This window comes from Staurois parvus, unplaced genomic scaffold (assembly GCF_062004578.1).
Source record: "Staurois parvus isolate SC_StPar_1 unplaced genomic scaffold, SC_StPar_1.0 ptg003522l, whole genome shotgun sequence".
Lineage (NCBI taxonomy): Eukaryota > Metazoa > Chordata > Amphibia > Anura > Ranidae > Staurois > Staurois parvus.
The window spans coordinates 1-116,551 of NW_028321318.1; the positions used below are offsets into that span (position 1 = coordinate 1).

At 52.9% G+C, this 116,551-nt stretch overlaps 3 protein-coding genes across 5 annotated transcripts; 1 reads left to right on the forward strand and 2 right to left on the reverse strand.

Annotated features, from left to right (window-relative positions):
- Positions 1-329: 329 nt before the first annotated feature.
- On the reverse strand, positions 330-8,525 carry LOC149427749 (uncharacterized). Its single transcript, XM_089667710.1, has 6 exons — positions 5,769-8,525; positions 3,851-3,994; positions 952-1,026; positions 836-871; positions 603-632; positions 330-512 (listed from the first exon to the last, which is right to left on the reverse strand). Exons 1-6 carry the CDS (start codon positions 6,024-6,026, stop codon positions 345-347), a joined length of 711 nt encoding a protein of 236 aa, XP_089523836.1. The 5' UTR covers positions 6,027-8,525; the 3' UTR covers positions 330-344.
- A 45,316-nt stretch (positions 8,526-53,841) lies between these two features.
- Positions 53,842-80,959, reverse strand: LOC149427750 (uncharacterized). 2 transcript variants are annotated; one of them, XM_089667706.1, is made up of 9 exons: positions 80,884-80,959; positions 71,712-73,152; positions 69,790-69,818; positions 69,641-69,708; positions 67,173-67,860; positions 63,485-63,587; positions 62,967-63,064; positions 56,240-56,311; positions 53,842-55,216 (listed from the first exon to the last, which is right to left on the reverse strand). In XM_089667706.1, the coding sequence occupies exons 1-9, from the start codon at positions 80,937-80,939 to the stop codon at positions 54,961-54,963; spliced, it is 2,811 nt and encodes a 936-aa protein (XP_089523832.1). In that variant the 5' UTR covers positions 80,940-80,959; the 3' UTR covers positions 53,842-54,960. The 2 variants fall into 2 exon arrangements, with proteins under 2 accessions (XP_089523832.1, XP_089523833.1); XM_089667707.1 differs by lacking the exon at positions 63,485-63,587 and having other exon boundaries at positions 55,049-55,216.
- Positions 80,953-106,897, forward strand: LOC149427751 (RUS family member 1-like). 2 transcript variants are annotated; one of them, XM_089667708.1, is made up of 15 exons: positions 80,953-81,103; positions 81,793-81,968; positions 83,367-83,444; positions 84,146-84,260; positions 84,343-84,388; positions 84,663-84,695; positions 88,047-88,152; positions 91,204-91,305; positions 91,646-91,716; positions 94,666-94,850; positions 99,438-99,495; positions 101,245-101,411; positions 103,810-103,908; positions 105,342-105,413; positions 106,749-106,897. In XM_089667708.1, exons 1-15 carry the CDS (start codon positions 81,064-81,066, stop codon positions 106,835-106,837), a joined length of 1,437 nt encoding a protein of 478 aa, XP_089523834.1. In that variant the 5' UTR covers positions 80,953-81,063; the 3' UTR covers positions 106,838-106,897. The 2 variants fall into 2 exon arrangements, with proteins under 2 accessions (XP_089523834.1, XP_089523835.1); XM_089667709.1 differs by having other exon boundaries at positions 80,954-81,103; positions 101,245-101,315.
- Positions 106,898-116,551: the final 9,654 nt, after the last annotated feature.

Below are 116,551 nucleotides of genomic sequence, written 5' to 3' on the forward strand. Positions count from 1 at the left end.
ACCACAGAGAGAGGCAACTGAGGACACCACAGAGAGAGGCAACTGAGGACACCACAAAGAGAGACAACTGAGGACACCACAGAGAGAGACAACTGAGGACACCACAGAGAGAGACAACTGAAGGCACCACAGAGAGACAACTGAAGGCACCACAGAGACAACTGAAGGCACCACAGAGACAACTGAAAACACCATATAAAGAGACAGGACACAAGCCATGTCAGGATCTCAGCAGTGACTGAATCATCCTCAATCTTCTCACAATCATTCTACACACCATCCATTCCAACATGGCCAGTGCAGGAGATACAGAATGACAACTGATGTCAGTTGAAGGCTACAGATTACTCTGCCCCCTCCTCCCTCCCCCAATATGGATCCATAGGATCCAGAGAACCAACCCCAAGAAATAAAATAAATGCTTCACCGATGGCAAACCAGACCCATAAACCAGAACTCGTACATGTAGTCATAGATATGGTGAAGGACACCGCCAAGTCATCACTAGGAGCCTAGAAGGACAAAAACAGGATATGTCAAGCCAAGGAGGAGGCCATCAGTCCAATATGTGAGGCAACCATCACTTCACATCCAACACCTACCTGCTCATCACAGCTGCTTTCCGCATCACACTGCAAGAGATCAGAGGAGAAGATATAAGACACACAACACAAAGACAACAAGAAACAGCCATGTGGACCATCTGGGTGCACACAGATTATGAGTGGATCATCTGGGTGCTCGTACTTAAAGAATAGATCATCCGAATGATGTCCAAAAACCAACAATTAAAGAGGGTTATCTGTGGACTTATTCCAGAACATGGTGTACTTACAATGTAGCCAGCATCCAGACAACAGAGCCGACAGTCCTGTAAGACAATAACATGTGATTCCTGAGATGATGGAGACCATGGAGATGCTCTACACATAACCCGTATGAATGACCCACCTGGCCAGCAGCATGCTCAGGTCCAGAATGTCCCACACACTCCTCTTGAGAACCCAACCCAGTGCAGCGTCGCTTCTATCAAAACAAAAGCAGAGAAGCTGATCAGTCAGGGCCAATTGTGGTAGTTAACATCAACTAACCAATCATAGAACGCCTTTTCATAGGATGGTACCACACACAATGAATATGAACTGCCCTGTACATACAGTCCTGCTACATGTCCAAATGAGAACAGCATTCCGGCAGCAGAGGTGATCAAACACACGAAACCGCGTTCCCATGACAGATCTCAGTGGACGGACAGGAGACCACGTTCCCACGACCGATCTCAGCGGACGGACAGGAGACCACGTTCCCACGACCGATCTCAGCGGACGGACAGGAGACCACGTTCCCACGACAGATCTCAGCGGACAGACAGGAGACCACGTTCCCACGACAGATCTCAGCGGACGGACAGGAGATCACGTTCCCACGACAGATCTCAGCAGACGAACAGGAGACCACGTTCCCACGACAGATCTCAGCGGGAAGTCAGGAGACCACGTTCCCACGACAGATCTCAGCGGGCGGACAGGAGACCACGTTCCCACGACAGATCTCAGCGGACGGACAGGAGATCACGTTCCCACGACAGATCTCAGCAGACGAACAGGAGACCACGTTCCCACGACAGATCTCAGCGGGAAGTCAGGAGACCACGTTCCCACGACAGATCTCAGCGGGCGGTCAGGAGACCACGTTCCCACGACAGATCTCAGCGGGCGGTCAGGAGACCACGTTCCCACGACAGATCTCAGCGGGCGGTCAGGAGACCACGTTCCCACGACAGATCTCAGCGGGCGGTCAGGAGACCACGTTCCCACGACAGATCTCAGCGGGCGGTCAGGAGACCACGTTCCCACGACAGATCTCAGCGGGCGGTCAGGAGACCACGTTCCCACGACAGATCTCAGCGGGCGGTCAGGAGACCACGTTCCCACGACAGATCTCAGCGGGCGGTCAGGAGACCACGTTCCCACGACAGATCTCAGCGGGCGGTCAGGAGACCACGTTCCCACGACAGATCTCAGCGGGCGGTCAGGAGACCACGTTCCCACGACAGATCTCAGCGGGCGGTCAGGAGACCACGTTCCCACGACAGATCTCAGCGGGCGGTCAGGAGACCACGTTCCCACGACAGATCTCAGCGGGCGGACAGGAGACCACGTTCCCACGACAGATCTCAGCGGCCGGACAGGAGTCCACGTTCCCATGACAGATCTCAGCGGGTGGACAAGAGACCACGTTCCCATCACAGATTTCAGAGGGAGCCCAAAAACCCATTTCTTGTATCTCTTATGGGATTCCTATTCTGTAACTGAAGGTGATACCAGAATGGGCCAATCATAAACCAGAACATGGCAACAAGTCAACCATTGACACGCCCCCTGTTCAATAGTCTGCACCCACTTAGGTTTTCTTCTTGTGTAGCGCCCCCTTTAGCATCAATGACAGAGTGCCATCTTCTGTAATAGTGGTCTATGAGGCCCCCAAATTCCTGCCGGTGGCAGAGCCGCCCATTCATCTCGGCACAACAGCCATGCAAAGTGTTTGGTCGCCCACCTCCCCCCCCCCTTTCCCGGCTGGCTCGATGATATGAAGGTCAGATCCTTCACCTTTTTCTGCTGTAACCACTGGAGGGTCAGCTTGGCCTTGTGCTTTGGGTCCCTGTCGTGTTGGAAAGTCCAGGAATGCAGATTGTCTGCCAGTATTTTCTGATATCATGCTGCATTCATTTTGCCATCAATTTTCACAAGATTCCCCCATGCCTTTACAGGTCACACCCCAAAATATCAGTGAGCTGCCACCACCATGCTTCACAGTGGGGATGGTATTCTTGTCGCTGTTGACCCCGCTCCAAGCATAGTGCTTGTGACCATAAAGCTGTAATTTGGTCTCGGCACTCCAGATTACGGAGTGCCAGAAGCTATGAGACGTGTCAATGTGTTGGCCATATTGTAATTGGGCTTTTTGTGGCTTTGGCGCAGTAAAGGCTTTTTCTGGCAACTCCACCATGCAGCTCAGTTTTGTTCACGTATCGTCATATTGTGCTCCTTGAAACAACCTCACTGTCTTTTTGCAGAGCCGCCTGTATTTCTCCTGAGGTTCCCTGTGGGGGTTCTTTGTATCCAGAACAATTCTTCTGGCAGTTGTGGCGTCAATCTTTCTTGGTCTACCTGACCTTGGCTTGGTGACAAGAGATCCCGGGATTTTCCACTTAATAAGTGACAGAACAGCACTGACCGGCATAGTCAAGGCTTTGGATATCTTTTAATATCCTTTTCCATCTTTATAAAGTCCCATGACCTTGTTATGCAGATCTTTTGACGGTTCTTTTCTGCACCCCATGGCTCAGTATCTACCCTGCTCAGTGCAGCCACGTGAGAGCGAACAAACTCACCGACTATTTATACACAGACACTGATTGTAATGTAAGAAGTCACAGATGTGGGAAATCAACCTTTTATTGCCATGGTAGCCTGTGTGTGTCCCCTTATGTGTCTGTGCCAAGGCCGAACATTCCGGGGGGGCGGAGACTTGTGACCCCGGGGGGAGGGGAGGAGACTTGTGACCCCGGGGGGAGGGGAGGAGATTTGTGACCCCATTTGGGGGATTTCTGTTCTAATTAGGATTTATAAAGCAGCCAATCAATGATGTGATCATAAATGGCGTCACAGGATCACCATCCTTCCATGACATGATCCGTCAGATTTTCATCATCAATGCCAAAATGTCCCCATTTCTGCCAGAGGAGGGAGACTTTTCGGCACAGCCATGTATACCAATGACGGACAGACAACACCAATAAGTCACTCCACTGTGGATACAAAGCTCTGCACTCGCGAGCCCAACATACCTGTCCTTTGGCAGTGCACTCATCCCTCTGGCTCTCACTCACTCCAGGATCTTCTGAACTGCCTCCATCACTTCTCTTTCTCTTCCCTGGGGGCCGTTTCTTGTACGGCTCCTCCAGGCGTGTGGACTCCATAGAGACATCTCTCTGCAAGAAGAGGAGAAATAGGACATCAAACAACGACTGTAGACACTGCCCAGCTCCGATATACAGAGGGTGAGCAGAACTCCAACAGAAGCCAAGAACCATGTGATAGACCCGCCGGTCTCCATATACACCTCCTATACTCATTCCTCCATATATATCCACCAACCATGGATGGTCTCGACCTCTCTGCCAACACACAGGTTAGGCCATCACCAACAGACCCAATCACGTCTGAAATGTGGAAAACCGGATTGTAGGGCTGAGGGCAACATGGACATGTGTGGGGAGAAATCCAAGCATCCAGAATTCGGCCCCACACCTCCCTTCATCACCAGCACACAGAAAGGGTTGGATCCAAAACTCACAAGTCCTTCTCATTGGCTGGTAGGACAGGAATAGGAGAGCTGCAATGGCCTATTTGTTTTTGGGGTTGCAGACTCTGAGGCCATCCTGATCCTGGCTTTACTACCTGACCTGGAGCAAGTGAGAGTGTATCTGGTGGGCCAACACTTAACTGGATGGAGGCTTGTTCCAGGAAGCTAGGCCAGGATTAGGAGGACAAAAACAATTCCGCAACACCCCAGTACTTCTGTCCTGAGGTCCCCAACTCCACCCAACAACTAGACATTCTGAAAGTCTGCTGTCAAGCTGGACGACCTACTGACTTCTTATCCCTCTCCAGGACTACTATGGTAGGACATCTCCACTAGAAAGCCACCCTGCTTGATACGGACATACTACCATACCTCCCCGTGATGCCGTCATACCTCCCCGTGATACCGTCATACCTCCCCGTGATGCCGTCATACCTCCCCGTGATACCGTCATACCTCCCCACCATACCTCCCCATGATGCCACCATACCTCACCGTGATACCGTCATACCTCACCATGATACCGTCATACCTCCCCACCATACCTCCCCATGATACCGTCATACCTCACCACCATACCTCCCCATGATACCGTCATACCTCCCCGTGATGCCGTCACACCTTCCCGTGATGCCTTCATACCTCACCATGATACCATCATACCTCCCCATGATACCGTCATACCTCCCCATGATACCATCATACCTCACCACCATACCTCCTCGTGATGCCGCCATACCTCCCCGTGATGCCGTCATACCTCACCACCATACCTCCCCATGATGCCACCATACCTCACCACCATACCTCCCCATGATGCCGTCATACCTCCCCATGATGCCGTCATACCTCCCCACCATACCTCCCCATGATACCGTCATACCTCCCCATGATACCGTCATATCTCCCCATGATACCGTCATACCTCACCACCATACCTCCCCATGATACCGTCATACCTCATCACCATACCTCCCCGTGATGCCGCCATACCTCCCCGTGATGCCGCCATACCTCACCACCATACCTCCGCATGATGCCGTCATACCTCCCCATGATGCCGCCATACCCCCCATGATGCCGTCATACCTCCCCATGATGCCGTCATACCTCCCCATGATGCCGTCATAGCTCACCACGATACCGTCATACCTCACCATCATACCTGCCCATGATACCGTCATACCTCACCATCATACCTCCCCATGATACCACCATACCTCACCATGATACTGGCATACCTACACCTCTCTATACATACCATACCACCATGCCTCACCATCATACCTACACCTGTCTATACATACAATACCACCACACCCAGGCCTCTGTGTACATAACATCCATCTACACCCACCCCTGACCACCCTGGGCCTTCCGACAGACAATCAGTTCCACACCTGCATGGCCTCCAGGCTGCCATAACTGCTGATGCAGAACCCATCGATCAGGTCTTCTTCTCGGATTGCTGAGTTCTCTTCTCCCCTCTTCCGCCTTCTCTTCTTGCGTTGCGGTCGTGGCCAGACTACAGGCTCAGGACTGGAGGATAAGGAGTTGGCAGGAGAAGGACCTCTCTGGCGGTCTCTTTGGGCTTTTGAGCGTCTGCGCGGCAGACGAGGCCCAGAATGGGCTCTAGGCGTATGGGGCGGAGCCTCCATCTAGCTCTTTTGGTTTATCCCCCAGGATAAAGCATATCTGCCAGGTAACCAGCAAACTACGACCTCTGATATAATGGACCCAGGCAACCAATCAACAGCGTCCTTCAGCAATGGTGGAGGAAGCCAAAAACGAGTCAAAAAAACATCTAAAAATGATTGGTTGTGGAGCTCAGACCGGACAACACAACAGAGAATGTCATATGTAGCCAATCAGCATCCAGACATCCCCTGCAGTGCTGCATATGGCTAGACCTGGACTTATTACCCTGAGAAGAGGAAGTCTTCTGAACCTGAGAGATCTGGACCTGAGATGAAGTTTGAGGTAGTCACCAGATCAAAGAAAAGACAAGCGACAGGCAAGTCAAGAAATAAGAAGGACCTCCTGAAACATGAAGGCTGGGACCTTCAAAGAAAGGCAAGGACCAAACATCTAAAGGATGGGACCCACAGGTGGGGGGTGCGGGAGAGGAACCTGAGAAAAGGGGGTGAGGAGGTAGAGGACAGTGTGGTGGTCCTCAGATACAGAGGAGGGTTAAGGTGGAGTCAGAAGTGATGACCCCTCAGAGAGGGAATGGGGAGCAGATGGGAGTACCGGGGTGCCCTTATAGGGGATGAAGACTTCAGACCTACTATGAGGAAGATCAGGACAGGGGAGCAATGAGCTATGGGGGGCGGGGGCATACCATACCTCCTGGTAAGAGGACTGCAAAAGGGGGTACGTGAAATGAGATTTGGGGGGTCACCTCCCCACCGAGGGTCTTCTATATAATCGGGGTCAGTGATGTCAGTAGGATGGGGGTCCTCTATATATTGAGGGGAGATGTCAGTAGGATGGGGGTCCTCTATATATTGGGGGGAGATGATGTCAGTAGGATGGGGGTCCTCTATATATTGGGGGGAGGTGATGTCAGTAGGATGGGGGTCTTCTATATAATCGGGGTCAGTGATGTCAGTAGGATGGGGGTCCTCTATATATTGGGGGGAGATGATGTCAGTAGGATGGGGGTCCTCTATATATTGGGGGGAGATGTCAGTAGGATGGGGGTCCTCTATATATTGGGGGTCAGTGATGTCAGTAGGATGGGGGTCCTCTATATATTGGGGCTCAGTGATGTCAGTAGGATGGGGGTCCTCTATATATTGGGGGTCAGTGATGTCAGTAGGATGGGGGTCCTCTATATATTGGGGGTCAGTGATGTCAGTAGGATGGGGGTCCTCTATATATTGGGGGTCAGTGATGTCCGTAGGATGAGGGTCCTCTATATATTGGGGGTCAGTGATGTCAGTAGGATGGGGGTCCTCTATATATTGGGGGGAGATGATGTCAGTAGGATGGGGGTCCTCTATATATTGGGGGTCAGTGATGTCAGTATGATGGGGGTCCTCTATATATTGGGGGGAGATGATGTCAGTAGGATGGGGGTCCTCTATATATTGGGGGTCAGTGATGTCAGTAGGATGGGGGTCCTCTATATATTGGGGGTCAGTGATGTCAGTAGGATGGGGGTCCTCTATATATTGGGGCTCAGTGATGTCAGTAGGATGAGGGTCCTCTATATATTGGGGGTCAGTGATGTCAGTAGGATGGGGGTCCTCTATATATTGGGGGTCAGTGATGTCCGTAGGATGAGGGTCCTCTATATATTGGGGGTCAGTGATGTCAGTAGGATGGGGGTCCTCTATATATTGGGGGAGGTGATGTCAGTAGGATGGGGGTCCCCTATATATTGGGGGTCAGTGATGCCAGTAGGATGGGGGTCCTCTATATATTGGGGGAGGCATGGTAATCCTAGGGGGATCTTCACTATAATATGGGGGTTCCTTGCTATACTGGAGGGGGCGTTATGTATGGGGAGGCAGGTGGGGGTCCTTTATATGGGGGGGTGTTCTGTGAATTGGGGGAATCTATATTATGGGGATCTTCTCTATATTGTGGTCCTTATACTGGGACAGATCCTCTCTATAGTGGGGGGGTGTTTAGTATTATTGAGGGGTCCTCTATATTATATTGGGGGAGGGGTGACAACCTATATTATTGGGGGAGGGTGACAACCTATATTATTGGGGGAGGGTGACAACCTATGTTATGGGGGAAGGGGTGGCAACCTATACTATGGGGAGGGGTGACAACCTATATTACGGGGGGAGGGGTGACAACCTATATTACGGGGGGAGGGGTGACAACCTATATTATGGGGGGAGGGGTCTCAGACCTGTATATCCTCCCTGTATGATATATATGGGGGGGGAGGGGTATATAATGCGGACAGAAGGGGGAGGACCTGTCTACCGGGATATACGGGGGAAGGGCGGGGGGGTATTTGGTACGGTGGCGGAGGGGAGGATGTTGTGGCGCTCCTCGGTGGGGGGAGGAGTCTCTCCGGTGTCGGGGGCCCCCTGGTGGTTTCTCGGTATCTCTCCCCGCCGATCTCCGTCTCCCCCGGACCTCTCCTCGGTCTCCGGTCTTTTCCCTTTCTCTTCAGGCCCCTCCTACCAGACGCGACGTATTGCGTGTAAACTGCGAGATGACGTCACGCGCAGAGATCGGACGGAAGGGGCGGCCATCTTGCGGTGGAAGCAGACTCCGGAAATATGGCCGCCGCCATCATACCGAATGGCGGATCCCGGATGGATAGACATTCCTCCTCCATAGAAGCCGCAGTCTGATCTCTGTATTTCTGGGACAACCTACTATAGGAGGAGGCCATGACAGTCAGCGGAATGGAGCCCATCTGATTGGAGGACAGGTAGCCCCTCCCCCATTCTGTGGCCTCACAACTTCAGCCACTGAGCTCTGTAAACATCTGACATTGGAAAGCAGTTCTGCTGGAGGCCTCAGGGGGGCGATCTGAGAGCCGTCTGCTGGAGATCCGGAGGATTCCAACATGATAACGACCCCCAACACCTCCGAGACCACCACAGCCCGGCTGAGAGTGACAGTGATGGACTGGCCAAGCATGTCTGCCGACCCAAACCCAACTGACCATCTGTGGGGCCTCCTCAGACCGAAGGTGGAGGAGCGCAAGGTCTCCAACATCCACCAGCTGCGTGATGACGTCATGGAGGAGGGGAAGGTGGAGGACATTGTATACAGACGGGGGTGGGGTGGACTCACTTCTGGGGGATACTGTATAGCTGGTTTAATTGCTGGCCATCCGACCAGGGAGCCCCACTGCTGGTCCTCGGGGGCGGGCTCAGGCTGTGGTAAAGTACTTATGGGGTGTTACACCGGTGGTCAGGGTTCCTCGGGGGCTGCTGCTAGGGGTAATCTTCCCGGGAGGCCGCCGGGGGTAATCTTCCCGGGAGGCCGCCGGGGGTGGTCTTCCCGGGAGGCCGCCGGGGGTGGTCTTCCCGGGAGGCCGCCGGGGGTGATCTTCCCGGGAGGCCGCCGGGGGTGGTCTTCCCGGGAGGCCGCCGGGGGTGGTCTTCCCGGGAGGCCGCCGGGGGTGGTCTTCCCGGGAGGCCGCCGGGGGTGATCTTCCCGGGAGGCTGCTAAGGGGAGGTGCGCCGATCTCCCTGCTTCTTACCAGCGCCGCTCGTTCAGTGTGTGTGGGCCAGTGTGAAGTGCACGCTGTGGCCCTCTCTGAGCATGTGTGGACCGCTCGGCCAATCAGGAGAGGAGGCGGGGCCAGGCTTAAGGGAACCAAAATTTAAAAGATGCTTTTGGCTGAAAGCATCTGCTGCCAATGACTGCTCCTGAAGCCTGCCCATGCCTGCTATTCCCTCGCTCTCCTCCAGGTGTGCTGTGCTCCTGTGGTTCTATCTGCTTTGCCTCATGCTCGATTTTATCTTTTTGCAGCAGTGATGACAAGCCTACCCCCTCTAAAGACCAGCGTTCTCAGGGAAGGTAGGGGAGACGTTGCCATATGCACATATTCTCTTTGGTGTTTTTCTTGTCAGTGACTTTTTGTCTGTGCTGCCCCAGATCCTTGGATCTTGGTCATGATCCTTCCCGACGATCAGAAGCAAGAAGCTCAGACAGGAATCGGAGACAGTCATCGGCAAGGGAGGACTGACATTCTTGGGGAAGGACAGAGACCTCGCGTTCCCATTCAGCTTCTAGGGGTCAGTGCTCCCCATCATGATACGGCAAGGATTCGCATCATGACCTACCCAGACCAGGAGGATGCTGGGCATGCCCTAGAAGAGCCATGCTGGGCAAGACGGCTTGTGAGACTTGCTTCAAAGAGGCAACCAAACACCAAGAGCCCGATAAGGCGGAGATGGTACCACTAATGAAGCAGGCATTTGAGCCAGTCCCATCCACCTCGCACTCCTTGTCTCCTCAGATGCCACCATCTAGTCAGGTGATTCCAGAGGCCCAGGGACTTCCGGCCTCAGATGCTGTTTCCTCGGAGGAGGATGAGGGCCGTTATGACGGTTTTGATTTTGTCTTGCTCCAGCCTTTCATGAAAGAGATTAGGCCGGCTCTGCTTTGGGAAGAACCGCAGAAGAAGCAGAGGAAGTTTTTCATGAATATGAGAAGGGAGGGGGTGAATTTCCCATTGATGGAAGAGATTGTGGACATAATTATGGATGAGTGGAACCAAGCGGATAAGAGAATCTCGTTTAGGAATCGGTTCGCTAAGCTATACCCCTTCAAGTCTGAGAGTATTAAGAGTTTGGAGGAGCCTCCGGTGGTGGACGCAGCACTTATGCGCCTCGCTAGATACGTAACCCTACTGACATTCAGGGACGTGTTGGATAGAAGGGTAGATGTGGATCTTAAAATGATCTAAACGCTTGCTGGTGGGGCATGTAGACCTTCTATGGCTTTGGTAGCTATATTGAAGGCTATGGAGTCCTGGGTTCAGAAGTGGCAGTGGGACGTGGCCTGAGCAAAGCCGAGGTCTTGGCCTCCTTTGACAATTTGAAGCTAACGGCTTCCTTTACGGCGGAGGCATCTATTGACCTAAGATGTTGGCCAGGATCATGCTTAATGCACTAACAGCCAGAAGAGCCCTATGGCTGAGGCCCTGGGTGGCGGACCCAGCCTCCAAACAAGGATGGGATGGTGTAAGATACCATTTAAAGGGCAGCCCCTGTTTGGAAATAAGTTAGACACTGCTGGAGGCGCATGCGTGGTGATCCAAGATGGCAGACGCATGAGAGCTGAGCTGCACCATTCCTCAGTTGTTACAGCCCTCTTGCTCACCCTCTGCAGTTGTCACAGACCCAGGAGAGGCCTCCCCCATCATGAGATATCGCTAGGCACCTACATGAGGAAAATTGGGCGTTGGAAGCCACTCACGCCGCCTCCTCTGAACCCCTGGTCCTGCATGCTGGATCGGTTCTTTACTAGGCCTGCATCCCTGGCCTTGAGTAGTTGCAGCGGTCCGAGTGAGTGCTCCGGAGGGTCCGCTGACATGGAGGGGACAGATGCAGAAGCCCCTGCTGCCTTGCTTTCTACTCCGGTGGTCCCTTCTTTGACGGTGGATATCCTGGAGGACAAAAGGCAAGTATTTTTACGCAATACCACCCGCACTATCTCTGGTGAAATTGGGAAGTTGGCTCAGGAGCTTAGGGGGGAGATTACCCAATTGGGAGACCGCACAGACCACCTTGAGTCTAAGTTTGATGAGTTGGTGCAATATGTCCATGTCCTGGAAGAGGATAATCGGAATCTTACACACTCCATGTCTTAACTGCAGCTCCAGCAGAAAGACCTGGAAAACCGGGAGCGCCGTCAGAATATTCATGTCCGTGGCATCTCTGAAACGGTCCCTGACTCCCATCTTCAGCATTATCTGCTGTCTCTGTTTACCACCCTGGCCCCCAAAGTACCAGAAGTTGATTGGTGCATGGACTGGGCCCATAGGTTGCTGGGCCCAAAGCCTCCAGAGGGTACTAGGCCCAGAGATGTTATCATTCAGTTTCACTACTTTGACAGCAAAGAAGTCTTACTCTTCTCCACCTGTAACAAGTCTTCCCTGGAATTTAAAGGAGACAGACTTCAAATTTTCAGTGATTTCTCCCCCATCACTGACAAAAAGATGTGCCTTGAAGCCGGTCATCACTCATCTCCAGCGGCACCGCATCGCTTACCAGTGGGGATTCCCTTTCAAGCTAGTTGTCTCCAGAGACAATGCCCAAGTCCTTCTTCGTGATCTGCATGAAATGGATGCTTTTTTTCAAACAGTTGGGACTCCCTCCCCTGCCGGAAGAGGCCCTTCTGCAACCTCCTACCCCATTCAGGTCCTTTGCTACACCACACAAAATCTGGACACCTGCTAAACCTGAGAAGAAGAGATTTCCTGACTTCCTGGTCCGGAGGGCCCCACCACCTGATTCTTCTCCATATTGGGTCTCCCACCCTGTTCATTGCAATCTTGTGCTCCCGTGTGCAATTTTCTTGTTATGTCCTGCTTACAGCTGTTTTGTGAACCACTGAGGTAGGCATTTGCCGTTTCGGGTCTGCTGCCATGTTGCCCCCTTGTGCGTCAGGCTTTTAGACCTGACGATTTGGGATATTCCCGATATTCCGGGTACATATCTTTGATATCTCTGTTTCTAGCCGTAATCCCCTCAGGTTCTGTTCTGAGTGATACGTTTGTACTAGGCCGGTTGCCATACTAATCACCTGGTTCTCTATTTCTGTCACTTTCTGTTTTGCCTCATCGATGACAATTATGCTCAGGTTATGGAGCTGCTACACTCATTTCTGTTTTATGATGGCTTTACGGCTGTTGTCATATAATGTCAAAGGACTTAATTCAGACCAAAAATGGTGGATGGCTCTGAAGGAGTTTAGGTCCTCGGGGGCAGATGTGATATTCAGGAAACCCATTTCAAGCAGGATGGCTCTTTTCGCTTTGCCTCCAAGAGCTTCCCGCAGTCCTACTCAGCTTTGGATCCCTCTGGGAAAGCAGGAGTGGCTATTTTGATTCGTAAAAACTGCTCCCTGAGGGTCTCCTCCTCTCGAGTTGACCCACTTGATCGTTATATCTTGCTAGAATGTATTTACGAAGGCTCTCCACTTGTGCTTTTGAATTTATATGCACCCAACTCTGGTCAGCTGTCAATTCTCCCTCAAACCCTAGATAAATTGTGTTCCCTATCTACTCCATGCATGATTGTTGGGGGGGATTTTAATCTGGCTATGTCCCCTCACAAAGATAGGAAGGTGCTTTTTGCACCCACTCTGTCGAAGAGACTATGCTCCTCCTCAACGGCTTTCTGTAATTGATTAGGGAGCATCACCTTTTTGACGCTTGGCAAATCAAACTGTCAAGGTCCTACCTTTTTTCAGAGCTTGTGCATCTCCATGAGCTGGCATCCATCTTGGTTTTCTGCAAAGCATGGTGGGAACCTTTCTGCCTTCAGGCTTCTGCGGCTCCTCCTCAGAAGGGTGTGGTTGAGCACATTTAAACCTGCTGTCTGCAAGTGTGCTCTGCACTTGTGTCCTGTATGTTGCCCTATTGCAAGCTCTTGTGTTGTTTCCTTTGCTCTCCTGGTAACCGACTCGGCTTGGACAAGACTACTCTCTGCGTTAACCCTTTATCTGACCTCCCGTTGCTGAACCCGGCCCGTGACCTGAGTATTCTTTGCCTACCGTCTAGTACTGTCTGCTCCGTTGTTATTGACCCGGCTTGTCTGACTACTCTACTCGTGTTCCCATCTAGCTCCCACCAGCTGTACGCCATTGGCGGCAGTCGTTATCGCAGCTGGGGTCACTCGGGGGCCGTGACCTGGTCTCAGGCTGCGTCAAGTCCATCCCCACCATCAGGGGCCCTGGTGAAGGGTAGCCTGGGGCTTAGACTCCGCGCCCTGAGGGACTCTGGTCTGTGGGTAGTGGCTGTCGTCAGTCGCAGCGTGACCGTACCATAGGCCTGCCTGCCCATTCCAGCGTTCCTGCCCTGACATTACAAAAGTGCCCTGAATCCTGACGGTGCAGGTACGCCTTCGATCCCTATGTTACTCGCCAGACTTGACCAACAGGATCGCTGGTTGGATCAGTTCGCTCAGGCGTTGCAGGCTCTGCTTGTACGCACAGCACACCTTACCCCTGGGGCTATTAGGTCAGTTGTTACTCCGGTGGACTCTCCCACTGTTGCTCCGGTTGTTGCACCTACCTCTGCATCTGTTGCGGAACCCGCGGTACCCAGAGGTATGACTGGTTCTGCCCCTCTTCCTCAGCGCTTTCGGGGGGGACCGAGTCAGTGTCGTGGTTTCCTTAACCAAGTGGGGATTTTCTTTGGATTAATACCTCACGCTTTCCCTACTGAGAGGGCAAAGGTGGGCTTCCTAATCTCGCTGCTCTCTGATAGGGCCTTGGCCTGGGCTAATCCCTTATGGGAGAGGAATGACCCGGTGATTCACATGTTTACCCGTTTCGTTGCCTCCTTCCGTACGGTATTCGACGTACCCGCTCGCTCCGCTTCTGCTGCCAAATTGCTCATGTCCATGCATCAGGGTTCACGAACCGTTGCCAAGTACGCCATCGAATTTCGTACTTTGGCGGCAGAGGTGGGTTGGAACAATGAGGCTCTAGTGGCTGCTTTCTCTCATGGTCTCTCTGATGCGTTGAAGGACGAGATCGCAGCCAAAGAACTGCCTGTGGAGTTAGAGGCACTCATCTCCTTCCTAATCTTGATTGACACCAGGCTCAGAGAGAGGCCTTCATTTAAGGAGCGGCTGCGGAGGCCTCCTAACCGTTTGGCGCCTACGTTTTCTGTCCCACCCGTGCCTCCCTCTCCTCCCGCGCCTCCTGGGGATGGTTTGTCTGGTAGTGAGCCCATGCAGCTGGGGTTTGCTCGCCTTTCCGAGGGGGAGCGGGCCTCTCGGCGTCGGGAGGGTCGCTGCCTGTACTGTGGACTCGGGGGGCATTTTCGGCAGTCCTGTCCGGTCCGTCCGGGAAACGCCCGCACCTGAGATCCTGTCGGGGGCAGATCTTGAGTGGAGTCTCCTCGTCCCCGGTTTCCCATAAAGATAAACCGCTTATCACCGTTGTCCTCTCTTGGGCAGGAGGCTCGGTGATGGCCCAGGCGCTGGTAGACTCTGGGGCTGGCGGTTTGTTTATGGACAGTTCGTTTGCGGCCCAGTACTCCATTCCTCTGCAGGCTCGAGAGACTCCATTGGTTCTCGAGGCGATAGATGGCAGGCCCTTGCAGCCATCGCAGGTTACCCATGAGACCCTGCCGGTGGAGGTAGCTATTGGGGCTGTTCACAGGGAATTGGCCTGTTTCCAGGTAATTTCTTCCCCGCACTACTCCGTGGTTTTGGGCTATCCCTGGCTTCAGAGGCACAATCCGACCTTTGATTGGCGATCGGCCGAGATTCTCTCATGGTCACCACGGTGTGGGGCTGGTTGCATCCGTGGTCCGGTTAAGGTGCTGTGCACCTCCTCGGACTCTGTGCTGCCCACTGAATATGGGGAGTACCTGGACGTGTTTGACAAGGTGCGCGCCGGTGCTCTGCCTCCTCATCGTCCATACGATTGTGCCATAACCTTACAAACTGGTGCTACTCCTCCGCGTGGCAGGGTGTATCCTCTTTCGGTGGCAGAGAATCAGGCCATGGAGGAATACGTTGCGGATGCGCTTTCCCGGGGGCACATTCACAAGTCTACGTCTCCAGCAGGAGCTGGGTTTTTTTTTTGTGAAAAAGAAGAGGTGAGCTGAGACCCTGCATTGATTTTAGGGGTCTCAATCGGATCACGATTAAAAATGCTTATCCTATTCCGTTGATCACCGAGTTGTTTGACCGCCTCAAGGGAGCAACGGTCTTTACTAAGCTCGACCTTAGGGCTGCCTACAACCTTGTACGGATCAAGGAGGGCGATGAGTGGAAGACCGCGTTCAACACCAGAACCGGCCACTATGAATACCTGGTTATGCCCTTTGGGTTGTGTAACGCACCCGCGGTCTTTCAGGAGTTTATTAACGATGTCTTACGTGACTTGTTGCAGCAGTGCGTGGTGGTTTACTTGGACGACATCCTGGTTTACTCTGCGTCTATGGAGACTCATATCCAGGATGTTAAGCGGGTGCTGCAACGGTTACGTGAAAACGAGCTTTTCTGTAAGCTCGAGAAGTGTGAATTTCACCAATCCCAGGATGCCTTTTTAGGCTACATCATTTCCCCGGTGGGTTTTTCTATGGACCCTGAGAAGGTTTCAGCGGTTCTGCAGTGGCCTCGTCCCAGTGGTCTTCGGTCCATTCAGCGCTTTTTGGGATTTGCCAACTATTATCGGAAGTTTATCAGGAACTTTTCCACATTGGCAAAGCCTCTCTCAGATCTGACCAAGAAGGGCAGTAACCCTCACGAGTGGTCACCCGAGGCCATCTCAGCTTTCAAGGCTCTGAAAGCCGCCTTCACTTCGGCCCCAATTCTGTCTCATCCCAATCCTGGGTTGCCTTTTGTTCTCGAGGTTGATGCATCTGAGACAGGAGTAGGCGCCCTCTTGTCCCAGCGTCGGTCACCCGAGGGACCCCTACTTCCTTGTGGGTTCTACTCCAAGAAGCTTTCCTCTGCAGAGTGCAACTACCAGATTGGAGACAGGGAGTTGTTGGCCATTATTCTGGCTCTCAAGGAATGGAGGCACCTGCTTGAGGGTTCTGTGGTCCCTGTCCTAGTTCTCACTGACCACAAGAACCTCACATATCTCTCGGAGGCTAAGAGGTTGACACCCCGTCAGGCCAGGTGGGCTCTGTTTTTGTCACGTTTTAACTATGTGGTCTCTTACTTGCCTGGTTCCAAGAATGTCAGGGCTGATGCCTTGTCGCGGCAATACTCTGAGCTGTCCAGGGAGGACACTGAGCCGACCTCGGTCATTCCTCCAAACCAGATCCTGGCTGCCATTCGTACCAACCTGACTTCTCCCCTTGGGGAGCAGATTTTGGCGGCTCAAACTAACGCTCCCCCTGAGAGACCTGCTGGAAGATGTTTTGTACCTGAGGGATTGCGTACCCGCTTGCTACGTACCTACCATAATTCCAAGACTGCCGGTCATCCTGGTAGGAACCAATTGTCCTGGGTCGTTTCTCGGTTATTCTGGTGGCCATCTCTCCATTCTGACATCGCCTCATATGTAGCAGCTTGTTCGGTCTGTGCCCAGAATAAATCTCCTCGGCACCTTCCATTGGGCCTTCTGCAACCCATTCCCAATGGGGAGCGTCCCTGGTCACACCTGGGAATGGATTTTATTGTGGATCTTCCTGCGTCTCAAGGTCATACGGTCATTCTTATGGTGATCGATCGTTTTTCTAAGATGTGCCATTGCGTTCTGTTCAAGAAATTGCCGACTGCACAGGAACTGGCTACGGTTTTCGCCAAGGAGATCTTTCGCTTGCACGGGTTGCCCAAGGTGATTGTCTCGGACCGTGGGAGCCAGTTTGTGTCCAGGTTCTGGCGCGCCTTCTGCTCCCACTTGGGTATCGAGCTTTCCTTCTCTTCGGCCTACCACCCTCAGTCCAATGGGGCTGCGGAGCGTTCCAACCAGGCCCTGGAACAATTCCTTCGTTGCTATATATCGGATCATCAGGACAACTGGGTCGATCTCCTGCCATGGGCAGAGTTTGTGAGGAACTCGGCTGTCAACTCCTCCTCTGGGATGTCCCCCTTCATGGCCAACTATGGGTTCCAACCCGCTGTATTGCCTGAGTTGTTCTCTCCACAGGACATTCCGGCTGTGGATAACCACCTGGCTGCTCTGCGCTCCTCATGGGGGCAGATTCAGAGGTCCTTGAAGGACTCAGCACAGCGCCAGAAGCTCCAGGCTGATCGTAGACGGTTGCCCGCTCCCTCATACCAGGTCGGAGATCGGGTGTGGTTGTCCACTCGCAACCTCAAGCTTCGGGTGCCCGCACCAAAGCTGGCCCCCCATTTTGTTGGTCCTTTCCGCATTCTTCGCAGGGTGAACCCGGTTGCCTATGCCCTTGCTCTTCCTCCTGGGATGCACATCTCCAATGTCTTCCACGTATCCCTGTTGAAACCTCTGATCTGTAATCGCTTTACTGCCTCTCCGCCTCGGCCTCGTCCTATCAGGGTCGACGGTCATGAGGAGTATGAGGTGAGCCGCATCTTGGATTCTCGGTTGGTCCGCGGTCGGGTACAGTTTTTGGTCCATTGGCGTGGTTATGGTCCCGAGGAACGTTCCTGGGTTCCTTCCGCGGATGTTCATGCTCCTGCCCTCCGCGCTTTTCACGCCCGATTTCCTCAGAAACCTTTTGTTGAGCCACGGAGGGGGAGGGGCCCTTGAGGAGGAGGTACTGTCAAGTTCCTACCTTTTTTCAGAGCTTGTGCATCTCCATGAGCTGGCATCCATCTTGGTTTTCTGCAAAGCATGGTGGGAACCTTTCTGCCTTCAGGCTTCTGCGGCTCCTCCTCAGAAGGGTGTGGTTGAGCACATTTAAACCTGCTGTCTGCAAGTGTGCTCTGCACTTGTGTCCTGTATGTTGCCCTGTTGCAAGCTCTTGTGTTGTTCCCATTGCTCTCCTGGTAACCGACTCGGCTTGGACAAGACTACTCTCTGCGTTAACCCTTTATCTGACCTTCCGTTGCTGAACCCGGCCCGTGACCTGAGTCTTCTTTGCCTACCGTCTAGTACTGTCTGCTCCGTTGTTATTGACCCGGCTTGTCTGACTACTCTACTCGTGATCCCATCTAGCTCCCACCAGCTGTACGCCATTGGCGGCAGTCGTTATCGCAGCTGGGGTCACTCGGGGGCCGCGACCTGGTCTCAGGCTGCGTCAAGTCCATCCCCACCATCAGGGGCCCTGGTGAAGGGTAGCCTGGGGCTTAGACTTCGCGCCCTGAGGGACTCTGGTCTGTGGGTAGTGGCTGTCGTCAGTCGCAGCGTGACCGTACCATAGGCCTGCCTGCCCATTCCAGCGTTCCGGCCCTGACACAAACATCCTCTCCATAGACAAGTCACGTTCTATTCTACTCCACATCGTATGTTTTCTAGACTGGATCACTTTTTCGTCACCGCCCCTCTGATCCCCTTTTTGGTTTCCTCGGAGATCAACCCGATGACTTGGTCAAATCATGCCTCATTGTCCCTTGCTCTCCTTCTCCCAACATCCTCCCCTAAGCTTTGTCACTGGCGCCTCAATGAGAGTTTTCTGCACTTGGAACAACTTCAACAGGAGCTGCCTCGAGGTTTGGATGCTTACTTTCAACTTAACGTATCGTTATTGTGACGGGAGTGACTTTGGGTGGGGGGCCCATAGAACACAGCTCACTTTGGGTGGGGGGCCCATAGAACACAGCTCACTTTGGGTGGGGGGCCCATAGAACACAGCTCACTTTGGGTGGGGGGCCCATAGAACACAGCTCACTTTGGGTGGGGGGCCCATAGAACACAGCTCACTTTGGAGAGGTGGGGAGACCCCTGTCTCAGCTCCCCATATCCCTCTTATGTGTAAGTCCCCCTGTGCCTGTTAGGGGTACAGGGGGAATGTCCTAATATTGTGTAGACATGTCTAGGAGATAGGTGGGGTGGGGGTTGTGGATTGTTTGGTGTCATGTGGTTGCATCCCATTGTTCTATTGTGTGTCTGGCTTGGGAGCAAACTATTATGGGATGTATGTGTTTGTGTATTGGCTTGGTGGGGGGTGTCTCCAGCAGCTCTCCCTCCTGATGGGACTGTCTGCTGGTGTGAAGTTTGAATACCTGTGTGTCTCTTGTTACTAAATGTAGATTGCCCCGCCCTGTGTCATTATGCAGGGAGGGGGGATTGCCCCGCCCTGTGTCATTATGCAGGGAGGGGGGATTGCCCCTCCCTGTGTCATTATGCAGGGAAGGGGGATTGCCCCTCCCTGTGTGATTATGCAGGGAGGGGGGATTGCCCCGCCCTGTGTCATTATGCAGGGAGAGGGGATTGCCTCGCCCTGTGTCATTATGCAGGGAGGGGGGATTGCCCCGCCCTGTGTCATTATGCAGGGAGGGGATTGCCCCGCCGTGTCATGCAGGGAGGGGGGATTGCCCCGCCCTGTGTCATTATGCAGGGAGGAGGGATTGCCCCGCCCTGTGTGATTATGCAGGGAGGGGGGATTGCCTTGCCCTGTGTCATTATGCAGGGAGGGGGGATTGCCTTGCCCTGTGTCATTATGCAGGGAGGGGGGATTGCCCCGCCCTGTGTCATTATGCAGGGAGGGGGGATTGCCCCGCCCTGTGTCATTATGCAGGGAGGGGGGATTGCCCCGCTTTGTGTCATTATGCAGGGAGGGGATTGCCCCGCCGTGTCATGCAGGGAGGGGGGATTGCCCCGCCCTGTGTCATTATGCAGGGAGGAGGGATTGCCCCGCCCTGTGTCATTATGCAGGGAGGAGGGATTGCCCCGCCCTGTGTCATTATGCAGGGAGGAGGGATTGCCCCACCCTGTGTCATTATGCAGGGAGGGGGGATTGCCACGCCCCGTGTCATTATGCAGGAAGGGGGGATTGCCCCGCCCCGTGTCATTATGCAGGAAGGGGGGATTGCCCCGCCCCGTGTCATTATACAGGGGGGGGGGATTGCCCCCTGAGTATATATATATTGTATCTGTGTTCAAATAAAGTAGTCTACTTCCTGGTTTACTTCAAGACTGGTGCCATCTAGTCTTGTACGGTCGGCGGTGGTGTCTGTGGTCGGTGTTCGGATGGGGAAGCTGTATCCTAACAGAAGTACTCACTCACTCTGAGACGGTTCCGTTACAGTAATCATCATCCTCGACCCTCTGGGAGGCCCATAAGGCTGTTTTCAGAGGCCTCCTTATCTCCATGGGTTCCCGTTTGAAGAAGGCCTCTGCTTGTGCCAGACAATCCCTCCGACGTCAATTGTCCAAATGTCGATTACTAGCTAATCCATCTATACCTCAGCTTCAGGAAGTCTCCCATATACTGGATCAAAGCAGGGCTCTTGATCAGCATAAAACCGCTTAGTCTCTCGCCTGGGCTAGGCAAAAATGTTATGAGTTTTCTAACAAACCGCATCGTATGCTTGTAAATAGATTGAAATCCCAAATTTCCTCCTCAGTACCGGGCCACCTCCTCCAGCCTGACGGCAAGCCCACATAGGACCCGTATGTTGTGGCGACAGTATTTGGAGAATTCTATGAGAAGCTTTATAATTGCGGCCTTCGACACAGTTGACCACCCCCTCCTTCTTAATAAACTACTCTCCCTTGGCATCGGAGATGCTGCTCTCTCCTGGTTCTCATCCTACCTATCCCGACGCTCCTTCAGTGTCACCTACAATGGTGCCACCTCCCCCTCCCTCCCCCTCTCTGTTGGGGTCCCCCAAGGCTCTGTCCTTGGACCCCTTCTCTTCTCCATCTACACCTCCTCCCTGGGCAAACTCATACAATCTCACGGCTTCAACTATCACCTCTATGCTGACGACACCCAAATCTACCTCTCCACCCCTCACCTCACCCCCACTATCTCCGCCCGCATCACTCACCTCCTAAACGACATCTCTGACTGGATGTCGCTACATTTCCTCAAGATTAACCTCTCCAAAACCGAGCTTCTCGTCTTTCCCCCTGCCCACACCCCCCCCCCCATCCTATCCATCATCACCAACAACTCCACTATCACTTCCGCCCTTGGCGTCATTCTTGACGCGAACCTCTCCCTCCAACCGCATGTCAAATCACTCACAAACACATGCAGGCTCCATCTTCGCAACATTGCCAAGATCCGCTCCTTCCTCACCCCAGACACCACCAAACTTCTAGTACACTCCCTCATCATCTCACGCCTTGACTATTGCAACTCCCTCCTCACCGGCCTACCCAAGTGCAGGCTCTCCCCGCTCCAGACCATCCTGAACTCAGCTGCCAGACTCATCCACCTCACCACCCGCTCCACCTCTGCCACCCCCCTCTGCCTCTCCCTCCACTGGCTCCCGATTGCCCAACGCATCAAATTTAAACTCCTTACCCTGACCTACAAAGCCGTTCACAACACTGCCCCTGACTACCTCACCAACCTGATCACCAGGTACCACCCTACCCGTACCCTTCGCTCCTCACAGGACCTCCTTCTATCCTGCTCCCTGGTCTCCTCCTCCCATGCACGACTGCAGGACTTCTCCAGGTCCTCCCCCATCCTCTGGAACTCACTGCCCCAATCCATCAGACTGTCGCCTTCTCTATTCACATTCAGGCGCTCCCTCAAAACCCATCTCTTCAGGGAAGCCTACCCCACCCTCACCTAACGGCCATCCTCCCTCATTCCTCCTACCACCTCACCCCCCTCAGCCACTTCCTACTGTACCTTTACCCCCTCCCTCCTAGATTGTAAGCTCGTAAGAGTAGGGCCCTCTTACCCCTCGTACGCTGTCTTTGTTGTACTGTGCCATGTATTGTCCCCCCTATTGTACAGCGCTGAGCAAACCCTTTGGCGCTATATAAACTTGTAGTAATAATAATAATAATAATAATAATTGCCTAGCCCCTGATAATCACCCTCCCCTTCAGATTGCTGCTTTTGATGCTTTCTTTGACTCCTTCCAGTTGCCACATTTGTCACCTTTCGATGTTATAGCCCTAAATGCGGACATCTCTATTGAAGAATTATTGGGTGTTGTCATACACCTCCCATCTCACAAATCTCCAGGGCCGGAAGGTCTTCCTTATTCCTATTACAAGTCCTTTATTGGGATCCTAGCCCCCCCATCTCCTAACCTTGTTTTAGGATCTCCTGAAAGGGGCGCATCCACATGATGATTTTACACGAACATACATCTCTGTGATCCCAAAGCCGGATAAGGACCATTCCCTTCTAGATAATTATCGACCTATAGCCTTATTAAATTCTGACTTCAAGATTTTTATGAAAATTTTAGCTAATAGATTGGCCAAATGTCTCTCCAAGCTCATACACGGAGACCAGGTGTCCCGGCTAGACACGCCGCACATAACACCAGGAGGACCATTGACCTGATTGATCTAGTCAGTAAGTCCCTGACTCCTACTCTCTTGTTGAGATTGGACGCCCAAAAAGCGTTTGATAGACTAAGTTGGCCATACATGTTTCTGGTTCTAGAGAGATTTGGGTTCAGTGGTCAATTTGTAGCTGCTTTAAAAGCCCTTTGCTCTACTCCCTCTTCTCAGGTCAAATTGACATCCTTTTTATCCCCTTCCTTTCGGATGTCCAATGGAACACACCAGAGATGGCCGCTTTCCCCCCTGTTGTTTATCCTCTGGATCCCCTGGCTATAGCTATTAGAGCCAACCCAGATATCCATCGGATACGCACCCACAATCGTGACTTTAAACTGTCTTTGTTCGCTGACGATCCCTTCCTGACACTGACAGAACCTCACATTACTCTGCCAGTCCTACATCGTACTTTACAGCTTTTCAGTGCCCTGTCGGGTTATAAGGTCAACGTGTCTAAAACCGAAGCAACACCACTCCATATACCATCTACAACCTTACCTCCCCTTCAGTCAAATCATCCCTACCGGAGGTGCCCCCACGCCAAGAAGTATTTACGTACCAACCTTCCTCATATCACTCCCTTTATGAAGCTCTCCCCTCTCTTTCATGACACCCTTGCCATCTCCTTTCTTGGGTGGATTAATGTGCTAAAATGATCATATTGCCCAAACTTCTGTAACTGAGACTCTTCCGTTCCTATTCCCATGGCCAAGTTGTGCTCCTTTCAGAATCCTTCCGCCACTTTATCTGGCATAATAAATCTTGCCGAATTGCCCACACTGTCCTCCTCTCTCCTCCATCTAGGGGGGGTCTGGGGGCCCCAGATATTGTGTTGTATTATTGGGCTACTCACCTCCATGCTCTGGTCTCATTGTCCTTCCATTGTCTCCCTGATAGATGGGCCGAGATCGAATAGCTACAAATAAGTCTGACACACCCTTGTTCTCTGGTCTACGACCAACATTGATCCCACCTCCTATAAACATGTGCTTTGGCCCATGCAATTCACATTATCTATATGGAGGCGGTGTAGGGTTAGATTCGCTCTGGCTTCTAAGTGTTCTCCCTTGACCAATGTCATACTTAACCCCAGTCTCCTAGATAGCTTGGTGTTGGCTTGCGTGCGTCCCTGGGCCGAGGCCAATCTATTTCAGCTGCGACATTTGGTCCACCCAGTGACCCACAAGCTTAAATCTTTTTCTGAGATTCAAAAAGCTACTCGTATGTCTCCTCACCAATATTAGGTTTACCTACAGATACGTCACCTTTTCTCCTCTAAAGCCCTTCTCTAACCCTCAAGAAGCCTACTCCCTTCGAACGTATCTGCATTCAGGGTCCGTACCAGTGGGGCAGAATTTCCTCTACTTATAAGCTGCTTCAAGACGCCTGCCCCCTTTCTATCCATACCACCTTTATATGTGTAAATGGCCTCGAATCCTTCAACGGGGCATTGCCTTGGATCCATGGAGTAGGATTTGGGAGGCTGCCTCCAGATCTTCTATATGTGTAGCATACAAAGAAAACACTTTTATATATACACCGCGTTCCAAATTATTCTGCAAATTCTATGTAAGTGTCACAAAGATGAAATCTTTTGTTTTTCAGTGTAACTCATGGATGGCATTGTGTGTCAGGGCTCTTTTGATCACTGAAAACAATCTGGGACTCCTGTGATCATTAGATTGGCCGGTGAGCCCAATTTCAGGACAAACTCCTAAAGGACGGCGTTCCCCATTATTAAGCAGAGCGCCATTTTCCAGCAATAAGGGGAAGAAAAAGGATCTCTCTGCTGCTGAAAAGAGTGGAATAGTTCGATGCCTTGGACGAGGGATGAAAACATTCGATATTTCAGGAAAACGTAAGTGTGATCATCGCACTATGAAGAGATTTGTGGCGGATTCAGAGCACAGACGGGTTGGTGCAGATAAAGGCACATTGAGGACGATTTCTGCCAGATCCAGGCATCGGATCAAGAGAGCAGCTGCTAAAATCCCATTACAGAGCAGCAAACAGATATTTGAAAAAACAAAATTAATAGTACTCGTGAGCCAAAATGTGATACTCCCCTTGTGCAATAGATTATTTAAAAAAACAATTCATCAAATTATGGTGCATCAACACTTTACACAATACTCATTATCTGTGTAAAACATAAAATATCAACAAAAATTGTATATATATATATATTTAAATACATATACAAGTGCCGCACTCCACAATATAAACATTACATCATATACAAGTGCCGCACTCCACAATATAAACATTACATCATATACAAGTGCCGCACTCCACAATATAAACATTACATACATATACAAGTGCCGCACTCCACAATATAAACATTACATCATATACAAGTGCCGCACTCCACAATATAAACATTACATCATATACAAGTGCCACACTCCACAATATAAACATTACATCATATACAAGTGCCGCACTCCACAATATAAACATTACATCATATACAAGTGCCGCACTCCACAATATACACATTACATCATATACAAGTGCCACACTCCACAATATAAACATTACATCATATACAAGTGCCGCACTCCACAATATAAACATTACATACATATACAAGTGCCGCACTCCACAATATAAACATTACATACATATACAAGTGCCGCACTCCACAATATACACATTACATACATATACAAGTGCCACACTCCACAATATAAACATTACATACATATACAAGTGCCGCACTCCACAATATAAACATTACATACATATACAAGTGCCACACTCCACAATATAAACATTACATACATATACAAGTGCCGCACTCCACAATATAAACATTACATCATATACAAGTGCCGCACTCCACAATATAAACATTACATCATATACAAGTGCCGCACTCCACAATATAAACATTACATCATATACAAGTGCCGCACTCCACAATATACACATTACATACATATACAAGTGCCACACTCCACAATATAAACATTACATACATATACAAGTGCCGCACTCCACAATATACACATTACATCATATACAAGTGCCGCACTCCACAATATAAACATTACATCATATACAAGTGCCACACTCCACAATATAAACATTACATACATATACAAGTGCCGCACTCCACAATATAAACATTACATACATATACAAGTGCCACACTCCACAATATAAACATTACATACATATACAAGTGCCACACTCCACAATATAAACATTACATCATATACAAGTGCCGCACTCCACAATATACACATTACATACATATACAAGTGCCACACTCCACAATATAAACATTACATCATATACAAGTGCCGCACTCCACAATATACACATTACATACATATACAAGTGCCACACTCCACAATATAAACATTACATCATATACAAGTGCCGCACTCCACAATATAAACATTACATCATATACAAGTGCCGCACTCCACAATATACACATTACATACATATACAAGTGCCACACTCCACAATATAAACATTACATCATATACAAGTGCCGCACTCCACAATATACACATTACATACATATACAAGTGCCACACTCCACAATATAAACATTACATACATATACAAGTGCCGCACTCCACAATATAAACATTACATCATATACAAGTGCCGCACTCCACAATATACACATTACATCATATACAAGTGCCGCACTCCACAATATACACATTACATCATATACAAGTGCCGCACTCCACAATATAAACATTACATACATATACAAGTGCCGCACTCCACAATATAAACATTACATCATATACAAGTGCCGCACTCCACAATATACACATTACATACATATACAAGTGCCGCACTCCACAATATAAACATTACATCATATACAAGTGCCGCACTCCACAATATACACATTACATCATATACAAGTGCCGCACTCCACAATATAAACATTACATCATATACAAGTGCCGCACTCCACAATATACACATTACATACATATACAAGTGCCACACTCCACAATATAAACATTACATACATATACAAGTGCCGCACTCCACAATATACACATTACATCATATACAAGTGCCGCACTCCACAATATAAACATTACATCATATACAAGTGCCGCACTCCACAATATACACATTACATCATATACAAGTGCCGCACTCCACAATATAAACATTACATACATATACAAGTGCCGCACTCCACAATATACACATTACATACATATACAAGTGCCACACTCCACAATATACACATTACATACATATACAAGTGCCGCACTCCACAATATAAACATTACATCATATACAAGTGCCGCACTCCACAATATAAACATTACATCATATACAAGTGCCGCGCTCCACAATATAAACATTACATACATATACAAGTGCCGCACTCCACAATATACACATTACATACATATACAAGTGCCGCACTCCACAATATAAACATTACATCATATACAAGTGCCACACTCCACAATATAAACATTACATCATATACAAGTGCCGCACTCCACAATATAAACATTACATACATATACAAGTGCCGCACTCCACAATATAAACATGAAATCATATACAAGTGATCATATAAATAATGATGTGAAAACCTTTGTGCTTCCAATCAGTGCCGTGTTAGTGCTTTTCAAAATATTAATACTTAAATACTCAAAAATAAATTCATATCCAGTCCTCTTTGTGCTTTAATTGTTTCCAGTGACAAATCCAGTGTTGTGCCGCACTCCCCGTGCTCTTGAGATAGGTGTGCGCTCACCTCCTTAATCATCCAAGCAAAGTGGCTGACAACACGTGTGTCCTATCAGGACTAGGTGGTAATCTTCATGCTATATATATGTTTCCATCCATGCCGTGGATTGTACTGCCATTTTTCTGCCACCAGAGGTCTCCCTTATTCCTCCTTCCACACTGAGCCTCAATGGATAATTGGGGATGGTTGGGTGGTATTTCCTCCTCCCAATATATTGGGGTACCATGTAAGAAAGAGCCACAATAGTGCCTTATCCTTTGTGAGGTTAAATCACCTTTTATTAAAAAGTAAATGGCCACTCACATTGTACAATGTCCAACAGAGCTGTGCCCAGATCCTGTGCTTGTAAATGCCACTCGTCCACCGCGGCGTCGTGACGTCAGAGCCCCTCCCCTACGCGTTACGCCACAGGGTCACGTAGCTTCATCAGGGGGAAAAAAAAACTTTTTTAATTTGAAGCTGCTGGTGCCTCTGGAGTCCCACGGACATCAAGGTGTAGAGTCCTCCAGAGTCCTGCAACTGTGCAGAAACCTTCTATTTGGCCACCACTAACCAATGCTCACAAGCAGAAACGGCTGCATTGGGCAGAAAAATACACAAAGACTAATTTTCAAACAGTCCTGTTCACTGATGAGTGCCGTGCAACCCTGGATGGTCCAGATGGATGGAGTAGTGGATGGTTGGTGGGCGGCCATCTGTTCCAACAAGGCTGCGACGTCAGCAAGGCGGTGGTGGAGTCATGTTTGGGCCGGAATCATAAGAACAGAGCTGGTTGGCCCCTTTAGGGGCCCCAAAGGTGTAAAGATGACCTCTGCAAAGTATGTGGAGTTTATGACTGACCACTTTCTTCCCTGGTACAGAAGGAAGAACTATGCTTTCTGTAATAAAATCATCTTCATGCATGACAATGCACCATCTCATGCTGCAAAGAATACCTCTGCATCAATGGCTGCTATGGGGATAAAAGGAGAGAAAGTCATGGTGTGGCCTCCATCCTCCCCTGACCTCAATCCTATGGAGAACCTTTGGAGAAAGTCATGGTGTGGCCTCCATCCTCCCCTGACCTCAATCCTATGGAGAACCTTTGGAGCATCCTCAAGCAAAAGATCTATGAGGGTGGGAGGCAGTTTACATCCAAACAGCAGCTCTGGGAGGCGATTCTGACATCTTGCAAACAAATTCCAGCAGAAACTGTCCAAAAACTGCCAAGTTCAATGGATGCCAGACTTGTGATCTGCTATCAGATAAGGGCTCCTATGTTACAATGTAACGTGACGCTTCAAATGTTTACAAAGTTACAATGTTGGGAAAAGTTGGATTGAAATAGCTTTTGATTTCAGTAAATTTGCTGCAAACACAACAAATGACAATTTTCAGTTCTTTACAACCTAGAAAGTGTTTGGAAACTTCCTGTGCGGAATAATCCGGAACACAAATCCTGTCATTAGGAGGTTTGTTCAATAAAATGTGAATTGTCCTCTTCTAGTTGTCACCTGAGAATTCTGCCGACTGATATTTACATCAATTATTGGGGGAAAGGAGGAAATATCATCTGCAGAATCATTTGGAACACGGAGTATATATAAAGAATATTTATATAAAGAAAATATTGATGTTTTGGTATAAGACCCATGAGGTTTTCCATGCTCGCAACACGAGTGTTTCCCCTGCCTGCTGGCGATGTGGCAAGGAAACTGGCACCCTCTTCCTCATCTTCTGGTCTTACCAATACATTGCACCTTTTTGAGGAGAGGTCCTTAAAGTGGAGTTCAACCTTGTGACGAACCGTCTCTTTGTGATAACATTTTGCCCTTTCTGTTCCGTTTTTTTCTGCTTGGTAAGTGGCCTTCCCGTTTTCCCCTCGGTAAGCGGTCTCCCCGTTCTCCCCTCGGTAAGCGGCCTTCCCGTTCTCCCCTCGGTAAGCGGCCTTCCCGTTCTCCCCTCGGAAAGCGGTCTTCCGGTTCTCCCCTCGGGAAGCGGTCTTCCCGTTCTCCCCTCGGGAAGCGTTCTCCCCATGGTAAGCGGTCTCCCCGTTCTCCCCTCGGTAAGCGGTCTCCCCGTTCTCCCCTCGGGAAGCGGTCTCCCCGTTCTCCTCTCGGGAAGCGGTCTCCCCGTTCTTCCCTCGGGAAGCGGCCTTCCCGTTCTCCCCTCGGTAAGCGGCCTTCCCGTTCTCCCCTCGGGAAGCGGCCTTCCGTTTCTCCCCTCGGGAAGCGGTCTTCCGTTTCTCCCCTCGGGAAGCGGTCTTCCCGTTTTCCCCCTGGTAAGCGGCCTTCCCGTTCTCCCCTCGGGAAGCGGTCTCCCCGTTCTCCCCTCGGGAAGCGGCCTTCCCGTTCTCCCCTCGGGAAGCGGCCTTCCCGTTCTCCCATCGGTAAGCGGCCTTCCCGTTCTCCCATCGGTAAGCGGTCTTCCCGTTCTCCCCTCGGTAAGCGGCCTTCCCGTTCTCCCCTCGGTAAGCGGCCTTCCCGTTCTCCCCTCGGTAACCGGTCTTCCAGTTCTCCCCTCGGTAGGCGGTCCTCCCATTCTCCCCTCGGTAAGCGGTCTTCCCGTTCTCCCCTCGGTAAGCGGCCTTCCCGTTCTCCCCTCGGTAACCGGTCTTCCAGTTCTCCCCTCGGTAGGCGGTCCTCCCATTCTCCCCTCGGTAAGCGGTCTTCCCGTTCTCCCCTCGGTAAGCGGTCTTCCCGTTCTCCCCTCGGTAAGCGGTCTTCCCGTTCTCCCCTCGGTAAGCGGCCTTCCCGTTCTCCCCTCGGTAACCGGTCTTCCAGTTCTCCCCTCGGTAGGCGGTCCTCCCGTTCTCCCCTCGGTAAGCGGTCTTCCCGGTCTCCCCTTGGTAGGGTAATGTGACCTTGTAGTTGTTCACTTCTCTAGCTTTCATACTGTGCTGGTTGCTGTTGTGTTGTAGAGTTTTGTTGTGGGGGGGTGGAACCCAGTGCCAGGCTGTCTGGTGGGGGTGAAGCTGTATATACTGAGCTGTGTTCAATAAAGATTCAATCATTCACCCTACACGAAGTTCTGACATGCAATCGTTCACCCTACACGAAGTTCTGACATTCAATCGTTCACCCTACACAAAGTTCTGACATGCAATCGTTCACCCTACACAAAGTTCTGACATGCAATCGTTCACCCTACACGAAGTTCTGACATTCATTCACCCTACACGAAGTTCTGACATTCAATCGTTCACCCTACACGAAGTTCTGACATTCAATCATTCACCCTACACGAAGTTCTGACATGCAATCATTCACCCTACACGAAGTTCTGACAATGAATCGTTCACCCTACACTAAGTTCTGACAATCATTCGTTCACCCTACACGAAGTTCTGACAATCATTCACCCTACACTAAGTTCTGACAATCAATCATTCACCCTACACTAAGTTCTGACAATCAATCATTCACCCTACACGAAGTTCTGACAATCAATCATTCACCCTACACTAAGTTCTGACAATCATTCACCCTACACTAAGTTCTGACAATCATTCATTCACCCTACACTAAGTTCTGACAATCAATCATTCACCCTACACGAAGTTCTGACAATCATTCGTTCTCCCTACACAAAGTTCTGACAATCAATCATTCACCCTACACGAAGTTCTGACAATCATTCATTCACCCTACACGAAGTTCTGACATTCATTCCTTCACCCTACACGAAGTTCTGACAATCATTCATTCACCCTACACGAAGTTCTGACAATCATTCGTTCACCCTACACGAAGTTCTGACAATCAATCATTCACCCTACACGAAGTTCTGACATTCATTCGTTCACCCTACACGAAGTTCTGACAATCAATCATTCACCCTACAGGAAGTTCTGACAGTCATTCATTCACCCTACACGAAGTTCTGATATTCACTCTACATGAAGTTCCGACTCGTGGTTTGGGATATCAGGGAAGGATTGGTTTTGAGCTCTAATACCCACCTTGGCAGAGCACTGGAAGACTTGCTGGAAGGGGACCATTGGCTGAGACGCATCGCTCCACATGAGGAAGCCCAGGCGGAACGGTTCCGCCACACACCTAAAAGTCAGCAGCTACAAAAACTAGCTGCTGATTTAAAATACAGCCACTTACCTGTCCCTCGGTCCTGCAGTGTCCTCCTCACCACGGCTGCTTTCACCGGCCGTCTGCTCTCCCCTGCACCGGCATCTTCAGTGCGGGCACCCGGCTGGGACAGCTTGCAGCTTCACAGCCGGGTGCCCACTGCACATGTGCGAGAAGTGCTGCGCTTTGTGAATGGCCTCATAGTATTCTGGGACTTGTCATGTGTCCCCCCCCCCCGGTCCTCAAAGGTGCCAATCCTTAATGGGGAGCGGGGGACAAAGGATTAAAGCAGAGCTTCCCCTTTTGGGTGCAGCTACTCATACAGGCTCCTATCGCATCTGAGCCCATCCACTTTTTATTGGCCTACCTCTTTCAGGCCTCTCCAGATCTGCCAGGAAGCCGTCCTCCCAGCGGGCAGGAGATCCGTTCCCAGGCATTGGCTTCCTCCTCCACGGTCAGAATTGGTGAACGTTATAGCAGAAATGAGAAGAATGGAACATCTCGCCGATTTCCATGACAACGCTCCTGAACTTTGAGGCAGTTTGGGAACCGTGGGATCTTTTCGTTTCTGATTTGCCTTCTCAATTGTCTGAAAATGATGACTAATCCACTGTTGTGTAGTGACATTGCATGCACCCACGCCATGGATAAGGGGGTACCACCAGTCCTCATGTAGGGGGCCCAGGCCAGGTGGGGGGCCCAGAAAGCTGGATGAATCGGATGTGGGAAGGGAGGGGGATCAGAACAGCGGAGGGGTGATTACTGGAACTGATCCCCTGTATGGCTCTCTCTGCAGCAGCTGAAAGCTGACTTCTCGCCCTCCTGTCGGCCATACAGGGGATCATTTCCAGTACTTACCCCTCATCACCCTCCCTGTGCACCAAATGTTTCCCCCTGCTGCCCGGGCCCCCACCCCCACCCCCACAGTGCTGCTGGCTACTCTCCTTCCCACCGACAGCTGCAGGCACTAGGACAATAGGATCCTCAATGGAGAGGGGGGGAATGTTCCAGTAAATATGTCACATTTGCTAGCCCCTTCCTTTCCTGAGTGATTGGAGCTGATCACTCTCTGTGTTCATTCATAACTGGAATGTAGTACACTGGGGGGGGGGGGGAGCTGTCCGGTTGGCTGTATGGGGCCCCATGGTTTCTAACAGCAGCCCTGCATGTACCTATGTACCTCTCATCGATGAGCCTCTTTCTTTGTCCTTTGCTGTGTATTTCATGATTTCATACAACTCTGGCTGTTGTGAGCATTTTGAAAATCAATAAAAAGTGAATTAATAAAAAGCCATGGGGGGGGGGGAGTCGGGGTTTATTCCCCAGGAACAGAGGTTCCTTCACAGAAGAGGTGAGGATTACACAAATTCACCGAGGACCAGAGGTAGAGACTCTTAAGTCTTCCAGGCCAGGGAGAGAGTTCCATCATGGATGGTCCAACACGGCTGCGAAATCGAAGAGACCAACTTCATCTCTGGGACCGAAGTCCCACAAGTCTATCTGCCGGCTCACACTTGTCATGTAGGAGCAGATTATTCAGGTTCCATCAGGTGTGGGCGGAGCCTCGGGTCATTTCCATCATCCGCTCCAGCCATGCTTGGACGTTCCTGAGGCTTCCACGCAGAATCCTTGTACCTTCAGCAAGAGAAGACAGGATGTTTTATGGAAATACAAAGAAACCCTCAGCCAGGAAGTGATAGTTGCAGTACCCGGGCGAGAACCTATTTCTGGAATCTAAAATATGTGCCGCGCTCCACCAAATCAATAAATATACCAATCAATAAACCCAACATTTCTATACCGCAAACAATTAATAAATATATGTATATATAGTAACCCCCCCCTGGCGGTATTCCCGAGTGTAGCTCGGGGTAAAGTTTCAGCACAAGTGGTGACCCCCCTCGAGCTCCACTCGGGAATACTCTGCAGCGCTGCTCCGGGATCTCTTCACTTACCTTGTCCTGCGATGTCCCCCCTGCAGTGTCCCCGGCAATGTCCTCCAGCCGATGCCGGCGTCCATCTTCCGGGTTCCGTTCCCTGCGACGTCGGGACGTACGGAGATGGAACGGTGGGAAATTTGAAAATGTTAAAATGTGACATTCACTAAATACCCTAAAATCACATCGTATAACATTCCTGTATCAACCCATTTCACATACATTGTGTCCCAAGTGCTTTGTCCGGCGCCCTGCCTGCATTTTTACCTCCCTTTCTGCCTGGAAACTGAGAAACGTCCATGGCGTCCAAAAAGCGTCCCTTTAGGTCAGACGCAGTTTTAGACCGGCTAGAGAACAGCGATAGTAAATCAGAACCACTTGCAGAATTGAGTGATAATGATTGGTGGGGGAAATTCCTCATCAGACACTGAAAACGATTCTGCGACTGAGCTCAGCGATGGGCCAACTTGGCGCTCTATTTCACATTTCAGTGTTTTTGGTTTGATTATATTATTGAATTAAATGTATTATTATATTATTATTTTTTATGATTATTAAATTATAATTTATGATTTCGTGTTTCAAATTTTATCCTCCCCGGGATGTTTACTAGACTCTTGTCCGGACAGATTTCACTGAGTTATTCCTAAAAATGACAGCCTACAATAAAAAAGATATTTCCATGCAAAAAAAAGTACCGCTTTGAGCACAGAAATACTGACATAATCAGACCGCTGGGGAGGTTAAAATATAAGACGAATATCAACATGTGAAAATGCGATAAATAATTTTAGTGCATCTATATTATACTCAAAAAAAGTCCAAAATATTAAAGTGAATTCAAAAATGTGTCCGTTATGTGATAAAACTTCTGAAAACAACAACATCACGTGGACCGCATGTCACTTTCTTCTGCGCTCACCTCACTAACTGCTAATTCGGCTACAACGGCTTGTTGTCCTTCGTTGGACGGATGAGATGGTTTCCAATGGTGGATCTCCTTCCAGGATTCAGGAATTGTAGGTTGTAATATTTCTATTATTCCACCTCTCTGGTTAGCTGATCGCTGTGTTGGATTTTGGATGGATTTCTCCCTCTCCTCCAGGGGCCTACGCCTTCCTTTTCCTCCACTCCTTAATACTCCATATGAATATTTCAAAAAAGAACATAGTGCCGTATCCTTTTTCTATCTTTATTGGTATATACAATGCCATTCCACTCACATTTATAATAATTTAAAACCGCTTATATGAATTGCTTCAAATCCTCTATATGTACTCTGCCTGTACTCACCGTTAGATTCCTGAATGCGTCATGACGTCAGAGCCCCTCCCCTACACGTTACACCACTGGGTCATGTGGCTTCATCAGGAGGATACAATTGGACGGTACAACGCTCATTGCTTTATATAGGACTTTCAGGCGCCATTTTCTTGAAGTCCTCATGGACGCGGCTTTCTTTTTGGGGTCAATAATAGTGATATGTGCTTACACAGCACTCACTACATTACAGAAACACCGAAATATAATTAACTCTGCTAAATGTCACTTCATTGTACCAAGGCAATAAGGGTGTACAGACAGGGAGGGACTGACAACTCATGGGGCCCCCCGGGCAATAGGGATCATGGGGCTCCTGTGCCCTTGCCCAAACTCAAAAAACCCTATGAAAAAGGTACCAGGGGCATCTCATGGGGCCCCCTACTGACCCCGGGCCCTCGGGCAGTGCCCGAGTTTCCAAATGGTCAGTCCACACCTGTGTGCAGATCAACAGAGAGGAAACAAATCCACTAAACCATCTAATTACAATTAAAAATACTAATTAAGGTGACATTTATTCCTATACAAATGTAATTATCTAAATATCAAACATTGCCTACTGCCCATAGAACCCACATATAATTATATAGATATCATAAAATCCATAAAATGCTATTGGTATAATATATAAATCACAAATATATACTAAATATTTATTATTAAGTAAAAATTAATTCATCCGCCTACATTATAAAAATATATTACAATTAATAACTCAACTACAACCTCATTCCTATATCATCCCAAAATACTCTAAAATGTATGTAAAATATATAAAAATTAAATTGAAAAATATTATATATATATATATATACACAGTGGGGATGGAAAGTTTGGGCACCCCAGCTAAAAATTTGTATTAATGTGCATAAAGAAGCCAAGGAAAGATGGAAAAATCTCCAAAAGGCATCAAATTACAGATTAGACATTCTTATAATATGTCAACAAAAGTTAGATTTTATTTCCATCATTTACACTTTCAAAATAACAGAAAACAAAAAAATGGCGTCTGCAAAAGTTTGGGCCCCCTGCAGAGTTTATAGCATGCACTGCCCCCTTTGCAAAGCTGAGACCTGCCAGTGTCATGGATTGTTCTCAATCATCGTCTGGGAAGACCAGGTGATGTCAATCTCAAAGGTTTTAAATGCCCCGACTCATCTGACCTTGCCCCAACAATCAGCACCATGGGTTCTTCTAAGCAGTTGTCTAGAAAACTGAAACTGAAAATAGTTGACGCTCACAAAGCTGGAGAAGGCTATAAGAAGATAGCAAAGCGTTTTCAGATGTCAATATCCTCTGTTCGGAATGTCATTAAGAAATGGCAGTCATCAGGAACAGTGGAAGTTAAAGCAAGATCTGGAAGACCAAGAAAAATATCAGACAGAACAGCTCGCAGGATTGTGAGAAAAACAATTCAAAACCCACGTTTGACGGCACGATCCCTCCAGAAAGATCTGGCAGACACTGGAGTTGTGGTCACTATTCCACTATAAAGAGATACTTGTACAAATATGGTCTTCATGGAAGAGTCATCAGAAGAAAACCTCTTCTACGTCCTCACCACAAAAATCATCGTTTGAACTTTGCAAATGAACATATAGACAAGCCTGATGCATTTTGGAAACAAGTTCTGTGGACCGATGAGGTTAAAAGTGAACTTTTTGTCCGGAATGAGCAAAGGTACGTTTGGAGAAGAAGGGGCACAGAATTGAATGAAAAGAACCTCTGTCCAACTGTGAAGCATGGGGTTGGATCAATCATGCTTTGGGGTTGTGTTGCAGCCAGTGGCACAAGGAACATCTCACGAGTAGAAGGAAAAATGGATTCAATAAAATTTCAGCAAATTTTGGATGGTAACTTGATGCCATCTGTGAAAAAGCTGAAGTTAAAGAGAGGATGGCTTCTACAAATGGATAATGATCCTAAACACACCTGGAAATCCACGGGGGATTACATCAAGAGGCGTAAACTGAAGGTTTTGCCTTCACAATCTCCTGACCTCAACATCATTGAAAATCTATGGATAGACCTTAAAAGAGCAGCTCGTGACAGACAGCCCAGAAATCTCAAAGAACTGGAAGACTTTTGTAAGGAAGAATGGGCAAAGATACCTCAAACAAGAATTGAAAGACTCTTGGCTGGCTACAAAAAGCGTTTACAAGCCGTGATACTTGCCAAAGGGGGCAGTACAAGATATTAACTCTGCAGGGGGCCCAAACTTTTGCAGACGCCATTTTTTTGTTTTCTGTTATTTTGAAAGTGTAAATGATGGAAATAAAATCTAACTTTTGTTGACATATTATAAGAATGTCTAATCTGTAATTTGATGCCTTTTGGAGATTTTTCCATCTTTCCTTGGCTTCTTTATGCACATTAATACACATTTTTAGCTGGGGTGCCCAAACTTTCCATTCCCACTGTATATGTAAATATATATATATATATATATTTATTACTCCTACTGGTGGATCATGGTATCCACTACCTCTTTGCCAATAAATTCACTAAAATAAAAAAATATATTTATTATTTTATATTTAAATATATATCTAAAAAACCTATAAAATTTAAATACCAATATAAATAAATAAAATTAAAACTAAAAGGTTAAAATATATATATAATCCCAACACTGACATTATACTAAAAAAGTATTAAATATTAATCAAATGAAGACGGTTATTAGTAATTACTTATGAAGCATGACAAATCAAATTCTTTATTTAATCCTTTAAGGGCTAGACAACTCATTTCGTATATCCATTTATACTCTTTCTTGCGAATCTCTCTAATGGTGTTGTCCCCTCTCCAATGATTAATATATTTCTCTATGCCCCAAACCGCAAGTAATCTGGCATCTCTGTTATGGTGCCGAGAGACATAATGATGTTTAGAACCTCTATTGATGTTATAAACATGCTCCTTAATACGTTCTTTCAGCAATCATTTAGATTTTTGTGGAATCTACTCACCTCTATTCCTAGTACAGAAAACGTCAGGAGCGTGGAGACCAGTGATAGATCTCAGGAGGCTCAACATGTATATAAAAAAAAAACAGTTTCAAAATGGAATCTCTCCAGACAATTCTGAAGATCATTCAGCCAGGGGATTGGCTTCTATCAGTGGACCTCAAGGATTCTTATTTCCATGTACCAGTAGCTCCAGTCTGCCAGAAATTTCTACGGTTTGCGGTAGGGAAGCTCCACTTCCAGTTTGTAAGCCTACCCTTTGGGCTGACCACATCACCCAGAGTATTCACGAAGATTCTTCTGACCCCAGTGGCGTACCTGAGGTCGCAGGGACTGCGAATATATCACTACTTGGACGACATTCTGCTCCAAGACAGAGAGAAGCTTCCGTCACACCGGAAGTTATCCATGGAGACACTAGAGAACTTCAGATGGTTAATCAACCAGAAGAGTCACCTTGTGCCAGCCCAGAACCTGGTATACCTAGGAGCAGAAGTGAACACTCAGGCAGCATCAGTGGTGTTACCAGAGGACAAGATGGCAGGCATCCTGAAAACAATGTCAATAGCCCAGGAGAGGCTCTACCTTTCTGCAATAGAATGTATGCGGCTGTTAGGAATTATGCCCTCGGCTATTCCGATGGTCAAATGGGCGCAATGGAATTCACGTCCCCTTCAGGTGGGGCTCTTAGAACAATGGAGATTGGAGGATCTTGGGCAGAAGATACAAATCACTTCCCAGATGAGAATGAGCCTGGAATGGTGGTCAAGACTCCAGAATCTCCTACAATGCCATTCGTTACTTGCAGTACAGTGGCAGGTGGTCCAATCGGATGCCAGTGAAGCGGGCTGGGGAGCCCTGTGCGGAGATCACTGGGCCCAAGGCCAGTGGTCATTCTGGGCTGACAATATGGTTTCTACCATTCTAGAATTTAGGGCAGCATTCCAAGCACTCCTGTCTTTCAGGGTGCACCCGTTCTGATGAAGTTGGACAACACAACGGCAGTAGCCTACATACACAGACAGGGGGGCACCCGCAGCATAACCCTCCTGAGGGAGGTTACTCCAATTATGGACTGGGCCCAAGCCAACTTACAACTGCTAACAGCAATGTATGTGCCCGGTCGCTTGAATACCCAGGCAGATTATCTATCCAGAACAAGTTTGAATGAGTGGGTCCTTTCACCTCCAGTTTTTCGGAGTCTAGTGGCATGGGCCTTTCTGCAAGAGATACACCTGTTTGTCTCCCTGAAGAATATCAAACTACCTCATTTTTTCTCCAGGATAAGTCACCCACAAGCTATGGGGGTGGATGCGTTCACAATGGCATAGAATTTCAAGACTGTGTACGCCTTCCCGTCAATTCCAGTGATTCTCAGCTTGCTGCGCAGAATACACCAGGTGGGGGTGATGGTTCTATCAGTAATACCAGATTGGCCAAAGAGACCATGGTACCCGCTACTCCATTCATTGAGCATCAGAGAACCATACCCTCTGCCAGTGACACCGGATCTGCTCATGCAGGGACCGATTTGGCAAACGCTCCGGCGAAACTCAGGCTGACGGCCTGGGTCTTGAAAGGCAAAGGCAGATCAATCTAGGCTGCTAAGGCCACGGATACCTTGATGAGAGCCAGAAAGGACAGAACCAACACAGCCTATAGCAGGATATGGAGCAAGTTCGTGGACTTTGCAAACAGGCATGGCTTTGTGCCAGATACCCCGAGAGTCTGCCACTTATTGGAATTCCTCCAGGCGGAGCTGGATATGGGTCTGTCTGTGAGTACTTTGAAGGCTCACGTTTCTGCCCTCTCGGCTTTTACAGGTACCCTATGGGCATCGGAATTTTTATTGGTTCAGTACTTTAAGGCAGCTATCCGCCAAAGTCCACCCAAGACTCTGATTTTCCTGAAATGGGACTTGCCCCTGGTGTTGGACTTCCTCTCATCAGACACCTTCAGTCATCCTGTTTCAATATGGCATCTTACTCTGAAAACAGTGTTTCTCGTTGCGAGAACATCAGCTAGAAGAGTCTTGGAACAACAGCCTTAGGGTGTAAGGAACCCTTTCTTTTGTTCTTTCCAGATAGGGTCATGCTTAGACCAATGCTAGGATTCATATCCAAAGTTGCCTCCAGGTTTCACATAAAACAACATATTACACTCCCATTGCTCCTTTCGGAAAATTCCCAGGACCCATTGGATGTTGAGTACTCACTGAGACTGTGTGGATGCTACTTCCAAGCTCAGGAAGTCAGAGCATCTCCTGGTACCCTGCATCCAGCTCTCCCAGTGTTTGGCTCCCCGCATCCGGCTCTCCCAGTACCCGACTCCCCACATCCGGCTTTCCCAGTACCCGGCTCCCCGCACCTGGCTCTCCCAGTACCCAACTTCCTGCCTACGGCTCTCCCTGCACCTGGCTCCCCGCATCCAGCCCTCCCAGTACCCGGCTCCCCGCACCTGGCTTCCTGCATCCAGCTCTCCCAGTACCCGGCTCCCTGCATCTGGCTCTCCTACTACTCTGGCTCTCCCAGTACCCGGCTCCCCGCACCTGGCTCTGCCAGTACCCAGCTCCCTGCATCTGGCTCTCCCAGTACCCGGCTCCCCGCCTCTCCCAGTACCCGGATCCCTGCACCTGGCTCTCCCCGTACCCGGCTCCCCCCGTACCTGGCTCCCCGCATCCGGCTCTCCCAGTACCCGGCTCCCCACCTCCAGCTCTCCCAGTACCTGGCTCCCTGCACCTGGCTCTGCCAGTACCCGGCTCCTTGCATCTGGCTCTCCCAGTACCCGGCTCCCCACATCTGGTTCTCCCAGTACCCGGCTCCCCACCTCCGGCTCTCCCAGTACCCCGCTCCCCGCCTCTCCCAGTACCCGGCTCCCCACCTCCGGCTCTCCCAGTACCCGGCTCCTTGCATCTGGCTCTCCCAGTACCCGGCTCCCCACCTCCGGCTCTCCCAGTACCCCGCCTCTCCCAGTACCCGGCTCTCCCAGTGCCCGCCTCCCTGCATCTGACTCTCCCAGTGCCCGGCTCCCTGCATCTGGCTCTCCCCGTACCCGGCTTCCTGCATCTGACTCTCCCTGTACCCGGCTCCCTGCCTCTGGCTCTACCACTACCCAGCTCCCTGCACCTGGCTCTCCCTGCTCCTTTTGTTTCCTGTCTTCGGCCTGGCCTTGCCCTACCTGTGTGTGCTCCCTCCATTCATATATAGTTAGGTTGGGGTTGCTGCACTTTCACGTTTGTTTTGTCACTTTACATTGTTATGGTTGGTTGGTGTAAAAGTGATATTCATGTTACTAAACTAAATTTACCTTTACTCAGCCTTCTTCCTGATGTCTTCAGGTACAGCGCACTGGTCTGGCCATCCTTGCTGGATAACTGTGGTATCCGTGACATGTATACTACAACAGAGCTGAGAGTCCAATAGCCGTGGGTAGCACGGTGGCCGAGAGGTTGGCTCTTATGCGGGGGCGGACTGACAACTCATGGGGCCCCCGGGAATTAGGGGATCATGGGGCCCCTGTGTCCTTGCCCACACCCAAAAAAGCATATGAAAGGTACCAGGGGCATCTCATGGGGCCCCCTTCTGACCCTGAGCCCTCGGGCACTGCCCGAGTTCCCAAATGGTCAGTCCGCCCCTGCTCTTATGACTTTCACCATTGGCGTTCTTAGTTCACATCAAGTCGAAAATGTTATCCGTATGGAGTTTGCATGTTTTCCCTGTGCGGGTTTCCTCCTACCCTCCAAAGACATGCTTGTAGAATAATTGGTTCCTGTCTGAACTGGCTCTGAAATGCACACGTGTAGATCATGGACTCCTGTGAACGTAGAGCATGTAAAGGGCGGTGCAAGGCCTCCTGTAGAGGTGGATGAGGCTGTGTACAATGTAGAATCCAGCAGAGTTCCATGCCGGAGAAGCCCAGGTGCCTTGGACATCTGCCCCAGAGACATGAATGGGTATACACTAAGCTGGTGAAAACGGGGGGGGGGGGGTATACCATTGTACAGCCATTCATGCTCATGAGGCAGCTGTATGCAGCATCTGGGGTTCCTGGGCACTGAAATGAACCCAATTGTACATCATATGTCTGTATGCAGGAGATGTTAAATGCAAGTTCACTGAAGGATAACGCCAGATCCGAGGAGCGAGAACATCGGGTTATCACACCCCCTGCAGAAGTAGGACTCAAGGTACAAACAAAAAATCAGAAAATGACCCAGGGTGGCTCCTATTGGTGGCCAAATGTCACATCTGCACCACACACCCAGCAATATGAAACACAAGACTGAGAAAGAACCAGTTAGGGTGGGTGATGTGACCTTCAATGAACTCAGAGAAACTGTTATGGCGAGCACAGAGACCTCATTTTCTCTTTGATCCATTGAAGGACACAGCCGGAGCAGTACATCAAGACCACTGGGACATCCCAAAGCAGTGTCAGAGATAAGGCTGGGTCAGAACAACTAGCCAATGAGCAGGAACCATACCTGACAGGAACTCATTGGCTACCTGTGAAACCTTTCAACCAAAACTAATATCGGCAGAAGTGGCCACATGAACTTTATAGAATTCAGTAAAGGTGTGAACGATGTCCAAGTAGCTGCCTTGCATACCTGAGGAGGAAGAGGGATAAAAGGGTCCTGAAAGACAATAGGCTTGAACCAGTCTGATGACTCCACTGAGCTACAGTAGATGGTGAGGCTGTCTGTCCATTTCTGGGACCATCCAGATTAATAAACAGAGAATCCATCTTCTGGACAGACAGTAGACTTGAATAGGTCAAGCCAAATCCAACTTAAGAGCCACTTCTTTAGGCTGAGCTGAATTGGGACATAATGAAGGTGGGACAATATCCTCATTGAAATGAAACACCGACACAACCTTCGGCAAAAAGGATAACCATGGATGGAGATCCAACCTGGATAGGTGGGATCAGTGAAGAACCACAATCCTAACCCTGAAATGATACAGAATGTCTTTTAACTTGTCATCACTAGAGGAGATCATAGCCGTGCTGGAACTCAGGAATGAGATGATAGAGAAGATCAAAGCCATGTTAGAACATGGGAATATAATATGATAGATCAAGACCACTGGGACATCCTGAAGCAATGGGCAGGAACCATACCCAACAGGAACTCAGATTGCCACCTGTGAAATATTTAAACCAAAACTAAAATTGGCAGAAGCAGCAACATCGACTTTATAGAACTTAGTGAAGGCGTTAACAGATGACCAAGCGACTGCCTTGTATACCCAGGAAACAGAGGCGGACTGATAAAAGGCCCTGGAAATGCTCATAGTCCTGGTAGAGGGAGTCATCATAGAGAACAGAGATTTCCACCCCAAAAGAGAATTGGCATGAAGTACGGTCTGATGACTCCAATGAAATACAGTAAATGGTGAGGCTGCCTGTCCATTTCTGGTGCCATTCGGAATAATAAACAGAGAATCCGTCTTCTTGACAGAGGCAGCAAGATTACGTGAAACGCTGTCACAACCTTCACAAGGATAACCATGGATGGAGACCCAACTTGTCCTGTTTACAACTAGCTCAGACACCCTGTGAACTAAACCTCTTGGAGGAGGGCAGAAAGAACCAAATATAGGCCCAATAGCATCAATGGGGGTCTAGAAGGGGGACAACCCGGGTAACTCCTTGAAGGAAAAAATTCTGACAGGCCATCTGCACACTGCTATATACCCGTTTCCAGCAGACTTTCCAATAAACAATATGGATCTTTGGTTCACACAATACATGCCTAAGCCGGCCAACTGCGTCAAGTCATCCCTCTATGGTCGGGCCTACTCTGCTCTGCCTACCTAAATGCCACAGTGGGCACAATGCCAACAGAGGGGACAAACGACAAGGGGGGGGGGGGGGGCTATCAGGTCTAGGTCTGGCTACTGACCCACAATGCAACAAAGATATACCTGCGCTCAAATCCCAACAGCTAGTATATGCACTTATCCATCAGGTCCTAAAGGGGTGTAACCACATATCAACACTGAACATTCTGAGGGAACCCTCTGCACGCTGCCTAATACCCTTTCCAGCAGACTCCTTGAAGGAAGGTACGGACCAAAGAAAGCAAGGAGTTGAAATAGGACAGACAGGGCAGAAACCTCATCCTTTATGGTGCTGAAGGCCAAAAGTCAGTCTATTCTCTGTTCAAGGAAAGCCAGAATATGAGCATCAGAAATCTGAGAGGATGAAACCCCACTAATTCACACCAGAAGTAGGCTTTCCAGGTACAGTAGTAGGTGAATCTAGAGGTGAACCTACAGGCTTGAAGCATGGTAGAAATGACACCTGAAAAGAGACCTTGAACGCCTGGGTTTCAATAGCCATGCCATTAAAACCACTGACTGTAAAGTGGAGCTTCATTTCGGACCTTGATTAAGGAGGTCAAAGTGGTAGGTGCCAGGGCACATCGGTGACCAACCAAATGAGATCTGCAAACCAAGCCCTGCATGGCCAATCCAGAACTACGAGAATGCCCTCCTATTCTAACCTCATAACCACAAAAGAAAAGGCACCTTAGAAGGGGGAGAAGGCATAGAGGAGACTGTGCCTGTCCCACCAGCACATCTGCCATGTCATCCCAATGATCCATTGTTCTGGCCACAAGTCTAGGAACCTTCTGATTGAGTCTGGATGCAAACAGGTCCACATCCAGAGTGCCACAGTGAAGGCAAGTCTAATGAAATACCTCTGGGTGAAGGACCCTTTCCCCTTGGTCCAGGTGCTGACAATTGAGATAGTTTGCTGATGGATCCCTGAAAAAGGGAGACTTCTCCACTGGAATAATGGTGGACCTGGTAATGGTGAAGGCAAAGGGTAGTCTTGGCACAAGGGAAGCCACTGGAGATCCTGTGCACCATGCTCCCACATAAGCTATGCTGGTACATGTAGTTCTTCAGCCTCTTCTGATGGCTGGTGTCTCCAGACATAGCCTTCTGATATTCACCAGGACATTGGATGCCCAATTGAAGTGCAGCAGTGGAACAAGGATCAATCCATGGTACATGTCCACAGAAGGTACGTACCCTCTGAGCACTTGACTCCGGCAGTTATTGCAGCCAATCTCGCCAGTGCAGGGAACATCATGCGTTCAGAGGCGCGGTGCTGGGGGGACTACCAGGATCTATCATGAATGTGTTGCAGATGGAAGGGATGGGGTGGAGTGGGGAGTGTTGGCCACCAGCAGGGGCCTCCCCAGATTGTATTCTAATCTTTTGCTCATATCGAACGTCCTACTCCTGCACGTGGCATAATAACCCAAAGATTTTGATCTACTGATCCAGCTGTGGCCTTCAATGAACAAAGTCGTTTGGCCCATGGCTGGAAGAACATGGCCACTACTTTGAGCCACTTCCAGAGTAGTCGCTCCAAGGTCTTACCTGGTGTGTCGGGGGACAGCATCTGATGAAGACTATACATCGCTGCTTTCACATGGGGTAGGTGATGACTACAGACCGACCATATGGAGGACAAACTGCTGGGCACCAGAAAATGATTCCATCAACACACCTAGAGTGCTCTATTTATAGATTTTATTTAAATTCAGAAATAAAAATGGCTTGGACCTCTTCATGTGGACATCTGAGATGAGGGACAGTTTGTATCTCAGGTATAGGACCTCAGGGGACGCGGACTGGGATAGTCTCCTATGAACATTCACACACGTAAGCCTGTCAGGACCCAACTTTGAACCTGCGACCTCTGTCAGGGAATGTCCGTTCTTGCTGAGCTACTAGAGATGCTGGACAGCCCCCGGTCTGATCCATCAGACAATCCTGCCTTGGACCTTGTTTCTGCTGAACTTTGAACTCTTTGCTCCTTCAATGAACTTCCTATTTAAGCCCCGCCTCTGCACTTCCCGTTTGCCAGATTATTGCTCTCTCTCCAGCCGATATCTCGCTCTTGTCACTTCTGTTGCCGTCCGTATCTCGACTACCACTTGTTCCCGACCTTATAGATGGAGATCGTGTCATATTCACTCACCGGCCACTTTGTTAGGTACACCTTGCTAGTGCCAAGAAAATCTCCCCCCCCCACACCATGACACCACCACCACCAGCCTGAACCATTGATACAAGACAGGATGGATCCCCCACACCATGACACCACCACCACCAGCCTGAACCATTGATACAAGGCAGGATGGATCCCCCACACCATGACACCACCAGCCTGAACCATTGATACAAGGCAGGATGGATCCTCCACACCATGACACCACCAGCCTGAACCATTGATACAAGGCAGGATGGATCCTCCACACCATGACACCACCACCACCAGCCTGAACCATTGATACAAGGCAGGATGGATCCCCCACACCATGACACCACCAGCCTGAACCATTGATACAAGGCAGGATAGATCCTCCACACCATGACACCACCACCACCAGCCTGAACCATTGATACAAGGCAGGATGGATCCACCACACCATGACACCACCACCACCAGCCTGAACCAATGATACAAGGCAGGATGGATCCCCCACACCATGACACCACCACCACCAGCCTGAACCATTGATACAAGGCAGGATGGATCCTCCACACCATGACACCACCACCAGCCTGAAACATTGATACAAGGCAGGATGGATCCCCCACACCATGATACCACCACCAGCCTGAACCATTGATACAAGGCAGGATGGATCCACCACACCATGACACCACCACCACCAGCCTGAACCGTTGATACAAGGCAGGATGGATCCCCCACACCATGACACCACCACCAGCCTGAACCGTTGATACAAGGCAGGATGGATCCCCCACACCATGACACCACCAGCCTGAACCATTGATACAAGGCAGGATGGATCCACCACACCATGACACCACCACCACCAGCCTGAACCGTTGATACAAGGCAGGATGGATCCCCCACACCATGACACCACCACCACCAGCCTGAACCATTGATACAAGGCAGGATAGATCCCCCACACCATGACACCACCACCACCAGCCTGAACCGTTGATACAAGGCAGGATGGATCCCCCACACCATGACACCACCACCACCAGCCTGAACCATTGATACAAGGCAGGATGGATCCCCCACACCATGACACCACCACCACCAGCCTGAACCATTGATACAAGGCAGGATGGATCCATCACACCATGACACCACCTCCAGCCTGGACCATTGATACAAGGCAGGATGGATCCCCCACACCATGACACCACCACCACCAGCCTGAACCGTTGATACAAGGCAGGATGGATCCCCCACACCATGACACCACCACCACCAGCCTGAACCATTGATACAAGGCAGGATGGATCCCCCACACCATGACACCACCCCCACCAGCCTGAACCATTGATACAAGGCAGGATGGATCCCCCACACCATGACACCACCACCACCAGCCTGAACCATTGATACAAGGCAGGATGGATCCACCACACCATGACACCACCACCAGCCTGAACCATTGATACAAGGCAGGATGGATCCCCCACACCATGACACCACCAGCCTGAACCATTGATACAAGGCAGGATAGATCCTCCACACCATGACACCACCACCACCAGCCTGAACCATTAATACAAGGCAGGATGGATCCTCCACACCATGACACCACCACCAGCCTGAAACATTGATACAAGGCAGGATGGATCCCCCACACCATGACACCACCACCACCAGCCTGAACCGTTGATACAAGGCAGGATGGATCCCCCACACCATGACACCACCACCACCACCCTGAACCATTGATACAAGGCAGGATGGATCCCCCACACCATGACACCACCACCACCAGCCTGAACCGTTGATACAAGGCAGGATGGATCCCCCACACCATGACACCACCACCACCAGCCTGAACCGTTGATACAAGGCAGGATGGATCCCCCACACCATGACACCACCACCACCAGCCTGAACCATTGATACAAGGCAGGATGGATCCCCCACACCATGACACCACCCCCACCAGCCTGAACCATTGATACAAGGCAGGATGGATCCCCCACACCATGACACCACCACCAGCCTGAACCATTGATACAAGGCAGGATGGATCCCCCACACCATGACACCACCACCAGCCTGAACCATTGATACAAGGCAGGATGGATCCATGCTTTCATGTTTACACCAAATTCTGACCCCACCATCTGAATGTCTCAGCACCCAGTCTGCCCATTCTCCTCTGACATTAACAAGGCATTTTCCTCCACACAACTGCCACTCACTGGATATTTTCTCTTTCTCTGACCATTCTCTGTACCTCTAGAGATTGTTGTGCAGGAAAATCCCAGATCAGCAGTTTGTGAAATCCCCAGACCAGCTCTTCTGGTGCCAACAACCATGCTACGTTCAAGGGCACTTAAATCCCCTTTCTAGTCATCTTCACCACATCTAGATGTCATGTGATTGAGTTGCTGCCATGTGATTGGCTGATTAGTAATTTGTGTCACCAAGCCATTGAACAGGTGTACCTAATAAAGTGGCCGGTGAGTGTAAGTCTATGATCTGCCAGAACCCCCAGATCTTTCACCATTGACCCCCCCAGTTGTACCCCCCTAGTATGTATGATGCATATTCTTAGCCCCCAAGTGCAGAACCTTACATTTATCACCATTAGCCCCCATTGTCCCCCAATTACACAGAGCATTGAGGTCGGCTGGTAAGTTGGAGACATCCTGTAAGGACGTTATTCCCCGGCACAGCTTGGTGTCATCTGGAAACTGAGATCCCCGACACCATATTGTGTATATATATAGATTACAGAGTGAGGGTCCCAACACTGAACCCTGGGGTACCCCACTAATAACACTGAGCCTTGGGGTACCCCACTAATAACACTGATCCTTGGGGTACCCCACTAACACTGAACCTTGGCGTACCCCACTAAAAACACTGAATCTTGGGGTACCCCACTAGTAACACTGAACATTGGGGCACCCCACTAATAACACTGATCTTTGGGGTCCCCCACCAACACTGAACCTTGGGGTACCCCACTAATAACACCAAACCTTGGGGTACACCACTAATAACACTGAACCTTTGGGAACCCCACTGACACCCCCAGACCATTCAGAGTATGAATCATTAACCACTACTCTCTGAATACGATCTTTCATCCAGTTTTCTATCCATTTACATTCAGATTTTTCCAGCCCATAGACTTTACTTACACATTAGCCGTGTGTGGGGAACTGTGTCCAAGTATACCACGTCCACCACCACCCCTCTGTCCAAGTGTACCGCGTCCACCGCCACCCCTCTGTCCGAGTGTACCGCGTCCACCGCCACCCCTCTGTCCGAGTGTACCGCGTCCACCGCCACCCCTCTGTCCGAGTGTACCGCGTCCACCGCCACCCCTCTGTCCGAGTGTACCGCGTCCACCGCCACCCCTCTGTCCGAGTGTACCGCGTCCACCGCCACCCCTCTGTCCGAGTGTACCGCGTCCACCGCCACCCCTCTGTCCGAGTGTACCGCGTCCACCGCCACCCCTCTGTCCGAGTGTACCGCGTCCACCGCCACCCCTCTGTCCAGGTATACCGCGTCCACCGCCACCCCTCTGTCCAGGTATAAACCATCCACCACCACCCCTGTCCGATTATACCACGTCCACCGCCACCCCTCTGTCCGAGTATACCACGCCCACCGCCACCCCTCTGTCCGAGTATACCACGTCCACCGCCACCCCTCTGTCCGAGTATACCACGAACACCGCCACCCCTCTGTCCGAGTATACCACGTCCACCGCCACCCCTCTGTCCAGGTATACCACGTCCACCGCCACCCATATGTCCAAGTATACCACGTCCACCCCTCTGTCCAGGTATACCATGTCCACCGCCACCTATCTGTCCAAGTATACCACGTCCACCCCTCTGTCCAGGTATACCACATCCACCTCCACCCCTCTGTCCAAGTATACCACCTCCACCCCTCTGTCCAAGTATACCACATCCACCGCCACCCCTCTGTCCAAGTATACCACGTCCACTCCTTTGTCCAAGTATACCATGTCCACCGCCAACCCTCTGTCCAAGTATACAACGTCCACCACCACCCCTCTGTCCGAGTATACCACGTCCACCGCCACCCCTCTGTCCGAGTATACCACGTCCACCCCTCTGTCCGAGTATACCACGTCCACCGCCACCCCTCTGTCTAAGTATACCACGTCCACCGCCACCCCTCTGTCCGAGTATACCGCGTCCACCGCCACCCCTCTGTCCAAGTGTACCGCATATACCGCCACCCCTCTGTCCGAGTATACCACGTCTACCGCCACCCCTCTGTCCAGGTATACCGCGTCCACCGCCACCCCTCTGTCCAGGTATACCGCGTCCACCGCCACCCCTCTGTCCAGGTATAAACCGTCCACCACCACCCCTCTGTCCGATTATACCACGTCCACCCCTCTGTCCGAGTATACCACGCCCACCGCCACCCCTCTGTCCGAGTATACCACGAACACCGCCACCCCTCTGTCCGAGTATACCACGAACACCGCCACCCCTCTGTCCGAGTATACCACGTCCACCGCCACCCCTCTGTCCAGGTATACCACGTCCACCGCCACCCATTTGTCCAAGTATACCACGTCCACCCCTCTGTCCAGGTATACCATGTCCACCGCCACCTATCTGTCCAAGTATACCACGTCCACCCCTCTGTCCAGGTATACCACCTCCACCCCTCTGTCCAAGTATACCACCTCCACCCCTCTGTCCAAGTATACCACCTCCACCCCTCTGTCCAAGTATACCACATCCACCGCCAACCCTCTGTCCAAGTATACAACGTCCACCGCCACCCCTCTGTCCGAGTATACAACGTCCACCGCCACCCCTCTGTCCGAGTATACCACGTCCACCGCCACCCCTCTGTCCAGGTATACCGCGTCCACCGCCACCCCTCTGTCTGATTATACCACATCCACCGCCACCCCTCTGTCCGAGTATACCACACCCACCGCCATCCCTCTGTCCGAGTATACCATGTCCACCGCCACCCCTCTGTCCGAGTATACCACGAACACCGCCACCCCTCTGTCCGAGTATACCACGAACACCGCCACCCCTCTGTCCCAGTATACCACATCCACCGCCACCCCTCTGTCCAGGTATACCACGTCCACCGCCACCCATCTGTCCAAGTATACCACCTCCACCCCTCTGTCCAAGTATACCATGTCCACCGCCACCCCTCTGTCCAAGTATACCACATCCACTTCTCTGTCCAAGTATACCACATCCACCGCCACCCCTCTGTCCAAGTATACCACGTCCACCGCCACCCCTCTGTCCAAGTATACCACGTCCACCCCTCTGTCCAAGTAAACCATGTCCACCGCCCCCCTCTGTCCAAGTATACCACGTCCACTGCATCCCCTCTGTCCAAGTATACCATGTCCACCGCCACCCCTCTGTCCAAGTATACCACATCCACTTCTCTGTCCAAGTATACCACATCCACCACCCCCCTCTGTCCAAGTATACCACGTCCACTGCCACCCCTCTGTCCAAGTATACCACGTCCACCGCCACCCCTCTGTCCAAGTTTCCAGGAAGAACTCATCTATGTGGTCTTCTATTAAACTCTCCAGTATCTTCCCAACTATAGAAGTGACACTAACAGGTCTGTAATAATTTGGGAAGGATTTTGACCCCTTTATAAATATTGGCCCCACATTGGCCTTACACCAATCCCGTGGTACTATGCCAGTCATTAAAGAGTCCCTAAAAATGAGAAACAATGGCTGTGAGATGACAGAGCTGAATTCTGTAAGGCCCCGTGGGTGTATGCCATCCGGTCCACGGGCTTTATTCACCTTTATTCTATAATATTTCTGGATCATATCAATTGTGAGCCAATGTGGATCATCGGGGGGTGTCAGTACCACGCCCATTATGGACAAGAGCCCCCCCCATGCTCCTTTATATACACAGAGCTGAAGAAGGGATTTCATACATTGTCCTTCTCTTTGTCCCCAGTCACCCCCTCTAGATGGTTCTGTAAAGGGCCTACATGCTGGGACCGGACCTTTCTACTATTCATAGATTGGACGAATGTTTTGGGGTCGTCCTGATATGTTTCCTTCGTTTTCCTTTCTGCATCTTCTGTTCTATTCTCTGTAATGTGTAAACGATGATGGCGTTCCTTCATTGTTATCTGTAATAAAAGCTCTTCCTATCTATGGCTTTTGTCACTTTGGCCGGAAGACACAGAGGTTGGATTTGTAGCCTTTTATACGTGTTGCCATGGGAATATACCGTGCAGGATGGTCACATACAAAAGGCACAAAGTGGGAAAAGAAAATGTCAGTTTGGTTTAATATCTGAAAACATTCCGTGTCCAACATGTCCGGGAAATCAGAAGAAATCAGAAGAAATCCAACACCACTGCGTCAATGGGTTGGGGCAACTGTAGAGGGCGCTCCGGTGTGTTCACAGAACATTCAGAATTCACTGATCAATGCAGCCAACCTCCTCCTGACCTCTTCTGGACCTGCAGCTGACCTCCTGTTGATCTCCTCCTGACCTCCTGTTGATCTCCTCCTGACCTGCAGCTGACCTCCTGTTGATCTCCTCCTGACCTGCAGCTGACCTCGTCCCTACAGCTGACCTCCAGTTAACTCCACTGAACTCCAGTTGATCTCCTGACCTGCAGTTGATCTTCTGACCTGCAGCTGGCCTCCAGTTGATCTCCTGCCCTGCAGCTGACCTTTGTTAATCTCCTCCTGAATTACCTCTAACCTCCATGGAAGGAGATGTCTTAGTAGCTGTCATCCATGTTGTATAATGCCTCCATCTGGAGATGTGTGAAGTTAGAAAACGAGAGAGAAGTTACAAAACCGAAACTGAGAATAGTTTCCGTGTCACTGTACCCGGAACCACCTTTTATGGTCTCCCTCAACTGCTTCCATGTCACTGGAACCACCTTTTATGGTCTCCCTCAACTGCTTCCATATCACTTGAACCGGAACCACCTTCTATGGTCTCCCTCAACTGCTTCCATGTCACTGTACCCGGAACCACCTTTTATGGTCTCCCTCAACTGCTTCCATGTCACTGGAACCACCTTCTATGGTCTCCCTCAACTGCTTCCATGTCACTGGAACCACCTTCTATGGCCTCCCTCAACTGTTTCCATGTCCCTGGAACCACCTTCTATGGTCTCCCTCAGCTGTTTCCATGTCACTGGAACCACCTTCTATGGTCTCCCTCAGCTGTTTCCATGTCACTGGAACCACCTTCTATGGTCTCCCTCAGCTGTTTCCATGTCACTGGAACCACCTTCTATGGTCTCCCTCAACTGTTTCCATGTCACTGGAACCACCTTCTCTGGTCTCTCTCAGCTAGTCGCTGTTTCTGTTCTTCACGTAACTATACTGATAAGAATGGAATGTTTCATTGGTCATCCTGAGAATAAGCCACGCCTACTGAGTTCTGTATAACCGTTCTTGTCATGTATTAAACTTTCAGAGATGTAGCGTGCACACGTCGGTGTCCGGAGATTTATTCCTCCCAGGCCTAAGGGTGGAAATAACAAGGGGCTGCAGACATAGGCCGATTCCCATCGAATGGTGTCAGAAGTGGGATTAAAGACGTGGCTGGTCAGGTAAACTGAGCCAGCCTTCTACCTGGATTGTCCTCCTGACCTGCAGCTGACCTTTTGTTGAGCTCCTGAATTGCCGCTGACCTCCAGGTAAATCTCCTCCTGACCTGCAGCTGATCTTGCATTCCCATTGGTTGGTTTGGGGGGGAAGAAGTTCTAAAATTGACACATGCTCACTGCCAAACCTTCTGTTGTCTCTATTACTCCAGTAGCATTGGGTAGCTAGGCCTGAGTCCCGCCCCTCCTTGTACCACGAGTGTCACTCCGTACCCCGGCGGTAAGGAAAACCAGGCACAGTATTTATTAGTGAACAGAACGGAAGTTGCAGATACAATACATACATTATACAATGGATCGGGACTCTGCGACCAGCAACAACGCAAACTGGGCTTTCCAATATCCTCAACTCACAGCGTGTAGACAACTACTTCAGCCGGCCCCGGAGGATAGGCAACTACCATTTCAACCGGCCCCAGAGGATAGGCAACTACCATTTCAACTGGCCCCAGAGGATAGGCAACTACCATTTCAACTGGCCCCAGAGGATAGGCGACTACAACCGGCCCCAGATGATAGGCGACTGTCACTTCAGCCAGCCCCAATGGATAGGAGACTGCCACTTCAGCCGGTCCCAGGTGGATAGGAGACTGCCACTTCAGCCGGTCCCAGGTGGATAGGTGACTGCCATGTCAATCGGCCCCAGAGGATAGACAACTAACATTTCTACCGGCCCCGGAGGATAGGCAACTACCACGTCAACCGGCCCCAGAGGATAGGCAACTACCACGTCAACCGGCCCCAGAGGATAGGCAACTACCACGTCAACCGGCCCCAGAGGATAGGCAACTACCACGTCAACCGGCCCCAGAGGATAGGCAACTACCACGTCAACCGGCCCCAGAGGATAGGCAACTACCACGTCAACCGGCCCCAGAGGATAGGCAACTACCACGTCAACCGGCCCCAGAGGATAGGCAACTACCACGTCAACCGGCCCCAGAGGATAGGCAACTACCACGTCAACCGGCCCCAGAGGATAGGCGACTACCACTTCAACCAGCCCCGGTGGATAGGCGACTACCACTTCAACCAGCCCCGGTGGATAGGCGACTACAATTTCAACCGGCCCAGGAGGATAGGCAACTACCACGTCAACCAGCCCCGGTGGATAGGCAACTACCACTTGAACTGACCCAGGAGGATAGGCGACGACCACTTCAACCAGCCCCGGTGGATAGGCGACTACCATTTCAACCGGCCCCGGAGGATAGGCAACTACCACTTCAGCCGGCTCCAGGAGACAGATGACCACCAGATATGGCAGCCCCAGAAGACAAATGACTACAAGATGAGCCGGCCCCAGCAGAACGATAAGGCCGTAGTCGCGGTGACATCATCTAGTGCAGCTCCACCTCCTCCTCCTGTAGTTCCGCCTCCAGCTGCTCCAGTTTGTGTTGCAGTAACAGTTCGAAGTTCACACTTTCTTTGTTGTCCACACAGCTGCGGGTGCGCCCACCTCCCCGCCCTTTCTTCTTCCTCCTACGTGGGGCGCTGCTGTCCTTAAACACCATAATCCTCCTCAGCGGGCGCTGGCTTGTAAGGATGAGAGATCCACCCTTCATTACCGGCTCCTCGAATATGGTCTCAAATTTTCTGTATGGAGGGAAGAGACACGGATCATTCTACCGCAGCAACATACGTGGATCATTCCACCGCAGCAACACACACGGATCCTTCCACCGCAGCAACACACACGAATCATTCCGCCGCAGAAAAACACAGATCGTTCCGCCGCAGCAACACGCGGATCGTTCCGCCGCAGCAACACGCGGATCGTTCCCCCGCAGCAACACGCGGATCCTTCCCCCGCAGCAACACACGCGAATCCTTCCCCCGCAGCAACACACGCGAATCCTTCCCCCGCAGCAACACACGCGAATCCTTCCCCCGCAGCAACACACGCGAATCCTTCCGACGCAGCAACACACGCGAATCCTTCCGACGCAGCAACACACGCGAATCCTTCCACCACAGCAACACACGCGAATCCTTCCACCACAGCAACACACGCGAATCCTTCCACCACAGCAACACACGCGAATCCTTCCACCACAGCAACACACGCGAATCCTTCCACCACAGCAACACACGCGAATCCTTCCACCACAGCAACACACGCGAATCCTTCCACCACAGCAACACACGCGAATCCTTCCACCACAGCAACACACGCGAATCCTTCCACCACAGCAACACACGCGAATCCTTCCACCACAGCAACACACGCGAATCCTTCCACCACAGCAACACACATATTGGTCCATCTCCTCTGCTGCTTCCAAATTTTTGTAAACTGTACTGCCCTAGTGACTGGGCTCATACCTCTCAACCCCTGACCACACTGGTGACTGGGCTCGCACCCCTCCCCGACCACACTGGTGACTGGGCTCGCACCCCTCCCCGACCACACCGATCACTGGGCTTGCACCCCTCCCCGACCACACCGGTCACAAGGCTCACACCCCTCCCCGGCCACACCGTTCACTAGGCTCGCACCCCTCCCCGACCACACCGATCACTGGGCTCGCACCCCTCCCCGACCACACCGGTCACAAGGCTCACACCCCTCCAGCTTCCTTTCCAGAGACCATGGTGACATGAAGGCCATCTGCTGACCTCTTCTCAGTGGGTGTACGGTAATTCTTGTTGGTGTAGATCTCTTCCAGGCTGAAGTCGTCTTTTTGCAATCTGTAGAAGACAGACAGACAGACATCAGATTGCAGATCTAAGACCCTCGCAGGGGTCCCGGTGTATGAGGCCGTGTTTGGACCGCAATGTAAACCTGACAGAGACTGTAACCTTTCCACCCAGCAGGAGGTCACAGGTTCCCATGTACATGGGCAGCCTGGGAGGAGGTCACAGGTTCCCATGTACATGGGCAGCCTAGGAGGAGGTCACAGGTTCCCTCGTCCATGGGCAGCCTGGGAGGAGGCCGCATGTTCCCTCGTCCATGGGCAGCCTGGGAGGAGGCCGCATGTTCCCTCGTCCATGGGCAGCCTGGGAGGAGGTCGCATGTTCCCTCGTCCATGGGCAGCCTGGGAGGAGGTCGCATGTTCCCATGTACATGGGCAGACTGGGAGGAGGTCGCATGTTCCCTCATACATTAGCAGCCTGGGAGGAAGTCGCATGTTCCCTCATCCATGGGCAGCCTGGGAGGAGGTCGCATGTTCCCTCGTACATGGGCAGACTGGGAGGAGGTCGCATGTTCCCTCATACATTAGCAGCCTGGGAGGAAGTCGCATGTTCCCTCGTCCATGGGCAGCCTGGGAGGAGGTCGCATGTTCCCTCGTACATGGGCAGCCTGGGAGGAGGTCACATGTTCCCTCGTATATTGGCAGCCTGGGAGGAGGTTGCGTGTTCCCTCATCCATGGGCAGCCTGCACACTGTAGCACACACTGCTCCCGGACTCCATACTACATGGCGGGTGTAGAGGTATATCAGACAATGTAGCGCACACTGCTCCCGGACTCCATACTACATGGCAGGTGTAGAGGTATTGAGGATGTTTCCCTTCACCTCCTTCCCCAGAAACACAACAGGAAGTTGGAGGACATCTCACAAAGTGAGGTGGAATTCTCCTCTTCCCTCACTTCCTGTTCTGGGGACAGAAATGTTGGATTTCCTCTCTTTATTTCTCAGTCACAATAGCAGATCGGGGGAGGGGTGAATCTCCCCAATGGGGACACACAGCACTGAAGGTCTAACCTTCCCCAAGTCCTGGTGATTCTCCGTGACACCAATGTCACCTACCATTGTACCAGGAGATGCCAGTCTGACCATAAGGAACGGCCCGGAATGTAGGACTTCTAGCTGACCTTCCAATTCATCAGAAGGAAGGATTTCCCGGTATCCAGCATCTGAATGGATATCCACCACTCCAGAACCAATCCGATCTTAGGAGTCGGACACACAGGCAGATCCAAGGACTCCCGATGTTTGTCCCACGCCGAGATGATAGGAGACCACATCTAACACACCAACCACGTTCCCCCATCTTGTGTAACCATACAGGATGGTAATGCCGATCAATACCCAAATATGTGCTGATAATAATCAATAAATGAGAAAAATATATATCCAAATTGGTGATAAAAAAAACAAAAAAAGTCTGTGCAAAATTATTCAAATGTGTGTCCTTCGATCATTAAATAAATATTCAATAAAATAATAAATATCAAAAATAAAAATCGAAAAAAAAAGGTAAAAATTCAATGAATTTTGTGCAAAAACGCAAAACAAACTTGGTGCAGAGGTGAGCGGGGATGAAATATCTGAGTGCTCTCCGTCCAATCAGCCGGAGGTGATGCAGGTGAAGGGTGCAGATAGATGGCTACTATGTGAGCCGGAACGGTCCTACGGATCTCTCCCTCCTCAGATCTTCCCTTGATCCCGCCCATAAAGCATCCCTCATACGGATCTCTCCCTCCTCAGATCTTCCCTTGATCCCGCCCATAAAGCATCCCTCATACGGATCTCTCCCTCCTCAGATCTTCCCTTGATCCCGCCCATAAAGCATCCCTCATACGGATCTCTCCCTCCTCAGATCTTCCCTTGATCCCGCCCATAAAGCATCCCTCATACGGATCTCTCCCTCCTCAGATCTTCCCTTGATCCCGCCCATAAAGCATCCCTCATACGGATCTCTCCCTCCTCAGATCTTCCCTTGATCCCGCCCATAAAGCATCCCTCATACGGATCTCTCCCTCCTCAGATCTTCCCTTGATCCCGCCCATAAAGCATCCCTCATACGGATCTCTCCCTCCTCAGATCTTCCCTTGATCCCGCCCATAAAGCATTCCTCATACGGATCTCTCCCTCCTCGGATCTTCCCTTGATCCCGCCCATAAAGCATCCCTCATACGGATCTCTCCCTCCTCGGATCTTCCCTTGATCCCGCCCATAAAGCATCCCTCATACGGATCTCTCCCTCCTCAGATCTTCCCTTGATCCCGCCCATAAAGCATCCCTCATACGGATCTCTCCCTCCTCAGATCTTCCCTTGATCCCGCCCATAAAGCATCCCTCATACGGATCTCTCCCTCCTCGGATCTTCCCTTGATCCCGCCCATAAAGCATCCCTCATACGGATCTCTCCCTCCTCGGATCTTCCCTTGATCCCGCCCATAAAGCATCCCTCATACAGATCTCTCCCTCCTCAGATCTTCCCTTGATCCCGCCCATAAAGCATCCCTCATACGGATCTCTCCCTCCTCGGATCATCCCTTGATCCCGCCCATAAAGCATCCCTCATCCGGATCTCTCCCTCCTCAGATCTTCCCTTGATCCCGCCCATAAAGCATCCCTCATACGGATCTCTCCCTCCTCGGATCATCCCTTGATCCCGCCCATAAAGCATCCCTCATCCGGATCTCTCCCTCCTCAGATCTTCCCTTGATCCCGCCCATAAAGCATCCCTCATCCGGATCTCTCCCTCCTCAGATCTTCCCTTGATCCCGCCCATAAAGCATCCCTCATACGGATCTCTCCCTCCTCGGATCATCCCTTGATCCCGCCCATAAAGCATCCCTCATCCGGATCTCTCCCTCCTCAGATCTTCCCTTGATCCCGCCCATAAAGCATCCCTCATACAGATCTCTCCCTCCTCAGATCTTCCCTTGATCCCGCCCATAAAGAATCCCTCATACGGATCATGTAGAGAAAAGTGCAGAGTGCTTTATCGTGGATAATAATCAACACTCTAATATGCGCTCACATTGATTAGACACAATCTGCACTTTGTATAAAGCGGTGGAGAGCAGCCTCTCGGGGGCGCTCACATACACTACCAGTGCTCGCCGTGTAAGCGTGGTGACGTCACTGCCCCTCCCCAACACGTATCTCCACAGGGATTCCTGGCTTCGTCCGGGGGATGTAGTATGACAATCACAACACCCAACTCCCTATATAGTGTTAGGGCGCCATTTTCTTGTAGTTCTAACTGGTTCCTCCATCTTTTTGGGGTCATAACCGTTTATCTCTCCTGAGAGCTATTAATGACAATATAACTCTTTTGTAGCAATGACATGTAATTTATCAGAGTGTATCATGTATCAGATACCGTGTATGTCCCAGGATCCTCATGTAGCATGTACTCTCCACATGCTCTATATCAACATATGACAATACAAACATCATTCAAATGACAAATCCATTGTAAACAATCCATGGATGATGGACCATTCATTGCTATAGAAAATGATACATCTGCAGAAAATTTATTGTAACAAAATAAGAACAATGAAAATATCTCATCAAAATACCCAAAATGACCTAAATCTATTGATAATAAATGAATTGCTGCCTTCATATCATAAACTACCCGATACAAATCTATTGTGTGCCATTGTAATAACATGCGTCTATCAGCAACGCATGTCAGAAAAAGAGACCTTTCCAAATATACTCACCTGACTGTTATCTGAGGGACATTGTAGATGGATTGAACCTAGAATGTATTAGAGACCGGCATTTCTCCTGTGGAAGAAGTTCCTTCAGACCTGTGCCATGTCTTGGTCGAAGATAAAATTGTGTCGGAACCCGAGCGAACTTCAGAAGGTTCAGCACATGACTGAATCTTTCTAGGACCTGTCCCATCTGCTGGGCATTTGAAGTCCATGTCTGAGCACTTTGCCGTTTAGGTCCCCCACAATGGGAATCTCAACAACCCCAGAGCTGGGGCCTACACATAGAAAAGTGACAGCAGAAAAAGACCGAGTGCTCCATCGAGGCCGCCCCTTTTTTTTTGGGTGGGGAATAAATATGGAAAGGCCAAATATCAACCACCACATACTGGTAGTGGCGACCCTCCATGGAGACCTGCAGAATCCATTGGTGAGGCTGGAGAACCATAGTGTGTGTCATCCTTGATATCCACGGACACTAGGAAGTCCCCCTAATGAAGCAAAGAAAACACGGACTGGGTAGATCCCACCCGGAATGTTTGTCCCAGGCCAGAAGTCCCTGTTAGGATTCAGGTTGGAGTAGAAGCCGTGAGACCTCTTCTCCTCCAGCACGCGAGCAGGGACCCCCTTGGACAGCCTCAGAGACCATCAGACGTCCCCTCACCCTACCTCATAGAAGGACTAGGAAGTCCTCCTCTCTGCCATGGCTTTCTGAGGGACAGGAGGCCTGTAACCCAACAAGGAAGCAGCCAACCAGCTCAGAGGAGTCTTTGCCAAGGCCAGACAGCCAAGTGACTCCTGGTCACCCCCGACACCCCCCAAGTCACTCCCTGAACATGTACCCCAATACTTGAAGAGACTGCGGCTGTGCCCAGAGGCTGCAGATTGCATGTTTTCATGACTGGGGGATTAAACATGGCTGACCAGTGTGAAGAACCAAGGGAAACGGCCAAATATTCCACCATCGAGGACCACCATTCCTTACCAGCAGACCAAAAGGCCACACCCTCATACAGGAGGGTCTTCAGGTACTCCATCCCCCCCATCCCCAGGTGACCATCACCCTGGACCTGTGGAGCACACTGACAGCGAGTACCCCGGGGGTCTGCAGGATCAACATTAGAGGCTGTCCCCACTCACATGGGGTCTGGGTACAGTTCCTCTCAGACTCAGGTGACCAATCAAGGCAGAAGAGACCATGAACTGTGACTCACACCATGAAGTGGGACTGAACAGACCATGAAGTGGGACTGACACCATGAAGTGGGACTGAACAGACCATGAAGTGGGACTGACACCATGAAGTGGGACTGAACAGACCATGAAGTGGGACTGAACAGACCATGAAGTGGGACTGAACAGACCATGAAGTGGGACTGAACAGACCATGAAGTGGGACTGAACAGACCATGAAGTGGGACTGAACAGACCATGAAGTGGGACTGAACAGACCATGAAGTGGTCTGAGAGAAATCTTCAGAGAGTCATCATGGACACATCTATCACTCAAGGACACTACCGAAAAACAGAGCCTTAGTGGAGGTGGGAGGGGCTATGTGTGGGCGGGGATTCCTGCCTTTTCCTGGCCAATGTCCATTCACCTGAAGGTGGCAGCATAGCCCAAGTAGTCATACATATGAAGCACTTTGTGTCCTGTGACGTGTAATGTGTCCCCCGTGACGTGTGACCTGTGACGTGTAACGTGTGACCTGTGATGTTCGATTGAGAAATCACACAACTTACATGATAACAGCCGCAAAATGTGCTCCTCCACCTCACTATTCATCCCAGTGGGGGCCCCGTCAATGTGGAGTCATTGTGGAGGCCCCGTCAATGTGGAGGACCCGTCAATGTGGATTCATTGTGGAGGCCCCGTCAATGTGGAGTCATTGTGGAGGACCCGTCAATGTGGATTCATTGTGGAGGCCCCGTCAATGTGGAGTCAATGTGGAGGACCCGTCAATGTGGAGGACCCCGTCAATGTGGAGTCATTGTGGAGGCCCCGTCAATGTGGAGGCCCTGTCAATGTGGATTCATTGTGGATGCCCCGTCATTGTGGAGTCATTGTGGAGGCCCCGTCAATGTGGAGGACCCCGTTAATGTGGAGGACCCCGTCAATGTGGAGGACCCCGTCAATGTGGGGTCATTGTGGAGGCCCCGTCAATGTGGAGTCATTGTGGAGGCCCCGTCATTGTGGAGGCCCCGTCATTGTGGAGTCATTGTGGAGGCCCCGTCATTGTGGAGGCCCCGTCATTGTGGAGGCCCCGTCATTGTGGAGGACCCCGTCAATGTGGAGGACCCCGTCAATGTGGAGGAGGACCCCGTCAATGTGGAGGACCCCGTCAATGTGGAGTCATTGTGGAGGCCCCGTCATTGTGGAGTCATTGTGGAGGCCCCGTCAATGTGGAGTCATTGTGGAGGCCCCGTCAATGTGGAGGACCCATCAATGTGGAGGACCCCGTTAATGTGGAGGACCCCGTCAATGTGGGGTCATTGTGGAGGCCCCGTCAATGTGGAGTCATTGTGGAGGCCCCGTCATTGTGGAGTCATTGTGGAGGCCCCGTCAATGTGGAGTCATTGTGGAGGCCCCGTCATTGTGGAGTCATTGTGGAGGCCCCGTCATTGTGGAGTCATTGTGGAGGCCCCGTCAATGTGGAGTCATTGTGGAGGCCCCGTCATTGTGGAGTCATTGTGGAGGCCCCGTCAATGTGGAGTCATTGTGGAGGCCCCGTCATTGTGGAGTCATTGTGGAGGCCCCGTCATTGTGGAGTCATTGTGGAGGCCCCGTCATTGTGGAGTCATTGTGGAGGCCCCGTCATTGTGGAGGCCCCGTCATTGTGGAGGCCCCGTCAATGTGGAGGACCCCGTCAATGTGGAGTCATTGTGGAGGCCCCGTCAATGTGGAGTCATTGTGGAGGCCCCACCTTTGGCATTCTCTTACCGGAGACGTTTGGGGAGGCCCATCGGCGTGAGAGTCCCTTCTTGCCTCGCCACTCTCTTCCGTATCTGAATGTTGGACACTTTGCGCTCCTTGGTCTCCTGTAAGAGAAGTCAGAGCTCGTTGTGACTCCCTGAAAGTCCCGCAAGGTCCAGCATTAAAGGAGAACTCCAGGCCAGAGATCGGGGATCCCCATTACACGCCTGTCCTACCAAAGAGCCCCCCAATGGTCCATATGGTGGGGACTACAGGAAGAGACGCTGAAGTTCTGCTCCCTTGGTCCCCCCCCCCCCCCCACACTAGGAATAAAGTACCAGCAGCATATTGGGGGGTTCCGGGGTACACCATCCTCTCTGGTAGGTTTCCCCCCATTGGCCAACACTGAGAGGTAACAGAGCCCCAATTTCGCCTTCCAGGTACAGGGGAGTGCAGGAGGGGAACATAGAGACACATGGGGGCAATTATCCATTTCACTGACTACTGTCTGCCTGGAGTTCCCCTTTAAATGTCCATCTTCTCACCTTACACTGAGAGAGAGGATCAGATTCCCCTGCAGTGTCAGCGCCCCCGAGATTCCCCTCCTCCGTCCCTGTCACTGCATCCAAACACCGGCCAGGCGGGGAGCTGGAGGGAAGGAAAACATGACAAGCGGGATGAGGGACAACCATGAGGAAGGAAGACAGCCACACTGAGGGACCCCCGCACCGAGAGAGACCCCCCGCACCGAGAGAGACCCCCCGCACCGAGGGAGACCCCCCGCACCGAGAGAGACCCCCCGCACTGAGAGGGAGACCCCCCGCACCGAGGGAGACCCCCCGCACCGAGAGAGACCCCCCGCACTGAGAGGGAGACCCCCCGCACCGAGAGGAAGACCCTTGAACCGAGAGACACCACCCCGCACTGAGAGGGAGACCCCCCGCACTGAGAGGGAGACCCCCCGCACCGAGAGGAAGACCCTTGAACCGAGAGACACCACCCCGCACTGAGAGAGACCCCCCGCACTGAGAGGGAGACCCCCCGCACTGAGAGGGAGACCCTTGAACCGAGAGACACCACCCCGCACCGAGAGAGAGACACCACCCCGCATTGAGAGAGACACCACCCCGCATTGAGAGAGACACCACCCCGCACCGAGAGAGAGACACCGCACCGAGAGAGAGACCCCCCGCACTGAGAGGGAGACCCCCCGCACCGAGAGGAAGACCCTTGAACCGAGAGACACCACCCCGCACTGAGAGAGACCCCCCGCACTGAGAGGGAGACCCTTGAACCGAGAGACACCACCCCGCACCGAGAGAGAGACACCACCCCGCATTGAGAGAGACACCACCCCGCACCGAGAGAGAGACACCGCACCGAGAGAGAGACCCCCCGCACTGAGAGGGAGACCCTTGAACCGAGAGAGACCCCCCGCACCGAGAGGGAGACCCCCCGCACCGAGGGAGACCCCCCGCACCGAGAGGGAGACCCTTGAACCGAGAGGGAGACCCTTGAACCGAGAGGGAGACCCTTGAACCGAGAGGGAGACCCTTGAACCGAGAGACACCACCCCGCACCGAGAGACACCACCCCGCACCGAGAGAGAGACACCACCCCGCACCGAGAGAGACACCACCCCGCACCGAGAGAGAGACACCACCCCGCATTGAGAGGGAGACCCCCCCGCACTGAGAGGGAGACCCCCCGCACCGAGAGGAAGACCCTTGAACCGAGAGACACCACCCCGCACTGAGAGAGACCCCCCGCACTGAGAGGGAGACCCCCCGCACTGAGAGGGAGACCCTTGAACCGAGAGACACCACCCCGCACCGAGAGAGAGACACCACCCCGCATTGAGAGAGACAAAACCCCGCACCGAGAGAGAGACACCGCACCGAGAGGGAGACCCCCCGCACCGAGGGAGACCCCCCGCACCGAGAGGGAGACCCCCCGCACCGAGAGGGAGACCCCCCGCACCGAGAGGGAGACCCCCCGCACCGAGAGGGAGACCCCCCGCACCGAGGGAGACCCCCCGCACCGAGAGGGAGACCCTTGAACCGAGAGGGAGACCCTTGAACCGAGAGACACCACCCCGCACCGAGAGACACCACCCCGCACCGAGAGAGAGACACCACCCCGCACCGAGAGAGAGACACCACCCCGCACCGAGAGAGACACCACCCCGCACCGAGAGAGAGACACCACCCCGCATTGAGAGGGAGACCCCCCCGCACTGAGAGGGAGACCCCCCGCACCGAGAGGAAGACCCTTGAACCGAGAGACACCACCCCGCACTGAGAGAGACCCCCCGCACTGAGAGGGAGACCCCCCGCACTGAGAGGGAGACCCTTGAACCGAGAGACACCACCCCGCACCGAGAGAGAGACACCACCCCGCATTGAGAGAGACACCACCCCGCACCGAGAGAGAGACACCGCACCGAGAGGGAGACCCCCCGCACCGAGGGAGACCCCCCGCACCGAGAGGGAGACCCCCCGCACCGAGAGGGAGACCCCCCGCACCGAGAGGGAGACCCCCCGCACCGAGAGGGAGACCCCCCGCACCGAGAGGGAGACCCCCCGCACCGAGAGGGAGACCCTTGAACCGAGAGATACCACCCCGCACCGAGAGAGAGACACCACCCCGCACCGAGAGAGAGACACCACCCCGCAACGAGAGAGAGACACCACCCCGCACCGAGAGAGAGACACCACCCCGCACCGAGAGAGAGACCTCCCCCCGCACCGAGAGAGAGACCCCCCCCGCACCGAGAGAGACCTCACCAGGGGCAGACAACGACCCCACCGTACACACGTGGGCAGACAACGACCCCACCGTACACACGTGGGCAGACAACGACCCCACCGTACACACATGGGCAGACAACGACCCCACCGTACACACGTCGGCAGACAACGACCCCACCGTACACACATGGGCAGACAACGACCCCACCGTACACACGTCGGCAGACAATACCTCACCGTACACACGTGGGCAGACAACGACCCCACCGTACACACGTGGGCAGACAACGACCCCACCGTACACACGTGGGCAGACAATACCTCACCGTACACACGTGGGCAGACAACGACCCCACCGTACACACGTGGGCAGACAACGACCCCACCGTACACACGTGGGCAGACAACGACCCCACCGTACACACGTGGGCAGACAACGACCCCACCGTACACACGTGGGCAGACAACGACCCCACCGTACACACGTGGGCAGACAATACCTCACCGTACACACATGGGCAGACAACGACCCCACCGTACACACATGGGCAGACAACGACCCCACCGTACACACATGGGCAGACAACGACCCCACCGTACACACATGGGCAGACAACGACCCCACCGTACACACATGGGCAGACAACGACCCCACCGTACACACATGGGCAGACAACGACCCCACCGTACAAACATGGGCAGACAACGACCCCACCGTACACACATGGGCAGACAACGACCCCACCGTACACACATGGGCAGACAACGACCCCACCGTACACACATGGGCAGACAACGACCCCACCGTACACACATGGGCAGACAACGACCCCACCGTACACACATGGGCAGACAACGACCCCACCGTACACACATGGGCAGACAACGACCCCACCGTACACACATGGGCAGACAACGACCCCACCGTACAAACATGGGCAGACAACGACCCCACCGTACACACATGGGCAGACAATACCTCACCGTACACACACGGGCAGACAACGACCCCACCGTACACACATGGGCAGACAACGACCCCACCGTACACACATGGGCAGACAACGACCCCACCGTACACACATGGGCAGACAACGACCCCACCGTACACACATGGGCAGACAACGACCCCACCGTACACACATGGGCAGACAACGACCCCACCGTACAAACATGGGCAGACAACGACCCCACCGTACACACATGGGCAGACAACGACCCCACCGTACACACATGGGCAGACAACGACCCCACCGTACACACATGGGCAGACAACGACCCCACCGTACACACATGGGCAGACAATACCTCACCGTACACACACGGGCAGACAACGACCCCACCGTACACACATGGGCAGACAACGACCCCACCGTACACACATGGGCAGACAATGGTTCTGGTCTCGGTAGCAGATCATAGGCATGGACTGTGAGTCGTTCAGATGAAGGGACCGATCTATGGTGGATTGGTGGCTCCATACCTAATGGCATACTGCAGAACACTTTCCGGCTGGCAGTTTGTCCAGAGGGCAGACGGGTGCTTCTCCTTTTTCAGGCAGGATAAGGAGATGGGTGACAACGGCAATTTGCGGCATTCCTCTATGGTGCCCACACTGTGCCTCCTTTTCCTGGAGACCTTGGCTTTGCAGGAACACACTGGGACATCCGGCTCTGCTGCCTCCAGGCTGTACCTCCGTGGCCGATGGGGCAGTAAGGGGCAGGACAGACAGCGCTGGAGGGGCGGGCGGTGCAACGTGGAAACAGGACTGGAGATCTCAATCTTCAGCTGAAGGTTCATGTCTGTTCTGGAGGCCGGAGAAAGGGACTTTCCGTTCTCCTCGGCCTGATATCGGGATGGAGTGTCAGAAGATCTGGAAGGATGTCCTTCAGAGTGCAGAGACTGATGGGAATCTCCATCTGCAGCAGAATTCTCCTCTCTAGTGGAGACACTGGGTGACTGAGGCTCCTCCACATTTTGTGTCTCCGGACGACTCTTCTTGGGGGAAAAAAAAATTTCAGCAAAGCTCTCCAGCTTAGTACGGACGCTCTGGAAGAGCGGGACCAGGCCCCATCTAGGCACCTTCGCAGGAGGAGACAGAAGAGGTGGTGCAGGACTGGAGGCGAGAAAATCAGGTGGGAGCTCTGTGGTTCCTGACAGGATGGGAACATCTGTAGACAAGGAAATAAAAGCAGTGACACGGAGAACGTCTGGAATTTACCAAGCAGAGAACACCCTCTGACACGGAGAACGTCTGGAATTTACCAAGCAGAGAACACCCTCTGACACGGAGAACGTCTGGAATTTACCAAGCAGAGAACACCCTCTGACACGGAGAACGTCTGGAATTTACCAAGCAGAGAACACCCTCTGACATGGAGAACGTCTGGAATTTACCAAGCAGAGAACACCCTCTGACACGGAGAACGTCTGGAATTTACTAAGCAGAGAACCCCCTCTGACACGGAGAACGTCTGGAATTTACTAAGCAGGACACACCCTCTGACATGGAGAACGTCTGGAATTTACCAAGCAGAGAACACCCTCTGACACGGAGAACGTCTGGAATTTACCAAGCAGAGAACACCCTCTGACACGGAGAACGTCTGGAATTTACCAAGCAGAGAACACCCTCTGACACGGAGAACGTCTGGAATTTACTAAGCAGAGAACCCCCTCTGACACGGAGAACGTCTGGAATTTACTAAGCAGAGAACCCCCTCTGACACGGAGAACGTCTGGAATTTACTAAGCAGAGAACCCCCTCTGACACGGAGAACGTCTGGAATTTACTAAGCAGGACACACCCTCTGACATGGAGAACGTCTGGAATTTACCAAGCAGAGAACACCCTCTGACACGGAGAACGTCTGGAATTTACCAAGCAGAGAACACCCTCTGACATGGAGAACGTCTGGAATTTACCAAGCAGAGAACACCCTCTGACACGGAGAACGTCTGGAATTTACCAAGCAGAGAACCCCCCCTGACACGGAGAACGTCTGGAATTTACTAAGCAGGACACACCCTCTGACACGGAGAACGTCTGGAATTTACTAAGCAGGACACACCCTCTGACACGGAGAACGTCTGGAATTTACTAAGCAGAGAACACCCTCTGACACGAAGAACGTCTGGAATTTACTAAGCAGAGAACCCCCCCTGACACGGAGAACGTCTGGAATTTACTAAGCAGGACACACCCTCTGACACGGAGAACGTCTGGAATTTACTAAGCAGGACACACCCTCTGACACGGAGAACGTCTGGAATTTACTAATCAGAGAACACCCTCTGACACGGAGAACGTCTGGAATTTACTAAGCAGGACACACCCTCTGACACGGAGAACCTCTGGAATTTACTAAGCAGGACACACCCTCTGACATGGAGAACGTCTGGAATTTACTAAGCAGGACACACCCTCTGACATGGAGAACGTCTGGAATTACTAGGCAGAGAACCCCCTATGACATGGAGAACGTCTGGAATTACTAGGCAGAGAACCCCCTCTGACATGAAGAACGTCTGGAATTACTAGGCAGAGAACCCCCTCTGACATGGAGAACGTCTGGAATTACTAGGCAGAGAACCCCCTCTGACATGGAGAACGTCTGGAATTACTAGGCAGAGAACCCCCTCTGACATGGAGAACGTCTGGAATTACTAGGCAGAGAACCCCCTCTGACATGGAGAACGTCTGGAATTACTAGGCAGAGAACCCCCTCTGACATGGAGAACGTCTGGAATTACTAGGCAGAGAACCCCCTCTGACATGGAGAACGTCTGGAATTACTAGGCAGAGAACCCCCTCTGACATGGAGAACGTCTGGAATTACTAGGCAGAGAACCCCCTCTGACATGGAGAACGTCTGGAATTACTAGGCAGAGAACCCCCTCTGACATGGAGAACGTCTGGAATTACTAAGCAGAGAACCCCCTCTGTCCTACCTTGGACATCAGGCTGGCCCGGAGGACTGACACGGCTGAGCACAGCACAATCGGCAGTTACCGGCATCCTGAAATCAAGCAGAAAACAGAGGAAAGAACAACGGCCATTCACACACAGCATGGATGAGCCAGCATATCTGTGTACATACCGGTCAGTGGGCGGAGCCTGTGTACGAACCTACAGAAAGGAGAACCACAGAAAGACGGTTAGTCACAGGAGAAGTGTTGTGCTACTGCGACCTCCTCCATTCACCAATATTACTGTCAGTCCTGACACTGTGCAACCTCCTCCATTCACAGGAACCACCCTCACCCCTGACACTGTACAACCTCCTCCATTCACTAATATTACTGTCAGTCCTGACACTGTGCAACCTCCTCCATTCACAGGAACCACCCTCACCCCTGACACTGTACAACCGCCTCCATTCACTAATATTACTGTCAGTCCTGACACTGTGCAACCTCCTCCATTCACAGGAACCACCCTCACCCCTGACACTGTACAACCGCCTCCATTCACAGGAACCACCCTCACCCCTGACACTGTACAACCTCCTCCATTCACTAATATTACTGTCAGTCCTGACACTGTGCAACCTCCTCCATTCACAGGAACCACCCTCACCCCTGACACTGTACAACCACCTCCATTCACAGGAACCACCCTGACACTGTAGAACCTCCTCCATTCACAGGAACCACCCTCACCCCTGACACTGTACAACCTCCTCCATTCACAGGAACCACCCTCAACCCCGATACTGTACAACCTCCTACATTCACAGGAACCACCCTCATCCCCAATACTGTACAACCTCCTCCATTCACAGGAACCACCCTCACCCCTGACACTGTAGAACCTCCTCCATTCACAGGAACCATCCTCATCCCTGATACTGTGCAACCTCCTCCATTCACAGGAACCACCCTCACCCCTGACACTGTACAACCTCCTCCATACACAGGAACCATCCTCACCCCTGACACTGTACAACCTCCTCCATACACAGGAACCATCCTCATCCCTGACACTGTACAACCTCCTCCATTCACAGGAACCATCCTCATCCCCGATACTGTGCAACCTCCTCCATTCACAGGAACCATCCTCATCCCCGATACTGTGCAACCTCCTCCATTCACAGGAACCACCCTCACCCCTGACACTGTACAACCTCCTCCAGTCACAGGAACCACCCCCACCCCTGACACTGTACAACCTCCTCCATTCACAGGAACCATTCTCATCCCTGACACTGCACAACCTCCTCCATTTACAAGAACCACCCCCACCCCTGGCACTATAGAACCTCCTCCATTCACAGGAACCACCCCCAAACCTGACACTATACAACCTCCTCCATTCACAGGAACCGCCCCCACCCCAACACTGTACAACCTCCTCCATTCACAGGAACCACCCCCACCCCTGGCACTATAGAACCTCCTCCATTCACAGGAACCACCCCCACCGCTGGCACTATAGAACCTCCTCCATTCACAGGAACCACCCCCAAACCTGACACTATACAACCTCCTCCATTCACAGGAACCACTCCCACCCGACACTATACAACCTCCTCCATTCACAGGAACCGCCCCCACCCCAACACTGTACAACCTCCTCCATTCAGAAACCATTCTTACCTCTGACACTGCACAACCTCCTCCATTCACAGGAACCACCCGCACCCCGACAGTATACAACCTCCTCCATTCACAGGAACCACCCCCACCCCTGGCACTATAGAACCTCTTCCATTCACAGGAACCACCCCTGGCACTATACAACCTCCTCCATTCACAGGAACCACCCCCACCCCAACACTGTACAACCTCCTCCATTCAGCAGTCAATCCTGATCAGCTTGGAGTGTAATCTGCCGATGTGGACCTCCAGTTCTGTACGGAGTACTATGGTTCAGTTGGGTGGTCCTGCTTTCACCTCAGATCACGGAGTCTGCCATGGTGGGGGGATTTGTGTCAATGTGACCTTCAGGAAATATCTGCTGTTCTGCCACCCAGTGACCCCAATCCTGCACTGCGGACTGCAATACTCCTCCACTCACCTGGCATGCAACATCGTGGAGTTCCACAAACAGGACCCTGTTAGCCGTCCTCTCCAAAGGTGATGCCAACAGACAAGCAAGATCCTCATTCCGAGGTCTGCAGTATCTGGATGGAGTGGTCTGGAACTGGGGTCCATGCTGGGCTCTAGACCTGTGATTTCTGCAAGTGGGAGTCTGTATTGGGGGTCCTTGCTGGGCTATTACCCCATAATCACTGAAAGGAGGAGTCTGTATTCGGGCTCCATGCTGGACTGTGTCCTTGTGAGTTCTGAAAGAAGGGGTCTGTAATGGGGCTCCACGCTGGGCTATTTCCTTGTGGTCAGTGAAAGAAGGGGTCTGTAATGGGGCTCCACGCTGGGCTATTTCCTTGTGGTCAGTGAAAGAAGGGGTCTGTAATGGGGCTCCACGCTGGGCTATTTCCTTGTGAGCTCTGGACGGGGAAGTCTGTAACGGGGCTCCACTCTGGGCTATTTGCTTGTGGTCAGTGGAAGAAGGGGTCCATAATGGGGCTCCATGCTGGGCTATTTCCTTGTGGTCAGTGGAAGAAGGGGTCAGTAATGGGGCTCCACGCTGGGCTATTTCCTTGTGGTCAGTGGAAGAAGGGGTCAGTAATGGGGCTCCACGCTGGGCTATTTCCTTGTGACCTCTGGACGGGGAAGTCTGTAATGGGGCTCCATGCTGGGCTATTTCCTTGTGGTCAGTGGAAGAAGGGGTCCATAATGGGGCTCCATGCTGGGCTATTTCCTTGTGGACAGTGGAAGAAGAGGTCCATAATGGGGCTCCATGCTGGGCTATTTCCTTGTGGACAGTGGAAGAAGGGGTCCATAATGGGGCTCCACGCTGGGCTATTTCCTTGTGGTCAGTGGAAGAAGGGGTCAGTAATGGGGCTCCACGCTGGGCTATTTCCTTGTGAGCTCTGGACGGGGAAGTCTGTAATGGGGCTCCACTCTGGGCTATTTCCTTGTGGACAGTGGAAGAAGGGGTCCATAATGGGGCTCCACGCTGGGCTATTTCCTTGTGGTCAGTGGAAGAAGGGGTCAGTAATGGGGCTCCACGCTGGGCTATTTCCTTGTGGTCAGTGGAAGAAGGGGTCAGTAATGGGGCTCCACACTGGGCTATTTCCTTGTGGTTAGTGGAAGAAGGGGTCAGTAATGGGGCTCCACGCTGGGCTATTTCCTTGTGACCTCTGGATGGGGGAGTCTGTAATAGGTGCTCATTCTGGGCTACATTCCCCCGATCTGCAGAACGATTGGTTCGTATCAGGGGCTCACGCTGCTGTACTTTGATCTGTCCTCTAGTAGGCGTGCTCCTTAACCAAGGATTGTGCTGGAGTGCTCTTCCTTGATATCCGGAAGCAGAGGTCTGTGAGAAGGGCTCAGTGTCTGGGGTCACCTCTTTCTCCTGGAGGGGCGGTGTAGTCTGCAGCTCATTGGGCGAAGGACTGCAACACAAAAAACGGTTAATGTGATATTTGTGGGTATGAAATGATCCCATTCCTGAGCTCCATCTAATCCCTCCTGAGAGATCTGCTGCCTCAAGTACAACCACGTGCCACGGTACAGGTAGGTGTGAATGCAGACACGGGGACAATTCATTAAAGGGTATGGCATGCGTTATGCCGGTCACGTGCCCACATAATGCATGGGATGCTGAAAATGCCGGTCACGTGACCACATATCGCCTGGGATGCTGAAAATGCCGGTCACGTGACCACATATCGCCTGGGATGCTGAAAATGCCGGTCACGTGCCCACATAATGCATGGGATGCTGAAAATGCCGGTCACGTGCCCACATATCGCATGGGATGCTGAAAATGCCGGTCACGTGACCACATATCGCATGGGATGCTGAAAATGCCGGTCACGTGACCACATATCGCATGGGATGCTGAAAATGCCGGTCACGTGACCACATATCGCATGGGATGCTGAAAATGCCGGTCACGTGACCACATATCGCATGGGATGCTGAAAATGCCGGTCACGTGACCACATATCGCATGGGATGCTGAAAATGCCGGTCACGTGACCACATATCGCATGGGATGCTGAAAATGCCGGTCACGTGACCACATATCGCATGGGATGCTGAAAATGCCGGTCACGTGACCACATATCGCATGGGATGCTGAAAATGCCGGTCACGTGACCACATATCGCATGGGATGCTGAAAATGCCGGTCACGTGACCACATATCGCATGGGATGCTGAAAATGCCGGTCACGTGACCACATATCGCCTGGGATGCTGAAAATGTCAATTCACTATTGCTAGTATTGCTGTTGAAGGCAAGCAGCCCAGCAGGTCAGAAAAGGGGAAGGGATGAGGTGAGTGCCTGCCAAACCCCCCCCCCCCCCCCCGAACCATGTCAGGTCACATGCCCTTAATGGGGGGGATACTTTGGGGTAGGGGGGCTTTGTCCCCCCCCCCCCAAAGCCCTTTGTCCCCATGCCCTTGGCCTCTCCCCCACAATCCTGGCCAGTGGTGAGGGGCTGTGATGAACCGCATGTCACCCCACCTGGGTGCTTCTGTTGGAGAACCACTTCCTCACGGCTGAGACCCAGGACTGAGCTATTATAGCCGGGCATCGCACCCCAGACTAGACGGGAAGGGACGGGACTAGATGGGACTAGACAGGACGAGAAGGGACTAGACAGGACGAGAAGGGACGGGACTAGATGGGACTAGACAGGACGAGAAGGGACTAGACAGGACGAGAAGGGACGGGACTAGACGGGACTAGACAGGACGAGAAGGGACTAGACAGGACGAGAAGGGACGGGACTAGATGGGACTAGATGGGACTAGACGGGACGAGAAGGGACGGGACTAGACGGGACTAGATGGGACTAGACAGGACGAGAAGGGACGGGACTAGACGGGAATGGACGGGACTAGATGGGACTAGACAGGACGAGAAGGGACGGGACTAGATGGGACTAGACGGGACGAGAAGAGACGGGACTAGACGGGACTAGATGGGACTAGACAGGACGAGAAGGGACGGGACTAGACGGGAATGGACGGGACTAGATGGGACTAGACAGGACGAGAAGGGACGGGACTAGATGGGACTAGACAGGACGAGAAGGGACGGGACTAGATGGGACTAGACAGGACGAGAAGGGACGGGACTAGATGGGACTAGACGGGACTAGATGGGATGGGACGAGAAGGGACGGGACAAGACTGGACGAGAAGGGACGGGACTAGAAGGGACGGGACGAGAAGGGACGGGACTAGACGGGACGAGAAGGGACGGGACTAGACGGGACGAGAAGGGACGGGACGAGAAGGGACGGGACGAGAAGGGACGGGACGAGAAGGGACGGGACGAGAAGGGACGAGAAGGGACGGGACTAGACGGGACGAGAAGGGACGGGACGAGAAGGGACGGGACGAGAAGGGACGGGACGAGAAGGGACGGGACGAGAAGGGACGGGACGAGACGGGACGAGAAGGGACGGGACTAGACGGGACGAGAAGGGACGGGACGAGAAGGGACGGGACGAGAAGGGACGGGACTAGACGGGACGAGAAGGGACGGGACGAGAAGGGACGGGACTAGACGGGACGGGACAAGAAGGGACGGGACTAGACGGGACGAGAAGGGACTAGACGGGACGAGAAGGGACGGGACTAGACGGGACGAGAAGGGACGAGACGAGAAGGGACGGGACTAGACGGGACGAGAAGGGACTAGACGGGACGAGAAGGGACTAGACGGGACGAGAAGGGACGGGACTAGACGGGACGAGAAGGGACGGGACTAGACGGGACGAGACGAGAAGAGACGGGACGAGACGAGAAGGGACGGGACTAGACGGGACGGGACTAGACGGGACGAGACGAGAAGGGACGGGACTAGACGGGACGAGACGAGAAGGGACGGGACTAGACGGGACGAGACGAGAAGGGACGGGACTAGACGGGACGGGACTAGACGGGACGAGACGAGAAGGGACGGGACTAGACGGGACGAGACGAGAAGGGACGGGACTAGACGGGACGAGACGAGAAGGGACGGGACTAGACGGGACGAGACGAGAAGGGACGGGACGGGACTAGACGGGACGAGAAGGGACGGGACTAGACGGGACGAGAAGGGACGGGACTAGACGGGACGAGAAGGGACGGGACTAGACGGGACGAGAAGGGACGGGACTAGACGGGACGAGAAGGGACGGGACTAGACAAGACTGGACGAGAAGGGACGGGACTAGACGGGACGGGACGAGAAGGGACGGGACGAGAAGGGACGGGACGAGAAGGGACGGGACGAGAAGGGACGGGACGAGAAGGGACGGGACGAGAAGGGACGGGACGAGAAGGGACGGGACGAGACGGGACGGGACTAGAAGGGACGGGACTAGACGGGACGAGAAGGAACGGGACTAGACGGGACGAGAAGGGACGGGACTAGACGGGACGAGAAGGGACGGGACGAGAAGGGACGAGAAGGGACGGGACTAGACGGGACGAGAAGGGACGGGACTAGACGGGACGGGACTAGACGGGACGAGAAGGGACGGGACTAGACGGGACGAGAAGGGACGGGACTAGACGGGACGAGAAGGGACGGGACTAGACGGGACGGGACTAGACGGGACGAGAAGGGACGGGACTAGACGGGACGAGAAGGGACGGGACTAGACGGGACGAGAAGGGACGGGACTAGACGGGACGAGAAGGGACGGGACTAGACGGGACGAGAAGGGACGGGACTAGACGGGACGAGAAGGGACGGGACTAGACGGGACGAGAAGGGACGGGACTAGACGGGACGAGAAGGGACGGGACTAGACGGGACGAGAAGGGACGGGACTAGACGGGACGAGAAGGGACGGGACTAGACGGGACAAGAAGGGACGGGACACCATACAGTGTTTCACCCCCCTGTAGCCGCCTCCTCCTCTCCATACAGTGCTCCACCCCCCCTGCAGTCTCCTCCTCCTCTCCATACAGTGCTCCACCCCCCCTGCAGTCTCCTCCTCCTCTCCATACAGTGCTCCACCCCCCCTGCAGTCTCCTCCTCCTCTCCATACAGTGCTCCGCCCCCCTGTAGCCACCTCCTCCTCTCCATACAGTGCTCCACCCCCCTGCAGCCGCCTCCTCCTCCTCTACATACAGTGCCCCACCCCTCTGCAGCCTCCTCCTCTCCATACAGTGCTTCCCCCCCTGTAGCCTCCTCCTCCTCTCCATACAGTACTCCCCCCCCCTTGTAGCCTCCTCCTCCTCTCCATACAGTACTCCCCCCCCCCCCTTGTAGCCTCCTCCTCTCCATACAGTGCTCCACCACCTGTAGCCTCCTCCTCTCCATACAGCGTGCCACCCCCCTGTAGCCGCCTCCTCCTCTCCATACATTGCTCCACCCCCCTGTAGCCTCCTCCTCCTCTCCATACAGTGCTCCACCCCCCTGTAGCCTCCTCCTCCTCTCCATACAGTGCTCCACCCCCCTGTATTCTCCTCCACCTCTCCATACAGTGCTCCACCCTCTGTAGCCTCCTCCTCCTCCTCTCCATACAGTGCTCCACCCCTCTGCAGCCTCCTCCTCTCCATACAGTGCTCCACCCCCCTGCACCCTCCTCCTCTCCATACAGTGCTCCACCCCCGTAGCCTCCTCCTCTCCATACAGTGCTCCACCCCCTGTAGCCTGCTCCTCTCCATACAGTGCTCCACCCCTCTGCACCCTCCTCCTCTCCATACAGTGCTCCACCCCCCTGTAGCCTCCTCCTCTCCATACAGTGCTCCACTCCCCTGTAGCCTCCTCCTCTCCATACAGTGCTCCACCCCCCTGTAGCCTCCTCCTCTCCATACAGTGCTCCACCCCCCTGTAGCCTCCTCTCCATACAGTGCTCCACCCCCCTGTAGCCTCCTCTCCATACAGTGCTCCACCCCCTGTAGCCTCCTTCTCCTCTCCATACAGTGCCCCACCCCCTGTAGCCTCCTCCTCCTCTCCATACAGTGCTCCACCCCCTGTAGTCTCCTCCTCTCCATACAGTGCTCCACCCCCCTGTAGCCTCCTCCTCTCCATACAGTGCTCCACCCCCCTGTATTCTCCTCCAACTCTCCATACAGTGCTCCACCCCCCGTAGCCTCCTCCTCTCCATACAGTGCTCCACCCCCCTGTAGTGTCCTCCTCCTCTCCATACAGTGCTCCACCCCCTGTAGCCTCCTCCTCTCCATACAGTGCTCCACCCCCTGTAGCCTCCTCCTCTCCATACAGTGCTCCACCCCCCTGTAGCCTCCTCCTCTCCATACAGTGCTCCACCCCCCAGTAGCCTCCTCTCCTTACAGTGCTAAACCCCCCTGTAGCCTCCTCCACCTCTCCATACAGTGCTCCACCCCCCCTGTAGTCTCCTCCTCCTTCTCTCCATACGGTGCTCCACCCCCCTATAGCCTCCTCCTCTCTATACAGTGCCCCACCCCCTGTAGCCTCCTCCTCTCCATACGGTGCTCCACCCCCTGTAGCCTCCTCCTCTCCATACGGTGCTCCACCCCCCCTGTAGTCTCCTCCTCCTCTACATACAGTGCTCCACCCCCCTGTAGCCTCCTCCTTCTCTCCATACGGTGCTCCACCCCCCTGTAGCCTCCTCCTCTCTATACAGTGCCCCATCCCCTGTAGCCTCCTCCTCTCCATACGGTGCTCCACCCCCTGTAGCCTCCTCCTCTCCATACAGTGCTCCACCCCCTTGTAGCCTCCTCCTCCTCTCCATACAGTGCTCCACCCCCCTGTAGTCTCCTCCTCCTCTACATACAGTGCTCCACCCCCCTGTAGTCTCCTCCTCCTCTACATACAGTGCTCCACCCCCCTGTAGCCTCCTCCTTCTCTCCATACGGTGCTCCACCCCCCTGTAGCCTCCTCCTCTCTATACAGTGCCCCACCCCCTGTAGCCTCCTCCTTCTCTCCATACGGTGCTCCACCCCCCTGTAGCCTCCTCCTCTCTATACAGTGCCCCACCCCCTGTAGTCTCCTCCACTCCATACAGTGCCCCCCCCCCCTGTAGCCTCCTCCTCCTCTCCATACAGTGCTCCACCCCCCTGTAGCCTCCTCTCCTTACAGTGCTAAACCCCCCTGTAGCCTCCTCCTCCTCTACATACGGTGCTCCACCCCCCTGTAGCCTCCTCCTTCTCTCCATACGGTGCTCCACCCCCCTGTAGCCTCCTCCTCTCTATACAGTGCCCCACCCCCTGTAGTCTCCTCTACTCCATACAGTGCTCCACCCCCCTGTAGCCTCCTCCTCCTCTCCATACAGTGCTGCACCCCCCTGTAGTCTCCTCCTCCTCTACATACAGTGCTCCACCCCCCTGTAGCCTCCTCCTTCTCTCCATATGGTGCTCCACCCCCTGTAGCCTCCTCCTCTCTATACAGTGCCCCACCCCCTGTAGTCTCCTCCTCTCCATACAGTACTCCACCCCCCTGTAGCCTCCTCCTCCTCCTCCTCCTCTCCATACAGTGCTCCACCCCCCTGTAGCCTCCTCCTCCTCTCCATACAGTGCTCCACCCCCCTGTAGCCTCCTCCTCCTCTCCATACAGTGCTCCACCCCCCTGTAGCCTCCTCCTCCTCTCCATACAGTGCTCCACCCCCTGTAGCCTCCTCCTCCTCTCCATACAGTGCTCCATCCCTCTCTCTGTATTCCCCTCCCTATCTTTGTAGTCTCCTTCCCCTCTCTGTAGCCCCCTCTCTAGAGTCTCCTCCTCCCTCTCTGTAGCCCTTCCTCCTCTCTATAGTCTCCTCCCTCTCTGTAGCCCCTCCCCCTCTCTAGTCTCCTCCTCCCTCTGTAGCCCCCTCTCTATAGTCTCCTCCTCCACTCTGTAGCTCCTCCCCCTCTCTAGCCCCTCCCCCTCTCTTTAGTCTCCTCCTCACTCTCTGTAGCCCACTCTCTATAGTCTCCTCCTCCTCTCTGTAGCCCCTCCCTCTCTCTGTAGCCCCCTCTCTATAGTCCCCTCCCTCTCTATAGTCCCCTCCCTCTCTCTGTAGCCCCCACTCTATAGTCCCCTCCTCCTCTCTGTAGCCCTTCCTCCACCATATACTCTCCTCCTCCCTCTCTGGAGCCCCTTCCCCTCTCTGTAGCCCTTCCTCTTCCATATAGTCTCCTCCTCCCTCTCTGTAGCCCCTCCCCCTCTATAGTCTCCTCCTGTGTAGCCCCTCCCCCTCTCTAGTCTCCTCCTCCTGTGTAGCCCCTCCCCCTCTCTATAGTCTCCTCCTCCCTCCCTGTAGCCCCCTCTCTAGAGTCTCCTCCTCCCTCTCTGTAGCCCTTCCTCCTGTCTATAGTCTCCTCCCTCTCTGTAGCCCCTCCCCCTCTCTAGTCTCCTCCTCCCTCTCTGTAGCCCCCTCTCTATAGTCTCCTCCTCCACTCTGTAGCCCCTCCCCCTCTCTAGTCTAATCTCTGTAGCCCCTCCCCCTCCTCTCTGTAGCCCCCTCCCCCTCTCTATAGTCTCCTCTTGCCTCTCTGTAGCCCCTCCCCCTCTGTAGCCCCCTCTCTATAGTCTTTTGCTCCTCTCAGTAGCCCCTCCCCCCTCTATAGTCTCCTCCTCCTCTCTGTAGCCCCTCCCTCTCTCTGTAGCCCCCTCCCTCTCTATAGTCCCCTCCCTCTCTATAGTCCCCTCCCTCTCTCTGTAGCCTCCACTCTATAGTCTCCTCCTCCTCTCTGTAGCCCCTCCCTCTCTCTGTAGCCCCCTCTCTATAGTCTCCTCCTCCTCTCTGTAGCCCCCTCCCTCTCTATAGTCCCCTCCCTCTCTATAGTCCCCTCCCTCTCTCTGTAGCCCCCTCTCTATAGTCTCCTCCTCCTCTCTGTAGCCCCTTCCTCTCTCTGTAGCCCCCTCTCTCTAGTCCCCTCCCTCTCTCTGTAGCCCCCACTCTATAGTCTCCTCCTCCTCTCTGTAGCCCCTCCCTCTCTCTGTAGCCCCCTCTCTATAGTCTCCTCCTCCTCTCTGTAGCCCCCTCTCTATAGTCTCCTCCTCCTCTCTGTAGCCCCTCCCTCTCTCTGTAGCCCCCTCTCTATGTACATTCAGCTGTGTAATGTGAAGCGGACCACCTGTGTGTGAAGGATCTGGTAGAAGTTGCCAGACTTCCGGGTTGGAGGACCAGAATATGTATCAGCTTCTATCAGACACTTCTCACATCGGCGTCCCAACCCCCGCCCCGGAGTCCTCCCCCCTCACTGACCGGTATACCAGCAGCCGCCGCCTGTGCAACCGCCGATCCCCCGCATCACGTGACATGTCTGTTATGTCGCCACTCACTTCCGGCGTTGGATGATGACGCGATTTGAATTTTCCGAAAGCCACGTGACACCGGCAACCAATCAGCGAATTCATGAGGAGACACGTTGTTAGCTGAAATCACATGACAGAGGCGGCCAATCAGAGGACGGGAAAGCTGACAGGTCAGTGTGTATGTGTGTGTGTGTATATGGGGTAGGGGGTGTATGCGGGGGAAGGGGTTGGTGGGGTGTGTATGGGGAATGTTGTGTACATTAGAGTGCGGGGGTCAGGGGAACGGCGTGTACATTAGAGTGCGGGGGTCAGGGGAACGGCGTGTACATTAGAGTGCGGGGGTCAGGGGAACGGCGTGTACATTAGAGTGCGGGGGGTCAGGGGAACGGCGTGTACATTAGAGTGCGGGGGTCAGGGGAACGGCGTGTACATTAGAGTGCGGGGGTCAGGGGAACGGCGTGTGCATTAGAGTGCGGGGGTCAGGGGAACGGCGTGTGCATTAGAGTGCGGGGGTCAGGGGAACGGCGTGTGCATTAGAGTGCGGGGGTCAGGGGAACGGCGTGTGCATTAGAGTGCGGGGGTCAGGGGAACGGCGTGTGCATTAGAGTGCGGGGGTCAGGGGAACGGCGTGTACATTAGAGTGCGGGGGTCAGGGGAACGGCGTGTGCATTAGAGTGCGGGGGTCAGGGGAACGGCGTGTGCATTAGAGTGCGGGGGTCAGGGGAACGGCGTGTGCATTAGAGTGCGGGGGTCAGGGGAACGGCGTGTGCATTAGAGTGTGGGGGTCAGGGGAACGGCGTGTGCATTAGAGTGCGGGGGTCCTAACACGCAGTCTCTCCTTTCTGTCATTCTCTCACAGATTCCGTGTCACAGTCACATCCCGGGACACGGCTGTTGTCGGCAGACATGGCTGTTGTGTGTACAGAGCGATACGGCACTGGAGACATTCAGAAATATCTGCGGGATAAAGACGGCCACATCTCCTGTCAGAGGGAGACTCGGGATACCTACGGGTCCCTGCGGGACTGCCTGGTGGTGAGACGTCTGTTTAGGGTGACAGCCCCCCATATTGGTCAGGGTGGGGTGCTGGGAGCTGTGTAGGAATCCGTTGTTGGCCTCCTCCTGCCTCCAGTCATACTGATGTCCTGTATCCTCTGGCATCTCCTCCTCCTATGTGGGTGCGTGGCTTGGGTTGTGAGGAGTGCACTGCGGGTCGGGTAGCGTGGGCTGCGGGTCGGGTAGCGTGGGCTGCGGGTCGGGTAGAGTGGGCTGCGGGTCGGGTAGCGTGGGCTGCGGGTCGGGTAGCTTGGGCTGCGGGTCGGGTAGCGTGGGCTGCGGGTCGGGTAGCGTGGGCTGCGGGTCGGGTAGCGTGGGCTGAGGGTCGGGTAGCGTGGGCTGCGGGTCGGGTAGCGTGGGCTGCGGGTCGGGTAGCGTGGGCTGCGGGTCGGGTAGCGTGGGCTGCGGGTCGGGTAGCTTGCATTGTGGGTTGTGAAGAGTGTGCTGCAGGTCGGGTAGCGTGAGCTGCGAGTCGGGTAGCGTGGGCTGCGGGTCGGGTAGCTTGGGCTGCGGGTCGGGTAGCGTGGGCTGCGGGTCGGGTAGCGTGGGCTGCGGGTCGGGTAGCGTGGGCTGCGGGTCGGGTAGCTTGGGCTGCGGGTCGGGTAGCGTGGGCTGCGGGTCGGGTAGCTTGGGCTGCGGGTCGGGTAGCGTGGGCTGCGGGTTGGGTAGCGTGGGCTGCGTGTTCTGGGTGTTGCTGTAGGGAACCAGCTCCCCCTCTCCTTGATTGTCTGGTGATCGGGGAACCCTCCCTCGGGTAGGATGGGGATTCTCGCACAACCCAACGCAGAGTCATTGCTCTCCCTCACTTACGGAGATCAGCTTCCTACACCCACCAATCGGATTCAGAGCTGCCTGGTGATTGGTGGGAGCTTCAGGAAGGGCCGTCCCATGACCCTGTGAGGTGCTCTGTGATTGGAGGAGCCCTCGTGATGTCAGCACAATGCAGTATTAGCAGCTGATTGGTGCTGTGGCTGGGGGGGGGGGGCACTTTTTGGCCCCTCAGACATCCATGTGTAGATCAGCATCGTTGAGTCCAGTCCGGATGGCGCACAGAACACGCTTACTACATGTGTAGCAGTGAGCAATGCAGACGTGTGGAGGAGGAACATGGGTGCGGATTGCCTGTTACATTCTACAATGTATAGTGGGGGGGAGGGGCGGGGCACAAAGAGTATTGGGGTCACTGCATGGAATAGGGGGAGGGGCCTGGGGCTGGGGGGAAGTAGGCTATTAGTGGGGTGGGGGGAGGGGTTGGGTAGTCCATGGTGCTGAGCAGTGATTGGTTCCATGTATTGTATGTTGCTCCGTGTCAGGGTTCCGGATACTTGGGGGTTCCGGCTCTCTCAGGACGGATCTCTGTCTCTGTTTGTCTTCCAGTCTCTGTTCCTTCCACACGGATTCCCGGACAGTGTGAGTGACGACTACGTGGCCTATCAGCTGTGGGATACTGTGCAGGTATAGCTGTGTGTGGGGGGGGGATTGGTGGGGGGGAGGGGGGTGTCGTGGTGTATCTGCCTTATACTGCAAAGGAGAGGCAGTCTGTCCCCCCCCCCCTCTCCTCGGTCGGTCCATCTTCGGTCGGTGGCCCCCTCTCCTCGGTCGGTCCATCTTCGGGCGGTCGCCCCCTCTCCTCGGTCGGTCCATCTTCGGTCGGTGGCCCCCTCTCCTCGGTCGGTCCATCTTCGGTCGGTGGCCCCCTCTCCTCGGTCGGTCCATCTTCGGTCGGTGGCCCCCTCTCCTTGGTCACCCCCTCTCCTCGGTCGGTCCATCTTCGGTCGGTGGCCCCCTCTCCTCGGTCGGTCCATCTTCGGGCGGTGGCCCCCTCTCCTCGGTTGCCCCCTCTCCTTGGTCGGTCCATCTTCGGGCGGTGGCCCCCTCTCCTCGGTCGGTCCATCTTTGGTCGGTGGCCCCCTCTCCTCGGTTTGTGGCCCCCTCTCCTCGGTGGCCCCCTCTCCTCGGTTCCCCCCTCCTCGGTCGGTGGCCCCCTCTCCTCGGTCGGTCCATCTTCGGTCGGTGGCCCCCTCTCCTTGGTGGCCCCCTCTCCTCGGTCGCCCCCTCTCCTCGGTTTGTGGCCCCCTCTCCTCGGCCCCCCTCCTCGGTTGGTGGCCCCCTCCTCGGTTCCATTCTGCCTGATCGCATCTTTCTCTCCTTCCCAGGCCTTTGCTAGCAGTGTGACTGGTTCGTTGGCTACTCATTCCCTCCTGCGTGGATCGGGTGTGGGGGACAGTTCAGCCACCGTCGCAGCTGCCACAGTCACGTGGATCCTGAAAGGTGCGCAGAGCTCGCCTCGTACTGTTGCCTTGTCTGCCTTTTCTTGTATCCCCCGACAATCACCAATCTCTGTTCTCTGCAGACGGCACCGGGATGGTGGGACGGATTCTCTTCGCATGGATTAAAGGGTATGAAGGTCCCGACCACACATCCACAATCCACCATTAGTAGTCGTCTGTGGTCACCATCGGGGGTGGGAGATGTCTGTCAGTGAAGGGGGAGGGGCAGCAATGTTTTGGGGTCTGACATTTTGGTGTGGATTGTGGGGGTGTGTCGGCTTCTATTCTGTCATCTCTGGTACCATGATGGTGGTGAGTCAGTGGGACCATTGTCTGCCAATCAGGGAGCTGGACTGCCGAAACCCCTCCCTGACATTCATGGCGGCTGTTTTCTGTCCAATAGGAGTCAGCTGGACTGTGACGCCAAGAGATGGAGGTAAGATCCTGAGAACAGACACCCCTCCCCCAATCCTCTCCCCGGCCTCCCCTTCACCCCTCCCCCAATCCTCTCCCCGGCCTCCCCCAATCCTCTCCCCGGCCCCCCCTTCACCCCTCCCCCAATCCTCTCCCCGGCCCCCCCTTCACCCCTCCCCCAATCCTCTCCCCGGCCTCCCCTTCACCCCTCCCCCAATCCTCTCCCCGGCCTCCCCTTCACCCCTCCCCCAATCCTCTCCCCGGCCTCCCCCAATCCTCTCCCCAGCCCCCCCTTTACCCCTCCCCCAATCCTCTCCCCAGCCCCACCTTTACCCCTCCCCCAATCCTCTCCCCGGCCTCCCCCAATCCTCTCTTTGGCCCCCCCTTCACCCCTCCCCCAATCCTCTCCCCGGACCCCCCTTCACCCCTCCCCCAATCCTCTCCCCGGCCTCCCCTTCACCCCTCCCCCAATCCTCTCCCCGGCCTCCCCTTCACCCCTCCCCCAATCCTACCAGTATGGCCAAACGGGCATAAAACTCTCCACCTGCCAATCGTTTGTCCTCTGAACTCCACCCCCCCCCCCCCACCTTCCCTCCACCCCCCAGCCTCCCCTCTACTCTACCAATCTGAGCTCTCCTGACCCCCAACTACAGTGGGGATGGAAAGTTTGGGCCCCCCAGCTACAAATGTGTATTAATGTGCATAAAGAAGCCAAGGAAAGATGGAAAAATCTCCAAAAGGCATCAAATTACAGATTAGACATTCTTATAATATGTCAACAAAAGTTAGATTTTATTTCCATCATTTACACTTTCAAAATAACAGAAAACAAAAAAATGGCGTCTGCAAAAGTTTGGGCCCCCTGCAGAGTTAATATCTTGTACTGCCCCCTTTGGCAAGTATCACGGCTTGTAAACGCTTTTTGTAGCCAGCCAAGAGTCTTTCAATTCTTGTTTGAGGTATCTTTGCCCATTCTTCCTTACAAAAGTCTTCCAGTTCTTTGAGATTTCTGGGCTGTCTGTCACGCACGGCTCTTTTAAGGTCCATCCATAGATTTTCAATGATGTTGAGGTCAGGAGATTGTGAAGGCAAAACCTTCAGTTTACGCCTCTTGATGTAATCCCCCGTGGATTTCCAGGTGTGTTTAGGATCATTATCCATTTGTAGAAGCCATCCTCTCTTTAACTTCAGCTTTTTCACAGATGGCATCAAGTTACCATCCAAAATTTGCTGAAATTTTATTGAATCCATTTTTCCTTCTACTCGTGAGATGTTCCCTGTGCCACTGGCTGCAACACAACCCCAAAGCATGATTGATCCAACCCCATGCTTCACAGTTGGACAGAGGTTCTTTTCATTCAATTCTGTGCCCCTTCTTCTCCAAACGTACCTTTGCTCATTTCGGCCAAAAAGTTCAATTTTAACCTCATCGGTCCACAGAACTTGTTTCCAAAATGCATCAGGCTTGTCTATATGTTCATTTGCAAAGTTCAAATGATGATTTTTGTGGTGAGGACGTAGAAGAGGTTTTCTTCTGATGACTCTTCCATGAAGACCATATTTGTACAAGTATCTCTTTATAGTGGAATAGTGACCACAACTCCAGTGTCTGCCAGATCTTTCTGGAGGGATCGTGCCGTCAAACGTGGGTTTTGAATTGTTTTTCTCACAATCCTGCGAGCTGTTCTGTCTGATATTTTTCTTGGTCTTCCAGATCTTGCTTTAACTTCCACTGTTCCTGATGACTGCCATTTCTTAATGACATTCCGAACAGAGGATATTGACATCTGAAAACACTTTGCTATCTTCTTATAGCCTTCTCCAGCTTTGTGAGCGTCAACTATTTTCAGTTTCAGTTTTCTAGACAACTGCTTAGAAGAACCCATGGTGCTGATTGTTGGGGCAAGGTCAGATGAGTCGGGGCATTTAAAACCTTTGAGATTGACATCACCTGGTCTTCCCAGACGATGATTGAGAACAATCCATGACACTGGCAGGTCTCAGCTTGGCAAAGGGGGCAGTGCATGCTATAAACTCTGCAGGGGGCCCAAACTTTTGCAGACGCCATTTTTTTGTTTTCTGTTATTTTGAAAGTGTAAATGATGGAAATAAAATCTAACTTTTGTTGACATATTATAAGAATGTCTAATCTGTAATTTGAGGCCTTTTGGAGATTTTTCCATCTTTCCTTGGCTTCTTTATGCACATTAATACACATTTTTAGCTGGGGGGCCCAAACTTTCCATCCCCACTGTACATACCTCATGTTTGGGGACCTCCACACCCGCTGGGTCACTTACATACCTCATGTTTGGGGACCTCCACACCTGCTGGGTCACTGTACATACCTCATGTTTGGGGACCTCCACACCCGCTGGGTCACTTACATACCTCATGTTTGGGGACCTCCACACCCGCTGGGTCACTGTACATACCTCATGTTTGGGGACCTCCACACCCGCTGGGTCACTTACATACCTCATGTTTGGGGACCTCCACACCTGCTGGGTCACTTACATACCTCATGTTTGGGGACCTCCACACCCGCTGGGTCACTTACATACCTCATGTTTGGAGACCTCCACACCTGCTGGGTCACTGTACATACCTCATGTTTGGGGACCTCCACACCCGCTGGGTCACTTACATACCTCATGTTTGGGGACCTCCACACCTGCTGGGTCACTTACATACCTCATGTTTGGGGACCTCCACACCCGCTGGGTCACTTACATACCTCATGTTTGGGGACCTCCACACCCGCTGGGTCACTTACATACCTCATGTTTGGGGACCTCCACACCCGCTGGGTCACTGTACATACCTCATGTTTGGGGACCTCCACACCCGCTGGGTCACTGTACATACCTCATGTTTGGGGACCTCCACACCCGCTGGGTCACTTACATACCTCATGTTTGGGGACCTCCACACCCGCTGGGTCACTTACATACCTCATGTTTGGGGACCTCCACACCCGCTGGGTCACTTACATACCTCATGTTTGGGGACCTCCACACTCGCTGGGTCACTTACATACCTCATGTTTGGGGACCTCCACACCCGCTGGGTCACTTACATACCTCATGTTTGGGGACCTCCACACCCGCTGGGTCACTGTACATACCTCATGTTTGGGGACCTCCACACCCGCTGGGTCACTTACATACCTCATGTTTGGGGACCTCCACACCCGCTGGGTCACTTACATACCTCATGTTTGGGGACTTCCACACCCGCTGGGTCACTTACATACCTCATGTTTGGGGACCTCCACACCCGCTGGGTCACTTACATACCTCATGTTTGGGGACCTCCAGGTCACTTGGTCTTCATTGTCCGTTTGATTCTCCTCACTTCTCACCTCCTTTAGGCTGTTTGCTGATGTGTTGAATGATATGGCAATCTTCATGGAGATCGTAGCTCCTGTCTTCCCATCATGCTTCACTCTGATGGTGTGCACTGCTGGACTCTTCAAGGTCAGGAGCCAACGGTGTAGATGGGCAATTGAGAAGGCTTTGGAGAGGTAGTGCAGGGGGCGGGGCAATGGACAGACTCTGCGGAGGTAGTGCAGGGGGAGGTGCAATGGACAGAGACTCTGCGGAGGGAGTGCAGGGGGAGGGGCAATGGACAGAGACTCTGCGGAGGGAGTGCAGGGGGAGGAGCAATGGACAGAGACTCTGCGGAGGTAGTGCAGGGGGAGGGGCAATGGACAGAGAGAGGCTTTGCAGAGGGAGTGCAGGGGGAGGGGCAGTGGACAGAGAGGCTCTGTGGAAGTAGTGCAGGGGGAGGGGCAATGGACAGAGAGAGGCTCTGCGGAGGGAGTGTAGGGGGATGGGCAATGGACAGAGTGAGGCTCTGCGGAGGAAGTGCAGGGGGAGGGGCAATGGACAGAGTGAGGCTCTGCGGAAGAAGTGCAGGGGGAGGGGCAATGGACAGAGTGAGGCTCTGCGGAAGGAGTGCAGGGGGAGGGGCAATGGACAGAGTGAGGCTCTGCGGAAGGAGTGCAGGGGGAGGGGCAATGGACAGAGTGAGGCTCTGCGGAAGGAGTGCAGGGGGAGGGGCAATGGACAGAGTGAGGCTCTGCGGAAGGAGTGCAGAGATAGGTGGGGAAGGGCTAGACTCCGAGGGACAGAAGTAGATGGGGAGATATAGGCTCTGCAGAGACAGTGCAGGAAAGGAACATAGAGCAGATATAGGATCTGTGAAGGATAGGCTGGGTGGAAGTCGTACTGAGGAGGATGGGACTAGGATAGGCTGGGTGGAAGTCATACAGAGGAGGAGGATGGGACTAGGATAGGCTGGGTGGAAGTCGTACTGAGGAGGATGGGACTAGGATAGGCTGGGTGGAAGTCATACAGAGGAGGAGGATGGGACTAGGATAGGCTGGGTGGAAGTCGTACTGAGGAGGATGGGACTAGGATAGGCTGGGTGGAAGTCGTACAGAGGAGGATGGGACTAGGATAGGCTGGGTGGAAGTCATACATTGAAGGATGGGACTAGGATAGGCTGGGTGGAAGTCATACAGAGGAGGAGGATGGGACTAGGATAGGCTGGGTGTAAGTCGTACAGAGGAGAAGGATGGGACTAGGATAGGCTGGGTGGAAGTCGTACAGAGGAGGAGGATGGGACTAGGATAGGCTGGGTGGAAGTCATACAGAGGAGGAGGATGGGACTAGGATAGGCTGGGTGGAAGTCATACAGAGAAGAAGGATGGGACTAGGATAGGCTGGGTGGAAGTCATACAGAGAAGGATGGGACTAGGATAGGCTGGGTGGAAGTCATACATTGAAGGATGGGACTAGGATAGGCTGAGTGGAAGTCATACATTGAAGGATGGGACTAGGATAGGCTGGGTGGAAGTCATACAGAGGAGGAGGATGGGACTAGGATAGGCTGAGTGGAAGTCGTACAGAGGAGGAGGATGGGACTAGGATAGGCTGAGTGGAAGTCATACAGAGAAGGATGGGATTAGGATAGGCTGGGTGGAAGTCGTACAGAGAAGGATGGGACTAGGATAGGCTGAGTGGAAGTCGTACAGAGAAGGATGGGACTAGGATAGGCTGAGTGGAAGTCGTACAGAGAAGGATGGGACTAGGATAGGCTGGGTGGAAGTCCTACAGAGAAGGATGGGACTAGGATAGGCTGGGTGGAAGTCGTACAGAGGAGAAGGATGGGACTAGGATTGGCTGGGTGGAAGTCCTACAGAGAAGGATGGGACTAGGATAGGCTGGGTGGAAGTTGTACAGAGGAGAAGGATGGGACTAGGATAGGCTGGGTGGAAGTCGTACAGAGGAGAAGGATGGGACTAGGATAGGCTGGGTGGAAGTAGTACAGAGGAGAAGGATGGGACTAGGATTGGCTGGGTGGAAGTCGTACAGAGAAGGATGGGACTAGGATAGGCTGGGTGGAAGTCGTACAGAGGAGGAGGATGGGACTAGGATAGGCTGGGTGGAAGTCGTACAGAGGAGGAGGATGGGACTAGGATAGGCTGGGTGGAAGTCGTACAGAGGAGGAGGATGGGACTAGGATAGGCTGGGTGGAAGTCGTACAGAGAAGGATGGGACTAGGATAGGCTGGGTGGAAGACGTACAGAGGAGGAGGATGGGACTAGGATAGGCTGGGTGGAAGTCGTACAGAGGAGGTAGATGGGACTAGGATAGGCTGGGTGGAAGTCGTACAGAGGAGAAGGATGGGACTAGGATAGGCTGGGTGGAACTCGTACATTGAAGGATGGGACTAGGATAGGCTGGGTGGAAGTCATACAGAGAAGGATGGGACTAGGATAGGCTGGGTGGAAGTCGTACAGAGGAGGAGGATGGGACTAGGATTGGCTGGGTGGAAGTCATACAGAGAAGGATGGGACTAGGATAGGCTGGGTGGAAGTCGTACAGAGAAGGATGGGACTAGGATAGGCTGGGTGGAAGTCGTACAGAGGAGGATGGGACTAGGATAGGCTGGGTGGAAGTCGTACAGAGGAGAAGGATGGGACTAGGATAGGCTGGGTGGAAGTCGTACAGAGGAGGAGGATGGGACTAGGATAGGCTGGGTGGAAGTCGTACAGAGGAGGAGGATGGGACTAGGATAGGCTGGGTGGAAGTCGTACAGAGGAGGATGGGACTAGGATAGGCTGGGTGGAAGTCGTACAGAGGAGGATGGGACTAGGATAGGCTGGGTGGAAGTCGTACAGAGGAGGAGGATGGGATGGAAGTCGTACAGAGGAGGATGGGACTAGGATAGGCTGGGTGGAAGTCGTACAGAGGAGGAGGATGGGACTAGGATAGGCTGGGTGGAAGTCGTACAGAGGAGAAGGATGGGACTAGGATAGGCTGGGTGGAAGTCGTACAGAGGAGGAGGATGGGACTAGGATAGGCTGGGTGGAAGTCGTACAGAGGAGGAGGATGGGACTAGGATTGGGTCTGTAGTGATGGGACAAGATGGTCTTTGCACAGGATGACCTCGTCTCGTCTTCGTAGATCTGGCTGCATATATGACTTGGCCTTATGATGTGTTTGTATTTTCTTTTGCAGTGCATTGTGGGGGTTGCTGGGGGGGCGACACGTGCCGCTCTTACAGTTCACCAAGCCAGAAGAGACAACATGGCTGATGTCTGTGCCAAGGACGGGAGCCAGGTCAGTGCTGAACCCCGGTGCTCTCGGGGACTTTGATGTGGAGATCTGTTGCCTGGATAATCGATGTCATTGGGGGACATTGTTCAGGTCCTTCACATTGTGGGCATGTGCTCATACTTATTGGGGTTTTTTCGGGGACTAGTCCTTAAGATGGTGTCATGGATGGATGAAAAGGTTCCTCAGTCTACCAGTGTAGGGCTGCCTGTCTGTTCTGTGTGTTGCACCTCATTACATCCCTCATTACATCCCTCAGCCAATCATTTGAAGGGTTCGTTCTCTGTTCCTGACGTGTACACATCGCTTTCTCGGCTGTCTCTCTAATGCTGAGTTCTTCATGCAGGAAACGCTGGTGAATCTCGCGGGGTTACTCATCAGCCTTCTGGTTGTCCCTATGGTGTCAGAAAATCTGTGGTAAGTGCAGAAAATGTTTTTCTATAGTCTGTAAACATGACAAACCGAAGTGTGGAAGAGAATGTTCCAGATGTGAGAAGGGCAGAGAAGGCGATCAATAAACGTAACCGAACGGGAGAAAGTCAGCTGGAGTAGAGGGAACAAATGAGGATCATCAGAGGTCGGGAAAGATGGGAACAAGCAGGATGGAGGAAGAAGACATTCTATACTATGTATTGAGACTTGTACAGGATCAGAGGGGACATCACGTGGGACTGAGGAGAGCTAAGAGATGTGGAGGATCAGAGGAGACATCAGCACAGATCTGTAGGACTAGGGTTGGAGGATCAGAGGGGACATCACGTGGGACTGAGGAGAGCTATGAGATGTGGAGGATCAGAGGAGACATCAGGACAGATCTGTAGGACTAGGGTTGGAGGATCAGAGGGGACATCACATGGGACTGAGGAGAGCTATGAGATGTGGAGGATCAGAGGAGACATTAGGACTGATCTGTAGGACTAGGGTTGGAGGATCAAAGGGGACATCACGTGGGACTGAGGAGAGCTATGAGATGTGGAGGATCAGAGGAGACATCAGGACAGATCTGTAGGACTAGGGTTGGAGGATCAGAGGGGACATCACATGGGACTGAGAAGAGCTATGAGATGTGGAGGATCAGAGGAGACATCAGGACAGATCTGTAGGACTAGGGTTGGAGGATCAGAGGGGACATCACGTGGGACTGAGGAGAGCTATGAGATGTGGAGGATCAGAGGAGACATCAGGACAGATCTGTAGGACTAGGGTTGGAGGATCAGAGGGGACATCACGTGGGACTGAGGAGAGCTATGAGATGTGGAGGATCAGAGGAGACATCAGGACAGATCTGTAGGACTAGGGTTGGAGGATCAGAGGGGACATCACATGGGACTGAGGAGAGCTATGAGATGTGGAGGATCAGAGGAGACATTAGGACTGATCTGTAGGACTAGGGTTGGAGGATCAAAGGGGACATCACGTGGGACTGAGGAGAGCTATGAGATGTGGAGGATCAGAGGAGACATCAGGACAGATCTGTAGGACTAGGGTTGGAGGATCAGAGGGGACATCACATGGGACAGAGGAGAGCTATGAGATGTGGAGGATCAGAGGAGACATCAGGACTGATCTGTAGGACTAGGGTTGGAGGATCAAAGGGGACATCACGTGGGACTGAGGAGAGCTATGAGATGTGGAGGATCAGAGGAGACATCAGGACAGATCTGTAGGACTAGGATTGGAGGATCAGAGGGCACATCACATGGGACTGAGGAGAGCTATGAGATGTGGAGGATCAGAGGAGACATCAGGACAGATCTGTAGGACTAGGATTGGAGGATCAAAAGGGACATCACATGGGACTGAGAAGAGCTATGAGATGTGGAGGATCAGAGGAGACATCAGGACAGATCTGTAGGACTAGGATGGGAAGAGATGTGGAGGATCAGAGGGGACATCACATGGGACTGAGGAGGAGATCCATGAGATGTAAGGAAGACCAGAGGAGACATCAGACAGGACAGACCTGTAGGACTAGGATGGGAAGAGATATGGAGGATCGGAGGGGACATCAGGCAGGACAGATCTGTAGGACTAGGCTGGGAAGAAGTATGGAGGATCGGAGGGGACATCAGACAGGACAGATCTGTAGGACTAGGCTGGGAAGAAGTATGGAGGATCGGAGGGGACATCAGACAGGACAGATCTGTAGGACTAGGCTGGGAAGAAGTATGGAGGATCGGAGAGGACATCAGACAGGACAGATCTGTAGGACTAGGCTGGGAAGAGGTATGGAGGATCGGAGGGGACATCAGACAGGACAGATCTGTAGGACTAGGCTGGGAAGAAGTATGGAGGATCGGAGAGGACATCAGACAGGACAGATTGGAGGGGACTAGGATGGGAAGAGGTATGGAGGATCGGAGGGGACATCAGGCAGGACAGATCTGTAGGACTAGGCTGGGAAGAAGTATGGAGGATCGGAGAGGACATCAGACAGGACAGATCTGTAGGACTAGGCTGGGAAGAAATATGGAGGATCGCAGAGGACATCAGGCAGGACAGATCGGAGGGGACTAGGATGGGAAGAGGTATGGAGGATCGGAGGGGACATCAGGCAGGACAGATCGGTAGGACTAGGCTGGGAAGAAGTATGGAGGATCGGAGAGGACATCAGACAGGACAGATCTGTAGGACTAGGCTGGGAAGAAGTATGGAGGATCGGAGAGGACATCAGGCAGGACAGATCTGTAGGACTAGGCTGGGAAGAGGTATGGAGGATCGGAGGGGACATCAGACAGGACAGATCTGTAGGACTAGGCTGGGAAGAAGTATGGAGGATCGGAGAGGACATCAGGCAGGACAGATCTGTAGGACTAGGCTGGGAAGAAGTATGGAGGATCGGAGAGGACATCAGGCAGGACAGATCTGTAGGACTAGGCTGGGAAGAGGTATGGAGGATTGGAGGGGACATCAGACAGGACAGATCTGTAGGACTAGGCTGGGAAGAAGTATGGAGGATCGGAGGGGACATCAGACAGGACAGATCTGTAGGACTAGGCTGGGAAGAGGTATGGAGGATCGGAGAGGACATCAGGCAGGACAGATCTGTAGGACTAGGCTGGGAAGAGGTATGGAGGATCGGAGAGGACATCAGGCAGGACAGATCTGTAGGACTAGGCTGGGAAGAGGTATGGAGGATCGGAGGGGACATCAGGCAGGACAGATCTGTAGGACTAGGCTGGGAAGAGGTATGGAGGATCGGAGAGGACATCAGGCAGGACAGATCGGAGGGGACTGGTCTGCAGAACTATATAGGGCGTAGAGGCTTTGTCATGTCATACAACCTGTCCTCCTTGTCACACAGATATGACGATTTCGTATTTTTAGTATCTGATCAAAGTCTGTTTTCTCTTTTTGTATTTTAAGGGTAACCTACCTTCTCTTTCTTTTCCTCACCTCCCTCCACCTTTATGCAAATTACAGAGCTGTCCGCTCTGTTGTCATGGAGACTCTGAACCAGTCACGGCTTAGTATCATCCTGGAACATTTTTTGCAAGAGGGACGGATTCTTAGACCAGCTGAAGCTAATTGCATGGAGCCGCTTTTTCCTGGTAGGTCATTATTGAAGGGCAGAGCCCACCGTATGATTGGCACATTTATCAGCTCTGAGCAAGTGTACTGGTGTGGTAGGTCATGAGATTCTTCTCTCCAGTCATGGTGGTGTGGTAGGTCATGATGTTCTTCTCTCCAGTCATGGTGGTGTGGTAGGTCATGATGTTCTTCTCTCCAGTCATGGTGGTGTGGTAGGTCATGAGATTCTTCTCTCCAGTCATGGTGGTGTGGTAGGTCATGAGATTCTTCTCTCCAGTCATGGTGGTGTGGTAGGTCATGATGTTCTTCTCTCCAGTCTTGGTGGTGTGGTAGGTCATGATGTTCTTCTCTCCAGTCGTGGTGGTGTGGTAGATCACGAGGTTCTTCTCTCCAGTCGTGGTGGTGTGGTAGGTTATGATGTTCTTCTCTCCAGTCGTGGTGGTGTGGTAGGTCATGATGTTCTTCTCTCCAGTCGTGGTGGTGTGGTAGGTCATGATGTTCTTCTCTCCAGTCATGGTGGTGTGGTAGGTCATGATGTTCTTCTCTCCAGTCGTGGTGGTGTGGTAGGTTATGATGTTCTTCTCTCCAGTCGTGGTGGTGTGGTAGGTCATGGTGTTCTTCTCTCCAGTCATGGTGGTGTGGTAGGTCATGATGTTCTTCTCTCCAGTTGTGGTGGTGTGGTAGGTCAGGATGTTCTTCTCTCCAGTCATGGTGGTGTGGTAGGTCACGAGGTTCTTCTCTCCAGTCATGGTGGTGTGGTAGGTCATGATGTTCTTCTCTCCATTCATGGTGGTGTGGTAGGTCATGATGTTCTTCTCTCCAGTCTTGGTGGTGTGGTAGGTCATGATGTTCTTCTCTCCAGTCTCGGTGGTGTGGTAGGTCATGATGTTCTTCTCTCCAGTCTCGGTGGTGTGGTAGATCACGAGGTTCTTCTCTCCAGTCGTGGTGGTGTGGTAGGTTATGATGTTCTTCTCTCCAGTCGTGGTGGTGTGGTAGGTTATGATGTTCTTCTCTCCAGTCGTGGTGGTGTGGTAGGTAATGATGTTCTTCTCTCCAGTCATGGTGGTGTGGTAGGTCACGAGGTTCTTCTCTCCAGTTGTGGTGGTGTGGTAGATTATGATGTTCTTCTCTCCAGTCGTGGTGGTGTGGTAGGTCACGATGTTCTTCTCTCCAGTCATGGTGGTGTGGTAGGTCATGATGTTCTTCTCTCTAGTTGTGGTGGTGTGGTAGGTTATGATGTTCTTCTCTCCAGTCGTGGTGGTGTGGTAGGTCATGGTGTTCTTCTCTCCAGTCATGGTGGTGTGGTAGGTCATGATGTTCTTCTCTCCAGTTGTGGTGGTGTGGTAGGTCACGAGGTTCTTCTCTCCAGTCATGGTGGTGTGGTAGGTCAGGATGTTCTTCTCTCCAGTCATGGTGGTGTGGTAGATTATGATGTTCTTCTCTCCAGTCATGGTGGTGTGGTAGGTCACGAGGTTCTTCTCTCCAGTCATGGTGGTGTGGTAGGTCATGATGTTCTTCTCTCCAGTCATGGTGGTGTGGTAGGTCATGATGTTCTTCTCTCCAGTCATGGTGGTGTGGTAGGTCATGATGTTCTTCTCTCCAGTTGTGGTGGTGTGGTAAGTCACGAGGTTCTTCTCTCCAGTCATGGTGGTGTGGTAGGTCATGATGTTCTTCTCTCCAGTCATGGTGGTGTGGTAGGTCATGATGTTCTTCTCTCCAGTTGTGGTGGTGTGGTAGGTCATGATGTTCTTCTCTCCAGTTGTGGTGGTGTGGTAGGTCACTAGGTTCTTCTCTCCAGTCATGATGGTGTGGTAGGTCAGGATGTTCTTCTCTCCAGTCATGGTGGTGTGGTAGGTCACGATGTTCTTCTCTCCAGTCATGGTGGTGTGGTAGGTCACGAGGTTCTTCTCTCCAGTTGTGGTGGTGTGGTAGATTATGATGTTCTTCTCTCCAGTCATGGTGGTGTGGTAGGTCATGATGTTCTTCTCTCCAGTTGTGGTGGTGTGGTAGGTCATGATGTTCTTCTCTCCAGTCATGGTGGTGTGGTAGGTCATGATGTTCTTCTCTCCAGTTGTGGTGGTGTGGTAGGTCATGGTGTTCTTCTCTCCAGTCATGGTGGTGTGGTAGGTCATGATGTTCTTCTCTCCAGTTGTGGTGGTGTGGTAGGTCATGATGTTCTTCTCTCCAGTTGTGGTGGTGTGGTAGGTCACGAGGTTCTTCTCTCCAGTCATGGTGGTGTGGTAGGTCAGGATATTCTTCTCTCCAGTCATGGTGGTGTGGTAGGTCACGAGGTTCTTCTCTCCAGTCATGGTGGTGTGGTAGGTCATGATGTTCTTCTCTCCAGTCATGGTGGTGTGGTAGGTCATGATGTTCTTCTCTCCAGTTGTGGTGGTGTGGTAGGTCATGATGTTCTTCTCTCCAGTTGTGGTGGTGTGGTAGGTCACTAGGTTCTTCTCTCCAGTCATGGTGGTGTGGTAGGTCAGGATGTTCTTCTCTCCAGTCATGGTGGTGTGGTAGGTCACGATGTTCTTCTCTCCAGTCATGGTGGTGTGGTAGGTCACGATGTTCTTCTCTCCAGTTGTGGTGGTGTGGTAGGTCACGAGGTTCTTCTCTCCAGTCATGGTGGGTGGTGTGGTAGGTCATGATGTTCTTCTCTCCAGTCATGGTGGTGTGGTAGGTCATGATGTTCTTCTCTCCAGTCATGGTGGTGTGGTAGGTCACGAGGTTCTTCTCTCCAGTCATGGTGGTGTGGTAGGTCACGAGGTTCTTCTCTCCAGTCATGGTGGTGTGGTAGGTCAGGATGTTCTTCTCTCCAGTCATGGTGGTGTGGTAGATTATGATGTTCTTCTCTCCAGTCATGGTGGTGTGGTAGGTTATGATGTTCTTCTCTCCAGTCATGGTGGTGTGGTAGGTCATGATGTTCTTCTCTCCAGTCATGGTGGTGTGGTAGGTCATGATGTTCTTCTCTCCAGTCTCGGTGGTGTGGTAGGTCACGAGGTTCTTCTCTCCAGTCATGGTGGTGTGGTAGATCACGAGGTTCTTCTCTCCAGTCATGGTGGTGTGGTAGGTCATGATGTTCTTCTCTCCAGTCATGGTGGTGTGGTAGGTCATGATGTTCTTCTCCTCCAGTCTCGGTGGTGTGGTAGGTCACGAGGTTCTTCTCTCCAGTCATGGTGGTGTGGTAGATCACGAGGTTCTTCTCTCCAGTCATGGTGGTGTGGTAGGTCATGATGTTCTTCTCTCCAGTCATGGTGGTGTGGTAGGTCACGAGGTTCTTCTCTCCAGTCATGGTGGTGTGGTAGATTATGATGTTCTTCTCTCCAGTCATGGTGGTGTGGTAGGTCATGATGTTCTTCTCTCCAGTCATGGTGGTGTGGTAGGTCATGATGTTCTTCTCTCCAGTCATGGTGGTGTGGTAGGTCATGATGTTCTTCTCTCCAGTTGTGTGGTGTGGTAGGTCAGGATGTTCTTCTCTCCAGTCATGGTGGTGTGGTAGGTCACGAGGTTCTTCTCTCCAGTCATGGTGGTGTGGTAGGTCATGATGTTCTTCTCTCCATTCATGGTGGTGTGGTAGGTCATGATGTTCTTCTCTCCAGTCTTGGTGGTGTGGTAGGTCATGATGTTCTTCTCTCCAGTCTCGGTGGTGTGGTAGGTCATGATGTTCTTCTCTCCAGTCTTGGTGGTGTGGTAGATCACGAGGTTCTTCTCTCCAGTCGTGGTGGTGTGGTAGGTTATGATGTTCTTCTCTCCAGTCGTGGTGGTGTGGTAGGTAATGATGTTCTTCTCTCCAGTCATGGTGGTGTGGTAGGTCACGAGGTTCTTCTCTCCAGTTGTGGTGGTGTGGTAGATTATGATGTTCTTCTCTCCAGTCGTGGTGGTGTGGTAGGTCACGATGTTCTTCTCTCCAGTCATGGTGGTGTGGTAGGTCATGATGTTCTTCTCTCTAGTTGTGGTGGTGTGGTAGGTTATGATGTTCTTCTCTCCAGTCGTGGTGGTGTGGTAGGTCATGGTGTTCTTCTCTCCAGTCATGGTGGTGTGGTAGGTCATGATGTTCTTCTCTCCAGTCATGGTGGTGTGGTAGGTCAGGATGTTCTTCTCTCCAGTCATGGTGGTGTGGTAGATTATGATGTTCTTCTCTCCAGTCATGGTGGTGTGGTAGGTCATGATGTTCTTCTCTCCAGTCATGGTGGTGTGGTAGGTCATGAGGTTCTTCTCTCCAGTCATGGTGGTGTGGTAGGTCATGATGTTCTTCTCTCCAGTCATGGTGGTGTGGTAGGTCACGAGGTTCTTCTCTCCAGTCATGTTGGTGTGGTAGATTATGATGTTCTTCTCTCCAGTCATAGTGGTGTGGTAGGTCATGATGTTCTTCTCTCTAGTCATGGTGGTGTGGTAGGTCACGAGGTTCTTCTCTCCAGTCATGGTGGTGTGGTAGGTCACGAGGTTCTTCTCTCCAGTCATGGTGGTGTGGTAGGTCATGATGTTCTTCTCTCCAGTCATGGTGGTGTGGTAGGTCACGATGTTCTTCTCTCCAGTCGTGGTGGTGTTGTAGGTCATGATGTTCTTCTCTCCAGGTATGGTTGTATGATAAATGCTCTTGTTCTCCCCAGGTCTGGGCTCGCAGGTACCACTAAGTCTGGGTGTGCCCCTCAGTACGATGGTCTCCAGGTACAGTTGTATGTATTACTGACCATACACGGATTGCTCATTATATCTGTAATGTGAATGGAAGAGGCACAGCGCTGCTGAAAGGTCCACATACAAAATGTTTGCAGTAAGGGGATAAGGGGACAATTGAAAGAGTATCCAATGCATTTTGGGGGTCTAAAAATGCCCCCTTCATCAGGGCGACGGATAGCAGGAAATGTATATGGACTGGAAGTGAACTGGGCCATTCATGGTATTCGTTGGTGTGATTATCTGCACTCAGCAGTTGGTTTGGCTGCCACATCCCCATCATTCTGTGAAGATTGGATAGCTGTACTGTCCTCCTAGCGGGTAGCCGACAGCCAGCTAACAGAACTGACAGGAGCCGCGTTTGGTTTCATCCAGAACTGAATGGACTTCTGGGAATAGTTCTGTAAACCTGCAATCCAATCACACAAACTGAAGCTACAATATGCTTGTATCCACGTCTCTCACAAAGGCGTACAATGAATACATTTCTTACAAACACACCAAACACATTGAAATGCCATCTAGACACATTAGGGTGTGACTTCTACAAATACAACGTAAGAACTTCCGAAGGGAGAATGGTGGAGACCTTCAGTGGTGTTCTTCTAGAAGCTGAAAAAGATGCAGTGGTGGATGGGAAATCTTTATTCTTAACACGTCTCTCACAAAGGCGTACATTGAATACATTTCTTACAAATCACACCGAATACATTGAAATGCCATCTAGACACACTAGGGTGTGACTTCTACAAATACAACGGAAGAACTTCCGAAGGGAGAATGGTGGAGACCTTCAGTGGTGTTCTTCTAGAAGCTGAAAAGGATGCAGTGGTGGATGGGAAATCTTTATTCTTAACAAACATAAGACACTTCCTGTTCTTGCTGACGGGAATAATAAAGACAGCTGCAATTGTAGTGAACACCCAATAGATGGCTCCCTACTCAACACAACAGTGGTGTCACCCCCAGGGGTCCAGCACCGTCCTTCCACTGTCCTTAGTTGCTCCTGTGATGGGGGGGTAGGCAGGACAGAACACACAAAGCTCACTCAATTGGGGTCTGCAGGGAGCGTGGCAGTACCCGGTGTGGGAAGTAGCAAGGAGAGGGCTCAGAATAGTTCTATCCGGCCCCAGGGGCAAAGTTAGAGTCTCTACAACCGTTTGTAATCCAAGCAGGGAGACGGGGATGGAGTACAGGATCAGTTCAGGGGAGCCTACTCCCCCAAATCCTGGGTAATTGCAGAGTGGCCTCACAGAGACCTCTCAGCAACTGGCAGCAGAACGAACAAACGGGGAGCCCGGCATCGGCCTTTAGCCGTTGCAGGACGCTCCCTGGTTGTCCTGCCAACCATGGGCGGTGTGCCTCATCACCCGGAAGCGAGGCACGCCCCCTTGACACGGGCCGCGCTCTCAAGAACGCGACCTTTGTCCATCAGTATCTCCAAGCGTGGGAGCTTTCGTGCCCGTGCTACAGATGTCGGGGCGGTGCGGCGTCAGGCTGACTGCCGGAACATCCCCACGGGAGGTTCGCACCTCACTACGGGGAAACTATCTTCCTTCCTCTGGCCGAACTGGATGGGGGGGAGATAAGTGACAGGAGTCACACCTCTTATCCTGCGCGGCCCGGCTTCAAAGCCACGACAGGATGAGAGGTGGAGGGGGGTGATCAAGGAGCGAGCCAAGGGGGGAGCGGGACATTTGCCCACCGTGACATCCCGTTACTTCTGTCTTTCCTTTATAGCGTCTCCCAGCTGGAGCAACTGAGGAGAGGAAACCGTTCCCGTTACCTGCTGGGCTGGAGAGCTGACACCGGTAAATGGAATGTTCCAGCTTCATGGACTGACACCCAACCGCTCCAATCACACAAACCTGAGCCAGAATCATGCCGGCTCAGCCCATCCTGCCATGGTATATGACCTAGACCGAGCCCCCCCATGGTATATGACCCAGGCCGAGCCCCCCATGGTATATGACCCAGGCCGGAGCCCCCCCATGGTATATGACCTAGACCGAGCCCCCCCATGGTATATGACCTAGACCGAGCCCCCCCATGGTATATGACCCAGACCGAGCCCCCCATGGTATATGACCCAGGCCGAGCCCCCCATGGTATATGACCTAGACCGAGCCCCCCATGGTATATGACCCAGACTGAGCCCCCCCCATGGTATATGACCCAGACTGAGCCCCCCCCATGGTATATGACCCAGACTGAGCCCCCCCATGGTATATGGACCCAGGCCGAGCCCCCCCCATGGTATATGACCTAGACCGAGCCCCCCCATGGTATATGACCTAGACCGAGCCCCCCATGGTATATGACCCAGGCCGAGCCCCCCCCATGGTATATGACCTAGACCGAGCCCCCCCCATGGTATATGACCCAGGCCGAGCCCCCCCATGGTATATGACCCAGACCGAGCCCCCCCATGGTATATGACCTAGACCGAGCCCCCCCATGGTATATGACCTAGACCGAGCCCCCCCATGGTATATGACCTAGACCGAGCCCCCCCATGGTATATGACCTAGACCGAGCCCCCCCATGGTATATGACCCAGGCCGAGCCCCCCCCATGGTATATGACCCAGGCCGAGCCCCCCCATGGTATATGACCCAGGCCGAGCCCCCCCCATGGTATATGACCCAGGCCGAGCCCCCCCATGGTATATGACCCAGGCCGAGCTCCCCATGGTATATGACCAGACCGAGCCCCCCCATGGTATATGACCAGACCGAGCCCCCCCATGGTATATGACCCAGACCGAGCCCCCCCATGGTATATGACCTAGACCGAGCCCCCCCATGGTATATGACCCAGGCGAGCCCCCCCCATGGTATATGACCTAGACTGAGCCCCCCCATGGTATATGACCCAGACTGAGCCCCCCCCATGGTATATGACCCAGACTGAGCCCCCCATGGTATATGACCCAGACTGAGCCCCCCCCATGGTATATGACCCAGGCCGAGCCCCCCCATGGTATATGACCCAGGCCGAGCCCCCCATGGTATATGACCCAGGCCGAGCCCCCCCATGGTATATGACCCAGGCCGAGCCCCCCCATGGTATATGACCCAGACTGAGCCCCCCCATGGTATATGACCCAAACCGGGGCCCCCCCCATGGTATATGACCCAGACTGAGCCCCCCCATGGTATATGACCCAGACCGAGCCCCCCATGGTATATGACCCAGACCGAGCCCCCCCCCATGGTATATGACCCAGGCCGAGCCCCCCCATGGTATATGACCCAGGCCGAGCCCCCCCCATGGTATATGACTCAGGCTGAGCCCCCCCCCATGGTATATGACCCAGGCCGAGCCCCCCCATGGTATATGACCCAGACCGAGCCCCCCCATGGTATATGACCCAGGCCGAGCCCCCCCATGGTATATGACCCAGGCCGAGCCCCCCCATGGTATATGACCCAGACCGAGCCCCCCCCCATGGTATAAGACCCAAACTGAGCACCCCCATGGTATATGACCCAAACTGAGCCCCCCCTCCATGGTATATGACCCAGACCGAGCCCCCCCCCCATGGTATATGACCCCAGACCGAGCCCCCCCATGGTATATGACCCAGGCCGAGCCCCCCCCATGGTATATGACCCAGACCGAGCCCCCCCATGGTATATGACCCAGGCCGAGCCCCCCCCATGGTATATGACCCAGGCCGAGCCCCACCCCATGGTATATGACCCAGACTGAGCCCCCCCCCATGGTATAAGACCCCAAACTGAGCCCCCCCCCACATGGTATCTGACCCAGACTGAGCCTCCCCATGGTATATGACCCAGACTGAGCCCCCCCATGGTATATGACCCAGACTGAGCCCCCCCATGGTATATGACCCAGACCGAGCCCCCCCCCCCCATGGTATATGACCCAAACTGAGCCCCCCCCCCATGGTTTATGACCCAGACCGAGCCCCCCCCCATGGGTATATGACCCAGACTGAGCCCCCCCCATGGTATATGACCCAGACTGAGCCCCCCCATGGTATATGACCCAGGCCGAGCCCCCCCCATGGTATATGACCCAGACTGAGCCCCCCATGGTATATGACCCAGACCGAGCCCCCCCCATGGTATATGACCCAAACTGGGCCCCCCCATGGTATATGACCCAGACTGAGCCCCCCCCATTGTATATGACCCAGACTGAGCCCCCCCATAGTATATGACTCAGACCGAGCCCCCCATGGTATATGACCCAGACCGAGCCCCCCCATGGTATATGACCCAGACTGAGCCCCCCCCCCATGTGATAGGCCCTGAGTTGGGTGTCTGTGATTGGCAGGCCGACTGGCGGTGGTACTACATGAACAGTGTGGCAGTGAGGACGTCATTCGGTCCGTGATCCATGCCGAGATTCTACACAGGAAGGCCAGGAGCTCAGGTGAGCGCACCCTTCCTATTGGAGGAGCTGTGAGGAGGCGGGCAGTGGGCTGTTCTATGTCTGATTCCTCTGAGCCTTTCACTGATGTCTGTATGTCATCCGCCGTGTGCACGTGTTCTGCCCTCACTGATGTCTGTGTGTCATCCGGCGTGTGCACGTGTTCTGCCCTCACTGATGTCTGTCTGTCATCCGGCGTGTACACGTGTTCTGCCCTCACTGATGTCTGTATGTCATCCGCCGTGTGCACGTGTTCTGCCCTCACTGATGTCTGTCTGTCATCCGGCGTGTACACGTGTTCTGCCCTCACTGATGTCTGTATGTCATCCGCCGTGTGCACGTGTTCTGCCCTCACTGATGTCTGTGTGTCATCCGGCGTGTACACGTGTTCTGCCCTCACTGATGTCTGTGTGTCATCCGCCGTGTGCACGTGTTCTGCCCTCACTGATGTCTGTGTGTCATCCGGCGTGTGCACGTGTTCTGCCCTCACTGATGTCTGTATGTCATCCGCCGTGTGCACGTGTTCTGCCCTCACTGATGTCTGTGTGTCATCCGGCGTGTGCACGTGTTCTGCCCTCACTGATGTCTGTGTGTCATCCGGCGTGTGCACGTGTTCTGCCCTCACTGATGTCTGTGTGTCATCCGCCGTGTGCACGTGTTCTGCCCTCACTGATGTCTGTATGTCATCCGCCGTGTGCACGTGTTCTGCCCTCACTGATGTCTGTGTCATCCGGCGTGTGCACGTGTTCTGCCCTCACTGATGTCTGTGTGTCATCCGGCGTGTGCACGTGTTCTGCCCTCACTGATGTCTGTGTGTCATCCGGCGTGTGCACGTGTTCTGCCCTCACTGATGTCTGTGTGTCATCCGGCGTGTACACGTGTTCTGCCCTCACTGATGTTGTGTGTCATCCGGCGTGTGCACGTGTTCTGCCCTCACTGATGTCTGTGTGTCATCCGGCGTGTACACCGTGTTCTGCCCTCACTGATGTCTGTGTGTCATCCGGCGTGTACACGTGTTCTGTACTCACTGATGTCTGTGCGTCATCCGGCGTGTACACGTGTTCTGTACTCACTGATGTCTGTCTGTCATCCGGCGTGTGCACGTGTTCTGCCCTCACTGATGTCTGTGTGTCATCCGGCGTGTGCACGTGTTCTGCCCTCACTGATGTCTGTCTGTCATCCGGCGTGTGCACGTGTTCTGCCCTCACTGATGTCTGTCTGTCATCCGGCGTGTACACGTGTTCTGCCCTCACTGATGTCTGTGTGTCATCCGGCGTGTGCACGTGTTCTGCCTCACTGATGTCTGTCTGTCATCCGGCGTGTGCACGTGTTCTGCCCTCACTGATGTCTGTCTGTCATCCGGCGTGTACACGTGTTCTGCTCCAGTTGTTGTCGGGAATACCTTGATCTGACCCCATCACACTTGTCTCCTTCAGATCCCCAACGCTTCCGTGTCCTGGAGGAGACACACGCCTACATGGATCACCTCTTCCCGAGCTTCTGCCAAGGTAATAATGAGGTCTGGGGGCCCGGCTGTGCTCCGTGACGGGAGTCTGGGGGCCCGGCTGTGCTCCGTGACGGGAGTCTGGGGGCCCGGCTGCGCTCCGTGACGGGAGTCTGGGGGCCCGGCTGTGCTCCGTGATGGGGGTCTGGGGGCCTGGCTGTGCTCCGTGGTGGGGGTCTGGGGGCTCGGCTGCGCTCCGTGGCGGGTGTCTGGGGGCCCGGCTGAGCTCCGTGGCGGGTGTCTGGGGGCCCGGCTGCGCTCCGTGGCGGGTGTCTGGGGGCCCGGCTGCGCTCCGTGACGGGTGTCTGGGGGCCCGGCTGCGCTCCGTGGCGGGTGTCTGGGGGCCCGGCTGCGCTCTGTGACGGGTGTCTGGGGGCCCGGCTGCGCTCCGTGACGGGTGTCTGGGTCCGGGGGCCCGGCTGCGCTCCGTGGCGGGTGTCTGGGGGCCCGGCTGCGCTCCGTGACGGGTGTCTGGGGGCCCGGCTGCGCTCCGTGGCGGGTGTCTGGGGGCTCGGCTGCGCTCCGTGGCGGGTGTCTGGGGGCCCGGCTGAGCTCCGTGGCGGGTGTCTGGGGGCCCGGCTGAGCTCCGTGGCGGGTGTCTGGGGGCCCGGCTGAGCTCCGTGGCGGGTGTCTGGGGGCCCGGCTGCGCTCCGTGGCGGGTGTCTGGGGGCCCGGCTGCGCTCCGTGGCGGGTGTCTGGGGGCCCGGCTGCGCTCCGTGACGGGTGTCTGGGGGCCCGGCTGCGCTCCGTGACGGGTGTCTGGGGGCCCGGCTGCGCTCCGTGGCGGGTGTCTGGGGCCCGGCTGCGCTCTGTGACGGGTGTCTGGGGGCCCGGCTGCGCTCTGTGACGGGTGTCTGGGGGCCCGGCTGCGCTCCGTGACGGGTGTCTGGGTCCGGGGGCCCGGCTGCGCTCCGTGGCGGGTGTCTGGGGGCCCGGCTGCGCTCCGTGGCGGGTGTCTGGGGGCCCGGCTGAGCTCCGTGGCGGGTGTCTGGGGGCCCGGCTGCGCTCCGTGGCGGGTGTCTGGGGGCCCGGCTGCGCTCCGTGGCGGGTGTCTGGGGGCCCGGCTGCGCTCCGTGACGGGTGTCTGGGGGCCCGGCTGCGCTCCGTGACGGGTGTCCGGGGGCCCGGCTGCGCTCCGTGGCGGGTGTCTGGGTCCGGGGGCCCGGCTGCGCTCCGTGGCGGGTGTCTGGGGGCCCCGGCTGCGCTCCGTGGCGGGTGTCTGGGGGCCCGGCTGCGCTCCGTGGCGGGTGTCTGGGGGCCCGGCTGCGCTCCGTGACGGGGGGCCCCTTGTGGTCAGGGTCAGGACCCCAGTCTCTGATTCCCTCCCTCTCTCTTGCAGGACTTTCCTCGTTGGGTTGGGTGACGGATCGGAATCTTCTGGATCCAGATGATTGGAGAGCAAACTGGGATTCTAACAAAGCGGTCTGAGAGACCCCACAAGAGAACTCTGTGATGTGATTGGCCCAATAAAGACCCCCAACATCTGTACTGTGAGAGCCCCACCCCTTCTCTTACCTGTGATTGGCCAGAGCCAAATATCATGAACAGCTGAGCTGAGCAGACCGAGGGGAGTACAGCGGGCCATGACGTGCAGCACTGACACCGGGGGGCAAGGGGGAGGGGGGGGGACATCTAGGCTGTGGGCTGGATACATTGGGGGTGGGGTGGGGATATAAATGTAGGCTGGATCTATGGGGGGGGGGTACAAATGTAGGCTGGATCTATGGGGGGGAGATTAAATGTAGACTGGATCTATTGGGGGATATAAATGTAGGCTGGATCTATGGGGGGGTACAAATGTAGGCTGGATCTATGGAGGGGAGATATAAATGTAGGCTGGATCTATGGGGGATATAAATGTAGGCTGGATCTATGGGGGGGATATAAATGTAGGCTGGATCTATGGGGGGGATATAAATGTACGCTGGATCTATGGGGGGATATAAATGTAGGCTGGATCTATGGGGGGGGGGATATAAATGTAGGCTGGATCTATGGGGGGGTACAAATGTAGGCTGGATCTATGGGGGGGGGTACAAATGTAGGCTGGATCTATGGAGGGGAGATATAAATGTAGACTGGATCTATGGGGGGATATAAATGTAGGCTGGATCTATGGGGGGATATAAATGTAGGCTGGATCTATGGGGGGATATAAATGTAGGCTGGATCTATGGAGGGGAGATAAATGTAGGCTGGATCTATGGGGGGGATATAAATGTAGGCTGGATCTATGGAGGGGATATAAATGTAGGCTGGATCTATGGGGGGGGGGGTACAAATGTAGGCTGGATCTATGGGGGGAGATATAAATGTAGACTGGATCTATGGGGGGTTATAAAATGTAGGCTGGATCTATGGGGGGTACAAATGTAGGCTGGATATAGGGGGGGGTGGATATACCTCTAGGCTGTATATATGGGGGGGATATACATCTAGGCTGTGGGCTAGATATGGTGGGGGTGGAGTGGGGATACAAATGTAGGCTGGAAATATGGGGGGGGGGGATATACATATAGGCTGTATATATGGGGGGGGATATACATCTAGGCTGTGGGGTGGGGATATAAATGTAGGCTGGATATATGGGGGGGGGGGGGACATACATCTAGGCTGGATATATGGGGGGGGGATATAAATGTAGGCTGGATATATGGGGGGGGGGATATAAATGTAGGCTGGATATATGGGGGGGATATACATCTAGGCTGTGGGCTGGATACGGTGGGGGTGGGGATATAAATGTAGGCTAAATATATGGGGGGATATACCTCTAGGCTTTACATATGGGGGGGGGGATATACATCGAGGCTGGATATATATGTGGGGGGGGGGGGTATATACATCTAGGCTATGGGCTGGATATGGTGTGGGGGGTAGGGGGTGATATAAATATCGGCTGGATGGGGTGATGCTTGGGCCTTTAGGTCTCACTCACATGGAGTGTACTATAGCATACACCTGTATGGATGCTGTGTTGTTTGCCTGCAGTGGGGATCAGGACTGGCAGGGGGTGGGGTGTTGAGGGGGGGGCTGCCACGTTGCCCGTTAGTCCTTCTTATTGATAGGAGTGCCAGCAGTGTCACTCCTGTCAGAAGGAGCAGTGGCCGGCAGTGTCACTCCTGTCAGAAGGAGCAGTGGCCGGCAGTGTCACTCCTGTCAGAAGGAGCAGTGGCCGGCAGAGTCACTCCTGTCAGAAGGAGCAGTGGCCGGCAGTGTCACTCCTGTCAGAAGGAGCAGTGGCCGGCAGTGTCACTCCTGTCAGAAGGAGCAGTGGCCGGCAGAGTCACTCCTGTCAGAAGGAGCAGTGGCCGGGAGTGTCACTCCTGTCAGAAGCACTCTCCTTCCTCTCTCCCTCTGGCATGTGACTGGAGAGAGGAGGAGATACTGTGAGTTCCAATCTCCCCGAGATGAGGGGATAACAACTTGGGAGAATTGGGTTACCCAGTGCAAAGGAGACTCTGTTGGGGACTCCACCTGGCAGGGGATGCAATTCTCCCTCTTTGCCCTGGGAGCTGGATGACTTTGTCCCGGCACCGCCACACATGTACACGTGTTCCCACCCACAGAGATGTCATATTGGGAGCAGCACTTGTGGCTGTGCAACCTCTGTGTCCAAAGTGACATGAATGGGGATGTAGAGTTCCTGTGCATCCACATGCATCCACACGCAGGTATACACGGCCTTCACATGTGTACGCTGGAGTACAGTGAATGGTATACATGGCTTTCACGTGTGTATGCTGGAGTACAGTGAATGGTATACATGGCTTTCACGTGTGTATGCTGGAGTACAGTGAATGGTATACACGGACCTCAGGTGAGCGTACGCTGGAGTACAGTGAATGGTATACACGGACCTCAGGTGAGCGCACGCTGGAGTACAGTGAATGGTATACATGCCCTTCACATGAGCATACGCTGGAGTACAGTGAATGGTATACATGCCCTTCACATGAGCATACGCTGGAGTACAGTGAATGGTATACATGCCCTTCACGTGAGCACACGCTGGAGTACAGTGAATGCTTTTACAGGCAGGCACATTGTACATTCGGTGGGTTCAGCATGCGTATACAGGGCGGGTTTTTTGGTCGGCTGGTTCGGCGGGCGTACACGGGGCAGGTTCAGCGGACGTACACGGGGCGGGTTCGGCGGGCGTACACGGGGGTTGTACGGTCGGCGGGTTCGGCGTGCGTACGCGGGGCGGGTTATACGGTCGGCGGGTTCGGCGTGCGTACGCGGGGCGGGTTATACGGTCGGCGGGTGTGGCGTGCGTACACGGGGCGGGTTGTACGGTCGGCGGGTTCGGCGTGCGTACGCGGGGCGGGTTATACGGTCGGCGGGTGTGGCGTGCGTACACGGGGCGGGTTGTACGGTCGGCGGGTGTGGCGTGCGTACACGGGGCGGGTTGTACGGTCGGCGGGTGTGGCGTGCGTACACGGGGCGGGTTGTACGGTCGGCGGGTGTGGCGTGCGTACACGGGGCGGGTTGTACGGTCGGTGAGTGTGGTGTGCGTACACGGGGCGGGTTCGGCGGGCGTACACAGGGGGGGGTTGTACAATCTGCGGGGGCGGCGTGCATACACGGGGCGGGTTGTACGGTCGGCGGGTGTGGCGTGCGTACACGGGGCGGAATGTACGGTCGGCGGGTGTGGCGTGCGTACATGGGGCGGGTTGTACGGTCGGCGGGTGCGGCGTGCGTACACGGGGTGGGTTGTACGGTCGGCGGGTGCGGCGTGCGTACACGGGGTGGGTTGTACGGTCGGCGGGGGTGGCGTGCGTACACGGGGCGGGTTGTACGGTCGGCGGGGGCGGCGTGCGTACACGGGGGCGGGTTGTACGGTCGGCGGGTGCGGTGTGCGTACACGGGGCGGGTTGTACGGTCGGCGGGGGTGGCGTGCGTACACGGGGCGGGTTGTACGGTCGGCGGGGGCGGCGTGCGTACACGGGGCGGGTTGTACGGTCGGCGGGGGCGGCGTGCGTACACGGGGCGGGTTGTACGGTCGGCGGGGGCGGCGTGCGTACACGGGGCGGGTTGTACGGTCGGCGGGGGCGGCGTGCGTACACGGGGCGGGTTGTACGGTCGGTGGATGAAGATTCGGTGGTGGTACAATCCTGCACCCAGAATGATGTCCCATCGATCCCTCACCTTCCGGGGGTGCAGTCATCGAACAATCAAGCACCCGGACGATTCCTGCGCTCAGATCACAATCAGAAATTCTGGAACTGAAAACATTAAAAAACTTAAAATTTAATCCAATTCATTTGTTTCTTCGTTATTGAAGACAATGTGTGGAGGAGGAGCGCCGTCCTGAGTCCCATCCCCCGACCAATATTCACATCCACCTTCAGAAGAACAAATATATCGGCTTGGATGTGAAAGGGGGTATTGTACAATCAGACCAACGACCCCCAACCATCGGCCATGCATACACCGGGCACACAGCAGAGACCCCCAACCATCGGCCATGCATACACCGGGCACACAGCAGAGACCCCCAACCATTGGTCATGCATACACCGGGCACACAGCAGAGACCCCCAACCATCGGCCATGCATACACCGGGCACACAGCAGAGACCCCCAACCATTGGTCATGCATACACCGGGCACACAGCAGAGACCCCCAACCATCGGCCATGCATACACCGGGCACACAGCACGAGGACTCTACGTGGTGGAATTATTAGTGGTCATTTCTACATTGTATTCAGCTGAGTATACCCGGGACCCGGGGCCACACTATGCTATCACCTGCCATCAAACGCTCACAGACGACGTTTCACTCCTCCTGGCCTCGCCTTCCTCAGCCTGGCACAGCAATCTTCTGGATGTTACGGGGCTGCCTGCTGCTCCAATGACTGGTCATATGTGCCAGGAAGGTGGGCCCTGCCGGCTTATGCTTGGCTAATGGTTCTGAGGGGTGTGCAGTGTTTCCTCTGATGGTCCTCCTCCTGCAATCTCTGATTCCTCAGGGACCTGCTAAGCCCTTTCATGAGGGTCCATGTTCTCCTGCATAATGAGAGGGGAGGTCTCTGCCATAATGTCTGAATGTATGGGAAAGGTTTCATCCTTCATAGAGGCCTCAGAATGCAGGGATGCAGACCCTGCAACTTTCCTCATCAGAACACAGAGTGCACCAGGTCATTATAATGACCCGACCCTCCCACTCAGAATCAGTGTGCAGAGGACACGGGGTGTCATGGAAATGTTGTATTGTTGGTTGTCCTATAAATGTGTCATATATTCATGTTCTTCATATGTCTCTGGTGTGTATAATGAAAGCTCTGAAGGCTGCAATTGGGCCATGCCATGTACAATGTATGTATTACAGTACTCAGCTCGGTAATGGATGAGATGGCAGATCTGCGCTTATAGACCGGCGTGTATACCACCATTCCATGCCAATGCCACCAGCGGTAGGCCGCGGGCCTGTATCCACATATCAGCAGCATAGTACCACATGGACTTCATAACGCAAGGCGCCGAGCAGTGTGAACTCCACGTGTAGGCTCATGTATATCTTACAACCCATTACCGACCTGAACTGTATCTGGATGGATGTGTTCTAATAAGATCGTATCGGACCATCCAGGTACAGACTGATGTTTAATAAAGACGTATCGGGCCCATCCAGGTACAGACTGATGTTTAATAAAGACGTATCGGGCCCATCCAGGTACAGACTGGTGTTTAATAAAGACGTATCGGGCCCATCCAGGTACAGACTGGTGTTTAATAAAGACGTATCGGCCCATCCAGGTACAGACTGGTGTTTAATAAAGACGTATCGGCCCATCCAGGTACAGACTGATGTTTAATAAAGACGTATCGGGCCCATCCGGGTACAGACTGATGTTTAATAAAGACGTATCGGGCCCATCCAGGTACAGACTGATATTTAATAAAGACGTATCGGCCCATCCAGGTACAGACTGGTGTTTAATAAAGACGTATCGGCCCATCCAGGTACAGACTGATGTTTAATAAAGACGTATCGGGCCCATCCAGGTACAGACTGGTGTTTAATAAAGACGTATCGGCCCATCCAGGTACAGACTGATGTTTATAAAGACGTATCGGCCCATCCGGGTACAGACTGATGTTTAATAAAGACGTATCGGCCCATCCAGGTACAGACTGGTGTTTAATAAAGACGTATCGGCCCATCCAGGTACAGACTGTGTTTAATAAAGACGTATCGGCCCATCCAGGTACAGACTGATGTTTAATCTGGGGGATGCTTGTACAGGGAATGGACATACTACTAGGAGCTGATAGGATGGGAAGTCTGCTCTCCTCAGAGAGCTCATGGGGGGAGGGGAGGACTGGTGTAACTGGCTTCCAGTATAGATAAGAGGAAAGGCTATGCTCCAATCGGAATGTACATTCTGTGTATAGACACTCCCCATACATTGTTCTGTGGGAGGGGATTGACCTGACTCATGTGGGGGGCGTGTGTGTGCTTGTAATAAAATCGGAGGCTGGGATTGGAGCCAGCCGCTTTGTGAATTCCAACAGCAACCTGAGAGTGTCATGTGATCATTCCGGGGTAACGGAGCTCCATTCCCCCACATCTCAACAGAGCTAACCCAGTTGGAGGCGCAGGATTCGTGGAGTTTAGCTGCAGTCGTGGTAAGCGAGATTCGCACAGCTTTATGGGGGATTTCTGCGCATCCAACTGCGAGTACTCACGGGAAGGAGAAATTCGTAGAAAGCGAATTTCCAAGACGGGAGACAAGCGGCTATTTCTCCAGCTCAACCAATGGAAGGAATCTGCAACCAAGCTTGCTCAAAGCCCTGCAATGTACATAGATTACCCGGAGGGCGGGTTTTGTTTGTGTTGTGGAAAGTGGAGTTACTCTTTAAAAAAACAAAAACAAAACAGGTATAGGAAAGGGGGAGGGGTAATTCTGTGACCACTCCCTTCTAACATACATTGCTCAAAAAAAAGAGAGGAAGACTCTGAGAACCCATCAGACCCCAATGGGGAGGAATCTCCTGCTGGATCTCTATCCTGACATGGATGGGGGATGGGTGAGGAACGTAAGGACGCCCCATCATTGGATGGAAATGATCGACCTACAGAGGACTGAATTCACAGACACCCCGAAAATCAAAGTGAAGAAATGATGCAGCAGGCGAGTCCATGTTCTTGAAATGTCATTGCAGCAACTCAGAATGGTCCTCAGTAGTCTGTGTGGCCCCCACGTGCTTGTATGCATGTCTGACAACATCGGGGGAGGGGCCTAATGAGACCACGGATGGTGTCCTGGGGGATTTCCTCCCAGATCTGGACCAGGGCATCACTGAGCTCCTGGACAGTCTGAGGTGCAACCTGGAGGCGTTGGATGGACCGAAACATGACATCCCAGAGGGGTTCTATTGGATTTAGGTCAGGTGAGTGTGGGGGCCATTCAATGGTATCAATTCCTTCATCTACCAGGAACTGCCTACATACTCCCCCCACCTGAGGCCGGGAATTGTCGTGCAACAGGAGGAACCCAGGACCCACCGCACCAGGAGGAACCCAGGACCCACTGCACCAGGAGCAACCCAGGACCAGCTACACCAGGAGGAACCCGGGACCCACCGCACCAGGAGGAACCCGGGACCCACCGCACCAGGAGGAACCCGGGACCCACTGCACCTGGAGGAACCCAGAACCCACTGCACCAGGAGAAATCCGGGACCCACCGCACCAGGAAGAACCCAGGACCCACTGCACCTGGAGGAACCCAGGTGTCAGTAACCCAGATATGACCAGAAATGTGTGGACTGACACAGGGAAATCGCAGGCTTCAGGAGTGATGTAAATGTAATTTATTGTGAGCTACACCAGAGTATAACAACATACAGTGCAAACAAACCCAAATAACAGAAACCTTCACCCAATATACAGTCAGGTCCATAAATATTGGGACATGGACACAATTCTAACATTTTTGGCTCTATACACCACAATGGATTTGAAATGAAACAAACAAGATGTGCTTTAACTGCAGACTGTCAGCTTTAATTTGAGGGTATTTACATCCAAATCAGGTGAACGGTGTAGGAATTACAACAGTTTGCATATGTACCTCCCACTTGTTAAGGGACCAAAAGAAATGGGACAATTGGCTTCTCAGCTGTTCCATGGCCAGGTGTGTGTTATTCCCTCATTATCCCAATTACAATGAGCAGATAAAAGGTCCAGAGTTCATTTCAAGTGTGCTATTTGCATTTGGAATCTGTTGCTGTCAACTCTCAAGATGAGATCCAAAGAGCTGTCACTATCAGTGAAGCCATCATTAGGCTGAAAAAACAAAACAAACCCATCAGAGAGATAGCAAAAACATTAGGCGTGGCCAAAACAACTGTTTGGAACATTCTTAAAAAGAAGGAACGCACCGGTGAGCTCAGCAACACCAAAAGACCCGGAAGACCACGGAAAACAACTGTGGTGGATGAGCGAAGAATTCTTTCCCTGGTGAAGAAAACACCCTTCACAACAGTTGGCCAGATCAAGAACACCCTCCAGGAGGTAGGTGTATGTGTGTCAAAGTCACCAATCAGGAGAAGACTTCACCAGAGTGAATACAGAGGGTTCACCACAAGATGGAAACCATTGGTGAGCCTCAAACACAGGAAGGCCAGATTAGAGTTTGCCAAACGACATGTAAAAAAGCCTTCACAGTTCTGGAACAACATCCTATGGACAGATGAGACCGACATCAACTTGTACCAGAGTGATGGGAAGAGAAGAGGATGGAGAAGGAACTGCTCATGGTCCTCAGCATACCACCTCATCAGTGATCATGGTGGTGGTAGTGTCATGGCGTGGGCATGTATGGCTGCCAATGGAACTGCTTCTCTTGTATTTATTGATGATGTGACGGCTGACAGAAGCAGCCGGATGAATTGTGAAGTGTTTCGGGAATATTATCGGCTCATATTCAGCCAAATGCTTCACAACTCATTGGACGCTTCACAGTGCAGATGGACAATGACCCAAAGCAGACTGCAAAAGACACCAAAGAAGTGGAATGTTCTGCAATGGCCAATCACCTGACCTGAATCCGATGGAGCATTTCACTTGCTGAAGACAAAACTGAAGGGAAAATGCCCCAAGAACAAGCAGGAACTGAAGACGGTTGCAGTAAAGGCCTGGCAGAGCATCACCAGGGATGACACCCAGCATCTGCTGATGTCTATGTGTTCCACACTTCAGGCTGTCATTGACTGCAAAGGATTTGTAACCAAGTATTAAAAAGTGAAAGTTTGATTTATGATGATTATTCTGTCCCATTACTTTTGGTCCCTTGATAAGTGGGAGGCACATATGCAAACTGTTGTCATTCCTACACCGTTCACCTGATTTGGATGTAAATACCCTCAAATTAAAGCTGACAGTCTGCAGTAAAAGCACATCTTGTTCATTTCATTTCAAATCCATTGTGGTGTATAGAGCCAAAAATGTTAGAATTGTATCGATGTCCCAATATTTATGGACCTGACTGTATGTGTATATATACAGCAATCCAGCGCAGAGGAAGACCGGACACAGCGGGTAGCAGGGCTCAAGGGTACAATACACCGCTGATTGCAGGCCTAGTTGCTGCTTAACCAATAAACGCCCAGCCAATAGCCAAAAGGCGGCCGGCAAAATGTATTGGATTTCCAGGTTGGATGCCAAATGGCGTCCTCCCGCACATGCGCAGATTGCGCTACTGCAGAGCCACGCAGCGGCGCGATCTGTCACCGGCAACGTATCTCGGACACGGCCGATGACAGATCTGAGTATTGGCCCCAGTTGCTGGTACCATGTAACCTGCTGTGACCAATCACAGCAGGTCACATGACAGTTGTATACAATGGATGGCTTCATTCATGCCATCCATTGTATACTAGTGTCTAGCTGTGAATGGTCACAGCAGGTCACATGCACATGTCATGTGATTAGCCGTGGCCAAACCACAGCTAAGCACAAAACAAAAAACACAGTGAATCGATGTCATTCAGGTAAATGCTTGTTTATATAAAGTAATTCTTTGTTATAAGCAAATTGTGTAAAAAAAAAAAAAAAGATCACTTCCCCAAAGTAGTACAATGTTACTATGGTATGGAAAAAAATCTTTAAAAAAAGAAAAAAAAAGT

Excerpts from the sequence above, each read along its gene's own strand:
- LOC149427751 (XM_089667708.1), top strand. The coding sequence starts at position 81,064 with ATGACAGAGGCGGCCAATCAGAGGACGGGAAAGCTGACAG. Across the intron at positions 81,969-83,366 it reads CCCTGCGGGACTGCCTGGTG|TCTCTGTTCCTTCCACACGG; the intron begins GTGAGACGTCTG and ends TTTGTCTTCCAG. Across the intron at positions 105,414-106,748 it reads CTTCCCGAGCTTCTGCCAAG|GACTTTCCTCGTTGGGTTGG; the intron begins GTAATAATGAGG and ends TCTCTCTTGCAG.
- LOC149427749 (XM_089667710.1), bottom strand. The coding sequence starts at position 6,026 with ATGGAGGCTCCGCCCCATACGCCTAGAGCCCATTCTGGGCCTCGTCTG. Across the intron at positions 3,995-5,768 it reads GCAGCCTGGAGGCCATGCAG|AGAGATGTCTCTATGGAGTC; the intron begins GTGTGGAACTGA and ends CTCTTCTTGCAG. Across the intron at positions 513-602 it reads AAAGCAGCTGTGATGAGCAG|GCTCCTAGTGATGACTTGGC; the intron begins GTAGGTGTTGGA and ends TTGTCCTTCTAG.
- LOC149427750 (XM_089667706.1), bottom strand. The coding sequence starts at position 80,939 with ATGTCACGTGATGCGGGGGATCGGCGGTTGCACAGGCGGCGGCTGCTG. Across the intron at positions 63,065-63,484 it reads ATCCTCTCTCTCAGTGTAAG|GAGACCAAGGAGCGCAAAGT; the intron begins GTGAGAAGATGG and ends CTTCTCTTACAG. Across the intron at positions 56,312-62,966 it reads GGCCTCCCCAAACGTCTCCG|ATTGCAAAAAGACGACTTCA; the intron begins GTAAGAGAATGC and ends TGTCTTCTACAG.